The sequence below is a fragment of the Phyllostomus discolor genome, chromosome 2 (genome assembly GCF_004126475.2).
Source record: "Phyllostomus discolor isolate MPI-MPIP mPhyDis1 chromosome 2, mPhyDis1.pri.v3, whole genome shotgun sequence".
NCBI lineage: Eukaryota > Metazoa > Chordata > Mammalia > Chiroptera > Phyllostomidae > Phyllostomus > Phyllostomus discolor.
Window position 1 is genome coordinate 114,109,654 of NC_040904.2, and position 107,211 is coordinate 114,216,864.

General features: G+C 39.0%; 1 protein-coding gene, 2 long non-coding RNA genes and 1 other non-coding gene across 6 annotated transcripts in view; 1 reads left to right on the forward strand and 3 right to left on the reverse strand.

The window, feature by feature from the left end:
- LOC118498939 overlaps nucleotides 1-1,283 on the reverse strand; it is a 4,799-nt gene extending 3,516 nt beyond the window's left edge. Inside the window, exon 1 of the long non-coding RNA XR_004901428.1 lies at nucleotides 187-1,283. This is a non-coding gene — a long non-coding RNA (uncharacterized LOC118498939). The remainder of the gene's footprint in view (nucleotides 1-186) is intronic.
- Nucleotides 1,284-18,869: 17,586 nt separating this feature from the next.
- LOC118498940 lies at nucleotides 18,870-38,065 on the reverse strand. Its single transcript, XR_004901429.1, has 2 exons — nucleotides 37,647-38,065; nucleotides 18,870-22,607 (listed from the first exon to the last, which is right to left on the reverse strand). It is a non-coding gene; the product is annotated as an uncharacterized LOC118498940 (long non-coding RNA).
- A 36-nt stretch (nucleotides 38,066-38,101) lies between these two features.
- Nucleotides 38,102-70,021, forward strand: USPL1 (ubiquitin specific peptidase like 1). 3 transcript variants are annotated; one of them, XM_036018368.1, is made up of 9 exons: nucleotides 38,102-38,481; nucleotides 41,453-41,618; nucleotides 42,151-42,279; nucleotides 44,758-45,400; nucleotides 48,094-48,207; nucleotides 53,595-53,724; nucleotides 57,173-57,298; nucleotides 65,438-65,595; nucleotides 67,469-70,021. In XM_036018368.1, the coding sequence occupies exons 2-9, from the start codon at nucleotides 41,520-41,522 to the stop codon at nucleotides 69,346-69,348; spliced, it is 3,279 nt and encodes a 1,092-aa protein (XP_035874261.1). In that variant the 5' UTR covers nucleotides 38,102-38,481; nucleotides 41,453-41,519; the 3' UTR covers nucleotides 69,349-70,021. The 3 variants fall into 3 exon arrangements, with proteins under 3 accessions (XP_035874261.1, XP_035874262.1, XP_028388314.1); XM_036018369.1 differs by lacking the exon at nucleotides 41,453-41,618 and having other exon boundaries at nucleotides 38,104-38,481; XM_028532513.1 differs by lacking the exon at nucleotides 41,453-41,618 and having other exon boundaries at nucleotides 38,379-38,493.
- An 11,586-nt stretch (nucleotides 70,022-81,607) lies between these two features.
- TRNAN-GUU lies at nucleotides 81,608-81,681 on the reverse strand. The gene has a single exon. It is a non-coding gene; the product is annotated as a tRNA-Asn (tRNA).
- Nucleotides 81,682-107,211: the final 25,530 nt, after the last annotated feature.

Below are 107,211 nucleotides of genomic sequence, written 5' to 3' on the forward strand. Positions count from 1 at the left end.
TGAATTCAAAGAACTGACTCAGTTAAAACTTCAAGAGTGAATGTGATGTCAGCAGGTATGAAACAATTCCAGGACTGGTGAAGGGTATTTGGGTTGTGTTGATAAATACTGCAGTTAAAAGTATCTTTCTTTCCTCATACAGGTCAGCAACAGACTACAAGAATATATCAGAGATAAAGTGTTTACCTTGGCTTTCTGAGACCATCCAGTTACAGTTCATAATGACATAAAAATTACTTAATTTTGAAGGTAATTCTAAACATAAATTCTCCATCTTGTTGATGGAAATTGGACTGTTTAGTCTAAAAAATTTTAAACAAAGTAAAATATCTAATTAGCATTATAGTAACAAAGGCAAAATCAGAATTCAGGATTTCACAGTCATGGTAACATTATTTTAATGAAACTTTTAATTAACTGTAATTTCCTTTACCTTCATATCTAGCTTTTAGTTTGCAAAACACTTTTCTATTATTTCACCAGAGCAAGATATCAGAAGGGTAAATCTTGGATCAGTGAACTTTGCCAATTCTTAGTAACTCTGGTATAAGGCTTAAGGAGAAAGTGAATGAAATTTTCATATACTTCTGCTTTCCTAAGACCACTATAGAGAATAACTATTTACAGATACTATTTTAAATTTTGGATTAAGGGAGACCATGATTATGCATCATAAGTTTTTTTAAAAATTAAATGGTTTCATTAGAAAAGCACAGAGGCCTCCCACACTCTTGATTTAATCTTATAATTACCTAACTATCAACAACATTCTAAGTACTTGGTTAACTACAGATGTCAAGGGCTGACAGTTTCACTTATAGTTTTCAGAATATCTATTGTTTCAGTGGTGTAAGACCATCATCAGAATTTATACAAAATAATTAGTTATAATTGTAACTTGCATTAGATTGGCAGTAGAGAAATCAAGAAGGTACAATTCATTAATTATGGGAATTTGACTAAGAATTCTTCTGGGGGGGCGGTGAATTCTGAATTTCAAATGAAGGCATCTTTGCAAATCAGACTCAACTCCTCACTACTCTATGATGAAGGCTCCTCCAAATGGTGGCAGAAATGTATCACTGTTAAAAAATTCTAGAGTACTGCTAAAACTTATGATTCTGTAGAAAGAAGAACAAATTTAAAGAAATAAATTTTTATAACAGTATTATTTAAAATAAAAACACTATCATTACTGCATACCAGGACAGCTTTTCTGCAATAGTAAGTTCACTATGATTTTCTGCATATTATTTAGATATTAGAATATCATTTTTTAATGTGAAAAAGTTACTTGGTTTAGATATGACATTTTATGTATGACTTAAAAATTTTAAATGTAATTAATAGACTAATACACTCAAATATTTTTGAAGCTTTTGAATATACACAAAGTACATCAATTGTAAAAAACTCTTAACCACTTAAAATATCATGTAATGATAGTTACCAAATTAATATTGGGAGGGTGCAAAAGAGGGAGCCAAATGATTCTACGATTTCCCAGCAGAAAGAATTCAAGTGTGAATGGTAACATCAGTGATCATGTCCCAGACCATGAGACATAGAGGTGTGGCACAGATGAGTATAGAGGAATGATAAAAATACCCATGGACACAGTGGATTTGAAATGCCCAGGATGCCAGTGGGATATTCTTCAAAGTTCAACTCAAAAGTCACTTTCTCTATGAAACCTCACCAAATATTCCCACCTCCAACTGAAATTAATTTCTCTTTTGGGCTTACACAGTATTTTGCATTTTGATAACAGCATAACTATATTTTGTTTATAGACACTTCTATGACTACATGGCTAGTTTTATAGTTATATCTTCACATTTCTCTTGCAGCATTAATATTCTTCATCATAGCTGCTTACAAATTTTTTTTTCCCCCTTCTCTCTGCTCTCCCCCAATCCCACTGCTTGAAGGCCTGTCTTATTCATTATTTCTGGTACCAACATAGTGAGTGCTGACACTCAATAAACAGTTGCTAAATATATCCTCTTATGAAAATAGCACTGTTAATACAATCCTCAGTCAAAATTTCTTAATATTTTACTTGATGGACAAAATGTATTCATTTAATATGCTAAGTGAAATAAGCCAGGTGGTGAGGGACAAATATCATATGATCTCACCTTTAACTGGAACCTAATCAACAAAAAAAACAAGCAAGCAAAATATAACCAGAGACATTGAAATTAAGAACAATCTGACAATAACCAGAGGGGATGTGGGAGAGGGTAATGGGAAGAAGGCGGAAAGAGTTTTCAGGAACAAATATCAAGGACACATGGACAAAACCAAGGGGGAATAGAAGCAGGGGAGGGAGGTGGGGTTGGCTGGGGTGGGGGTAGAGTGGTGAGGGGTAAATTCAGACAACTGTAATTGAACAACAATCAAATAATTAAAAAACAAAAACAGAAAAACATTTATTGAGAAGCTACTAACTTCCGTGAAGTACAGAAGACAGTTACCTATGATGGGAATATTCAATGAAAACTGTAAGCTCCCCATTTTACTGAACATCTTCACTAGTGCAGCACTATGGATCAAACTTTTCATGAAATTCCTTCTGTGGCTAAGATTTCTTATTTGGAATAACACATGTTACAGGTTCTTCCAAGATTCTCATATGCTCTGAAACTATGCTTTGCCTATTTCATAATTTTGCTAAGGGATCTGCCTGATACTATATCACTATACCATACATAAAAATTATTTTATTATGGACCTCTAGCCAAGATGGAGGCATAGGTAGATATACGTTGCCTCCTCGCACAACCAAAGCACAACAACAAATTTAAAAACAACCAGAACCAACAGGAAATTGAACATACAGTATGACAACCAAGGAGTTAAAGAAAAAACACTCATCAAGACTGGTAGGAGGGGCGCAGGTGTGCAGCAGGGGTGGAGAGGACTCATGGCAAGGCACTGGCTGGAGGACAGGGGAGGGAGAGGCAGCAGCTGGTGGATCAGGCAGTCTCATATTTGCATGTGGATAAACCAGAAGGAACAACTGGGGAGTAAGTAAGACAGACTGTGTGACCCAGGGTTCCAGAACAGGGAAATAAAGTCTTAAAACCTCTGTCTAAAAAAATCTGTAGGGATTGTGGGAGTGGGAGAGACTTCCAGTCTCACAGGAGAGTTCAATGGAGAGAACCACAGGGTTCTAGAACATACACAAACCCACGCACCTGGGGATCAGCACCAGAAGGGCCCAATTTGCTTATGGGTAGCAAGGCAAGTGACTAAAAGTCCAGGAGAGCAGAGCAAGCTGCACTGTTCCCTCTCTGACACCTCTCCCAAAAACAGCACCCACAACAGCAGCTGTATGAGTTGCCCTGCCCTGGAAATACCTAAGGCTCCACCCCTTACTACGTAAGAGGCGCACAGAGAAAAATAAATGGCCCAGATGAAAGAACGGATCAAAGTTCCAGAAAAATAGAACTAATCAATGAAGAGATAGCCAACCTATCAGATGTAGAGTTCAAAATACAGGTAATCAGGATGCTCACAGACATGGTTGAGTGTGGTTGCAAAATAGAGGAAAAAGTGAAGGCTATGCAAAGTGAAATAAGGCAAAATATATAGGGAACCAACAGTGCAGGGAAGGAAACTGGGACTCAGATCAACAATTTGTAGCAGAAGGAAGAAATAAACATTCAACCAGAACACAATGAAGAAACAAGAATTCAAAAAAAAAAAAATGAGGAGAGGTTTAGGAACCTCTGGGAAAACTTTAAATGTTCCAACATCTGAATCATAGGGGTGCCAGAAGGAGAGGAGGAAGAGCAAGAAATTGAAAACTTATTTGAAAAAATAATGAAGGATAACTTCCCCAATCTGTCAAAGGAAATAGACTTCCAGGAAGTCCAGGAAGCTCAGAGAGTCCCAAACAAGTTGGACCCAAGAAAGCACACACCAAGGCACATCAGAATTATATTACCCAAGATTAAAGATTAAGGAGAGAATCTTAAAAGCAGCAAGAGAAACGGAGACAGTTACCTACAAAGGAGTGCCCATTAGACTATCAGCTGATTTCTGATAAGAAACCTTCCAGGCAAGAAGGGGCTGGAAAGAAGTATTCCAAGTCATGAAAGGCAAGGACCTCCATCCAAGATCACTCTATCCAGCAAAGCTATCATTTAGAATGGAAGGGAAGATGAAGTGCTTCCCAGATAAGGTCAAATTAAAGGAGTTCATCATCACCAAGCCCTTATTATAGGAAATGTTAAAGGGACTTGTCTAGCAAAAAGAAAATCAAAACTATGAACAGTAAAATGACAACAAGCTCACAACTATCAACAACTGAACCTAAAACAAAAACAAAAGAAACTAAGCAAACAACTGGAACAGGAACAGAATCAGAGAAATAGAGATCACATGGAGGGTTATCAGTGGGGAGGTGGAGGGGGGAACAGGGGAAAAGGTACAGGGAATAAGAAGCATAAATGGTAGGTACAAAATAGACAGGGGGAGATTAAGAATAGTATGGGAAATGGAGAAGCCAAAGAACTTACATGTACAGCCCATGGATATGAACTAAAGTGGGGGAATGCTAGTGGGAGGGTAAGTTCAGGACAGAGGGGAATAAAGGAGAGAAAGAAAATGGGACAATTGTAATAACATCACTAATAAAATATACTTTAAAATAAATTTTAGAAATGAATTTGAATAATAAGAGACCTGAGAGTGTCCCACACACTAAAAGTTGGGTACTAGTTCGTATAATTTTTTTTTTCAGTTACGTGTGTACTGGGTTGAAATGTAAAATGCTTTACCCACTATGAGGTGTGGTTTTCAAAAAAGCTTAGAATATAATCATTTCTTACTTTAGGAAAATTTATTTTTTGTGATGACCTCAACTATAATATACTGCCCACCATGTAGAATTTTGAGAACTTTTAGGGAGATGTGAAGATTTGTTAGGTAGAATGGGTGTACATCATAGCTTACTGTGACTGTGATACCTTACCAAACTTAATTAGACTTACCCACAAGTTTCAGTTTTCTCACTGAAATCATCTGGAGGACAATAACGGTACCCTCCTGACAGAGTGATTGTGAAGATTATTGGAGATAATGTGTGTAAAGCCCTCAGCCTAGTGCTTGGCATCTCATATTTACTCAGCAAGCTGTAGCAATAATGATGATGATAACAGCATGGGTCCTGGCACATAAGACATTTAAAAATGCTAATTCCTGACTTTGATCAAATAATCTTTAATAATCAATTTAATTGATTACTGATACTAAATTAGGGTAGGAGGTCATTGCTAGCATCTTGGAAAGAGTGATTAAAATAAAAACTGACAACGTGTAAAAGGAATGGATACTATTAACAAAGTCAGACCATCTGGTACATAGTAGAGTCACTGAATTGGGAGGTAAAGGAAAACAATACAAATGATATATAATTATACACATGACAGAAAAAAATAAAACAGCAGACTATCAATCTCCTAGAATAAGACTTTATTTCTGATACAAAGACAGTGAGAAGAGAGAGCTTCCCTCACATTACCTACTTCATCTCTTTTAGATTCAGTTTTCATTTGTAAAAATAACTTATTTTAAACAGTTTTTCACTTAAAAAAGTCCTAGTATACCACCAGAAACCAAAAAATTAGTAAGTGTTCAAAAAGAAATATTAGTTCTGCTTTATTAGCCAGCAAATACCCTGCTGGTTCTATCCACAAATTAGCTCTTACTTGTTTTCATAAATGAGTCTGTTGTATTTATTTAATTTAGTCACTTCCTTTTACATATTTCAGTGCTATGTAGCAGTATGAGACAGGAAGAGTTACTTTAGTGATCTTGCTTAAATTGCTACACATCACAGGCTATTTGGATTCACCTTGGGTTCAAGGTTGAACATTTAGTTTTGGCTTGTTTTATTTATCAATTCATCCATCAATTCATGTTAATTGAACCCATTAGAAAATAATCTGCAAAAAAAATCATTTTACTGATTTATAATAGGAGATAATAATTAAGTCACAAATATTTATTGAGCATCTCCTACATGCCAGGCAATGAGCTATATACACAGAAAAGCAGAATCGGATCATTTATATTAGGCATTCTTTCCTAGTAGAAAGGCATTCCTAGAAAACATTTCCTAGCACTGCATCTTGCACACAACATTTAACAAATATTAGTTGAATAAGCATAGAGGCTAGAATGACACCCCAAGAGGCAAGAAAGTAAATTTGAATCTTTTAGAGAATTTCTATCATGTTTTCCCCTTGAGTTGTCTTTATCAATTCCCCATATTTTTCCATTATCTAATCACTACTGGTAATCATAATTTAAACACCCTTTCCCTGAAAACCATTGGCTATATGAAGACATTCTTTCTCCTTGGCATTTCTATTGTAGATGATGCAAATTTACAGCAACATATCTACTTGCCTAATACAAAAAAAACTTGTTTTGTACACAAAAGAGAATCAAGTCCCAACATTGAACCTTGTAATTCATATTATTCAGTAGTAGATATATGATGGCTCCTTCTAATCACATCACATAAATAGCACAGCCCAGCTTTTGATTATAGCTGAATAGTGTAACAGTTTTTCTACCCAAGGCCTAGAGAAATGTTTAACAAATAATGGCTCCTCAGCTAAATCTGACCTGTATCTGGTTTTTGTAAATAAAGTTTTATTACAACATAGCCATTGCCACTTTTTTTTTTTTTTTTGTGCTACAATAGCAGAGTTGGGTAGTTGGCCCACAAAGATGAAAATATTTGTTACCTGACCTTGTCTTAGTCAGCTCAGGCTGCTATAACAAAATACCATAAACTGGGTGGCTTATAAAGAATAGAATAGAAATTTATTTCTCAATTTTGGAGGCTGGAAGTCTCATATCAGGGTACCAATAGAATCAGGTTGTAGCAAGAGTTCCTTTCCAGGTTGCAGACTGCCAGCTTCTCACTGTGTCCTCACACAGTGAAGAGCAAAGAGGAAGTGAGCTCTCTTTTGATTCTTTTAAGGGCAGTAATACCAGTGAGAGCTCAACCCTCATAACATCATCTAATCCTAATTACTTCTGAAAGGCCCTGCCTCCTAGCATCATCGTATTGCATGGTAGGCCTTCAACATATAAATCTGGGTGACAAAAACATTTGGTCTATAATAGACCCTTACAGACAATTTGCTTAATGTTGGGGAGTATAAGTATTGATGTTGCTGATGAAGAGCAGAACCACATGAATTTGAGGCCAGACAAGGAGATGATAGGGTGAATGGAAACAAGGTTCCTAATCAGGACTCCTGCTTTAACAGAAGGCCACCTTAACTCAGTGGGGAGGGAAGACACCTTCAGGCAAAAACAAAATTTCTGCAGGAAGAAGTTTAAGTCCATTTCAACATGTGAACAAAGGCTCAGTTATTTATTAAGTCTGTTAACCGAGCTCCCACAGATGGTTTTCCTTGGCAAGACTGCTTTCTTCAATAAGGCCAAAACCTTCTGGAAAGGTGGGAGAGATGAGAGAGAAAGTATCTTGGGACTTGCTAAAGAGAGTGTTTTATAATTTTCAATGGAATCACCAAATCATGCCAGAACAAGTGATCATCAAAGCTGAAGCCAACAGCAAGGAGGTACAACAAAACAAGACAGGAGAAAGTGGAGTGGGGGTTTCAGAACTATGGATGCTTTTACCTGGTATGTTTCAATATGCTAGGAGCTGGACACTTAAACAAGATGACACACAGGAATGCTGATAAAACAATGGCCTCTACTGGAATAGGTACAACTTATCCTGTCACTTTGACTTTGCAATCAAAACCTTTAAAAAATGCTTGAAAAATACTACACTATCTTTTAACTAGAAATAAAATTACTTTATGATATCATTTAGATGGGAATGAGAAGCAATGAAGAATTACTGTCCAAGAAGAAAGGGACATAGCTGCTTAAATCATTTGTGTATTTGTTATTTAACATGGCACCATACTAGGACAGGTGACTAATAAACATTTCTGTTGAATATGATGATTCTCTCCCTCACACCCCACATCCAATCCATCAGTACATCTTATTTAACCAAGCTCTATGATCTCTACTGTTACAACCTTAGTTGAACTACCATAATCCCTCACTTGGATCACTATAGATGCCTCATAATAAGCCTTCCTGTCTCTGCTCCACACAGTGTTCAGAATGATCTAAGCACAACTCCTTCTCTGATTAAAACCCTTCAATGGATTCCTATTAAGAAATCAAAGTCCAAGTTCTTTACCCTCCTCAACAAAACTCAACTAGTCCCAACTGTCTGAATATCTCCTACCACTCTATTCCAATCACTCTATATCCCAGTCACACTAGCCTCTTTATCTCCCTGTTGCAGACAAACACGATCCTTCCTCACAAAATTAACACTTGCTCTTTTCTCAAACTTTAACCTCATTTATCAATTATTCAGTCTTAATTCAAAGGTCACCTCAAAGAGGTTGTTTTTTACCACTTAGCAAAAGTATTATCACAGTCACTCTCTACTATTTTATTTACTGCATAGTACTTGCTAGTGCTATGCTAAATATTAAGCAATGGAAATATATTTCTCGCAGCTGAGGCTGGAAGTACAAGATCAGGGTATGAGCATGGTTGACTTCTGGTGAGAGCCTTCTTCCAGTTGCAGACTGCTTTCTGGGGTGCCTATTTTTAGGGCACTAACCCCATTCCTGAGGGCTACATCCTCATGACTGTCCAAAGCCTCTGCCTCCTAACACTATCATATTGGGGGTGAAAGGGTCAGTATTTCAAACACATTAATTTTGAAGGAACAGATTCGGTCCATGACAAACTCTAGTCATAATGTTGAATGCCTGGTTAACAATTTTTATTTCATAGAGAAAACAAAGGCTCAACAAGATTAAAGCTAAGGTCACATGATAAGTGGAAGGGCCAGGATTCAAAATGAAATCTGATTCCTAAGACTATGTTATTTCTATTATATTTAGAATGAAGTGGATGGATTCAAGAAATATGTAGAAGGTGAAATTTTTACAGGTGTACAGTCTAGAAGACATATATGTAAGCCTAAATTTTTTTTGCACAGGAAAGTGCCAATAATAAAGACAAAAATGCTGATAAAAGGAAGGACTCTAACCCAGAAACTGGAAACAAGGAGGACTGGTTGAAAATGTTTCTTGTATTAAATGACACAATTTAACTCTTGAAGGATAAGTAGGATTCAGATAGATAAGAAAAAAGACAAAGCAGTGGTGGGCAAGAGATAGTATACAAAGAGCTCCAAGAAAGCACTGTCCAGTAGAACATGCTGCAACAATGTAAATATTCTGCTATGTGCACTGTCCGATAAGGTGCCTACTAGTCCCATGTGGCTACAAATAAGCAGTTGGTATGTGGCTACTGTAATAGGAACTGGATTTTTAATATAATTGTAATGAATCTAAACTTAAATTTAAATAGCTGTATGCAGGTAATGGTTATCAAAATGGACAGTGCAATTCTAAATTGTTAAAGTTAGATGTGAGCAAAGAAATTACAAGATGTTCATTGTTGTTAAAAGATAAAGTTCAAGGTAGTCTGAGGTAGGATAAGAGGGTAGAGAGGGAGGTGGAAGCCATATTACAAAGAAACCCAAGAAAGGGAAGATGGCAGAGGAGTGAATGGAAGTCATACTGACCTCCTCCCAGGGCCAATCTGGAATTACAACTCAGTTGTGGAAAAACCACACAGAACAAACAACTGAGCAATGCCAGAGAGAAGCCATATAACTTCAGACAGACAGAAGAACCAGCTTTGGCACAAACTGTCTGGTAAGGAGTGCAGGTAAAAACTTGAGAGTGTCTACCAACACCGGCACTTGAGAGTGCAGACTGGGCGCCCTCAGGTAACAACACCACAGGGATAACTAAGCAGCTGGTTGGATCCCCTGGAGAAGAGTGGGGTCTAAAACCTAAGCTAGGATTCCCAGTCTAGAGAACCAGAGCTCAAAAGGTACACAGATAAAAACCAGCAGCAAAAAGTGGCGGGACTGCAGAGACAGACAGCAGGAGACACAAGAGTCATTTAAAGGGCCAACATACAAATATTCATTTGTAGCCACTTACCCTGGGCTCCAGCAAAGGTGAGGGCAGGGTGGGCTGGAGACACCAAGGAGAGACTGGGGATGGAAACCTTGGGGAAAGAACTGAGAGAGCAGATGCCAGGATCCTGGTGCTGAGCCAACCATCCTGCTCAGGCAGACCACTCCCCTCCAAGCAGCAGCAGCCTGAGGAGAAACAATAGCCTCCACCCCAAGATGGATTGGGCCCCACCCTATAGTGCTTAAACCTGACTTTTGAGTGCAGAGTGACCACATTAACAATTGGATGAGCCAGTGACAGCGGATCACTGGAAGTATTGAACACACTGCCTAAGGTCAGACAAGGTCAACATCTGACATCACCAGAAGCAGATCCACAAAGCAAAAAACAGTGGTAAATACAAGAGGCTACCAAGAGGAAAGCCACTGTGGTCTTCTTCATGATTTGCGGTATTTTCTTTCCTGCATAGCTTTTTAACATTCATTTCTTGTCCAGCAAGTTTGTACACATTAAGGTACTAGATTTTATACTATAGTGTATTTCAATTTACATATTTTGCCCCTTCCTCCTCTTAGCCCATTTTACCTTCCTCTTTCCTTGCATTATTTTCATTTCAAATTTTGTTTTCTTTCTAGCTACAACTTGTTTCTATTCCACATTCTTACTATTTCTCTCCCATCCAGACACACAAAATCAATTCTCTTATCAAGGGTCATTTCACATCCTTTTGCTCTGCTCTTAAAATACCCATATTCTCTCTCTGCCTTTAACAATCTTTGCTCATTGGTTGTGAGTAGGGTAGCTGTTGTTGCATTGTTTTTTCATCAGTAGAGCTTCTGTATTCTGTATTTCAAATATCAAATTTTACTGGTCCCATCTCCTACTTTTTTAGTCTCAGAGTTAAATTTTGCCGTCTTAGCCTGTTTTTTTTTTTTCTTTTTTCTTTTGTCTTTATTCTATTGTGCTTCCATCCTGCCCTTTTATTTTTATTTGTTCTCTTTTCTTCTTTCCCTTACCTCCCAAATTTTAATTTTTCCCTCTCTTAGCCTGGTTTTTGTTCCTCACTCTTACCATTCCCTCTTCCTCTATCATTTCAAAATCACTTCTAATTTTTCTAAACATCTCTTAGACTTTTGTTTCATTTTTCTCTCTTATTACCATACCACCTACATTAATTTTAGCTCTTTATTTTTCATAGTACTGTGGTGGATCTCCCTCTCCAATTTGGCTCCTATATTTTTATTAACTATTTACTATTTTTCTTTCCTTTTTTCCTCTCTCTCACTTTATTATACAATATTTTCATTCCTGTTTAAACCTAATAATATATGCTTCCCTTCTCTTACTCCATTCCATATTCTTCATTCTCTTTTTTATTCATTAGGTAAATTTTACTTTCTCTCTTCGCATTGCTACAACTCCCAACTCTTATTAGTGCTCCTCCCTCTCCCCTTTCAAAATCGTTTTTCTTTAGGTAGGTCATCTCATATCCATTCCCCTTACTTATAATTATTTTAATCTCTTTACACCTTATTAATACTGGTTCATTTGTTGTTGATAGTGGCATTGCGGGGGGGGGAGTTATTTTTGTGGGTGTGTTTGTTTCCTGGGTTCATAGTTTTGTTCTGGAGCCACCTGCACAACAGTATGCAAGGCATGGTGAGCAGAATGACCCTCAGTCAACCAGCTGGAGGGAAGGACCCACCAAAGAAAGACCCAACAACAATCAAAACCCAATTACACCCAAAGAACCAGCATAAAAGGCATAAAGGATATCCTAGGAGCATCAAGTTCAGGTGATCAAGGAGACTTGACCACTGAATCTCACAGGCCTCCTACCATAGAAGTTGACACCACAAAGTCAGAAAGTCAAAACATATCAATTTAAGAAACAGAAGCCAACAAGAAGAGTCCCACAAATAATGGGAAGACAAAGAAACAACCCCCAATCAAAAGGAAAGGAGGAATCCTCAGAAAGAATGCTAAATGAAATAGAGGTAAGTCAACTATCAGATATTGAGTTCAAAGCAATGGTTATAAGGAAGTTCAAGGAGCTCAGTGTGAATTACCAAAAACTACAGGGGAACTATGAGGAACTTACTGTAAATTATATCAGCATAAAAAAGGGACATAGAAACAATCAACAAGGATCAAGAGGAAATGAAGAATAAAATTTCTGAATTAAAGAACACAGTAGAAGGAATCAAAAGCAGGTTTGATGAAGCAGAGGATTAAATCAATGAGCTGGAGGACAAAGTAGAAAAAAAAAAACTCCCAGAAAGAGCAAGAAATGGAAAAAAGACTCAAAAAGAACAAAGAGGGGTTAAGGGAAATGCAGGAAAACATGAAATGGAGTAATATCTGTGTAATAGGGATACCAGAAAAAGAGGAAGAGGAGCAAGGAATAGAAAACCTGTTTGAAAAAGTAATGATGGAAGACTTCCCTAATTTGATGAGACAAAAAGCCACACAAGTCCAGGAAGCAGAGAGGGACCCAAACAAGAGGAGCTCAAAGAGGCCCACTGCAAGACACATAATTAAAGTGGCAAAATTCAAAGACAAAGAGAGAATCTTAAAAGCAGCAAGGGAGAAACAGGAAGTAACATACAAGGGAGCCCTGATAAGACTAGTAGCTGACTTTTCAACAGAAACATTATAAGACAGAAGGGAATGGCAAGAAATATTCCAAGTAATGAAGAGCAAAGGCCTTCAACTGAGACTACTCTATCCAGCAGGGCTTTCAATTAAAATCCAAGGCAAAATAAGGAGCTTCCCAGACAAAAGAAGACTAAAATAATACACCTCCACCAAACCAGCACTGGAACATATACTAAATGGACTGCTTTAAGAAAATGAAGGAAAATAGTGAGAGAGAAAGGAACAAAGGTACAAAGGGAGTAAAATGGCAATGAGTAAGTACCTATCAATAATAACTTTAAATGTAAATGGATTAAATGCTACAATCAAAAAACATAGGGTAGCTGAATGGGTAAGAAAACTTGACCCACACATATGCTGCCTACAAGATACCCACCTCAGAACAAAAAACCTATACACAATGAAAGTGAAGGGTTGGAAAAAAATATTCCAAGCAAATGGGAAGGAAAAAAAAATCTGGGATAGCAATACTTATATCAGATAAAATAGACTTCAAAACAAAGGCTATAAAAAGAGACACAGAAGGACATAGGGTCAGAGGGAAGAGAGGGTCTATCTCTTTCCTTGAGGCAGATTCTCAGACAGATTCTCAAGGGAAGAATCTATCAAGAAGACATAAACATTATAAACATGTACGCACCCAACATAGGAGTACCCAAATATATAAGGAAAATCTTCGAGAATTTCAAGAAAGATACAGATAGCAACACACTTATACTAGGGGATTTTAATACCCCACTGTCAGAAATGGATAGATCTTCCAAACAAATTATCAACAAGGATATTGCAACATTGAACTGTGTCCTAGATCAAATGGACTTAACTGACATACATAAAAACTTTCATCCAAAAGAAGCTAAATATACATTCTTTTTAAATGCACATGGAACCTTTTCAAAGATAGGCCACATGACAGGACACCAAAAAGACCTCAACAAATTCAAGAAAACTGAAATCATATCAAGCATTTTCTCTGACCACAAGGGATTGAAACTAGAAACCAACTTCAAGGAAAAAAAACCCAAACACTCAAACTCATGGAGATTGAATAGCATGCTACTAAATGATGAATGGGTTAAGAATGAGATCAAGGAACAAATCAGAAAGTTCCTAGGAACAAATGAAAATGAACTTACAACAGTGCAAAACTTATGGGACACAGTAAAGGCAGTCCTGACAGGGAAGTTCATAGAAATACAGGTCTACCTAAAAAAGATAGAAGCATTTCAGATAAACAACCTAACCCTACACCTACAAAACTGGAGGAACAATAACAAAGATAGCCCAGAGCAAGTAGAAGGAAGGAAATAACAAAGATCAGAGCAGACTTAAATGACATAGAGACTAAAAGCACAATTCTAAGGATCGATGAATCCAAGAGCTAGTTCTTTGGAAAGAAAAACAAAATCAACAAGCCTTTAAGCAGACTCATCAAGAAAAAAAGAGAGAGGACCCAAATAAACACAATCAGAAATGAAAAAGGAGAGATTACAACTGATGCCACAGAAATACAAAGGATTGTAAGAAATTACTATAAAAACTGTATGCCATGAAATTTCAAAACCTGAGTGAAATGACAAATTTCTAGAAGAATGTAATCCAAAACTGAATGGAGAAGAACCAGAAAGCCTGAACATATCAATAACAAATGGTGAAACTGAAGCAGCAATAAAAAAACTCCCATCATACAAAAGCTCTGGACTGGACTGTTTCACAGGAGAATTTCACAAAACATTTAAGGAAGAGCTAACACCTGTACTTCTCAGACTATTCCAAAAATTCCAAGAAGATGGAAGACTCCCAAACTCTTTTCATGAGACCAGCATCATCCTAATCCTTAAAGCAGACAAAGACACAACAAAGAAAGAAAACTACAGACCAATATTGCTGTTGGACATAGATGCTAAAATCCTCAACAAAATATTGGCCAACCACATCCAGCAATACATCAAAAAGATCATACACCATGATCAAGTGGGATTCATCCCAGGGATGCAAGGATGGTACAATATTCACAAATCAATAAATGTAATACATCACACAAACAAAAGACACAAATCACATGATCATATCAATAGATATGGAAAAGGCATTTGATAAGGTACAGGACCTATTTATGATAAAAACACTCAGCAAAGTGGGAGCAGAGGGAGCATACCTCAACATAGTAAAGGCCATATATGAAACACTTACAGCCAACATCATACTCAAAAGACAAAAAATAAAAGCTTTCCCACTAAGATCAGGAAGAAGATATGAATGTCTGCTTTCACCACTTCTGTTCGACATACTATTGAAGTTCTAGCCACAGCAAACAGACAGAAGAAATAGAAGGGATACAAATTGGAAAGGAAGAAGGAAAACTGTCATTGTGTGGAGATGACATGATAGTGTACATAGAAAACCCTACAGACTCCACCAAAAAACTACTCAACCTAATAAGTGAATTTGGCAAAACAGCAGGATACAAACTCAATATTCAGAAATTGGAGGCATTCTTGTACACCAACAATGAAATATCAGAAACAGAAATCAGGAAAAAAATTCCATTTTCTATAGCAAAATTCCATTTTCTTTTACCTAACCAAGGAGGTAAAAGACCTGTACTCAGAAAACTACACAACACTGAAGAAAGAAATTAAGGAAGAAACAAATAAATGGAGGCCTATACCATGTTCATGGATTGGAAGAATCCATCATCAAAATGTCCATACTACCCAAAACAATTTATAGATTCAGTGAAATACCTACTAAAGTACCAATGGCATATTTCACAGATATAGAACAAACAGTTCAAAAATTTATATGGAACAAAAACCGACCCCAAATACTGCAGCAATTTTGAGAAAGGAGCTCAAAGTAGGTAGGATAACTCTATCTGACATCAAACTATATTACAAGGCTGTGGCAATCAAGACAATCTGGTACTGGTATAAGAACAGACACATAGATCAATGGAACAGAATAGAGAGCCCAGGAATAAGCGCAAGTGTCTATGGTCAATTAATATTCAACAAAGGGGGCAGAAGCATAAAATTGAGTAAAAATACCCTTTTAAACAAATGGTGTTGGGAGAGTTGGACAGCTACATGCAAAAAAATGAAACTTGACCAGCAATGTACACCATACACAAAAATAAACTCAAGATGGATAAAAGACTTAAATCTAAGTCATCATACCATAAAAGTCCTAGAGGAGAACATAGGCAGGAAAATCTCAGATATTCCACGCTGCAATATTCTCACCAAGATGTCCCTTAGAGCAAGGGACATAAAGGAAAGAATAAATTAATAGGAGTTCGCCAAAATAAAAGGCTTCTGCACAGCTAAAGAAAACATTAGCATAATGAAAAAGGAACCAACAGTATGGGAAAATATATTTTCCGATGATACCTTGGACAAGGGTTTGATCTACAAACCATATAAAGAACTCACACAATTCCCCTCCAGGAAGATAAGCAACCCAATTAAAAAATGGGCAAAGAACATAAACAGACACTTCTCCTAATAGGACATACAGAGGGTCCATAGGTATATGAAAGAATGCTCAGCAACATTAGCCATCAGAGAGACACAAATTAAAACCACAATGAGATACCACTTCACACTGGTGAGAATGGCTATCATAAACATATCAACAAACAGTAAGTGCTGGCGAGGTTGTGGAGAAAAGGGAACCCTAATACATTGTTGGTGGGAATGCAGACTGGTGCAAACACTGTGGAAAACAGTATGGAATTTCCTCAAAAAACTAAAAATGGAATTGCCTTTTGACCCAGCAATTCCAATGGTAGGATTATACCGTAAGAAGGCTGAAACGGTGATTCAAAAGAACCTATGCACCCCAAAGTTCATAGCAGCACAATCTATACTAGCCAAGTGTTGGAAGCAGCCTAGGTGCCCATCATTAAATAAGTGGACCAAAAAAAGGTGGTATATCTTCACAATGGAATCCTATGCAGCAGAAAGAAAGAAGGAGCTCCTAACCCTCGAGACAGCATGAATGGAGCTGGAGAGCATTATGCTAAGTGAGGTAAGCCAGGTGGTGAAAGACAAATACCGTATGATCTCACCTATAAGTGGAACCTAATTAACAAAATAAGCAAAATATAACTCGAGACATTGAAATTAAGAACAAACTGACAGTAAGCAGACAGGTGGAGGGAAATGATGTGGGAAAGAATGGAAAGGATCATAAATGAGCATGTATAAAGGACCCATGGACACAGCGAAAGGGGGATAGGATTGAGAGTGGGAGGTGGGGGGTGGGTAGAGCAGAAGAAAGTGGTGGTGGGAAAATGGAGACAACTGTATTTGAATATTAATAATTTTTTTAAAGAAAAAAAGAAACAATTTTAATTTGAAGGATATAAAATTTCTAATATTAAACTAGTTTTGATTTTATAAAGATTTACTCAGTAATTTTATATAGCACATTGTGCTAAGGAATTTAAAACACTGAATTCTGCTTTGTAAGCTCTGTGCAATGGAACACATTTTTAAATTTAAGACAAACTAGTTAACTCTTAAACTATATTAACAATATAAATAAGACACTCTAAGCAGTATATACTTCATTAATAATGAGAATCAGAGCCTATCTTATGGTTCACAATACTGTCATACTTATAGTTAGCCCAACTAAGGTAGTTTGAAAGATCAATTATATCTATTTAAGTTTAATCTTCATTTTTTCCCCATTACTATTTAGTCCCCTTCTACATCCCTCCTCCCAATCACCACACTGATGTCCATTTCCATGAGTCCTTTTTCCTTTTTCTTCAATCTGTCTACCCCTTAACCTACCCCCACACCCAGCCATCATCCTGCACTCCATCTACGGGTCTCTCCCCATTTTTCCTTGCTAGTTCAGTTTGTTCACTAGATTCCACATACGAGTGAAATCGTTTGGTATTGTCATTCTCTGATTTCATTTAGCATAATGTTTTCCAGGTCCATCCACACTGTAGTGAAAGGTAAATTTTTTTTTTTTTTTACAGCCGAGTAGCATTATATTGTGTAAATGTCCCACAGTTGTTTTATCCACTCATCTAGTGATGGACACTTGGGCTACTTCCATATCTTGGTTAGTGTAAATAATGCTGCAATGAATATAGGGGTGCTTATGTACTTTCAAATTAATGTTTTGGGTTCCTTTGGGTATATTCCCAGAAGTGGGATCACTGGGTCAAAAGGCAGATCCATTTTCAACTTCTTGAGCTATCTCCATACTGATTTCCACTGTGGCTGCACTAACCTGCATTCCCACCAACAGTGCAAAAGAGTTCCCTTTTCTCTACATCCTTATCAGAATTTGTTTGATTTATTGATGATAGCCATTCTGACAGGTGTGAGGTGATACTTCATTGTGGTTTTAATTTGCCTTTCTCTGATGACTAGTGACATTGAGCATCTTTTCATACGTCTATTGGCCCTCATTTGCCAGTATGATCTCCTTAGGGAAGTGTCTATTGAAGTCCTTTGCCAATTTTTTAATTGTTTTTTTTTTTTTTTGGTGTTGTACTTTTTTGTAAGTACTTCATAAATTTTGGATATTGACCCCTTACCTGAGATGTATTAATGAGTATGTTCTGCCATTTTGTGGGTTTATTGTGTTGATTTACTTTGCTATACAGAGTTTTTAGTTCAATGTAGTCCCATTTATTTTCTCGTTTCCCTTGCCTGCTGAGATATATCCAATGAGATATTGTTACAAGCAATGTCCGAGATTTTGTTGTCTGTTTTCCTCTATGGTTTTTATAGTTTCAGGTCTAACATTTAAGTCTTTGATCCATTTAGAATTTATTCTTTTGTGTGGTGTAAGATGGTCTAGTTCTGTTTTCCTGCACTTATCTGTCCATTTTTCCTAACACCATATACTAAATAAACTATCATTAGCCCATTGTGTTTGCTTTCTCTATCAAATATTAATTGGCTATAAAGTTGTGTGTTTATTTCTGGGCTCTCTGTTCCATTGATCTGTGTCTATTTTTATGCCAGCACCATGCTGTTTTGATTACTATGGCCTTATAGTATAGTTTAGTAGGTAGTGTGATTCCTCCAACTTTGTTCTTTCTCAGGATTACTTTTGCTCTGTGGAGCCATTTGTGGTTCCACACAAATTTTTTTTTAAGAAAGTTTTTACTGCTTACAATGATATAAAACACATCATTTAAACTTCCCTCTATGTATGAAGTGCTTGCCTGCAACAGCATAAAAAAACTTTTGTACATCTGACGAGCTCAGATGACTTGTCTCATGCTGGGAGGGGAGAAATAGTGATAGCAGCTCTTTCACTCTGAAAATGCTATATTGGTGAAAATCAACGGACAACCCTTTTGCATGTCAAATTGTAAATTTTAATGTTTTCATTAGAATAGTCTTTTATATGATAACTCTCCAACAAGAAACAATAAAACAACTAACAGTAAACTCCAGTACAAGTACACTCTCCAGATTAAGAATTCAAACAAATGTAAAAGGTAAGTCACATATAATACAATTGAAGCATCCAAAACAATTTAAATAATTTAAAATTTTTAAACTGCTACACATGCTTTACATATATTTCAACATAAAAGTCCCCAGAACAGAATTTTTTTAACTATTTGTTATGGTTCTGTGAAATATGTCACTGGAATTTTGAAAGGAATTGCATTGAATCTATAGATTACTTTGGGTAGTATAGACATTTTAATGACATTAATTCTTCCTATGCATGAACATGGCATGTGAGGTCAATTATATTTATATACTACACTTAACTCTATGGGTAAAAAGTATGTGTTCCTTTCCTCTCAGAAAATTATTTTGATTAAAATATATATTTATCAATTAAATATTTCTCTTTGGTATTTACCAACATACAGGGATACATATAAAGACACACACACATACACACACACACACAAAACCTTTCCTCAATCTTATGTGAGATTTCTGGGTCTTCTTGAATTCCTTTCTGTTCTTTAGGTGTCTTTTGAAGCCATGTTTCTGACAATAATAAAAATTCACAGCTCCTTTGCTTTGGGCTGGTATTTAGCTATTGTATTAACAAAGTATAATACAGAATTTAGAATACATAGCTATTACATTTTCTTTGTTCTTATATTGAGAATCACATGAAAATATCAATCTTCCTAGGTAATACAATTTTAGTCAAGGATCAAGAATATCTACAATAGTACAGCCATACTCATCCCCCTATGTTATGTTCGGAAAAAACAAATTATCTTTAGTGGTATTCTTATAAGAAATAATTCCAGCTTTAGCATATTAGTATGCTATTTCCAATTTCAAATAAGAATATTTTGGGAAGCCCATGCATGACATTCCCCTACTAAAACCAAAGTCACAAAGTTGAGAGGCTGAGAATGGGTTAGTCATCAGGTGAAAGTAATTGCCTAGGACTCTGGCACATGCAGAGAGTCAGGAACAAAACCATAATTAAGATCACAGCATCAAAAGATGCAAAGTTGTTTTATCTTCAGGTTAAAGAGACATCTTTCACACCTTAAACTAATGCAAAACATTCACCTGTGATACTGTTAGGAATGATGCATAAATAAATAGGTAAATAATGAAAAACTCAGTGTATTATTTTTTAAAGTGAATTCCTGGGCATGTCACACAGCACAGAACAAGTGTGACAGTTAAAACATTCAAGCATTAAAAAAACAAAATCTATCTTAACTTCCAGTCTCTGATGAGGTTGTTAAACCTACTGGAGTTTAACTATAATTCTTAGGAATTACACAGTTAAGAAGTTAGGGGTACAGGGCTATGCTGTGTGTAAACTACCCTTAAATGATTTAGAATAAATATCTTGTGTGTCTGTATACACAGGGCACCAAATCTAGGCTGTAGGGGGTGCTAAGTCACCTGGATGATTTAATGTTTTGACCGAAAACTCTGCATGAGATGTGATGCATGAGCAGGCACATTGTCGTGATGAAGCTGCTAATCACCAGTTACCCATAGCTGCTGCCTTGTGAATCACCCAAATAGTTTTCACAGAGGGATGTGCAAGCTTAACGCAAAATTGGATGCAGATTCATTGCTCTACTTGCTCAGTCATTTTGAATGCAACAACCACACAGTACATACACTCACTCAATGGCATCTACTGCTCCCACTGAATAGTACAGGGAAGTCATCATTGTTCATGCACGTGCATTCCAATCCACTATCCTTGCCTGCCAGGTTACATCAATGTTGTGCAAACCATTCACATTATATTAATAATGGCTGGACTTTTCCCAAATAATACATACACAAGTACATGTGTATATATACACAGTACTTACAGATGCAAGCATTGAGAGAGCACAGAGAAGCATACATGATAAAGCAAAAGAGACAAAATCTTAATGGGTGAATTTAGATAAAAGGTACACAGGTGTTCTTCATGTTATTTTTTTCAACTTATCTGTAAGTTTAAATTATTTTCAATTAAAAATACAAGCAAGTAGGAATAAAAGGCATTCCTTTCTCAGTAAATTCTCTAAAGATGGCCAACTCCAACAGTTCTTTTTGATCCTGTTGTGCTTAGATACTTGTTAAAATGTTATCCCCCATATAGACACTGTATTTGTTTCATCTTTAAAACACTTTGTTTTAAAGAAAACCTATTTAAAATATTGCCTTTATATCCAAATAAAACAGTAGAGGTAATTTATACCTTTCCCAACAGAAGCAACAGGTGCAACCCAGGTGGCTCTAGCCTTCATAGAAGTTAATCAATCACAGTCGGTTAAAAATATCTTCAGAGCAATGTTATTTCCACAATATCCTACTGGTCACAGACGTCAACCCTATTTAGGCAGGGAGTACATGAGTAATGAAGGGCATGAGTCATTGGAGGCCATCTTGCAGGCTAACTACCACAAAAAGCTGTACAAGAGGTAGAAAATACCAAGGGAGTGCAAAGGAGGTACAATGAAACTCTGTTCCTTGGGATGCCAGTGATAAAAAATATTAGGTTATCTCTGGGTATACAACCTTTTAAATTTTGTTTTCTAGTCAGAAATCTGGCTAGTATTTGCAAGAGAAAAATGACAATCTGGCAATATTCCTCCCTCTTATAATCAAACGTCACTAGAATGTACACCTAGTACACTCTAGTTTTACCAAGTTTTTATAATTAGACACTGGGGCTCCACAATTAATACCCATATATACTGCTCCAGACCAGGTAAGTTTCAGTCTGTAAAGGAGTTTAGCCTATCTCCTTAGTATAAAGTTAAATGTATGGTCCCCAACCAACAGATACTGCAAGAGGGTCTCATTACATTCAGAATTAGAATCTTAGAATTCTAGAATTATAAGAGATTTCTGAAAATATCATCCCTTCTCTTAAAGAAATGGGAATTAAGGCTTAAGAAAGTGATGTGTCAGAGGTCAAAAGGAAGTTGAATACAGAGCTTCTGGATGAACACCTGCTCAGCAATACTGTTGCAATAGGCAACGCATAGATCCACACCAATGGATACTCTCTACAAACTTCCAACCACCACCACCTAGCTTGTACTGTGCATGTACACTCGGACACTCTCCAGTAACAGACAATTGATCAATTCTTTCTAAACTAAATATACAAAGATGGCATATATAATTTAATGTAAAATTAGCGCATAATGTGCTTATTTCTGTAATGGAAATGATGGATTAATTCTGATCCATCTCTAGTTTATTCTTCTTCTGTGAATAGTGAAGGCACATGAAACATGGAATAATATAACTAATCAATTGTATATTATGGTGTAAAGCATGTAGGTGAACAAGGTGGACCAGACAGAGGACCTACATTTTAATTCTAGTTCTTCACATAGATAGCTGTAGGACCTGAATGACTTCTTTATACTTTCTTGACCTGTGTTCTTATCTGTAAAACAAAGGAGAAAATGTTATAGGTTGAATTGTATCCTCCAAAAGGATGCTGAAGTCCTAAGGCCCAGGATGTGTGAACATGATTTTATCTGGAAATAAGGTCTTAGCAAATGATCAAGTTAAGATGAGATCATTAGGGTGGGCCATATTCCAATAAGACTGTGTCCATATAAAAAGGGAAATTTGGACAGAAACAGAAATGTACAGGAAAAATGCCATGTAAACCTGAAGACAGAGATTGGAATGATAATGTCAACAAGCCAAAAAACACCAAAATCTTCCAGCAAACCACTGGAAGCTAGGAAGAGGCCTGGAATAGATTCCTTCTTACAGCCCTCATGATGAACCCACCACATTGATTGACATAGTGATTTTGGATATCTAGTCTCCAGAACTGTGAGACAATAAATTTTTGTTGTTTAAGCCACCCAGTTTGTGGTACTTTGTTACAGCAGCCCTAGCAAATATAAGAAAGATGATTTCTTAACATCCTAGCCAGTCTAAAATGGAATAATTCTATGAAATACTACAAATGTTCAAGATGATTTCTCACATTTTACTGTTTACAGTATATCACCAATCTTTCAACAGAAAACACAAAACATATCCTCCATAACTATATGAAAGGAATGGCAAATTTTTTTGCAAAGAGTCAGATAAGTATTTTAGGCTTTGTGGACCATATACAACCTCCATCACATACTCTTGTTTTTAACAACTCTTTAAAAATGTAAAAATCACTTTTAGTCCAAGGGACATAAAAAAACAGGCCTCACTACACATTTAACCCAGAGGCCATATTTTGCTGACTCCTGATGTGTGGAGTTAATCTTTTCACTTGAACTCCTTTTTTCTTCAGAATTCCAAGTCTATGGAAAACTATTTCAAAGTCTTTTCACAACTAGGTGGAGGATATTTTACACCAGATCAGGCATGATTCCAATGTACTTAGGGTTAGCTATCCCTTTTGACTATTACAACTGTTATAATTGTCCAGGGATTAGCAACTTTCTCCATTTTTCCTTCAGTTACTCTCCATGAAGAAGGGGGCATGGGCATGTCAATTACTTACGACTGTCAACAACATACTTTCAGAAGCACTAGCAGCAGCCCCCTGGCTTTTTCAGGGCCTTTCCCTAAGGATACTCCAAGAATATGCTGCTTTCACATCTCACAAAATGACTTTTATCTAGAGATTTAAATACAGGGTCTGGCACAAATAATGCCCCTTTTAAATTATACAATCTTTTATTACAAGATTATAAGCATGTAATTCTGTAACATAACAATATTACACTCAAGCACACCATACAACGTTTTAGATGAAATGTTCAAATTGCTGTCCATCTTGTGTGAGACATTCACATACTCTACCAACCATAATCAAGCAGGCATTACTTCTGCTGGACTCTGCAATTAGGGTATTTTTCATAACCACCAAGTACTATGGATCTGGATAATGGCAGGGCTAAGTATATAAAAAGTAGGGCAATGGCCAAAGACTCAAAAGTTTCCAAGTGATGTCACAAGGCTGTCATAGTTGCTTTTCCTTCTTTTTTCAAATTAGGCCACTGCTGTTTTCTCACTAAAGGAGATGGTTTATGTAAAGTAACATAGTGCCTAGCATAAAATAGATGCTCCGTAAATGCTTACAGCCCTCTTTCCTACTTCAATCAGGCTACTCATGTGTCTTTTACAAAGTGAAGATAGAAAAACAACTTGGAAAATTTACCTGCTGCTTCGGAAAAATAGCTAAGGCTTGAAAATATACCTGAAAATATAAAGACTGAAGTTGAAAGAGCCAGCCATCTGGTATGCATTCATGTTGGAATGGGATAGAGTGGTGTAGGGTAGGGTGAAAAGGATAGAGAAATGAAAGTAAAACGGGTTATGGTCATGGGATAAAATAAAGGATGACACTTCTAACCTGGTCTATTTCAAAAACCAAATCATATAACTTAGTCACTTTTTAAAAAATGGTTCCTATAATCCATTCCTAATTGTTTTTCCTAAACCAAAAATTTTTGGTTTTGAAAAAATAACATTAAACATTGTACGAAAGGGTGGAAAATGGGCCTCGTATTAGTCTTCTAAGGCAGTCATAATAAAATATCACAATTGAGTGGCTTAAATAATGGAAATTTATATTCTCACAATTCTGGATGCTGGAGTTCCAAGATCAAAGTGTCGTCTGTTTTGATGTATTCTGAGGTCTCTTTAGTTTGCAGATGGTCACTTTCTTGCTGGATCTTCATGTGGTCTTCACGGTACATGTGCATGTGTGTCCTAATCTCCTTATAAGGACACCAGTCATAATGGATTAGGGCCTGCCATAAAGAGTTTATTTTAACTTAATCACCTCTTTAAAGATCTTAGCTCCAAATATAGTTACATTCTGAGATAGTGGGGTTAAATCTTCTATATATGAATTGGGCGGTGCAGGGGTGGGAGTACACACAGTTCAGCCCCTAACAGCCCCAAATCTCAATTTGTCACACTGTAGTTTATTTATAGTACAGTAATTACATGTGTTTATCTAAATGTCATATATGCAAATGAAATAATATAGCATGATGATATGAATTTATTTAAAGGCATCTCCTCTTTTTTCTGTGGAAACCCAAATCTATAAAATGTACACAGTGTGGTGAGTTACTTGGTAATATGCCAAAGCTGGCCCATAGTGACAGGTAGACCACAAGAACACCATAAAAAAATCTTTCCTAATCTTAGTTTCCTCACTGGCTTGCCACAAAACCTAAAATTCTATTTCATTCCTTCACTGGCATTTTATTTCCTCTGAAAATGTAAGTAACCTCTGGGAGAGTAATATATTAGGTGATCATCAGCCACTAACACCTTAGGGTAGAACAGCCAAGATTGCAGTCTTCAAATAACTAATTGCATTGGAATGGAATATTTTTTATTGCCACTCTACCACTGGAATGTTAATAACAGTCTCCTTTAATAATAATTCTAGGCTAGGACATTCGCAATATTTTTAGGATAATGAGACAAGTAGCATGTATAAAAACATTTCCTCATCTAATAAAGAAACTTGAGAAGAGTAAGAGGAAGTGTGAAACTAACATTTTTGAGCACCTGCTCTCTATCATATGCTCTGCTAGGCACTTTAGAAATCAAATTATTAGCCCTGGCTGGTGTGGCTCAGTGGACTGAGTGCCGGCTTCTGAACCAAGTATCACTGGTTCGATTCCCAGTCAAGGCCCATGCCTAGGTTGCAGGCCAGGTCCCCCAGTTGGGGGCGTGCAAAAGGCAACCATACATGGATGATTCTCTCCCTCTCTTTCTCCCTTTCTTCCCCTGTCTCTGAAGGTGAATAAATAAAATCTTTAAAAAAAGAAATCAAAGTATTAAACCCTAAAAATAATTCTTCATAGGAGTATTAACACCATTTTACAGTTGAGGAATTAGGATCAGATACATTAATGTTAATAAATTTGTGATAAGTAAAGAGATTAAAACCCATGTCTGGTTCTGTGGCTTGCCTGTACTCATGGGTCAAAATAGTGCTGGGCATTAGTTTCCTCATGTTAAAAATTAAGGTATCATTGGTATCTACTTTTAATAGCATAGTTGTAAGGTTTAAATGAGTTAATCTGCATAAATAACAGTACGGTAGAATGCAGCAGAGGTGATGTTTGGCAACTTCTGACAGTCTCAGAAGAAGCCCTGAAGCCTTTTGCTTTTATCCTCTTGAACACTTCTGTTGCCATGTTAGAAAGTCTGAGAGAGACTACCAATGAGAGACCTCTGGGAGACAAAGAGGCCCAGCTGACAAGCAGCACATGAGCCCCAGACACACAGCGTGCACATACTAGATTGACTGCAGTTGCAGGAGCAGACTCAGGTGAGACCAGCAGAAGAACTTCACAGTTACCTACAGAATCATGAGAAATAAAAAAACCCCTTTTTTTAATCCTCACCCAAGAACATGCTTTTTTTTCTTTTTGAGACTAAGAGGAAGAGAGGGAGAAAGAGAGGGGGAGAAACTGATTAGTTGCCTTTCATACACACCCTGATTGGTGACTAAACCTGCATCCTAGGTATGTGCCCTGACCCAGAATCAAACCTACAACCATTTGGCTTGTAGGATGATGCCCAACCGACTGAGTCATACCAGTCAGGGCAATAATAAACCATTTTTTTTAAAGCCCCAAAGTTTTGGAGTGGTTTGTTGTACAACAAATGACTATTTTGATTATACTAAAAACACAGTTTACAATCCCAAATTAAAAGTTTAGGAATGAGATAAAAAGAATACATCATAAACCATACTTTAAAGCACCTCTCAAAGACCTCCAAGTTTGAAAAAGTGATTTTTCAATACCTAATAGTTAAAATAACCCTAGAACCTACGTGACTTGTCACAGCTAGCAGGTCCTATTTGTTTGATCAACACTTTGGTAAGCACTGAGGAAGACCACGAGTTCTAAAGTACAGATGACCAGATAACCCTATCTCCTCCGTTCCCCTTGTCAAAGAGAAACAGGTTAGCAGTCTCTACCCTTTCATTTCCCCACTCTGTGGCATTTGATTCAACTTTAATTCATCATACTAAATAACAAAGCTTTCCTTCCAATTTTGACAATGTAAACATCCCCTCACTGCTGTCTATTATTTCAAAATCTGTACCTACAGTCCCACCATTCCTCCTGAGATCAAGACTCCTCTTAACTACCTGAGAGAACAATTTCCTCACGGAGGTACCCTGGTATCTGTTCAAAACTGAGCATTTGCACCACTCTTCCTCCTCCTTCTCTACTGTTACTGACCTCTCTCTTGTCTATACTATCAGAGTAAATTCTATTGAAGCATCTTTTTTTTTTTTCTGGGAGACCCTTCAATTTCTGGGGCTAGGTTAGGGGCTAAGCCTTTCTTGAAATTTTAGCACTTATCTTGGTACATTACTGCAATTGTGTACATTATTAAAATTGTGCATCTTGTGTACATTACCATTGTACTTCTCACTTACCATTTAACAACTAAAACATGTAAGGCAGTGATAAATTATGCAGTAAAGAAAAATAAGGCAGGGTAAAAGGTTGCATTTACCTAGTTGAAAGGGTGCCCTTGATAATTTGCAAGAAAACAGTTCTACACACAAAAAAGTGATCTTCACCTGTGTGTGTGTGCACACAGAAAAGGAATCTGTAGAAATTTATAGATCTGATCCTAATGAGATGGGAAGCCACTGGAATGTTTTGAGGAAAGGTATGAAATGATCTATGTGTTTATACGACAACTTGCTTGTTAGATGGAGGATAAACTATAGGGAGGGAAGGAAGCAAGAACAGGAGGCCATGGCTATAATCCACTGGCTCTCAACTGGAGGCAGTTTTGCTCTCAGGGGACATTTTAGCTGTTTGGTGACACTTTTGGTTGTCACAACTGTGGAAGAGGGGTTGCTACTTGCATCCAGTGGGAAGAGGCTATAGATACTGCTAAGCATCCTACAATGCACAGAACAGCCCCCTCCCTCCAAAAGTACTGTCCCCAAATGTCAAATAGTGCCAAAGTTGAGAAACTGTTGTAATCTATGATGGAATGAATGGTGACTTGGATTCAGATGGTAGTGGTGAGAAATGGAGTACTTAGATCCTGGATATATTTTAAAAGTAGAGCCTACCATATTTGCTGAGGGGTTAAATGTACAGCACAAAAGAAAAAAGAGGAATCAAAGAGCAAGGTTTCTCATCTTGTTCTGTGGAGATGTGGAAGAATGTGGGAGTAGCAGGTAGAGAACAGGTGCTTTGTTTTCTTTGGGGGTGACCAAAAGTGACCAATGTGACTCAAGTATTCAGTTTTATACATTATTAAATTTAAAATTCTATCTACTTGGCACATCTTGGCAGATGGATATATGAATCTGAAGTTCAAGGATGAGGTTGGGGTTGAAGATATAAACTTAGGAAGCTTAGCATCTAGTGTTCCAAGCTATAGGACAGGTAAGATTATTTAGGATTGAATACAAACTAAGAAGAGCTTTAAGGCATTCCAATGTTTAAACAGGAAGACAGTAGAAGATACTACTACGAAGGTGAAGAAGGCCTGAGGTAGGAGAACTGAGAGTAGGTGTGAGTGATAAATGCTTTCTGGAGGGGACTCTTTTCTCTCAACTTACTGCTTTACATGCTCAAACATACAGAAAAGTTTATAGTATGATAACCCCCAACTTATATCTACCACGGATTCAACAATTAACACTATCATATTATGTTTTTCCTATATGTACACATTTATGCACACACATATTGAAGATAATTTTACCTCTAAATACACTTCGGATACACCTCATTAAAGAAAAAAGGCCATTCTCCTAAATAATGGTAATAACCATCAATACACCTAGGAAACCAAAAATTATCCAAATTCCCCTAATGTGTTTGACAGCAGTTTCCCTCCCCACCTCTCTACCCCCACCAAAATCATGATTTAATCAGTCTTTGCATTGCATTTGGCTATCATGTATCTTTGGCCTCTATGAATGACATTTGAAAAGACCTCTTATAAAATAGATCTGGCTGATTCTTTCTGTCATGCCATTTAACTTGTTCTGTGAAAGTTTTGGAAGGTAGTAAACATATTTATTATTCCTGGCACAATAGCCTAAAATTAACATTTTCCAACTTTCCTCTCTGCCCTTGAATCTTCAGAAAATAATTTATTCCAAAATTTCTTTTCATGTGACTGCCAAGTGAGTAACTTTCAGGATTTATATACTCCATATTCAGAAAAAAATATACTACCACCTCTCATTTGCTATAAGAATTCATGGGAGGTCTCATCTTAAAGCTAATCAGCATCTAAACCAAACATCATTTTATTGATTAATCATGACAAATTACATTTGAGAAGTAAAATGAATTCTCTGAAATTTCTTTCCTGATTAGCAAAATAGTGCCTTCCTGATACTTGAGCATAAAAGCTGCTGTTAAATATGCCTACATGACTGGAAATTATAATGGCCAAACAAGCCTACTAGTCTGGTGCCAGATCATATGCTCTATACGCTCTTCTGTGTACTAAATAGCTTAAATACTGATAAAAACTTTGCTTATTAGGGCTTCTATAACTGGTCTTCCACATATAAATTCTTTAATGTGCATTCTTTTAGCAACTTAAAATGCAAACTGACTCAACAATGTTTATTGCTAGAATTCCAAAGTACATTGAGGCATTTAGTTAAAACATTTTCTGCCATAATCTTCAAATTATTCTTTTCCACTGCTGGAAAGCATTAAAAAGAGAATGTTTTTTATATAAATGCTTTTTTTAAAAAGGACATTTATTGATTTTAGAGAGTGAAGCAGGGGTTGGGAGGCGGAAAGAAACACGATGTGAGAAACATTGATCAGTTGCTTCCAGTACATGCCCCTACTAGGGGTTTGAATCTGCAACCTAGGTATGTGCCCTGACCAGGAATCAAACCCATAAACCTTTGGTGCATGGGATGATGCCCAACCAACAGAGCCACTCTGGCCAGGGCTATAAATGCTTTTTATACACATGAATCTTATATTCTTTAATTCAATGATCACTTCAAGTTCCCTCTAACTTGCATTGCTATTTTTGCTTTTACAAAGCCTAAAATTATTTCATATATTAAATGCAATCCAAATTATAAATTGCATATTTATGAGTTCATAACTAAATAAAATGAGTGAAACAGTGAAATAAAGGGGTTGATCTTATAGGATGAATTGAGTAAAATGGCTATCATTTTACAATTTTTTGTTAAAGCATAACTGGCATAAAATATTGTATTAGTTTCAGGTGTACAACCTAGGTATTTGACATTTATTTGTATGCCTTATGATGTGATCACCACAGTAAGTCTAGTAAACATCTATCACTGTACAAAGTTATTACAAAATTATTTTGTAATATTCCCTATGCTGGAAGCAACATGATAGATAAATGGATAAAGATGTGGTATATCTATACAATGAATATTACTCAGCAGTAAGACCAGAATAATTTTATTAATAACTGACATTTTTAAAGATTACTTTATGGCAATGCTTTATAAGACTTTTTGTGGTAAATATCACTATTTTTAGGACTTTAAAAAAAGAATCTAAACATTTATTCCTTTTTATTCTGCATAGAGGGACTTCAGTTCTATTTTTCTATCTTCATCACCAAAGTCAAAATTCAATTCTAAGAGGCCCCTCCTATAATTAAAATTAATCATCATTTCATTACTGCTACAGAACATTGCTTTTACAACTCTCTTTAGCATTCACTTCATTTTGCCTTAGATGAAAGCTACTTATTTACAAATGTTTCTACTTCTCTTTGGGGATAAGGATAATATGCATTATTCACCTTTGTATTCATCCAGCATTTAGCATACTTCCTTGCACATTCATGAATAAGTTAATATTTTTCTCAATATAATGAGCATATGTTACAAACACTTCTTCTATCAAACCAACCTGAAGTAATGAATTAAGTACATAGGGTAATACAATGATGAAATTCTTTCATTTTAAGTTTAGACAGCCACATAAATTGGGAATCGGGAATCACTAAGATCATCCATTCATTAAAAATATGTACTATATACCCGGCAATACATATGTAATCGTGAACAAGACAGACGTAGTCCTTGCCCTCAGAGAGCTCACAACCTAGTAGAGACATACAATATATGTATAAAAGAAGAAAACGGACAGCAAGTAGTAGTAAGGAATTGGAGTGGGGATAAAGGGCACAGGGCTGCTCAAATAGAGTGTACAGCTTGACAAGCCAGCAGAGTTAAGGCCCGAAAAGTGTGATAGTAATGTCAGGGGTTGTAATGGCAGCTTCAAGGGAATACAATTACTACAGCACATTTGCCAATATTTCTATCACACCTCTCCTTTTCTGATGGTTTTCCTGTCTAAATTAAGTGATAGTAAGAACTCCAGGGAATATAAGACTCTGTTTCCAAATAATTCTAATTTCCTTCCTGTTCTTATAGCTGATAAACTGATCTGGAAGTGACACATATGTCCCAATTAAAAGTGTTTCTCCGTATCAGCTTTAGCTTTTTTCCTTTGGAGCTCTCCTGATTACTAATCAACATGTTGTGTGATTACTTCATTAATCACTTATAGAGCGTTCTTTTGCCACCAGAAGAAAGCACTGCTGCTTCCTGAACTCCAGGTTGCTCATAGGGGTGCCCAATCTTTTGGGGTGTCTGTGCCACAATGGAAGAATTGTCTTGGACCACACATTAAATATACTGCAACATGTAATCACAAAAAAATCTCATGTTTTAAGTAAATTCACAACCATCCTGAAATGCATGCACCCCCTGGACCGCAGGTTGGACACCCCTGCTTGAGCCTAGCCATAGTAAATGTATCTAAAGTAGTCCTTAACCACCGGGCATGCTCAGATCTGTTAAACACAACATGTTAAATTATGAGAGCATGTGATATACTAGAAAAAGTCCTGGATTAGAAAAAAGATGTAGGTTCTAGCCCCAGTTCTGCCACTTTGTCGTGCAAACCTGGGTAAATTGTTTATTCCTTTTAGGCTTAGCTTTCTTATTGGTAAAGAAAGAATACACAGAAATTACACCATATACTTCTGGCCAAGATGGAGGCATAGGTAGATACACTTTGATTCTCACACAACCAGAAGGACAACAAATTTAAAAAACAAAAAATAACCGGAACTACCAGAAAATCGAACTGTATAAAAGTCTGACAACCAAAGGTTAAAGAGGAAACATTCATTAAGACCAGTCAGAAGGGTGGAGATTGGCAGCCAGAGCACAGCAAGATGGTGGCTAGAGGACCGGGGCAGTCTCATATTTGCATGTGAATAAATTGGGCAAATGCAGAGCAAGTGGCATTGTTCTCTCTCTGACCCTTCCCCCACATACAGCACCACAAAGCAGCAACACAGGTTGCCCTGCCCTGGTGAATACCTAAGGCTCCACCCCTTATAATGTACCTGGGGCACCAAGACAAAAAAAAAAAAAAAAATGGCCCAAATGAAAGAACAGATCAAAGCTCCAGAAAAAATACAACTAAATGAAGAGATAGCCAACCTATCAGATGCACAGTTCAAAGCACTGATAATCAGGATGCTTACAGAAATGGTTGAGTGTGGTCACAAAATAGGAGGAAAAAGTGAAGGCTACGCAAAGTGCAGCAAAGGAAAATGTACAGGGAACCAACAGTGATGGGAAGGAAATCGGGATTCAAATCAACAGTTTGGACCAGGAGCAAGAAATAAAATTTAACTGGAACGGAATGAAGAAACAAGATTTCAAAAATATGAGGAAAGGCTTAGGAACCTTCAGGACAATTTTAAATATTCCAACATCTGAATCATAGGGGTGCCAGAAGAGCAAGAGCAAGAAATTGAAAACTTATTTGAAAAAATAATGAAGGATAACTTCCCCAATCTGGCAAAGGAAATAGACTTCCAGGAAGTCCAGGAAGCTCAGAGAGTCCCAAACAAGTTGGACCCAAGAAAGCACACACCAAGGCACATCAGAATTTTATTACCCAAGATTAAAGATTAAGGAGAGAATCTTAAAAGCAGCAGGAGAAAAGGAGACAGTTACCTACAAAGGAGTGCCCATTAGACTATCAGCTGATTTCTGATAAGAAACCTTCCAGGCAAGAAGGGGCTGGAAAGAAGTATTCCAAGTCATGAAAGGCAAGGACCTCCATCCAAGATCACTCTATCCAGCAAAGCTATCATTTAGAATGGAAGGGCAGATGAAGTGCTTCCCAGATAAGGTCAAATTAAAGGAGTTCATCATCACCAAGCCCTTATTATAGGAAATGTTAAAGGGACTTATCTAAGAAAAAGATCAAAATTATGAACAGTAAAATGACAACAAACTGACAACTATCAACAACCGAACTTAAAAAAAAAAACCAAACAAAAACGAACTAAGCAAACAACTAGAACAAGAACAGAATCACAGAAATGTAGATCACATGGAGGGTTCTCAGTGGGGAGGGGGAGGGGGTAATGGAGGAAAAGGTACAGGGAAAAAGCAGCATAAACAGAAGGCACAAAACAGGGGGAGGTTAAGAACAGTGTAGGAAATGGAGAAGCCAAAGAACTTATACATATGACCCATGGAGGTGAACTAAGAAAGTGGGGGGAAATGCTGGTGGGAGAGGGGGTGCAGGGTGGAGAGGAATATAGGGGGGTAAAATGGGACAACTATAATATTATAATCAATAAAGTATATTTTAAATAATAAGTAAATAAAAGATAAGCAGTATCACCCCAAAAAGAGAAATTATATCATACACAAATTCAAATACAAGTATATGTGCTTGGCAAAAAATCTAAAAAAACCAATCAATTTAAACAACACTTAATGAGCATACACTGTGAAGTGGGCCTGAGCTGGAAAAGGACAAACCTGTTGTCATATCACTCCCAGTTCTTACATACCTCTCATTGAAAGTCTTTCTGTGCTGCAGGATTTGAATGCTTAAAAATCAAAATTTTTGTTTAGGTTAAGGTCCCTACACATAATCCACTTGAATCATCAAAGGCTCAAATGAAGAGACAGCCATTTAGGTGATGTGATTTATTTCATGTTTACTTTAGAACCAAGTAGGGTGTTGACCCCATATACCACTCTACTATACTGGCACAGGGAACACTTATAAGTCGAAGTTGATGGAACCCAAGAAACACATTGTTGAGACCCCAATTTACCAATCTGTTTATGTTACTGGTTATTAAAGGACATTTTATTAAATATGTCATTGCTCCAACAGAGCTATGCCATTGCCTTGGGCAAATATATACACATATATGGAAAATAATGAATGTACAAAGTTATTCATTGTATTAATACTTTAAATAAGAATCAGAAAAAAACCTAAATATACAAAAGGAAGGGACTGATGAAATGGTACATCACACAATGAAATATTATGCAGCCATAAAGAATGAAGAAACACTTTATGTAATGATAGAACTTGTAAAATCGGTAAAAAATCAGAATAAACTATGCACAGTATGTAGCATTTATGTGAAAAAAAGGGGGGAGACATAAATAAAATATATATAGTACTTATTTGCTTGTACATGCAAAAATTTTGTCTTGAAAAATATATAACTAACTGTTGGCATTAGCTGACTCCTTGGCAAAGAACTGGTGGTTGAGGAACAAGTATGGAAGGAAGACTTTTAACTGCTTATCTTTTTCACTTTTTGAATTTTGAACCACATGAATGTATTACCTAATCCAAAGGAAGACACAAAATGTAGATCAGCAGTTCAAGATGAAATAGGATCATATTCTTAACAGAAAATATTTATAAAAGGTAGTCTAGTCTAGTATAGTCTAAAAGTATAGTCTAAAGGTAAATACCCACAAGTAGAATGTTGGGACTAAAAGGGACCTTCCTTAAGAGACTCATCTAAACTTCTCAGTGTAAATCAAGGCCTTGAAGATTAAGTGACATGTGTAAGGTCACAGAGAAGAATTAGTATTAGAAACCAGATATTCCAGTATCTACTCTATCACTCTTCCTTATCATACTGTCTTATTCTGTCTGGGCAAAACAGAGCTAGGTAAGTTTAGGCTTCACAATGGGTTGTCCCATTCTATCCAAATTTTAAGAGTTTTAAGTACAAAATAATCTCAAACCTTCAGATGACTAACATCTAGTTTGGTTTCTATACAGCTACGTACTAAGAGGCTATGCATACCTCTATGAACAAACATAGTACAGTATGATAAGTGTACTTTTTTCTATCCTCCTAACTCAAGTAAATTCACTGAGGAAAAGAACTTACCTGTATTAATTCTTTAAATATACAAATGCCTAGCACAATTGTATTGCCAAAAATATTAATACATGTTCACATTCGTTAACCAAAACCCAAGGTATGGATGCGCTTTAAAATAATTTCTTGGAACTTTAAAAATGTCATACAGTAAACAAACCATTATATAACACCTAACACACCAGTGGCCAAGGGCCACACCCCATAATTAAACATAATTATTTCTTCAGCAAAACATGTGTGATAAACACTATATAACTTCTTCATAGTTCAGGCCATATTTGCTGCCAAATGGAATTTTGTCTCCAAGCTTAAAAAGTTTTTGGGTTTTAAAGTCTTCTCAATGTTGGAATCAGGTTAAAAAATTATAGACTGTACTCATACAGCTGCTGCTAGAAAATATGGTTAGTCACTCCAACTCTCATCTTTTTGATGAGATGAGAACAACAAGCAGGCAGTTTTTACATCCCAGATTTGGCTGAAGACTTGTTTTGTCATTTAGGAATCCACCCTAGCAGAGGGGGCAAAAGCTGACATTGTGAGAATAGGAAAATGGAAAAAAGAAAAAGAAAATCCTAATCCTGCAACACTATTGCTATGGTGTTCAGCTGCTTGTTGGTGATTAATTTAATAAAAGCTTCCTGTGATTAGATCATGTTAGTATTTAAATGGAAATAAATAAAATCTGTACCACACTGCTGAAAGGGGATAGAAGCAATGAGCTTTAATCCTACTGGAAGGTAAGAGTACTCTTTTGGGGCCCAGTGTAGTACAAAAAAAGGCACTACAAATACACCAGTAATAAAGAAGAAATGTATATAATTTTCTGAACATGGTACCATTCCTCTAAGATAAACAAATGAATTTTGTAGTTAATTTCTCCTGACTGACCATTCTACATAAATATCCTTCCTTTTTCTTACAAAGCCTTATATCACTTTTTCTACCTTTTTGCACAGGAAAAACTCTGGAACATATACTAAAATTCCTTCTTTTCACAACCCAAGTTCCACCCCCATTTTGTTACAATTACATAGTTTTTTCCTGGCAAAAAAATAAAATAAAATTTACACTAAAAAACTACAAATCAACTTTACAGACGATGTTTGATTATATAACTCAGTTTGGGAATGTTGACTTTTCAATCTTAACGTTTTAGCTACATTTTAACTTAATCAATTACTTTGTTTAATTTATGACATTCATATTTAGCAAGTGTCTACCAAAAAAGTGTGCTCCACTTCAAAAAAATGGAAAGAGCAATGGCGAACAAGAAAAACTCTGAGTTTTAGCTACTGTTTCAGGAGGAAATACACGTTCTCATATTTTTATAACTCACTTTTTAAAAACCTAATTAGCTAGATGTTATAACAATACACCAGCACATTAATAATCTAGTACAGCGATTTTCAACAGGTGTGCTGCAAGAATTTTTAAAATATGCAACCAATACCTGGCTACTTAGGAGCATTGACCTCTTTTCCCTTGGCCTATCAAATCAAAAAATGGCCAACAAAATAGCCATCCAGTATGAATGAGTCAAAATTATACCTATTTTTAAAATAAGATCGGGAAAAAATATTATTTTCGAGCATGCCGCAGAATTTTAGTAATTAGTTTGTGTGTCCTGTGAAATGAAAATGGTTGAAAATGGCTGATCTAGTATAACAAAAACAGTAAACAAAAACTAACCAGGCTATATTTCAGTCTGAAAAAAAAAAAACATAACGAACTCCCTGTGGATTTCTTGACCATTTGCATTCATAAGTACCAAAAACTAAAATCATTTTTACTGAGGTAGTTCTTAGTACACAAGAATTGTTTCCTGTATACCATCCTATCAAAATGATCAGCATTATTCCACAATATGAGCATTTAGTTTGAGATCACTGGAAAAAAAAAAAAAGGTCCGAAATTGCCGATGGTTACTCAGTAAATAACTGGTCAGGAACTGCGTACTATATTCTAGAACTAGAACCAACTGACTGAAAAGACTACACGGCCCCCAAGATTCAGAATGCAGACTAGGAAATCGCGCACACGTGGTCACGATGTCCCTTACACCACTAGGCCTTCCTAGGAAAGCAGAGCCCTAAACTTAACTAAATGAGAAACTCCCCCTTTATCCTAAGTTAAAACAAGGCAGGAGCCAGAAGTCAGGGCGACAGACTCAGAACAGAGGCTTACTAGTTAGAATGGGTGGTGGACAGCTGACTCCCTGTGCTTCGGCTACTCCCCTTACCGTTAGAAGATCTGGGAGGAAGGAAAGGAGCAGAAAAGTCCCAGAATCCGGACAGAAAAAGCCCCTGGCCTCGAAGAAGGGGTTTGGGGAGACAGGGAGGGGCAGCTCCGTGTGTGGTGACCCTTTGTGAGTACGCACTCGGGCAAGTCGACTCTGAGAATTTAGGAGGGCGGCCCACGGAAGCCTCACGCGGCCCAGTCACCAACACCACGGTTTCTCAAAGATGCCCCCGCCACGCAACTCCATTGCACCCTCCGCCAGCAGGGGAGGCTGACCCTCGCCCGCCCACCAAGTCACTCCTTTGCACAGAGACTTCCAACTCTGGTCGCTCAGGACATGCAGCAGCACCGCAACAGTCTCTTCCCTCAGCGTAATCCCTCCGCGGCCGACAGCGAACTAGTTTAATCACGCCCCACCCCAAGTGACGTCACCTCCGCCACTCGAGCGCTTTCCAGCAGCTTCCAGAAATGTCGCCTCCCTCACCCCAGCCACTCACAGTTGGCGGGCTCTGCACCTACCGGCCCCGCCCCCAGTCATCAACGCGAAAGAAACTGCGGCTGCGGAAGCCAGGCAAATGGCACACCTCTGCGGCATCATAGCGGAAGTGCTCCGGTCATCGCCTTCCGCCACGCTTACGGACGTGCCTAATCCTTTCCGGCCCTCGCGTAGTAGAAGGGGGAACTTCTTTGCTGCGGACTCAAATCGGAAGCTGTTTGCCTAGCGGGGAGGTCAGTGGGGGAGGAGCAGGCTGAGGTTGAACGTGGAGTGGACGTTGCACTGTGCTGTGGAACTGGAGTTCAAATCGAACCCGTGCGAAGAAGAGTACCCGCCGCTAGTAAGGGTGAAGGTGTGTTTCAGCTCCCGAAATAAGAAAAGGGGACAGAAGCGGGTTCATCTGTGGAGCACTGTGCACGCTGAAAGGTTGGGCTGGGCTGGGAGAGGGCAGGGCGGGGACAAGGTTCCTGTGGGAGGGATTCAGGAATGAGGTGTATAGGTAAGAGATTTAAGTTTACCTTTGTCTGGTCTCAGAGAGGTAAATGCTGAAGAGAAACCAGAGTTGTTCTCCCCTCTTGCGAAGAGAATGTAGATTGGGAGGGTTTACGGAATCCAGCACGTCCTGGGGTTTTCCGATGTTAGGATTTGAAGTTGACCGCTGTAGGTCCTAGCCCACAGGCTAGGTTTGGTACCCGACCCAGTTGGGCGCAAAAGCCGACCCCATTCCTCCGCTTCAAGTCTGTCGTGGTTTCACCTTTGCACGTGCTGACCCCGCTTGGCCTTGGAGCTCAAATACGTATGAGGCTCCTCTTGGAACTGTTTGTTCTTTGGGTTTTGCCACTTTGCACGCGGACCGTGGGTCCACACGGGGTTAGTAATTCACGCTTGGGCTTCTGGAGTATCAGTGGCTAACAGAAGTAATGAAAAAGGGGGTGTCAGAAGAAAGATGCTGGGGGAAGGTGAATAGTAGAGGATCATACTGTGAGGTGACTATTCAATGACATTTATTTTAGGTCATAGTACTACCTTCAGGTCACACTGCGCTGTTTGGACAATAATCAGGTTGGTATTAAGAGTTGATCTTAAGCTGGACAGGGACTTGTTTTACAGAAGCATCACTTTGGCAGTGATAAGGGGTAGGATGGCATAGAAAGAGGTAGGGATTTGAGACACTTCCAAAGAATTGTCCACATAACTGGTGACTTATGCGTGAAGAAGAGGGAAGTGAAAGAGAACCACTCACATTTTCTAATGTATGTGTTTCGAAGGATGGGCATGCCAAAATATAGATGAGATATGAAAGAGAAGCTGGTTATTTTTGAAGAGAAGACAAAGGAAATTGTATTTGGAATACCTGAGTAGCCCACTTCTGTTATCTTACTAAGTGAATTTTCCTTGGGGGTGGGGGCGTTCTGTATATTTGAGATTTCGACCACCAACCTACCTGCTTTTCTCATTGAAATAGTGGTGGGATTAGGGGAGCAGATTTGAATGCTCCTCCTGTTTCACTTTTATAATTGAGAGCCAGGAGAACCACTTGGAAAAGTTTTCTTGATCCCTAAAGCAAATGGAAATTTTTGTTAAAAGCAGTCTATTCACGATACAAAGATTACCTGTTTTTCTTTTGAGAATGATACAAGATAGGTTTCATATTTTGTAGAGTGAAGTGTAAAATTAGTACCAAATATGTAACAGTTAAAATTTACTGTGTATCAGATGCTAAACATTTTACATGTGTTAGTGCATGTAACAACCAATTTTACAAACAAATTGCTGCAACCAGACTTGCAGGTGTAAAGTCCCATCCTTTAACTACTCTGAAACCATAGAAGTTTGACTTTTTCCTATATGGCTCCCTTTCGTAGGCAAATTATAAATAGAACCAGCCAAAGATAATAAATTGCTGTGTGTGAGCCTAAAAAGAAAAAAACTAAGCACCAAACTTGTTTTTAACCTTTTGGCGGTGGTTCTCCATTTTGCCTCCGAGGAGACATTTTTGATTGTCAAAACTGAGGTGGTGAGTAGAGGTCATAGATTTTACTAAACATCACATACAGTGTACAGCACACCATTCACAAAGAATGGTGTTGCTCCAAAATGTCCAATGCTGTAGTTGAGAAACCTTGCCTTATTGATAATTTCTTGAGGAATAGGAAACTGAGACTCACTGACACTTTCAAAAAGCATTTTTATTTATTTTTTAATTATTCCGTAGTTTGAAAGTGTGTAAAATGTATACAGCTGGAACAGAATAGCATAACTAGTTTTTCTTTATTTTTTTTAAAGATTTTATTTATTTTTAGAAAAAGGGGAAGGGAGGGAGAGAGGAAGAAAAACGTCAATGTGTGGTTGCCTCTTCTGCTCCCTCACTGAGGACTTGGCCGGCAACCCAGGTATGTGCCCTGTCTGGGAATCGAACTAGTGACTCTGGTTCTCAGCGTGGTGCACGATCCACTGAGTCACACCAGCCAGGGCCCTTAACTAGTTTTTCAAGTGAACCTGTGAACTGCAGCTTCTCAGGAGATGGCTGTTACAGAATCATGGTTTCTTAGATTTGGGAAACACTTTTGCTTGAAATTATTTTACCACAGCCCTGCTAAGTGGTGATTCACTGTGCTTATAGGTCTCCTGTCTCTGGTTTTCCTATATTTTAAATCCATATCTACACTACTTTTAACAATCACTTTTCTAACACTGTGCTCTAGTCTCATAATTTTGACTTTTCTGAATGTGATTCTAGGCCATGGGACTACACTCAGAACAGGCTTGTAACATGTATAATTTGTACTGTAATAGTGTTTATATTTTTTGTTCTGGTAGATGTCATTTTAATGTGTAATAGTATCTTGTTGGCAGCATTTAAAAAGTAGCATCATTCTTGGTGAAGCACTAGGAATGTGTGGAGTTCTTTGGTCCCTGTCAAGTAATGGCACATGGATCTGAGGTTTTAAAGTACTTCCTTGGTGTAGTGCTCACATTTGTTTTGAATTGTGCATAAACTCTAATCTGGTCAACAAAAAAATAACTTTAAATAATAGTTATTTCTATTACAAGTTTTAATAAATTTGCTTAGAAATGAGTTTTTGAAAACCGGTCCTATTGCCAATCTCTGCTTTCTCCCCACAAAGTTGTTAGATTTATAAGTATATTTAAATATTTTTTCACTAAAAGATTAGTCTCAGAATATGTTTATCCTAAGACATATAGTTCTCAAAATAGACTTAATATATATACATCTTGTAAAATACCAAAGCTCTATTTCAAATGAAATAGGATTTTTATTTAATTGTCTATTGACTTTTTTTTTCCAGGGTTCATTGAAAAATCGTTAGTGATATTGACATGTTTCAAGTGAAATATAGTAGCCAATGACTCGGAATGATGGATTCCTCGAAGACTGGAAATGGTTTGCCAGTGATTGCACCAGGGACTGATGTAGGGGTATCTTCACTCCACATGGTGGGGTATTTGGGAAAAGTTAGTGAACTTATTGTTTTGCCCCAGTGCAGAGTTGGGTGTTTTTCCTCCTACTCTTGAGACTTAATTTGATTTTAATTTTACCCATTAACTTATAAATGTATCTGTCATCTTCCACGGAAATCTTATAGTATTGGCGAAAGATTGTTTTCATTGTTTACCTCTCTGTGTTTTATTAATATGTGAAAGTAGAAATAAAACACAGACCTTATGGTTTACTATTTTTTGAAAATATGGAACATGCATTCTCCCTGGCAGTTTACATTACCTTTTTTCTTGAAAATAAAACTGATGTTATTTTTAACACTTAAGTTTTAATATTTAAAACTATAGTATATTCTTTTTGTAATACTATCTGTGTTTAAGCCTATATGCATTTTTTTATTTGCTGTATTAAAAATATCTTGCCAGGAGACTTCTAAGTGAAAGTTGTAATTCTTTTCTGGTTGCTTTTCCATTTAACTCTTTTGTAATTTGGCACAATCTAGTAGTGTGTGCGTGTTTTAATTTACTTTATTTATTTCTCTTTTAGAATTATGATTCTGCTAACATCCCGTCAGATGGGTATTGCCCTGCTTGTAGAGAGAAGGGAAAGTTAAAAACTTTAAAGACTTACCGGATTAGTTTTCAAGAATCTATCTATTTGTGTGAGGATCTGCAGGTAAAGAATTAATTTTAGATAGTATCAAGGTTTTGGCCTTTTGCTTTCTTAAGTGTTTAATTTGTACTCATTTTGTGTTTTTTTTTAGATTGTATATTTTTAATACTCATAGTCAGTTTCTAGATCTGTTTGGTATAACCTTTTAAATATTTTCTATTTTTCCACCTGGTTTTTAAAGTTATTGCCAGAAGATGTTTATTTTTATTGTTATTAGACTTGTGAGTAAAAACTACATTTCAAGATTGATTTTTTTTAGCTTGTTGGTGGCCCTTGTTAGGTGTTGGTGTGTATTAGTTAATCTCTCTTCTCTTTGGTTTATTAACTTTGGAATGTCTTGGAAAAGTTACTAATCTCTATGTTATATATACTTAAGATTCTAAATATCTTTAAGGATTAATTACAGTAATTTATGTCTGTACTACAAACTTTTATATAGGAGCTCATTAAACTCCATAATACTCTACGTTTTATTATACTTGACAGTTATGAAACTGTTATATACACATTTAATTCTCAACATTTTGCAAGATAGGTGTTCTTCCCATAGGTGTTCCCATTTTTTGAGTAAGAAAACAAATGCAGAGAATTTAGGAACCGAAGATCCATAAAGCGGCAGTGCTATGATTAGAACACACTCTTCTAATTTCAGATACTTTATTTTTTCCATTCTTACCTGAGGACATTTTTCATTGCTTTTAGGTAGAGAGGAGGAGAGAGAAAGAAACATTGATGTGAGAGAGAAGCATTGATCAGTTTGCCTCCTGTACACTGGGGGTCAAACATGCCGAGACAAGAGTGTCAAACTCACAGCCTAGGTATCTGCCCTGACTGGGAATTGAACCTGCAACCTTTCGGTTAGGGGATGATACTCCAACTGAGCCACACCAGCCAGTACTAATTTCAGATACTGTATTCCAAGTAAGCTAGCAGTTCATCAGAATCACCTGGAGTGCTTTTTAAGTTTTTAAAAGGTCTCACCCCCAGATGCTGATAAAAGTAGAGTTGACCCAGGCTTCTGTATTTTTGTACTTTGGAGGGAAAGTCTGATGATTAACCAAGCTTGGAAAATACTAGACCACAGGTGGCAAACACAAGATCTTCCACCTTGTTTTATCTGGCCCAGCACCTTGTTTCTACCTGGTGTCAGTGCTGGGCTCCTTGCTCCAGTTAAGGAGCAGTTACATTTATACAGTCCTAAAATTCCATTTGGCCCTTTGAAGGCAACTGCAAGGCTGATGTGGCCTGTGGTAAAAATGAATTTGACACTCCTATACTAGACTAAGTCATGCTGTTTGTGATAGATACTTTGCTGTGTACAACTTGAGCAAAATGCTAGGCATCCTTACTATTAGGAATAAATTCTTTTTGCATATATTCAATAAATATTCTTTTTTGAGCATCACCATGTTGACACTGTTTCAATATGCTGGGATACAATGAGTAAAAATTTTCTTGTTCTGAAAAATGTTATATTCTAGAGTGGGGGTGAAAACAAGTAAAGTTTATTTTTTGTGTGTGAGTGATGAAAAATGCTGTGGAGAGAAAGCCACAGGGACTGAGTTTCAGGGAATAAGGAGATCACAGTTTTAAATAGTGTGGTGAAGGGAACTCCTCAGTGATAAAGTGGCATTTGAGCAAAGACCTGAAGAAGATGAAAAGGAACGAGCTCCCTGGGTAGGTGAAGTCGCAGGTATAAGATCCTGAGAGTGGAGGTTGGGATGCCCCACAGTTTGTACTTCTCAATCCCTTCACCCTTTTCACCCAACCTTAGTCCCCTCTGTCAACCATTAGTCCGTTGAAGGTTGCATATTTTAAATGAGGGCACATAGAATATATATTTCTTGAACTTGTCTCGTAAAATATTTTGCTGGCTTTCAAACTTAGGTAAACTTCATTGATTTTTAGTGGTTTGTTTACACTGTTGATATTTGGCTGGAATTGAAGTTGTTAAAATTCAGCCAACTTGACCATTAAACCCAATGAGGATGTAAAGTTGATGTTCTATTTACTCTCAAATTAATATTCATTTCAAAATTAAGAAACAAATTACTCCATGCGACTTTTTCTATTTGAAAATACTTTTGTAATTTTTAGGGTTATACTGTGTACCTGTCCCAAAAAGAATAACACTGTCATAAAATGTTTCTTTACATTGTTGCAATTTTTTAATTCACTTGACATTAGCTTTTTATTAAGGCTAAAGGATGTATGTTTTCCTTGTTAGCTTACCCTAGTATGTAATTCAGATTAAATTATTGACTAGGAAAAATTACTCTTTTGGGGACCAAATTTCTGATTAAATAGTTGTATATCCCTAGTTATTTAAAATTTAGATTGATAATATACCCTCTTATGTGAAATTAAAACTAAAATTTTAAACATTTTTTTCATGACTTAAAGTAAAATTTGAGCTTGTTTGAATTAAAAACAAGCTTGTTTGAGCTTGTCTGTATTAAACATTTTATTTTTTCTTTTTAGTGCATCTATCCTTTGGGCTGTAGGTCACTTAACCTAATTTCTCCTGATTTGGAAAACCATCACACTCCAAAAAAGCCTCAAAAAAGAAAGCTTTTGGAAACCAACCATAAAGATTCACCTTCTTTAGCAAATTCAAAAAAAAATAAAAGTCATACTGTTATTGATGGTGAACGAGTTTTGAAAAGCAAACATAATGGAGAAGCATATGACAAAACCTCATCAGATTTACTGGACTTTCTACACGGTGGTGAGCAGAGTCCATTTAGGACCACTGATTTCTTGGGACAGGAGGAGATTTTGGAAGCTGCTGTTACTGATGTGGCTGCTGAAGAAGATGCTCCTGCAGTGGATGTTTTTGGAACTGGAGAGACTTCTCAAAATGAAGGAGGCACATCTGAACTGGAAATGCTGCCAGAGAGCAGATGTACACCATTTTGCCAGACGTCATGTGTTCAATGGAAAAATTCTTATGCTCTCTGTTGGTTAGACTGTATCCTGTCAGTGTTGGTGCACTTGAAAGTGGTCAAAAAGGTGGTAATGACTGACCCGTGCCCTAAAGAGGAGGAGTCTGTGTTTTCGCAGTTGTTCACGAACTATAATCAAGCGAGTAAGCTTCTGCACACCAGTCTCTTGGATGTTAAAGGTTGGTAATAATATTATATTTCTCTTCGATTTGTAAATAAATTAAGGTTGAATTTTGTCTCACAGCAGGTGGGAAGATGTCATCAGTAGCATCTGTTTTACATGGAGACCCGAGAGCAAGGAGCTGAGGGGAGGGTCATGACGCTTGAGATAACACAAGTTGCATTATCTTGACAGTCTCAAAAGACATCTTTTTAAAAAACTGAGTAAAGTTTGTAAAAGAGATTGTGATGTATCTTAGCTGTCAGGGTAATGGTGGTCATCAGAACCCATCAAAGTAAAGTTTTAAGTTTTTAAATTGCCTTAAAGCAGAATAAAGAAGTAAATACAAATTACCCACATTTCTGCAACTCCCTCCAAATCTCTCTTCACATGAGGGAAATATTATTTGTTTTAGTTTCTTCTGTAAAATAGGATACCCATGACCCTACCTCCCAACCCCAAAATAATTAAAATATTCCCGGTAACTGATGTCTACCTATGTGTTCCTCCCCATATCACCCTTCATCTCCATCCAAAGGTAATTGTCATCCTGAAATGTTTTATTCCTTCTTAATAGTTTTTCCCACATACATAGGTCTAAACAGTATGTTATCTAATTTGTTTGCAACTCTTAAACAAAGGGTGTGCAGTATGTTTTCTGGGACCTTTTTTATTTCATTAAGATTTATCTATGAAGCTGCTTGTATTTGTACTTCATTGATATTCATTGGTATAGAATATTTCCATTTTGTAAATGTATCAATGTATTTTTTTATTCATCTGTCATTGTTTTTTTTTTGGGCCCTTATAAATACTTCTGCTGTGACTTCTCAGGCATGTCTCCTGGGATACAAGTAGCATTGCCCTTGGCTGTACAGTAGAAATTAATTGCCAGATCATGAGCTCTGAGTTCAGTTTATAGTATGATGAATTGTGAGTTTTTTTCCAGTATTTTTACCAATCAGTACTCCCATTAGCAGTGTGTGAGAGATCTTCCTGACCCATATATTCTCCCTTGGTTATTTTCAGACTTGAAGATTTTGCTACTTGAATGATGTAAAATGGTCTGTGGCCTTGGTTTGCCTTCCCTAGATTTTAAAGAGGTTGAGTAGCTCTTCATGTGTACAGTCCCTGTTCTGTGAAATGCCTGTTTGTGTCTTATCTGTATTAGTTCTTTTTTCATGTTCTTATGGGTTTGTATGAGTAGTTATGTTTTTGTTGCTCTTTTTATATCAGATATGTGTTGCTAAATCTCCCAATTTAAACCTCCCAATTTTTATCTCGTATGGTTACTTTTTTCCTATTCTTTTCATTGATTTTTAGAGAGAGAGAGAGAAGCATCGATTTGTTTATGCATTCATTGGTTGCATTCATTGGTTGATTCTTGCATGTGCCCTTTCTCAGGATCTAACCTGCACACTTGGCATACATATCAGGATGACACTCTAACCAACTGAGCTACCCGGCCAGGCTTGTATTGTTTACTTTTTAAAAGATACCTTTTGATGATGGAAGTTACTGTCTTTTTCTTTTGTAGCTAGTATTGTGGCTTTTAAAACAAATCTTCCCCCAAATTACAAAGTCACTCTCCTGTACTTTCACTGAAAACTCATAAAGTTTTACTTTTGACATTGAAATTTTTAGTTCTGCTGGAGTTAGTTTTTGTGTATGGTATGTGGTAAGTGCACATTTTTCCCCAACATGTAGCCAGTTTTTCTAGGTCTACTTTTTGTCTCAACTGATCTGCCATGCCACTTTTATCATATAACATTCTATATGTCTCTGCAGCTGTTTCTTAACTCAGTTTTGTTCTCTTGGTCATTTTATCTGTCCTTGAAACAGTACCACACTATTTCAATTATTAGGCCTTTTTGGGTCTTGGTTTCTGGTAGTGTAAGAATCCTCACGTTTATTAAGTTGACTTTCCATGTAATCTTTTAGATACATCTTATCCATTGTTTCCCTGATGGTAACTGTTGAAGCTGCTTGACATTTTTTTCTACGAGGAATAAATACCATGACAAGTACCTATATATCCTTCGATTCCATTGCTGAGTATATCCTAGCAGGGATATTAAAATAGGAATATAAAGATTCTTCCTGAATGCCTTTCCAGAGGCTTATGTCAACATATAGTTCCATTTTCACAAATGGAGTGAAGGAAGAAAATATCCCAGAGCAGCTAATCACTTCTGGGTGTAAACATTTTTAAAAATTATAATTTTGTTAGGTAAGAAATATTTTGTTTCAGTTTGACTTTCTTTGAAATTGCTTTTTTCTTTTTGCAATTTTTCACAAGCATTTTTTTGCTTTTGTCTTCTCTCTCTTCCTGCTTTCTATTATTACAGAAATCCCAGTACTGAGTAGGTGATGATTATTCTGTTGATTGTTACAGATCGTACCACTTGTTCAAATTTTGGCTTAAATATTAAATTGATTTTGTTTTTTTATTTTAATCATTTTTTACAGAATAATTGTTTTTTAATTCAATTGTAATTACACTTGTTTCAGCTGAATTACTTTAAATTGTGTTTTAGGATATTTATGGTATACTACAGAGAAGGGAGGCAGTATTAAGAAAATTTTGTGTTTTGCATTTTGTCTCAGCAAAATTTATTGTCCTATAAACTTCCATGCTTAGCAGTGTCTTAATTTTTTTTGAAAAGATACAGATTGATGAGAAATTGATAACAATCTATACTTTATTTTTAGATGGAGATTATAAAAATCTTACTTCAGAAATATTTGCAAAGATAGAGACCAGTCTCAATGAAGTCAGAAATAACATTTTTATCAGGCTTCAGCCTCAGCTTGGATGCACGTTAGGTAAGTAATCTGTGTAATTGAACTGTAGAACTCATCTACCATAAAGAAATACTAACATCATAAGGAAAGGTAATATGGCTTTATTACTTTGAATGATTCAGATTCCTAAGGGAGAGAATCTAGGTGGTTTTATTTAGGAATTGACCACCGGCTAAATCATTGATGGGCAGAGCTGGTCCATCTGAGTAGGGATGTCCAACCTTTTGGCATCGCTGTGCTACACTAGAAGAAGAAGAAGAGTTGTCTTAGGCCACATATTAAATAAATTGTAACATGTAATCACAAAAAAACTTTCATAAGTTTTCAATACATTCACGATTTTGTGTTGGGTTGCATTCACAGCCATCCTGGGGTGCATGCAGCCTGTGGGCCGCAGGTTGGACACCCCTTGTAAGGGATGCTGGCTGTGTAAGCCCTGGAGTGGATGGTAGTCTCACAGGCAGTTGAGTACTTGGGTATTCTGGTTGCTTTTTCAATCTTTCCTGCAGTAGAGTAGTCCCTCTGAAAATGCACCTAAGGAATTTAAAAGTAAACAATAGTGCTAGGGCCCATTAAATAAGAATCTCAGGATGGAGCTTAGGTATCAGGAATTTTAGAAGCTCCTCTGTGATCTTATAGGTGGACAAGGTTGAGAATCTATGGTCTAAAGCAACCAGAGTAATTCTACTTCTGTTGCCAGTGATTGGCGTAGAAATGGACAAGTGGTACAGTTTTGCCAGTGGGGTATGAGGAAGAAAGAGTATACTGATAGCTCTTTGGGGACACTTTCTTACCTTTAAAATAGGACACACGAATGAGACCTGCTTTGTCCTCTATTGGCTTTTGGCCTCTGAGAGCAGTGTGGAGCAAGGGCACTAGATCTCTGGGTCGTTTAAAATGTTTTTAGTATTACAGAAAGGAGCTATAATGATTGGTTTGTTTGTGTGTTTGAGGAGGATGTCTGTTTTATTTCTATTTATCCTTGTATAAACCCTTCTTATTATTTTATTGTAGACACAAAATATATGATATTTATGATTAAATTGTATAAAATATCAATGCCTTCAAGTTTTTCTCTCAACAAGTGACACTTATTTATCAGAACCAAATACTGTATCTCAAGCAGTGCCTCTTTTAAAATATATTTTATTGATTATGCTATTACAGTTGTCCCATTCCCCCCCTTCATTCCCCTCTGCCCTGCACACCCTCTCCCACCCACATTCCCCCCCTTTAGTTCATGTCCATGTTTCATAAGTTCTTTAGCTTCTACATTTCCCATACTATTCTTGCCTTCCCTGTGTCTATTTTCTACCTACCATCTATGCTACTTATTCTCCGTACATTCTCCCTTCTCTCTCCTCCTCCCACTCCCCTGTTGCTAACCTTCCGTGTGTTCTGCATTTCTGTGGTTCTGTTCCTGTTCTAGTTGTTTGCTTAGTTTGTTTTTGTTTTTGTCTTAGGTGTGGTTGTTAATAATTGTGAGTTTGCTGTCCTTTTACTATACATGTTTTTTATCTTCTTTTTCTTAGATAAGTCCCTTTAACATTTCATAAAATAAGGGCTTGGTGATGGTGAACTCCTTTAACTTGACTTTATCTGAGAAGCACTTTATCTGCCCTTCCATTCTAAATGAAAGCTTTGCTGGATAGAGGGATCTTGGATGGAGGTCCTTGCCTTTCATGACTTAGAATACTTCTTTCCAGCCCCTTCTTGCCTGCAAGGTCTCTTTTGAGAAATCAGCTGACAGTCTGATGGGAACCCCTTTGTAGGTTACTATCTCCTTATCTCTTGCTGCTTCTAGGATTCTCTCCTTCATTTTTACCTTAGCTAATGTAATTATGATGTGCCTTGGTGTGTTCCTTCTTGGGTCTAACTTCTTTGGAATTCTCTGAGCTTCCTGGACTTCCTGGAAGTCTATTTCCTTTGCCAGATTGGGGAAGTTCTCCTTTATTATTTGTTCAAATAACTTTTCCACTTGTTGCTCTTCCTCTTCCCCTTCTGGTACCCCTATAATTCGGATATTGGATGGTTTAAAGATGTCCTGGAGGTTCCTAAGCTTCTCCTTGTTTTTTTGAATTCTTATTTCTTCATTCTTTCCTGTTTGGTTGTTTCTTTCTTCCTTCTGATCCACTCTATTGTTTTGAGTCCCAGTTTCCTTCCCATCACTATTGGTTCTCCGTGCATCTTCCTTCATCTCTTTTATGATAACCTGCATTTTTTCATGTAATTTGTGCCCCAAATCAACCAATTTTGTGAGTTTCCTGATCACCAGTGTTTTGAACTGTGCATCTGATAGATTGGCTATCTCTTGGTCGCTCAAAAGGATGAGCCCTAGGGTATTGATCTGTTTTTCTGTTTGAGACATGTCTCTCTCTCTCTTTTTTTTTTTTTTTTGGTCTGGTCGCTCCTGTAAAAGTGAGGGGTGGAGCCTTAGGTGTTCTCTGGGGTTGGGCACCCCAGTCACTAGATTGTGACCTTGTATGTGGGGGCGGGGGTGGTGACAGGAGGGAACAATGGTGGTAGCTCCGCTCTCCTGGGACCTGTCCCTTCCCTGGGATCCTGGGTTGCGCGCTCTGCCCCGGTCCACAATCACCGCCTCACTGGGTCTGCCAGCTGCCAGTTGCATACTCAGGGTCCACCCGCTGCGATCCTGCATGCCTCGGATGCCTTACGCGTTCCCCGTTGCTTTATGCGCCTACTGCTCTCTGCTCTTCGAGCAGCAACCCGTGCTCCAACCCGTGCCTGGCTGTTCGTCTCCACTCCTCCTACCAGTCTGGATGAACGGGTCTACTTTAACTTCTTGGCTGTCCGACTTCCATTCAGATAAATTTTCTGTCAGTTCTGGGTGTTATTCTGCCTCTAAATTGTTGTTTTAATCTTGGTTGTGCCTGGAGGTGCAGTGTGTCCATCTTGCCGGAAGTCTGCCTGCAAGGTTTCTTATCAGAAATCAGCTGACAGTCTGATGGGAACTGCTTTGTAGGTAACTCTCCCCTTTTCTTTTGCTGCTTTTAAGAGCCTCTCCTTATTTTTAATCTTGGGTAATGTAATTATGATGTGCCTTGGTGTGTTCCTTCTTGGGTCCAACTTGTTTGGGACTCTTTGAGCTTCCTGGACTTCCTGGAAGTTTATTTCCTTTGCCAGATTGGGGAAGTTCTTCATTAGGTTTTCAAATAAATTTTCAATTTCTTGCTCTTCCTCTTCTCTTTCTGGCACCCCTATGATTTGGATGTTAGAACATTTAAAGTTGTCCTGGAGGTTACTAAGCCTCTCCTCATTTTCTTTTTTTTAATTCTTGTTTTTTCGTTCTGTTCTGGTTGAATGTTTATTCATTCTGGTTGAAACCATTGATTTGAGACCCAGTTTCCATCCTGTCACTGTTGGTTACCTATACATTTTCCTTTAGTTCACTTTGCATAGCCTTCATTTTTTCCTCTACTTTGTGACTATACTCAACCATTTCTGTGAGCATCCTGATTACCAGTGTTTTAAAGTGTGCATCTGATAGGTTGACTGTCTCTTCGTTGCTTAATTGTATTTTTTCTGGAGCTTTGATCTCTTCTTTCATTTGGGCCATTTATTTGTCTCTTTGCGCCACTTATGTAGTAGGGGGAGGAGCCTTAGCTATTTCCAGGGCAGGGCAGCTCATATGGCTGCTATTGTGGGTGCTGTTTGTGGGAGAGAGGGGTCAGAGAGAGAACAGTATGGCTTATTCTCCTCTCCTGGACTTTCAGTCACTTGCCTTGCTACCCATAAGCAAGTTGGGCCCTTCTGGTGCTGATTTCTGGGTGGATGGATGGTTTTGAGCACGTTCTAAGACCCCGTGGGTCTCCTGAGCGAACTCTCCTGTGAGGCTGGGAGTTTCTCCCGCTGCCTCAACCCCCATAGGTTTTTTCAGTCAGAGGTTTTGAGCCTTTATTTCCCCGTACTGGAAGCATGGGGAAAGGGTTGCATGGTCTCTCTCTCTCCCCAGTTGTTCTTCCCAGTTTATCTGCATGCAAATATGGGACCACCCCAGTCCTCCAGCTGCTGCCTCCACCCCTCTCCACCTGGCTGCCCATCTCCACCATTCCTACTGGTCTGGATGAATGTTTCTTCATTAACTTCATGGTTGTCAGACATACAGTTTGATTTTCTGTCAGCTCTGGTTGTTTTTTTTATTTTTTAGTTTGTTGTGGTCCATTTGGTTGTGCGAGGAGGCACAGTGTATCTGTCTGTGCCTATGCCTCCATCTTGGCCAGAAGCCGGTTTTTATTTTAATGACAACATAATTCAGATCTTTGCTAGTCTTAAAGTTGTTGAGGTTAACTTTAATTGTTAAAAGATTAAGCAGAGGGATTGGTGAGGAGATGTGAGGCTGGTCCTTTCACCTGTGTGTGTCTCATTCTCACCATATGCAGAACAAGAGAATTAGAATAGAATTGGCTTTTTAATGCTTTTGTCCAACTTTGATATTTTTGTACCATGGTTCACCAGTTATATTATTTTTAGTATTTGTAGCAAACAATTTACATATATTTATTTTGTTTTTATAATACTCATGTGTTATTATAGTTCTGAGGGTCTTTTTTCCTGAGAAAAGTTAAAAAGATCTGAGACAATAGTGTGTGTCTTTTGTCTTAAGTTATCATACATGTCACCAAGAAAAATGAAAGAGACTGAAGTGATAATTAAATCTTCACAATGGACATTTTTGAGAAAAATCCTTTTAAGACTTCCCCTTGCTGGGTTGTGAATAACCTGCTGTGTTACATATCCGTATTCAGATGTATTCATAGTGTGAGTACAGTGGGAAACACCACAAATCTGGAATTATCTACTGGAGGGTGGGCCCTTTGTAGTAGAGCTTTTCCCACTAGGTGAGTGTTCTAGGAACCCTTCTGTATTAGGGTGAGTTTGTTTTTTTTTTAATATTCAACACATTTGCCCATTTCATGATGGTGATTTACGAGCACACCTGCCCATACAACGCTGAGGGTTCATCAGTTATTGACCAAAAGATGCATGACCCCCATGCCCCACCCTCTTCATTCACCCGATCTTGCCCAAGTGACATTTTTTATTTCCCCGGATGAAAAAAGTCTTTAAAGGGGGAAACATTTTGCCAGTGTGGAAGAGGTGTGGCAGAAGTACTAAAAGGCATCAAAATTGATGAGTTCAAAAACTGTTTTGAGCAGTGGAAAAAACATCTTGATGTATGTATTATGTGATGTATGTATTACATCAAATGGAGAGCACTTTGAAGGTGATTAAAGTTTAAACATGTAAGAATAAATACATAATTTTTTATAAATAAGTTCCATTTGGGGGGTCCTTCCTCATATAGTGAGAAAAGACTGCAGTTCATAATTTGGGTTGACCTTTTTCGGTTCATTATGAACAACTCATTTTTCCTTTTCTTTTCGAAGGTGACATGGAAAGCCCGGTGTTTGCATTTCCCCTGCTCCTAAAAATAGAAGCCCGAATCGAAAAGCTCTTCATGTACTCTTTTTCTTGGAACTTTGAATGTTCACAGTGTGGACACAAGTATCAAAACAGGTTGGTTTTTCTATTTTTTAAAAAGGATTCATTCTATCGAAAATGTTTACAAGTAATCAAATTTGAATAAAGTTTGTTTCCACTTCTAACACTTCTCTCTCTGTGGCTCCTTCTACCCCAGATAAACTTCCCACCCTATCTTGAAATCTCTCCAACATTAAGGTTAAAAGGAAGAATTTGAGCCTCAGAAACTATAATTTGCTTGTTTTTTTTTTTTTTAACTAGAAGAAAACCAATGGTTTGATATATTACCAGTAAAAGTTTTCTTAAGCTTTTCAAGTAGAATCTTCCCTCTGGATTCCCTGCCAAGTAATAAGTAACACTTCTCAGAACTCCTTGAAACTGTTTTAACATCATGGAAACTGATTTTGGTCTCCTAGAGTTTGGCAGCAGCTCTCAGAGTAATAATGTGCTTTCCTAACCTCAGTCCTTAAAAGACCAGCCGACCCCAGAATCCTCCTTGTGCACTGTCATCTATCCTTTTCACTGCCCTGCCACCTATTGGAGGGTTTTGGTTGGTGTGCATGGCCCTGAGATTGACACTTAGGAGGAAGCAAGAGAAGAAAGAAACTGCAGGTATCATTTGCTTCCATGGACCTACGACATGAGAGATTAGGACCTACGACATGAGAGACTACGACAAGAAGTGTTAGGGAAAGAAAATTGCCATCAACAGGATACCCTCGTTTTGTAAATGTATGAGGAGGTTGTTTTCTGGTGGTTGAAAAGATTACCAAACTTGTTCTGTTAGTATTTATTCAAATTTTTATAATAGAGATAAATCCTTTCCTAATTTCTTAAACTCACCTAGTAAATTAGAAAATTTGGAGTCTTTCAAAGTTACTTTTTTTGATGAGTTTCCTTAGATATTCAGTATCTACAAAAATGTTCCTTAGATATTTATTATCTACATTGAAGTTATTTTTAGGTATTTCAGGATCAGTTGAGAGTCAAGTCTGTGAAAGAATGCCCTAGGGAATGCCAGTAATAGAACCAGAAGACATTTTTTTTTACCAGTTAGCTCAAAAGGACTAGAACAGAATAAGAATTAGCATTTCACACGTACCTAGGACTTACATAATTTTGTGTGAGTATGAGAACAAATAGCTGTTTCCTGGTCTTCTATCATTGATTTATATAAATTATCTGATTTTCTTCCCATATGGCTAATGTGGAAACTGAAACTTGGAAGGGGTTAAATAGGTGTCCAGGGGGGACACCTAGCTAGTAAGTGGTAGAATTCAGGCTAAGGTTTTCTGGCTTCTAAGACTTTCTTGTTCACAGTGGTGTATTCCCTAATCAGCACCTGGATTTTACATAATATAAACAAGCTTGATTAAAATTGACTGAATTCTAGGTCTTCTAAAATGCACATCTTGGTTTGAGCTTTTCATTGAATAGATTGTGTGTGCCGGGAATTCAACTGAAATAATATTTAGCTTGTTAGGGAGATTACACATAAAGATGTAACAGAGGGTCAGTGAATACATACCTATTCTCATCTTTTGGCTGCTTTAAGTTACTTTGAATATGAGGTAATAAGTGCATTTGGAAGTATATAGAAAAAAACTCTCAAGAGTTCAAGGGAAAGAAGCCATTAGCCACTTAGGTTTTCTTTTCTTTTCTTCCCTTTTTTAATTCCTTGTTCTGAAAATGAAAGTAAATACAGAGAAAAAGCTAAAGTGAAGTGACATTTTATTACATAAATCTTAATATATCATGGGTTAAAACTTACTCCCACTTAATCTGCTGGAAGAATATTCAGCAAACTGATTGGTTTTTGTGCTGCTATTTTTAGTGCTGATTTTAGAGCTTTTGATTTTGAAGGTATGTTCTGGAGTTAAAACATGGTTTACAGAGTTACACTCCCTGTATTTCAGTTGCCAGTTTGTCTTTTACCATGAGGTGTACACTCTGCATTTTGTTTCCCTAATCTGTACAATGGGGGTAAGAATAGTACCAGCTAAGTAGGGTTGTTGGTACACAGAAACGTTAGGTGTCATATGCAGCATTAATACTGCCTCGCTGAGACAAACACCCTTTTATAAACTAAGAAATAAGAGAAAGCTTTTACTTAACTGTTATCCTTGAGAACCAAGAATTTTTGGAGAAATGCAGTCAATGCATTTGCCACTCCTTTTATACTGCCTTGCTTTTAAAGTGTCAGCTTCACTCTGGCTGGGATACCTCAGAGGATTGAGCATGGGCCTGCAAACCAAAGGGTCGCTGGTTTGATTCCCAGTCAGGGCACACGCCTGGGTTGTGGGCCAGGTCCCCAGTTCAGGGAGCACAAGAGGCAACCACACATTGATGTTCCTCTCTCTCTTTATCCTTCCCTTCCCCTCTCTCTAAAAGTAAATAAAACCTTTTAAAAAAATAAATAAAAAGTAAACTGTCAGCTTCCCTGAGAGCTGATTAGTTTTAATAGCCTATGCTTATATCACTTATGGTTTATCAATATTTTCTGTGGTGTAGGACAGATGCTACTGTCCCTTAAGTAATAATTAAAAAAAATAAAGATTGTATTTATTTATTTTTAGAGAGAGGGGAAGGGAGGGAGAAAGAGAAGACAAGAAACATCAATGTGAGAAACATTGATGGGTTGCTTCTGGTATGTGCCCTGACTGGGGACCGAACCTGCAACCTAGGCATGTGCCTTAAACAGGAATCAAACCAGCAGCCTTTCGCCTTATAGAACAATGCCCCAACCACCTGAGCCACATCAGTCAAGGCAGTAATTGTTCTTTTAAGATAATTTTTATTAAAGCAAATGCAGGTGTACAGTATGCATCTTTAAAGACCATTGTTTTAGATGCCTATTGCTCTCAAGTATTAAAACCAAAGTGTACATTTAGAACTTGTATAACTATGAAGACGAAATTCTTTCATAGTTAGTGTTCTAATTATTTAAGGATCAAGAAAGTTAAGTTGAATGTATTTGGAAATGCTCTTTTGTTTCTGGCTGATAATGGATAACCAGATCGTGAATTTTTTGAGTAAGGGCTGAGCTCTTATTATTTTGAAAGCCTTAGGACAGTAGTTCTCAACTAGGAATGACTTTGTGCCCGGTGGATGGGACATTCGGCAGTGTCTGCAGGTCCTTGGGGCTGTTGCTGGCTTGTAGTGTGCAGAAGCCAGGCATGGTGCCAAACATCCTGCAGTGCTTAGGACGGTCCCCATGACACAGGATTACCCAGTGCAAAATGTTGATGGTGCTGAAACCTTGCCTTTTGCATTTTCTTCATCTCATAGCTGGTAAAACTATAGGTAATTCATGTGGAGAGCCTTCATAAAGAGCTTCACTAGGGTTAGGAAACAACATCAGCCTATTAACTTATTATATGTTTTGGGGGGTAGATTAAGTATGAATAAACAAATACCTTCTAGTTTGGACATTGATTTAAATTAACATGAATGAATTTAAGTCAATTTGTCTTTTTTTTAATAGGTGTATGAAGAATCTGGCCACCTTTACAAATGTCATTCCTGAATGGCACCCACTTAATGCTGCCCATTTTGGTCCATGTAACAATTGTGACAGTAAGTCGCAAATAAGAAAAATGGTATTGAAAAAGTGAGTTCAAATTGCCTTACTTATTTTAAAACAAAATGAATGTGGATTTACATATATTTTTAATGTGTAGTATTGAAAGTGATGGCTGCAACCTACTTTTTAGGAGTTTGCATGTATTTGTGAATTGCCAAAATGCTTTTTTGTCGAGAACTCTGGCCAATAAGCAAGCTGTGCTGTAGGTGAAATGATGCTGAAGAGCAGACTTAGGGTGATTATGTGACCCCACCATTCTAGTGTCTTCCATTTTTTTGTCTTTTCTTCCGTTTGAGGATATTAAACATCCATTTTTCTCTTCTCTCCCAAGTGACTGAAATCACTAGAATTCCAGGATTTTCTTACCTGATTTCAGGAACTTACAATTCAATGATGAGCCACAGGCTCACTTGGCTGAATTTCTATCTTCTGCCAGACCTCAGCCTGCTGATTCTTCATCCTCTTATAAGAGTTCTGCTGCCTTGGGCAGATGTCTTTGTATTAAGTTTAGCCTTTCTATCTGGAAGACTGGTCAGAACTATGGTACCTTTTCCATTGGAACCAGAAGCCCTGTGTCTTTAAACTCTCAGGTTAATACCCGTCTAGGTGGTTTGCCTCTCTTTTGTTAGTATGCTCACATGTGCACATCTTCTTTAATCTTTATTTTCTGTTGTCCTTATCTGTAACTCAACAACAAGAAAATGTTTTGAGGTATAATTTGATGTACTAAAAAACCAGTGATATTCTTACCTTTTCTGATGTCCTTGGATGTGCCAAGAAACCCCTCAGAATCTTTTCTGAAGATTAGTTTTCATCAAAGCAATAAATTTCCAGACGGATAGTGTCAAGACTTAAAAAGGAGAAGAGAGCAGTACCTTCCTACTGTATTCCCAGGTATCTACTTTAAACCTTTTAGGTAGTATTTACTTCAAATTTCAAAACAATGTGCTTGTTCCACCTTTATACAATCTTCTCCTTTTATAGTAGTTGAGTATAAGCACTCTTATCAAACACCTGGGTCCATCTCTTAACTCCTCCCTTCCAATATGATTGCATTTTTGCTTAAATTAGTACTCATTGTTTATTATGAATATGCATATATTCCCTCTTTAGCCAAGCAGTGTTCATGGTTCTGTTTTCTTTATAACTCTTTCCTTTTCCTGGAATTATTAATTGCCTTGTATTTTTATTTGCTTTTTGTACATATTGTAATTTTTTTTCCAGATCAACAAACACCTATTAATGATTTTCTAAACACTCAAATGTTTCGCAATTGTTGAGTCTCCTTCCCCCCATTTTTTTCCTTCCTGGGAGCCTCTCTTCTGCCACCTTCCATTTTTCTGCTCCACTGTTTCATTCTATAATGGTTCCTCTCTGGGCTTGGTGCATGGGAGTGCCCTATACTCACTTTCTGTCATTGTCCCAATTTTTAACCCGGGGCTTTACCCCCACATTCTTCAGCATTTATTGCCCTTAGATGGTGAGTCTTCTATGCCTGCACTCTCACACTCACGTCATCACTTCAACCATCCTGTTGTGTTACCACTATTCTGTTTGCTTTTTGTCTTCTAAATATTTATTGTCTCTCTCTCTTTTTTTTTTTTTTTGATCCTTCATTAACATATGATAGAATTCACATGGGAAGGCAGAGTAGGAAAAAAGAGGGGATTTCTTTAACTAGAAGTCCATAGTGTCTTGGTTGCCTGCGGTCAAAGCTTTGAGATCTAAGTGTCAAAGGAGGGGCCTTTTTTTTTTAAAGTCCTTTCCTTGATGAGGAGGTAGAAGGGCAGCAGGTGTGGGTGCGTGCCTCCTGCACTGGATCATTGAATTGTTGAGGCTTCTGGTATATATAATTTTCATGTAAGAGTTTATATCTGCTATATAATTTCATCTAAGAGTTCATACTTGCTTTTTCTCAAGTTCCAACATTGAAGATAAACTCATAGTTTTGTTTGATCTGTTACTTGGTTGCATTGCAACATACAGTTTTTTAATTATACAAACATGTTGCTTTACTTACAGATTCATGCTCTGATATGAAAATGTATATGCTGGGTGTAACTGTTTCGGGGGAAATGTGTTTAGAGTTTTAATAAGTCAGTTTATAAGCAGAATTTTTAATTTGGATGTTTATTCAAAAATAAATTGAACTAGTGTGTAAAATTTAAATGACAAGGTCTTTGTAAAGGCATTCATAGTTTTTTACTTTGAAATTTGTATAACTTGCTTTTGGTATTTAATGGGATTTAGAAACAAACTTAATACAGTTTTTAGGATAAATTAAAAGTAATTAGGTCTATCATGATATCATGCATAATTCAGTCTTACAGCATTCTAAAAACTAATAGTGTTACAACTTCCTCGAACACCTTGTCTCAGGTAATCCATATCTCTAATATGTTCCCATTGAAAAGAGAGTCCATTGGTAAATCAGGTGAATGATATTTATTGGATCCAAATTTGCTACTTTTCTTTAAGTAACTTGTTTGGGAATTGAATCATTCAGAACATGGTGGTGACATGGAGCACCAACTTAGAATCTGATTTAATTTTACTTCACTAACTCTTGAAATGACTCTCATTCTCATTATTGCCACCATCTTCTTTTTTATTTTATTTGTCATGATCTTCATTAGGAGTCCGGTTATACACTATCCTGGATTGTCATTTGGAAAGCATATTTACTTAAACTTGAGTTGAGCACTGATTTTTTTTAACTATTTGCAAAAGATGGAATGGTAGAAAGAGAAATAAGACATTTCTGTTCTATGCTTATAGAGCTTATTAAAGTGTCTAATACAATGATTTCGAGACTTCTAAGCAGGTAAACTATCCTTTACCCTACTGATTTATTGAGTAGTTAAAATTAGGGTGGTTTTTTTTTTTAAAATCCTCACACAAGGAGATTTTTCATTGCTTTTAGAGAGGAGAAAGGGAGAGAAGATCATTGATTGGTTTCCTTCTCGTATGTGCCCCAACTGGGGATCAAACTGCAATCTGGGTATGTGTCCTGACCAGGAATCAAACCCACAACCTTTTGGTCTACAGGATAATGTTCCAACCAACTGAGCCACACCAGCCAGGGTTAAATTACGTTTCTTAATTTAAATTTTCATTGTTTAGTAGAAATGCTTTATTACTATTTTTTCCTAGAACTTTAAAAAAATTTTAGTATGTTTTATTGATTGTTATTACAGTTGCCCCATTTCTCCCCGCCCCCCGCATTATTCCACTCTGCTCTGCAATCCTCTCCCACCTGCATTCCCCAACCCCATTAGTTCATGTCCATGGGTCATATATATAACTTCTTTGTCCTCTCCATTTCCCATACTATTCTTAACCTCCCCCTGTCTATTTTGTACCTACCATGTATACTGCTTATTCCCTGTACCTTTTCCCGCCATTCTCCCTCTTCCTCTACCACTGATAACCCTCCATGTGATCTGCATTTCTGTAATTCTGTTCCTGTTCTAGTTGTTTGCTTAGTTCATTTTTGTTTTTGCTTTTTAGGTTCAGTTGTTGATAGTTGTGAGTTTGTTGTCACTTTACTGTTCATAATTTTTATCTTCTTTTTCTTAGATAAGTCCCTTTAACATTTCATATAATGAGGGTTTGGTGATGGCTCCTTTAACTTGACTTTATCTGGGAAGCACTTTATCTGCCCTTCCATTCTAAATGAAAGCTTTGCTGGATAGAGGGATCTTGGATGTAGGTCCTTGCCTTTCATGACTTGGCAATACTTCTTTCCAGCCCCTTCTTGCCTGCAAGGGTTCTTTAGAGAAATCAGCTGATAGCTTAATGGGAAGTCCTTTGTAGGTAACTCTCCCCTTTTCTTTTGCTGCTTTTAAGATTCTCTCCTTAATCTTTAATCTTGGGTAATTTAACTATGATGTGCCGGGTGTGTGCTTCCTTGGACTTGTTTGAAACTCTGAGCTTCCTGGGCTTCCTGGAAGTTTATTTCCTTTGCCAGATTGGGGAAGTTCTCCTTCATTATGTTTTCAAATAAGTTTTCAATTTCTTGCTCTTCCTCTTTTCTTTCTGGCACCCCTGTGATTTGTATGTTGGAATGTTTAAAGATGTCCTGGAGATTCTTAAGCTTCTCCTCATTTTTTTTGAATTCTTGTATCTTCATTGTGTTCTGGTTGAATGCGTCTTTCTTCCTTCTGGTTGAAACCGTTGATTTGAGTCCCGGTTTCCATCCTGTCACTATTGGTTCCCTGTACATTTTCCTTTATTTCACTTTTCATAGCCTTCATTTTTTACCTCTTAATTTGCGACCATACTCAACCATTTCTGTGAGCATCCTGATTACCAGTGTTTTGAACTGTGTGTCTGATAGGTTGGCTGTCACTTCATCGCTTTTTTTTCTAGAGTTTTGATCTGTTCTTTCATTTAGGCTTTTTTTTTGGGGGGGGGGGGTCTCCGTGTGCCTGTTATGATTGAGTAAGGTATGGAGCTTTAGATATTTGCCAGGGTGGGGCAGCCTGCCCTGCTTTGTGGTGCTGCATGCGGGGGAGGGGTCTAAGAGGGAACAGTGCTGCTTGTTCAGTTCTCTGCCGTCTTTCAGTCACTTCCTCTGCTACCCACAAGCAAATCAGGCCCATCTGGTGCTGATTCCTGGGTGAGTGGATTTGTGTATGTACTGGGACCCTAAGGGTCTCTCCAACGAACTCTCCTGTGAGACTGGGAATGTCTTCTACTGCTGCAACCCCCCACAGGTTTTATAGCCAGAGGTTTTGAGGCTTTATTTTCCCTGGGCTGGTACCCTGGGTTGCACTCTGTCTCACTCCCCGGTTGTTCCTCCCAGTTTATCCACACGTGAATGTGGGACTGCCTTGGCTGCCCTTCTCCGCCCCTCTGACCAGTTTGGATGAATATTTCTTCTTTAACTCCTTGGTTGTCAGACTTCCATACAGTTCGATTTTCTGGCAGTTCTGGTTGTTTTGTTGTTATTGTTGTTTGTTCTTTTAATTGTTCAAGTACAGTTTTCTGTCTTTTACTTCTGGTTGTTTTTTGTTTTTAAATTTGTTGTCTTTCTTTTGGTTGTACGAGGAGACACAGTGTATCTACCTTTGCCTCCATTCTTGGTAGTAATTTGTTTTATTATTGATATGAGATCCTTGAACTACCTCCAAAGAATGCTTTTAAAACTTTTATTGAACAGTTGACTTTTCTTTTTTTTTTTAAGATTTTTATTTATTTATTTTTAGAGAGGGAATAGAGGGAGAAAGAGAGAAACATCAATGTGAGATTGCTGGGGGTCATGGCCTGCAACCCAGGCATGTGCCCTGACCCCAGTCAAGGGATCAAACCTGTGACACTGTTTCATAGCCTGAGCTCAATCCACTGAGCTACGCCAGCCAGGGCTAACTTTTTCTAAAGATGTATTTTCTTGACAATTAACATGAACCAATTTTGATTATTTGAATTACATCTGATTTCACTCATATTTTTGTTAGTCTAAATAGTTCAGTGATATAATCTAAAATGTAATGAGGTTTGCCTTGACAGATGTGACTCAGTGGATTGAATGCTGGCCTGCAAACCAAAAGGGCTCCCATGGAAACCCAGTCAGGGCACACACCTGGGCTGTGGGCTAGGTCCCCAGTTGTAGCAGGCAAGTGAGAGGCACAGATTGATGTTTCTTTCACACATCAATGTTTCTCTCCCTCTCTTTTCCTTCTCTCCCCCTCTCTCTAAAAATAAATAAATCTTCAAAAAAATAAAATGGAATGGAATTTTAAAATTACATTTGCAAACTTTCCTGCCTAAAGCCTGTGTTATTATAGTTCAGAAGTAGCATGCACATTGTCAAATTTGCATTTTCTAAAATATCAATTGTTAAGGTGGTCGGTGACATAGGCTATGAAATTCACAAACAGAAGAAAGTATAGAGAATAAAGTTTTTATTCACTCTCCAAGAAAGAAGAGGGGCATGGTGTGGAGAGATACATCAGCATTGAGGGGTGGGGGCTTTGAGCTTTTGTTGGATCATAATTGGATTAAGAAAGGGTTGGGGGTTTTACTGTTCTGTGGCCCCTGGGCTGTTGGGGTGTTGTAACACAATGTTATCTTCTGCATGTGGCTATAGGGAGTGGTTAGTTCTGTTTTTGCTTCCAGTAATTTCCAGTCCTGGGGACAAGCTCAGAAGAGTAAAAAAAGGCAGTCATGATTAACAGGGTCATAGGCCTGCTAAGGCAAATGGTGCTGACTTTGTCCTTTCATCAGTGATTATATTACATTAGGTGGGATGAAAGTTAAAAACTTGTACTCCCAAGTCCTTAAGCACAAGACCATGGCTGCTGTGTGTGGGTCAGAGACTCTGTGTCCTCTGCTGTCTTGGGTAGCAGGGGAGGTATTACAGACTCTTTGTTTCCTTTTTTTTCTGTTTTCTCTTCTCTTCCTGAGTGTAGATACTTCTAATAGGAGGAGTGGAACCTCATGTTAGGGAGATGAATGCAAATGGATCTTAACTTCAAATCCCCTGGTTCCAGTTCAGTTAACCCTCCCCATCCGGTTTTCTTGTGGTTGATTCATAACCTGACTTGCTTCCTTAACTCTAAGCATCAACTTTGACACTCTAGTCTAGGCTTTGAGGATAGGAAGGAACCTGAGAACAAAATCTATTGCTGGCTACTGGTAAACTTCTACCCTCATTTCAGAGGCTGGAAATGAGACAACCTGAAATGATTGTTAGAAGAATACTATGACTTTAGGGGACATTAGAGTCTAGTGGACCCACAAGGAAAATAAACTAGAAAAGGAGGGGGCATATGCTTTATTTTATTGACTCCAAGATGCCATCATTTATAAGTTGTACTGTTTTTTTTAAATAAGCGACTAAGAAAAATGCTGCCTATTTAACATTTTCCATATGTAAAATCACACCACTGAAATTGCATAGTCTAGGAACAACAAGACAATGTTACAGTAATTAGCCTCAGAAGGTATCTTGAAAAAGGTATCATGAAACCAAGAAAGAACTAAATAATTAGTACTTAAAAAGTCAGGCAGGTGCCCACGGCCTGCCTGCGTGCCTTTCCAGCTCTGAGAATATATATGTCTAGTTCTACTGTGAATGGTTGATTCAAAGATGCACTCTTTATATTTTAACATATTTGAAATGGGAATACATCTAAAAATTGCTGGTATGGTGTAGTTTAGTTGACAGTATTATTTCATGGTTACACATTTTTCAATCGGGGCATCTTAAGATTGATGAAATAGGGATGAAAAAACCAATGGGAGTTGAGTGTTACGGATAATTTTGCAGGACTTTATAGCTACTTAAATTTTGGGAACTGAATTATTCTCTAACAATGATTGACAATGGATAATTTAGAAATTGTCCTTGTTGGTATGAGTAACCAGCATTTTAGCCATTGATTCAAGTTTATTTTCAATTGAAAAACTTTCATAAGCTAAGTTTTGACAGTCGTGTAAATATTGTGAATAGCGATAGTGAGCTTTTTCTTTAAATGCTGAGAGCTTTGTTAAATTTAGTTTTTTGAGGCTTATCCTTGAGTTCTGTTTTCTGATTTGTCATGTATATCTTGAAGTTCATAGTAAATTAACCAGTATGTTGTATTTTCTTCTCTACTTGGTTACAAAATAAACTTTTCCTAAAGAGAAATTTTGATTTGATGGACCTCTCTACTTCCTGAGATAACTGGAGAGAAAAAAGGCCAAATTGTTAGCATGTTGGGTTTTTTTAAATGTTTATTTGAATATCTTAGGCTTGTTACTTTGTTTCACATATTATCTCTCCTTGCTAACAGAAGCGATTCATTTGACTACTTGATGCCAATGAAAATTGTTACAGGCCTGGATTTTTCCTTCAGTTCTACAAAGTAGTTACCAAGACATCTCTAAGCTGAAGCAGCACCACGGCTTACAGAGCAATTTTTGTTTGATGGTCTGCGTTAGAGTTTATTGTACGATGGCTTCCAACTGTTAGTGATCCTGTTCTGAGAAGGATTTGAACTTTACCCATGTCTTAGAGTGAGCTCTCCATCTCTAGTTAAGGCATACACCTGGAGGCGTGCAACAATTAATGCAATTAGGCTGGAAAGCACTATAGGGCTTAATTCACTCCTGACCTTTTTTCATGTTACCAGGCCCATGGTATTAAATTTGTTTGACCTCTCTTACCTTTCTTTCCTGCAGAGTGTCTTCCATATTCATGTTGCATTTTGTAGAAGGGTTACCACATAACAACTTGCAACACTACTCATTTCAGTTTGAAGGCTGTCTTTACCAAATAACTTCTGTAATTCAATACCATGCAAATAATCATTTCATAACATGGATTTTAGATGCTGATGGTAAGTGTTAAAACATTTTTCTTTTATGATATTAGGCACAGAGACTTAACTCTATTTTTTTTTTAATTTTTTTTTAAAAAGACAGACTTTGACTTAACTATTTTTCGCTCTCTTCTTGCCCTGGCCTTTAATTTTTTTAGACAAACAATGATATCATATACTACTGGTGGTTTATAGCTTGCCATTTTTCAGTTAATATTTTTGTTTTTGTATTACATGAGTAATGTATGTTCAGTATAAAAAATGGTGGTAATTTTGATATTTTTTAGGTACATTGATCGTACTTGCAAAGAAAATGCATGGTACTAAGGGTTTTTAACTGAGAAAGAACAAAAATAACAAGTTTTACGTACTTTGCAGTTGTTAGTAATATAAATAAAAGTAAACACCTATTTCTGAAACTATTCGTCATTATAAACTTCAGCCTTCTCTCACTATGAAATGGTTTGCTTAACAGCTACATTAAAGGTAAAGCCTTTATTTAAATAATTAGGCTTTTCAGTAGAAAGATAATTAGTACAGCTCATGGATTTTGCTAATTTATTCCTTCTATTTATCTAATGTAATTTAGTTTGTGAGGAAACTAAACCTGAGGGATGTTTTCCTCACAAACCTGAGTTTGTTTTCCTCACAATGTTCACTTTATCTTACACAAGATAACTCAGTCCCTTATCTTTGGCACCAAAGGACCAGTTTTGTGGAAGACAGTTTTTCTACGCACTAGGGCGGGGAGGTGGGGGAATGGTTTGGGAATGATTCAAGTGCATTACATTCAAGCTCATCTCTTGCTGTGCATCCCGGTTCCTAACAGGCCCAGTCTGGTACCAGTACACAGCCCAAAAGTTGAGGACCTTGCCTTAAAGTAGCATATATCAGGCTGTTGATATTTTTTATTTTTCTATTCTTTTATTGTTTGGACACTGTTTATATTTGGTATTTTTCTCCTGGGGATGATTTTGGATGGACAACACTAAGTACTTTGCAAACTGAAACTTGCATTGGGGGGAAGTGGTTCTCAGTAACAAACAAAAACTAAAAAAACAACTTATTTTAATTTTTATTGCATTCCAGGGAATGAAGTATCTTCTTTAGGTAGAAGAGGTTAAATGGTTTCCATCCCTGACAGCATATAAAAATCATGGTTAGCTTATTTAAAATGACCTTATTCGCCCCTAGACCAATTGTCTGTCTCTGGAGATTGGGCCCAAATATTAATCAGGTGATTCTGATGTGCACCTGTGGTGGGTAAGCACTGACCCAGACAAAGAAGAGGTTCTCAAAGTCTTAATGGGTGTAGAATAAGTAGTGAGTTCAGGTAGTTTATAAGGGTGCATCCACATAAACTTAGTGAATGGTTTTGTCTGGTGTGTATGAGTTTGTAAAGGGGGTTGACCTCTTCCCCTGTCATCCATCATCCCATTCCTACTTTACAAATGAGAAAACTGAGGCTTATAAATAAAAAGGAGACACCTAAATACCTAATTTTTTTTAACCAAAAGAAAATAAGAAAAATTGAAACATATTAGTACTTGAGTTAACAGCTTCATTTATCTTGATAGTTCATATATATGGGAAAAATCGATTTTCTGATGTTGTTGGATAAATTAGGTAATGCTGTATTCTGAGTCCCAAAAGTTAAATAATTTGTCTTGATTCTTGTATTTTAAGAAAGAGTAAAAACTCTTTCAAATTTCTGGATGTTCCATAACTTCTGTTATCCAAAAAAGGACTTTAAGACTTGGCAGAGAAAAATGGTGACATGAGGTTGTGGCCATGTTTTTGAGTATTCTGTCAGTGGGTATTCAGTGATACAGCCGTTAAAAGTGGTGGTTTTGAATGTCTGACCTCTTTCACTTCTTCCCTCTTTCTCCAGGAAGTTGGCTGGAATGTGATGATTTAAAAGGTCCATGTTCTGAAAGGCACGAGAAATTTGAAGTCCCTGCTTCAGAAATGCATATTGTTATTTGGGAAAGAACAACAACCCAAATGACAGATAAAGCACCTGACTGTCTTCCATTTCAAAAGACTAATGATCAACATACTTCCAGTGATGAGAAACAGGAACCTCCACTATTGTGTTTTGTGGGTGATGCTGCCTCAGCTGAAACACCCTCAGGAACACACCTCCAAAATACGTCAGTTGCTCCTTATACTCCTTCCCAGGTTGAAGGTGTAGCTAATGGACCTCATATACTTTCAGGTCTGAAAGGTTTGGTTGACAGTGATATTTCACCTTTGATGCTTGAAAAAATACAGGTTAACTCTGAAGGTTTCCTGTTAGAAAGTATACCTGTGGCAAAAAATGGAGTGATCATCAAAACAAATACTTTACAATCACAGGAGACGCTAATGGCTGCTTTAGTATCAGCTCCATGTAATAAGGAAAAGCTTATTCAAGACCATCTTGTGGACTTCAGCTTTCCATCTCGGATTATGAATACAAACATGCAGTCAGTACAACCAAATTCAGAAAATACTGTAATTACTAAACCTGTGACTAATGTTCATGCTGCTGGTCCTCTACAGGAACTAAAGTCAGTAGAAATTGAGAGTACAGTTGCCCTAGAGGAGGATGTTCCATTAAAACAGTTTCTTTCACCAAAAACTGAGAAATTAAAATCAGAAGAACACATTACACCTCAGGAATCTAATTTAAAGAGAAAATTTTCTCAAACCGTAGCAGCTGAGTCATCACAGAATCAATCTCTGAAAGAAAATCCGAAGAAACCATTTGTAGGGAGTTGGGTTAAAGGCTTATTAAGCAAGGGCGCTTCTTTTATGCCACCTTGTGTTTCAGCTCTTAGTAGAAACGCTGTAACTGATTTACAGCCTTCAGTTAAGGGGGCAAGTAATTTTGGTGGCTTTAAAACTAAAGGTATGAACCAGAAGGCTCATGGGTCATCTAAGAAAGTTCGTAGGGGTGCCAGTAAGTCTCCTACGGCCAGTCACCTTCCACTGAGTCTGCCATCTTCAGGTAGCACGGCTTCTTCACACGCAAATGTTAATGCTGACCTGGAAGTTTCGAAGAAACATGAAAAAGCCTCATATGAAACTCAACTCAACCACAGGTCTCATGGAAGTGAGAATGGTATTTCATCAAACCATGAAGACTCTGTTGAGGGTCAGATTCATAAACTTCGTCTAAAACTTCTTAAAAAACTTAAGGCAAAAAAGAAGAAATTAGCTGCTCTTATGTCTTCCCCCCAAAATGGAAAGTTTCCAAGTGAAAATTTAGAACACATGTCCCATTGTGGGTCTCCAAATGACAGTCAATCAGTAGAAGACTTGTTAAAAGAACTACAATATCAAATTGATATTGCTGATAATAAATCTGGAGGAACCACCATGCCCAATGTTTTTCCACACAGTGGCCAAACTCATGAAGAAATTTTAGCAGAATTATTGTCTCCTGCAAGTGTTTCAGCAGAACTCTCAGAAAATGGGGAGGCTGACTTTAGATACTTAGAAATGGGAGGTAACCATAACCTAGCACCAGTACCAAGTGAATTAAATGGTATTTCCCAAAACACACATCTGGGACAAGACCATAATTATTGCAGCCCCACTAAGAAAAATCATTGCCACGTTCAGCCAGACTCGCTAACAAGTAATGCCTGTGTTAGAACATTGAACTTGGAAAGTTCCCTGAAGACTGATATTTTTGATGAGTTTTTTTCCACTCCAACATTAAATTCTTTACCAAATGACACAGACTTACCATATTTTGATGACTATCTGTTTGAGAGTTGTTGAATGTTTATTAACTCTTTTTAGTTTAATATTTATTATTGTCTTTAAAAAAACTTAACTATATTTTTGGGTAGTGTTTGTACACTGGCCTTGTCATTGAACAAAATATAAGCTGCTGAAGGTTTTACCTCTGATTATGCCCCTAAAATATGTAATATGTTTTAAAATTAAAATGACCAGGAATCTGTTCTCTTTGTTGGCTTCACTTTATATTTTTAGGACAAGGACGATTTCAAAATGTCAAAAAGGGAAAAGTGGTATCTGAGTTTCTGACAGTGTATAGTTTTGGTACATTAAATTTCCACATTTTAAATTTTGTTACATTGGTTCAGGAAGAACACTAGTTTATATAAACTTAAGTCACTGCATATGACATATAGCTGTGTGACTGTTCTTGCTAATGGTACTGGGGTAGAGTGGAATGTAAACTCCCATAGAGCCGGTCACCTTTTACTTTCCGTATAGAGGGTGGCAGGAAACCGTGTTACTAGAAATTTAAGTAATGGTAGTGATCAATAAATGACTTGTAACAGGAGAAGTAATCCATTTTTGCATTGATGGGCAAGAATTTACTTTGTCATAAATATCATCTTTCTCCCCAAGTGTTTATTTCTGTAACCAAAGTGGGGGCAGAATATTATTTGGGAGAAAATAATAACCATTGCTTACAAACCTTGTTATGTGTTAAGAGTTATTTATGAAACATTAATTCATTTAAACCTTAACATTCCAATGAGCAAGATACTTGTATCATAGTTAACACACAAAGTGATAGAGCTGGGATTGCAAAGCATGGTTACTATAGCAGTTGAAGGTGCTGCGCTTGCCAATACAGGCTTTTTCTCTCAAGCTTCATTTAAAGTTTGGATGCCCAGCGGCATCCCTGCTGTAGTGACTTGTTAGCAGTAGTTACTAAGGTTTAAGGGTGGCAGTCTTGGGGTAGAATGCTTTAACAGGGATTCAATCCTTTATCATTTATTTGTCTAAGTTACTACCAAATCTCGCCCCCCCCCTTTTTTTATTACAAAAGTAATACATGTTTATTATAAGGAAGAAGTGAAAATACAAAGAAACACCAAGATTTTAGACCATCCATCTTCATCTATTATCACACTTAGTGGTAATAACTACTGCAAACATTTTCATATTTTATGTATATGGATGGTAAGAAGTAAAAGTGGGATTCTACTGTGCCTATTTGTATGATCTGTTTTTACTTAATGTTTAGGGAACCTTTTTTCCATCACTTTAAAAAAATTAATATATTTTATTGATTATGCTATTACAGTTGTCACATTTCCCCCCTTTGTTCCTTTCCACCCTGCACACCCCCACCCTCCCACCCACATCTGACCCACTTAATTCATGTCCATGGGTCATACATGTTCTTTGACTTCATTTCCCATACTATTCTTAACCTCCCCCTGTCTATTTTGTACCTACCATTTATGCTTCTGACTCCCTGTATCTTTTCCCCCATTCTCCCCACTTCCCCTCCCCACTGATAATGCTCCATGTAGTCTGGATTTCTGTGGTTCTGTTCCTGTTATAGTTGTTTGCTTAGTTCCTTTTTGTTTTTTTTAGGTTCAGTTGTGTGTGTGTTGTCATTTTACTGTTCTATTTTTTATCTTTTTTTCTTAGGTAAGTCCCTTTAACATTTCATATATTAAGGGCTTGGTGATGATGAACTCCTTTAACTTGACCTTATCTGGGGAGCACTTTATCTGCCTTTCCATTCTAAATGAAAGCTTTGCTGGATAGAGCAATCTTGGATGTAGGTCTTTGCCTTTCATGACTTGGAATACTTCTTTCCAGCCCTTTCCTGCCTGTAAGATTTCTTTTGAGAAATCAGCTAATAGTCTTATGGACACTCCTTTGTAGGTAACTCTTCTCTTGCCGCTTTTAAGATTCCCTCTTTATCTTTAATCTTGGGTGATGTATTTAGGATGAGCATTGGTTTGTGCTTACTAGGGCCCAACTTGTTTGGGGTTCTGAGCTTCCAGGACTTCCTGGAAGTTTATTTCCTTTGCCAGATTGGGGAAGTTCTTCATTGTGTTTTCAATTTCTTGCTCTTCCTCTTCTCTTTCTGGCACCCCTATGATTTCGATGTTGAAATGTTTAAAGTTGTCCTGGAGGTTCCTAAGCCTCTCTCCATTTTTTCAAGTTCTTATTTCTCATTGTGTTCTGGTTGAATGTTTCTTTCTTCCTTCTGGTTGAAACCACTGTTGATTTGAGTCCTGGTTTCCTTCCCATTACTGTTGGTTCCCTGTACATTTTATTTATTTTACTTTTCATAGGCTTCACTTTTTCCTCTATATTGTGATCATACTCAACCATTTCTGTGAGCATCCTGATTACCAGTGTTTCAAACTGTGCATCTGATAGGTTGGCTGTCACTTCATCACTTAGTTGTATTTTTTCGTGAGCTTTGATCTGTACTTTCATTTGGGCCATTTTTTTGTCTTGGCGCACCTGTTACGTAGTAAGGGGTGGAGCCTTAGGTATTAGCCAGGGTGGGGCAACCCAGGTTGCTGCTTTGTGATGCTACATGTGGGGGAGGGGTCTGAGAGGGAACAAAGCTGCTTGTTCAGTTCTCTGGCGGCGTTCAGTCATTTCCTCTGCTACCTACAAGCAAATTGGGCCCTTCTGGTGCTGATTCCCGGGTGGGTGGTTTTGTGTATGTTCTGGAACCCTGTGGTTCTCTCCAACAAAGTCTCCTGTGAGGCTGAAAATTTTTCCCGCTGCCTCAACCTCCACAGGTTTTTTCAGTCAGAGGTTTTGAAGCATTATTTCCCCACACTGGAGCCCTGGGTTTCGAGGTCTGTTTTGCTCCCCAGTTGTTCCTCCCAGTTTATCTGCATACCTATATGGGACCTCTTGCTCCGCCAGCCGCTGCCTTGTCCACCCCAGTCCTCCAGCCACTGCCTTGCAGTGAGTCCTGTCTGCCCGACTGCCCGTCTGCGACCCTCCTACCGGTCTGGATGAATGTTTCTTCTTTAACTCCTTGGTTGTCTTACATACAGTTCAATTTTCTGTCAGCTCTGGTTGGTTTTGTTTTTAAATTTGTTGTCCTTTCAGTTGTGTGAGGAGGAACAGTGTATCTACCTATGCCTCCATCTGACGCAGAGTCCTCCATCACAGGTTTTGACAACATTGTGTGGATTACCATTGTCTCACCAGTCTTTAGGTGTTGAGGTGCTTTGTGATGCTTTGTTATTAATTGCCCTATGGGGATTATCTTTATTGATAAAATATAACAAGAACAGGTTCTGCAACACCAGTCTAACCTGACAGTCAAGAGAAGTGGACTGGAATGCACGTGCATGAACAACGATGACTTCTCTGTACTAGTTAGTAGGGGCAGTAGACGGCATTGAGTGGGCATGTGTACTGTGTGGCCATCACATTCAAAATGACTGAGTGAGTAGAGCGATGAAATCTGCATCATATTTTGTGTTAACCTTGAACATTCCTCCGAGGAAACTATTCGGATGATTCAGAAGGCTGCAGCTATGGGCAACTGATAATTGGCAGCTTCAATTCATCATGACAACATGTGCTTTCACACATCAGGTCTCATGCAGAGATTTTTTGCAAAACATCAAGTCACCCAGGTGGCTCAGCTCCTCTACAGCCCAGATTTGGTATCCTGTGACTTATAGCTTTTCCCAAAACTAAAATCACCTTTGAAAGGGAAGAGATTTCAGGCTGTTGATGAGATTCAGGAAAATATGATGGGGTAGCTGATGGCGATTCCAACAAAGGATTTTGCAGTGCTTTGAACAGTGGAAGAGATGCTAGGAGAAGTCTGAAGTCGCAAGGTGCCTATTTTCAAGGGGACTGAGGCGTCATTGTCTTATGTACAGGACATTCTTAATGTTTCTTTGGTAGCATGTGGCTGGATACTTTCTGGCCAGACCTCATGCCAAAGTGTATGATTCCTATTAGACTTCCAACTGGAGATAATTGCAAAGGAAAATGAAGCTGCAATGCTGGGGACCAGGAGAGAGGCAGACACCAGAGATTCTCATTTAGGAATGAAAAATGCATGGGTCATATTTAATGCTCTGATATAGAGGGGTCATTTAGGGGTTAAGGCAGCTTTGGAGAACAAAAGAGGCAGTAGGAGGAAAACCAGGTGAGCGGGGTGTCCTGAAAATCAAAGGAAGAAAGATTTGTTTGTTCTTTAAGGAGTAACTGATGCTGATCTGTCAGATGCTGCTGTGAGGCAGAGCAATATACGAGAACTAGGAAATAACCATTGCCTTTGCTAACAGGAGCCCTTGGTTCAATGGAGCTGTAAGGACAAGTGAGAGGGTTCAAGAGTGAAGGGCGGTGAGAAAGTGCAGATAAGGACTCATTCTTTTGAAACATCTGGTGACTTGAGGGAATGGGAGGTCAAGGTTTTTGTTAATATTTTTAAGATGGGCAGTGTCACAATGTGTTTGTGTGTGAAATTGCTTGTTCTGTAGATAGGAGAAGGGACAGTAGTGGGAGCAAATTTCTCCAGGGATGGGATCCAGTATACTGGGGTGGGGTAGGGGTGTGCAAAAAGAAACAATTTATTTATTGAAATAGTGTATATTTATTATTACATGAAGTTTGAAGTTTCAACTTAAGTCACCTTCAAAGTACTCTCCAGTTGATGCAGTACACCTATCAAGACATTTTTTTCCACTGCTCAAAACAGTTTCTGAATTCAGTGATTTTGATGCCTTTTAGTGATTCTGCTTTTTTTGTTTCACCTCTTCCACATCGGCAAAACATCTCCCTTTAATGACTTTTTTTTATCAGGGTAACAAAAAGTTACTTGGTGTAAGATCAGGTAAATAGGGAGGGTGGGGCATGGGAGTCATGCCATTTTTGGTCAAAAACTGCTGAACCCTCCATGCAGTGTGGGTTGGTGTGCTTGTAAATCACCCATCATGAAATTGGCAAATGTTTTGAAAGAGTCTTCAAAAAAATTCACTGAAGCCAAACACAGCCTCTCACACCACCACGAGCTAGTACACTGATACATATGGGTTCCTAGAACATTCACCTTGCAGGGGAAGCCTGTACTAAAAGGGTCCTGCCCTCCAGAAGATAATTCTGGTGTTTGTTTTGCTTTGTTTTGTTTTGGAGAGGGGATCCCCTCTTGTACAAGAGGAGAGTGTGACCTTAAGAGCTTGAAGAGTTTACCCACTGTAATGCCAAGAAAGATGAAGTATCTAGGTACAGATGTTAGGAGATTGGATGATTAGAGATTGAGAAAGGTCTGGTGATTACTTTCTCAAGGATATGGTGGAATCATCAGCTGAGGTTGTGAGGGGAGAAGGAGTTAAAGGCTGGGGAAGAGAGGTTTGAATTACTAGTTTCGTAAACTAATCCAATGGGGACATGCAGTAAGCTTGCTAGGTAGTTCTGAGAGCCCACCAGAGGTTTAGGGTCATAAGTTTAATTAAGACCAGCTAAGATAGTTGTTTATTTTTCTCCAGTCACATTTCCTGCTGAGGTGCAGGACAGAGGGAAAAGGTGGAAAGTTGTATTCAGCCAAAATTAGAGGTATTGTCAGACAAATGGGACAGAAAGAGGAAAGGAATTAAGGTTTTATGCAAGGAAAATGATTATAGCTATGGATAAGGAAGAAAGAGACATCGGGCAGGTGATGGTCCTTTGAAAGCGGTGGCAGATCTCGAATTGGAGGTGGGTTCAAAGACTGCTAGAGTGGGATTAGTGGGCAAAGGAAGCTGGTTTGGAAGGAGTGCTTGAAACTGTGCTTTTGGACACAGTGCAGTTATGAGTGATAACAAAGTATAAAGTATGACAAGGAAAGTGTGTGGCCAAGTTTGGGGGAGAAGTCCTTGAGAAGTAAGAAGATAAAGGAACCAAGAGACCAGGATGGGGTATGGATAGACTTTGCAGAAGGCAAAGTCATCTAAGTGGTAGAGGGGAGTCCTGGTGGGAAATACACAGTAAGCCAGGAGCTAAAATCCTCAAGGAAAGACAGAATACTATGAAAATGCCAGATGACAGTAAAAGGAGCAGTATGGACAGTTCAGTCTAATGGTTTGTGCTTCAACGTCTGTCACGAGCATATGTTCATGACAGTCTTTCCTGTAAATCAGCCAGACAACTACTCAGCTAGCTGCCTGCTGTGCAGCCTGGCAACCAGGAATGGACAATAATCACAGACAGTCACTATGCTATTCACTCAGCTCTTATTGAATGCAGGTTCACTCAAAGTAGAACATCAACACACATTAATATCCTACTCACATTCTAACAATCTAAAAGAAATGTGACACACATACAGCAATCAATGGGGGATGACAAGCCTGAGTCCCAGAGTCTGGGTCTGCAGGTCTGGGAGGCAGCACGATGGGCAAGGGAGTTGTTAGTGTTTTGTAAGGAAGGATCTCTAGAGCCAGGTGGGTATCAGGGCAGGCGAAGTCCTCTGTCCAGCAAGGCAGAGCCTCTGGCAGCTGATGCCAAGGTTCATCAGCATGGCATGGAGCAGCACTCTGGTGTGTGGAGCTGGGCTGTCTCAGTGGTGGTCTGGAACCTGCCTCAGTGCTGCCTTGGAAGTGGGATGCTCTACCCTTCTGGGTCTTTTCAATAAATGCCATGGCACCCCTGATGCCAAGTGTGCAATTTCCCCGGGAGCCTGTCTATGGGTGGTCCTGCTCAGCAGACATGGCTACTCTGACACGTGTGCAGATATCTTAAGTGTGTCTCCTTGACAGATGTGTTTACTCTGACTTAAGTCATTTTCCTCTTGGACCAAAGTCATGGCTGACTGACAGCCATTTTAGTTGACATAAGTGACTCCACTTTGTTTTACATGCTTTATGCTATCTCGATCATTTTTATCAATGACATTGTATTGGTCCTGCTCTCCACAGAGGCGCTGAGGGGTCATAAGAAAGACGGGAATGGTTGAAACATTCCCAGAAACAGGAAATTTTCAACAGGGAACCCAGAAAGCAGGACTGTATGGGAAGCTGTTTCTTCAGGGGGTATTCAGATTGCATGCCAAAAGGGCAAGACACTTTTCACAGAAGAGGATAATGGGAGGTCCTGTCATATATGCTGGGCGGCACTGTGGAGGACAAAAGTGTTGGATAGGAGTGGGAGAGATCAGATCTAGAGTTTAAGGTCCCAAGAGGCTTAGAGTTTATACGCTGACAGAAATAAACAAGAACACAGGTTAGGGTGGGATCTTGGGAAGGGGAGATTGGGCGGTTCACCAGTTCTAATATAGCGTCCCACTTGGGCTGGGGTCTGAACTAGGTCTCTGAACAGGGAACATGAGGAGCACTGTAGGCTGCTCTTCAGACCATCAGTGGCCGAATTGGAGTCTTAGTAATTTACATCCACTCTTGAAGTATAAGGGTGTTAAACCTTTGTCATGTGGCAATTGTGTTTCCATTTGACCATCATTTTTATGATTTGACTGAAGTTTTACATTATTTTCTCTTTCCCTTTAGTATTATGTGTTAGCAAGGTCATTTCTACCCCAAAATGTATAAACATATCTTGTAATGAAGCTAGGTTTCTTTCCCTTTCCTCTCCCTACCCTCTTTTTGGTCAAAAGTCTTTAATTCTTTTGGAATATATTTTAATGTGTTCCATTGATGTTTCTTTTTTCCCCATTAGTAAGTTTGTTCAAATACCATTTATTGAATCAACTCACCCTTCTTTAACCATTGAAAATATACCATTCACATATTTTTCATGTTAAATTTATTAATAAATATTCAATTCCTGTTGTAGGTTGAGGTTATGTGGGAAAAAATTTAGTGACCAATTATATAATACCAATTAAACAGTGTAAATACCAATTTTCTAGAAGAAAAAAAAGGCTAGGAGGAAAGTCTATTAAATTTTAGTTAATTTTTCTTCCAGTTAACATCATCACAATTGTGTCCCCTGCAAGTAAGAGAAAGTGTATGAAAAGTGAAAGATACAATTTATTAGAGTTTCATTTGTTTTGTCTTCCACTTTTATTTAGATATAACTGACATACATCCTACATAGTTTAATGTGTCCTGAATAATTGTCTGATTGGCATATATTACAAAATGATGACTGCATTATGTTTAGTTAACTTACTTTTGTTATGTACTGCAAATGCAAACACAAAATGGACTGGCTTCTCCAAAATTAGAGTTTGGAGAACAAAAGTGGAGTCAGTCTGGTAGATTAGAGAAACATCCCAAAGAAGTAACATTAAGCTACTGATTTCACACCGAGCAGTTTCCAGGGCCAACTCCTGTGGGTACCCTGCCACAGGCTGTTCAGTGAGCTTATCTGTGACGGTCTTTCTGGCCCTTGTCCCCCTTTTACCACCAGGAGCTCCACACCCCTTCACCCAATGGTGTCCCTTCAGAAAGCTACAGAACAGGTAAGTGGGGCTGTAAGGCATACCAGGATGCTTCTTCGTAAATCAGATCCATGAAAAGGTGCTTATTAACTTCTGCAAAATAGCAAAAGGGCTAAAGAGATGACAAATCTGGTCCTGGAGAAGTTTAAAACAATCAGATTAGCCCTAGCTGGTGTGGCTTAGTGGACTGAGCCCTGGCCTGGGAACAAAAGGGTTGCCAGTTCAATTCCCAGTCAAGGGCACATGCCTGGGTTGTGGGCCAGGTCCCCAGCAGGGGGCACGAGAGAGGCAACCACACATTGATGCTTCTCTCCTTCTCTCCCTTCCTTCTCCTCTGTCTAAAAATAAATAAATAAACTCTTTTTAAATATCAGATTAAATATAGCCACAGAAGCAAGAGGTCAATAGGAGAACAGGAACTCCTATGAAATACTGCAAATGACTCAGTGAAAATGCATTTTGTTCCATTACTGCAGGTGCTTAATATCTTGGGAAAGCACCCTTCTTGCCAGCTTTTCCTTTATTATAACCGTCCCACTGGGCTTGGAGGCAAAGTTTACCTAAGTGTGCTAGCTAGGAGGTTCAAGTGTCTCCACAACCCACCCCATAGGTGATGCTCCCACAGCCCTAAGGCACCACAAAACAGTCCTTTTCAGCAGATGGCAAAATGTTTGCTGTTGTAAGCTGAGTTCCCCTGGTCATGGTACTTGTAGTTACTGTAAAGAATCCACATGCTTAGTAATTAGCGGAGGAATTCTATATTGAGTCTTGTCTGTTGTTTGTTTTCACCTATGTAGCACTTAAATAATAAGTACTGTAAGTGAATGGCAATGATCAGACCAGCCTATATTCTAGTATAAGTGAATATATTGTGTGATTAAGTATAAATAAACTATCACTATGCTCATACATGCATGTGATAATGTATGGTAATCTACTTCTCACTTTATTACTACAGTAGTTGGGGAATTCCTTATTTTAAAGTGTGTAATTTGATTTACTCATTTGGGAAGAACTAGTTTTATTGGCAGTGTGGAGAGCTGCACCAGGTGTTTCACTGGTGGGGTCAGACTGTACCTTGGTTCAGCAACCTTGGTACAGGAGTTCTGGTTAGGAGAGAATTAAGACTCAAACTATAAGAGAAAGTTTATTTAGAAAGTCACAGAGGTAGAAGTGAATGGCAGAAGGAACGGGCTCAGGAAACAAGTTACAGAGGCAAAAGAAAGGCCTTTGGAGCTTAGGAGAGGGGGGGTAATGGTAACTTTCAGGGTGGGGGTTTGGGGTCAAGACATGAGCATGTTCCCTGGAGGGAGGAAGGAGCGTATGCTGGATCCTACAAGTTTTTAAGGTTGGAGATCTTAGGGGCGATGTCGGGAGAATTTAAATAGAATAGTATCAGCTTTCCAGGTGTGTCCTTTCAGGGTCCTGATCTCCGCTGATTAGTTGGAGCCAGGGCAGGGGGTCATTAGTCAATGCAGCTGGTCCTGGCATCACCCACCTGGTTTTGCTGCTTTTCCGGTCCTGGAGCTGAAACACAGGTGAGGCCTAGATGTTCTCTCTAGGGAGGAAAGGTCAGGGGGCCTAAATCTTGTGACCAGTGATATGCTAGGTGAGGAAAGCTTACCCAGGGGGTAGATCTTGTTTTTCCCAGTTTTGCACGTGACCTTCTGTACTTGGCCCATTGTCCTTGCTCTGCTCATGTCTGTCTAACTGCCTACCACAGTTGGAGTCATCTTTGTGAGACAATAATTTTTGTTATTTTGTTTTGCTTAAAAAAAGTAATGAAAACCAGCTCAATTCCTATGAGCAGCTAACTAAAACATGACAGTTCGCTGGGCGCCATTAAGTAACTCGTAAGGAAAGAAATACAAATTGATATCTGCCAGTGCTATAAATCCTTATGGCAGTGACCCCGAATAGATTGATATATTAAAGCCCTTCACATCCAGTCATTCCAGAATGTGGCAAGCATTAAGTGTTAAAACCTCAAGAAACTTTGTGTTTTTTTTGTCTCAGGTTCTGTATTATAACTACTTAAATGCTTAATTCATTTACCTTTGTAACTTGTCAATAGCATTACCGTAAAATCTTCAGTTTAGTAATTTTTCCATAGCTAAACATTTTGGATTTCACACACTTTTTGACCTTTATCAGTGGTTGGAATACAAATTGAATGAATAAAATACAAAGCTAGGCCTTCAGAATCTGGGGGCCAAGAACTCTGCTCCAGATGACCTATGGCTCCCTTGGACACTGTAAATAAATAAAGTATTGTCTGTGAAAACGTGCGTTCTGGGAAAGGGGTCCTTAGCTTCCCATTCAGGTTTTCATGGGGCTCCATAAACCCTATAAGTTGTCTCTTAGGAAGTTTATCTTAAATAAAGTTTATCTTAAAATGGAGTTAAACTTTATGAAGTTTGTTTTTTTTTTCTGGGACTAGGTTTTAGATGAATTTCATTATATAGAATCAGTCACCAGTAAGATACTCTCTGCCGAGGTTTCTCACCCTCCAAATTTGCAACATCAAACAATGTTGTCACCAATTTCTGAGCCACCACGGCTTGAAATGTAGGTATGGCCCTCACAGTCTGTTTCAGTCCCTAGGTCCTGTCCAATTCCCTTGAATTACAACCATACCTTCTTTTTGATACCCACCATATAGCCCAGAGCCTCATTGCTCCTTTCAAATATAATTCCCTCTTAACTGTTTTCTCTAACACTGTCAGGAAACACTCTGTGTGCTAAACTGAAGAATTTGAGCTGTATCTGAAGGAAATCCTTTGGAACCTAAAATGATTATTAATAACAGAAAATGGTCTAAATCCCCACAACTTCAGTAGTAGCAAATATTACATCTTCTTTATCTTGAAATGTTAGACTTGATTGAAACAGTGTATAAATGATTTTATGACCTAATTTCCCCCCATTTTTCTGTTTCCACTGTAAGCAATCCTTAAATTTCAGTGGAAAGTTTGGAATTTTGAGAAGCATCAGAAAGGCCACTTACCTGAGAACGTTTTGGGGGCTACATGTCACTCTGCCTGGAATTCCATGATAAGTGCCAATTGTATCTCCTCCTCTAGGGCTCCTAATTAGGCAGTAGTGGGTAATTATCAGCCAGACTTTGATAATCACTCCCTAAGAGACAGCCTAGCGAGACAGCTCTTCTTTCTTCTAGGTCTCTGAATTCTATCCATGGTAAGTCCATCTCATAGACACAGCACTACCACGTGACCTGTACAGAAATGAATTCTATTATCACGTTATCATAATATAATGTGGCTTTCCATCTTTGTAGCAAACTCTTATGTGATCATGTGCTTGAAAAATGTCTTCTGAGTGACCAGAGTTGAAAATAGGCCATGCACACCTTTCAACGGGAAACCGTATTCTTTTCGTCTGAGTTTGTTGTCCTGTAGAATTCTGTCACCATCTGCAGTAAACACTGACACCGTTGCCTAGGTTCATGTCTGTTGCACAAAAGTGGCAGCAAACCTTAATTTAGCAAATGGTTTCTTAGGGTGCCTGTGCTCCCATCAGGGTTCTCGGTACCACCTCTTCACTGGAGATGAGGCAGTCCTGAATTAGCTGTATTTCCTCTTGGTGGTGTCAGATTTCAGAGAAGCTGGTGGCATTTAATCACTCATCAATGGGCAAATGGGTTCTGTATCATTTACAACGACTGCTGTTGGTGAACAGCCCTGGGCAGGTTTCCTAAATCTGCGTGCTAATTTCCCCTGGATGCACTGCAGGAATAGAACAAATGTGCCAAGTGCCACCACTGCAGAGATGGATCCAGTCCCTCTGTCTTCGGATACCCGGCAGCGTCTTACTCCTATTCGATCAAAATTCTCCGGGTGGCCTCGTTAAAACTCTGTTCCAGGAAAAGCAACAGCTCGTCCCTGGGTGGGCTCGAACCACCAACCTTTCGGTTAACAGCCGAACGCGCTAACCGATTGCGCCACAGAGACTGAGCTGTCCAGCTTATGCTGCTATGGGTACAGATTCCCGTGGCCACACCTCTGTAGCCGCCCGGGGCGTTGCCTCGCCAGCCTGCAGAAGAGTGTGCGGAGGGCGAGGGCGGAGAAGCGGACTGCGGGCGGGTGCGTGGACACCAGATTGCCGGTGCCTTTGGGACTGGAGCAGACCACTGTGCCCGCCCCATGAGGGGGGCCACTTCCGGCTACAGGTTTCCCTTTGGAAGGCGGGCCACTAGGCTCAGTGGGCTGCTCCTGTATGCTCTTCGCACTGCTACCGGGGGTTGCCCCTCCACATTGTGACTCCACTGAGTTCGACATGCGAGGGACCCTCCTCTTCTCCGAAGTCCTTGCCCATGCCCCCCCCCCCAGTTCCTTTTCTCACCATTTTAATCCAGTTTTTAAAGCCCACATTTCAGAGTATTAAATACATTCACAATGATGTGAATGTATTTAATCATCACCATCCACCCCCAGAACTTTTTCATCTTCCTAAACTGAAATTCTGTCCCTATCTTACAGCAGCTCCCCATTTCCCTTCCCAGACCCTGGTACCCATCATTCTATTTTCTGCCACTACGAATTGGACCACTTTAGGTACTTCATATAAGTGGAATCATACCAAATCTGTCCTTTTGTAACTATTTTGTTTCACTGGGCATAATGTCTTCAAAGTTCATCCATGTTGTAGCATGTGTCTAAATTTCCTTTCTTTTTAAGGCTGAATCATATCCCATTGCATGGATGGACTACATTTTCTTTATCCATTAATCTATCTGTGCATGGACACTTGGGTTGCTTCTGCTTTTGGTTAGTGTCAAAATGCTACAGTGAATGTGGGTGTGCAAATAACTCTTTGAGGTCTTGCTGTCAATTCTTGGGTACATACTCGTAAGTACAAATGATACAACATATTGTAATTGTACTTTAATTTTTTGAGGAACCGCCATATCAGTTTTCCACAGCAACCACACCATTTTACATTCTCACCTACAGTGCACAAGGCTTTCCTTTCCTTTTTTTCACATCCTGGACAACACATTTATTTTCCCTCCTTCCCCCCTTCCTCTCTTCCTCCCTTCCTCCTTTCCTCCCTTCCTCCCTTCCTTCCTTCCTTCCTCCCTCCCTCCCTTCCTCCCTCCCTTCCTCCCTCCCTTCCTTCCTCCCTCCCTTCCTTCCTGCCTCCCTCTCTTTCTCTGTCTCCCTCCTTCCTTCCCCCTTCACCTTAAATAATAGCCATTTCAATGGGTGTGAAGTTTTTTTGTTGTACTTAAAAAAAGTCCTCACCCGGGGTTATGTTTATTGATTTTAAAGAGAGGAAGGGAGAGAGAGAGAGAGAGAGAGAGAGAGAGAGAGACTGAGAGAGAGAGAGAAACATTGAAGGGTTGCCTTCCATACATGCCCCAACTGGGAATTGAACCTGCAACCTCACTTCAACCAACTGAACCTGGTACTTCCGATTTGCATTCTCTAAGGATTAATTACATTGAACATGTTTGCTGAATGTCTTTTGCATCTGGAGTCTGTGGGTTCTATGAACCCTTCCTCTATTCCTTCCTCCTAACCAGAGCCAGCTCTGCTTCAGGAGGAGGAAACTGAGAGTGATGGAGGCCACCTTCTGACAGAGGGTGGAGGAAAGGGACCAAAGAGGCCTGCAGAGTGGAGCATATGCAATACAAGGGAGAAATCTGAGCAGGAGGACCATCTAGAGATCCTGTTGTCTTGAGGGATACTTGCTTCTCTGTGCTGGGCAACATTTGGAGTAGGTTATGTTTATTCTAGCTGGTTAGGGATATTTATGTAACTGGTACTCTGAAGAAAGAATCAGTGACCTCCACCTTGGGAATACTGGAACGGATAACGTTTTCCAAACTGCATTTGTAAAAGTTAATTTAAGATTATGCTAATTTAATAGAACTTTTCATTTGCATTTTTTAGTTTCTTGAGAACTGTGAAAATTTCTTTTTCAGTGTTTAAATGGTGATCTTTCTTGTGTGTGTGTGTGTGTGTGTGTGTGATTCCTCTTAAAAACACAGTAAGATCTTCCAGATGTATAAGAAAGAACTTTATTTTTCTATAACTCCCTTCAATTTCTATTTTGAGTCCCTATTCTGCTGCTAAAAGGACAATCTCAAGCAAACTCAGGATTCCCTTTGTCCCCTTTTTTGGAGCTCTTTCTAAATGCTGAAGTTCTGGAGGGTGGTTATTCATCTGGTCCTTGAGTCACATGTGCACACAATTTGCTGAACAGGCAATTTTGTGTCAATTGCAGATTCCATGGCTCTTCCACACCTCCTCTGAGAGAGAGGAATTGCTTGTGAAATTGGCTGTTGCATCAGCATACCACAAAGTCTTTCCTGGCACAGTCCCCTATGTTTACGGGGCCTGTTATGTTTGTGTCTCCCTGAAATTCACATGTTTGAAATCTAATCTCCAATTTGATGGTATTTGGAGGTAGGCTTTTGGGAGGCATTTGGGGGGAGCCCTAGTGAATGGGATTAGTGCCCTGTTAAGAAGACTGCAGAGAGTTTGTTCCATCTCTCCACCATGTGAGGTGAAGTCCACAGTCTGAAGCCCAGAAGAGGGCACTCACCAGAACCTGACTATACTGGCACCTTGATCTTGGACTTCCAGTCTCCAAAAGGGCGAGAAATAAATTTCCGTTGTTTATAAGTCATCCAGTTCATGGCACTTTGTTATAGCAGCTGGAGATGGCTAAGCAAGGACCCCAAATTTCTTTATTCTTATTAACCTCCCCACTGCACTTCCCTTTCTCTAACCCCGGACTATGGGATGCACAAGTGGCTGTAAAGTTTTAAAGGCACCTTTGTGGAAGGAATAACAGGAAATAACCATAAGTGTGCTCTTGGTGCCTCAGGAACCATCTGAAAGTCTAAGGGTGTCCTTTCAATCATACTTGTTTGGAAATATTATTAAATTTCTCTATTAGGCTGCGTTCTGGAGACTCTCGCTCCATATTCATGTGGGTTCAGTACTTTTAATAGGCCAATTATGTTTAAGTAATCATAGGTACTTATCAAACTATAAAACAGGCATTCCAGGAACCATATGGTCCTGTCCATTGAAATTAAACTCTCAACTGGAAGTTCCTTCTAATATATAAGGTCTCCAAGGATAGAGATTTTAGTTGGTTTTGCTCCCTACTGAATTTCCAGCACCTAAAACTCTGCCTGGTATACAGCAGATGCTCAATAAATACAAGCCAAATCAATGAGTAAATGGAAATTGTAAGTCATAAAGTAAGCTTGAAAAATAAAATGTGACAAAAATTAAAATGTTAATATATAAGGAACACTTATCAATTAATATGAAAAAACCTCTTTACAACTCAACTGAAAAAAATCAAGCAAACAAAAAAATTAGGAACATGAACAGAATATTCTCAAAAGAAGAAATACATATATACACAGGATCAATATAATCATAAAAAGTTTAGCCTCACTAGTAATCAAAATCAAGGTTAAGTGAAATAAAGATCTTTCTTTTCTCAAATAGCAAAGCAGAAAAAGATATAATACTAAAATGCTATCCAGAGCATAGAGGTCACTCCCACACATGACTGATGAAAGTAAACTTGCTATTTTATTTCTGGATAACAGTCTGATACGGACGTCAAATGATATCTACACCCTAACATTTTAGAAATTCTTGTTAGAAATGTCTTCTTAAAAAGTAACCAGGGATGTGACCAAAGTTTTAAATATTTCAGCAGACTATTATTTACAGTAGTGATAGATAAGAAATAGTCTAAATCCCCAGCAACTGGAGAAAATGATGAATTTATTTAGATGATATATTTAGAAAATAAATATTAGTTATATATACATAAAAAATAATTTTTTCAAAGAATATCTAGAAATATGGCCCTGGCTGGTGTGGCTCAGTGGATTGAGTGCTGGCCTGCGAACCAAGGGGTCACCAGTTCGATTCCCAGTTAGGGCAACATACCTCGGTTGTGGGCCAGGTGTCTGGTAGGGGTCGCCCAGCAAGAAGCAACCACATACTAATGTTTCTCTCCCTGTCTTTCTCCCTCCCTTCCCCTCTCTCTAAAAATAAATAAATAAAATATTTAAAAAATATGTAGTCATAATAATGTGTTAAGTATAAAAAATAGGCTACAGTCCCCTACATGTGAATTATATGGTTCATATAATCAGTAAAATAATATCTTCAAATAATAATTGACATCATGGTCATGATAAAATGTTAAAAGGTAAGATGGTGAATTGTATAATCATGATAACTCTTACTTGCACAGTTCTTCTGTGTGTGGTGACACTATTGGAGATGCTTTATACATATCACTTCATTAAAGCCCATAGGAACCCTGTGATATAATACTGTTACTATCATTCTAATTTTCCAGGTGAGGGCATTTGTGCAGATAGCACTTTGTTTAGGTTACAGAGCTTCTAAGTGAAAGGGCCCAGTTTTAAACCTGGATCAGACTCCAGCGGCCACCCCTATAACCTTGACCTACACAGCCTCTCACACAGCATATCTGGCATGCACCCAAATGTGTTGTATGTGTTTGCGTATGTGTGTATGCATGTGTAGTATTTGGAAAATTCTCTGTAATATTTTAGTGGTTATCCCTGGATGGTGGTTTTTTATTTTCTTCTTTACTACATTTTATTACTTCCTCAAACATTTGTAGTAACCAGTACTTATAAGGGGCCAGGGATGAAAGGCAGAAGCAATTTCCCTAAATTACAGATAGAGGGTGGTAGGTGGCTATTCTTGTTCTGGGGCTTCCCTGTATGGGGCAGAGGCATGCTATCTGTGGCATGGTAACTCGGTCAGTCCAGTCGGTACACATGCACACACGGGTCTTTGCCAAGCACAAGGCCACTGTCACATTGGCCTCTCTGCTCTACTCTGTCACCCACCTTGAAGAAATGGTGTCAGAGGAAGGTGTAAGCCACTTGTATGTGAGTGACTTTACAATGTGTGACCCGTTTGGTAATGAATATGCTTTCATTTAAAAAGAATTGGAGAACCTGAGATTAGGTGACTTTTATACTCTTTTAAAATACCTCTTTGCACTACTTTTTTCTTTTTTACAATAACTTGTTTTCATTTGAATGAAACCTACTGTTGGAAGTTGTTTTAAACATTTGTAAATATGCTATGGAATACTTAACACATTTTGGCTAAATGGCAGTCAGTAGATGCTTATTCAGTCTTGTGAGAACCTGGACCAGATGCTTCAGGGACCTCCCTTCCACCAAGAGTCTGAGACATCATTTCTGCTCACAGAGCGCTTCAATCTACTTCAGGAACAAGGAGATGTAGAAAAAAGTTTTGAGGTAGTAAGTGCCATCTGCACTCTGTGGTGTGGAGGAAGTGGGTGTGGGCTGACCCTTGGCAGGATCCTTAGATGGTGAGGAGAAGGAACAGAGGCACAACAGAAGATCAGCCCAGAGGATGCAGGGGACTTACATGGAGTGTGGTGGGATATAAAGAAAACTACTGGTGACAGAGTATGGAGGGCCTTAAATACGAGGCTAGAAAATTTGCATTATCAACAGTATTGTTCATAATGGTGGAAAATTTAAATGACTTTAATGCTCATCAAAGGGACAATGTATCAAGTACTGTGGTATATTTATACAATGTGTGGTAAGGATACACTGAATATTTTGAAAAGAAGAGACTTGCTAACAACAAGGTTTGGGGGAAGTTTGATTAGGCGTGCGAAGGATGGGTGAGAAGACTAGTGGGGTGACTGTTTCTATAAAGCAGATGTGAAATGAGGAGGCCTTATTAGGATGGGGACTGGGATAACAACAGTGACTCTAGAATAGAAAGTGGAGAAACGGTGTCAGGATGCCCCATGCCAGGTTTAACATTCAGATCTCAGAATAAAGGATTATTATACTTCCAGTTGGATGTCACCAGGTGGGGTTCCCAAAGTCTTCAACCAGCTGACAGCACCCCTCCAATGCTGGATAAGCACACACTTTTCTATAATTATTTCCACACAGCATTTTGCCATTTTATTGATTTGTCTTCATTTAATACACGTTTCAGAATATCTTCCATTTTTTAAAAATTTGCTTTTCTTAAATGCTTTGGGGACTCTACACTTTCTTCTGTGGTGATTTATTCTGCCAATAAACATGTAACCCTACCATGAACATGTTTTATTTGTGTCATAAACCAAAATAAAAAATAAAAATAAAACCACTGATTATGAATTAGATGTGTTGATTGGTACCAAGGTTATAGAGACATTTGGTTGGGGGGATTGGGCATGCCCTTGCATGCTGGATGAGTGCCACAGAACACACAAATGGAGTGCCATGCAGGGAGAGATCAAGACTAGCATGGTGGTAAGAATAGATAAATGTATCACATTCGCTTAAAAATTCACTGCTTGCATGGTGAGATGTATCATTGAGGGTGGGGGATGGGAGTTCTGATTGGCAGGTGGTTTTGGGGTTTATTCTCATGGAGACTGAAGAAGCAGGGGTAGTGAAGAAGAGCAACAGTGGAAATGAATGGAGAAAAATTGACAGAATGCAGAGGGGTGCACCCTTCGTGCATGCCTGAATCACCATAGGCAGCCCGTACTCCCTAACCAGCCATTCCAAGCAGAGTGTTCACTAGGGTTCTTTTAGGAGCTACTTCAGGAGCATGAAGGTAGGGAGGAAGCTTCCAGCAAAAAGATTCAAAGACAAATATATTTTACATACATAGTATTGTTGTACTATTTTTCCATATGGAGTATATCCTAAAACAATGACTATTTCTCTGAACTTGGTTCTAAAAGGAGACTGTGTTCTTTGAACAGAATCATTTAACCTGTCACATACCAACTACTGAGGGTGTACTAGTGTCAGACCCTTCTCTTGGTGCTGCCCGGAGGGACCCTTGCTTCTGGGTTATAAGCCTTGCAGAGATTCTAATTCCCTTTTGTAAGTCAGGCTGGGGTTAATGGCTTCTTCTTGCAGCCACTGAGACATCTGAGGGCTGTCCTACAAGTGCTGAGCAGACAGCTGGGAGGCCCCACTTCCTGTCTCTGCATGGTAAGTGCCCACTGAGAGCCACCAGAGGAAGGAGGGAAACCTCAGAAAAGCCAGCCCCAAAGTGACGGCACCATGGACAACCGTGTCTGTCTGCTTACCCTGGTGAAACCCTGGCAAGAGATAGGAAAGCTAAAGTTTTGAGAAAGAATAAAGGGAGGTGAACAAGACAAAGAGAATGAGTGGGGCATGGAGAAGAGAAGGGAAAGAGGTCAAGCTGTGAAGATGAACGGTAAGCAGATGGTGAGATGTGGCCTCAGGAACTGGAACACAGTCTTATCTGACTGTAAGAGAAAGATATCCTGATGGACAACAGGAAGGAAACTGCAAATAGCACATCACATTGGAGCTGGCCAGAATCAACTTTCTTAGTTTACAGATGAGGAAACTGAGGCCCAGAGAGGGGAAGTGGTTCGCTCAAGGGCAGATTCTTGGGAGAATCATCTGCTTTCACTCTCTCCACTTCCTCACCCCCCCCTTCCCTCATCATGAGTCAGTTCTGGAGGGCAGGCTGGTTGGAAGCCCTACCAAGATGGATCTGGGCAGGCATCCAACACAGGAGGGGCCTGGGTCAGGGAAGGGAAGAGATCTTTAAGATCTCTGCTTTTCTTCTGGAAATCTCCCTCAGAGCTACCGACAGACAGGGTGTCTGGGATGCTGCACCTCTAGGCAGACATCCTGGAGAAAGAAAGCTGGCTGGGAGCTGGTGCAGAGTTGGTGGTGTGATTGTGTGCAGAGCAAGGGGTTCCTGAAGCTCAGCCAGAGGGTGCTGATACTCTCCATAATCTGCCTCTGTCCCCAGCATCCCAAAGATGCGCCTCTTTGCAGAACTGCAAGTGTGTTCTTCACTCTTTGTATTTTGTGCTGTCGATGAGGCTTCAGAGACAAGAAACGCAGGCTCTTGCCTTTGCACTGTTTCTACTTCCTCCTGGTCTGCAGAATTAACTTGGGCTTCCCACTCACTGTATTTTTAACTCTGTCCTGTAGCATTTGCATTCATCCCCTCAACCTTGGTTTTAGTTACAGCACCTCTGTTTGCTTCCTTCTGTAGACTGGAGGTTGTCTCAAGTCAGGAGGGCCTAGCCCTGTCCATACCTGTACCTCGCCCACCTATGTCAGGGAATGGATGTGTGCCATCCTTTGGGGAACAGCAGTCAGTGCAGGGACGTTAGTTATATATTTATGATGAGAGTTCTGAAGGGTGGAAAGGAGAGGGTCTGGGTGCTGGAAGTGGAAGATTATTCTAAGAATGGGTGTGACAGGAAAGACAAGTATAGCTCATGGAGTGGAGAGTGAGTGGGAAGAAAGGAAGTGGATGTTGGAAAAGAAGGGGTGGAGGGTGAGAGGAGAAGCGCCGGCAAAGGGGAAGGGACAGCCTGGGCAGACACAGAGCCCAGTGCAATATAGGCTCCCCTGCCACCCGTCACCCCACCAACCCCGCGCTGTGCCGACCTGCTGGGGACTCACGGAACCTCAGCCTTAGGTCTCCCTAGTCCTTGTCTATCATTCTAAAGCTGGGTTATTTAGAAAGATCATTTGTTTCATTTCCACCAATACTTTGATTTGGGACATTTGGCAAAAAGAGGTTATGGCCCCTTGCATGCTGCTCTATTAAGATGGAAAAAAAAATACATCAATTGAAACCATTTTTTCTTAATGGTTATTTGTAGAAAGAAAAAGTCCCATGATCGTTCTGGCCCTAACATCATTTTTGGCTTTTGGAGGCTAAAATTTACAATTTGATGCACAGTAACAGTGATGCACATGTGCCTATAGGTGTGGGTAAGGAGATTTTCATCATTATGTCTCCTGCCCTGTATTTCTGCCTGTACATCCTCTCACTTTGCTGGTGCTTGGCAGCCACAGCCTAGGTCTTAAGAGTTTTTATGTAGGAATGAGCTGCTAGTTCACCCTTGGCTTTGTGATAGAGTGCCCTGGGCTCGCTCACTGGGAAATTGTTGCTGTCACCTCTGGGCCAGAGGTGCTGTGGCATGAGCTGTCATCACTGCCTCTTCCCTTGGCTTGAACTCCATCTAGAATCCTGAACAAACATTTTCTTTGACATTTTATGTCGCCTATCCTCATTTGTCAAAATATGTCCTGAGGATGATGCATTGAAAGTGAAAAAAGCCCATCACCTCTTCTTTTCAGGGGCCTACAAGAAGCAGGTGGTCATACTTGGCCAGTCAGGTTGCTGCTGCTCACACCTCCCAGAATTCTCCCAAAGACGGCCCAGGTGGCTGGACGGCAGCACACAGTTCTCCACAGGTACCTCTTGTTCTAGCCGTGACTCTTATTCCCCTGCATCCTGTTTCACATGAGCTTCCCTCTACTGCTAGGCTCCTCCTCCTTGTGGAAGACGCAGTTTCTGCATCTTCGGAGAGCCCCTCATCACAGAGGGGTGCAACTCCTTACTGAAAACCAGCATGGGTCCCAACTCCTGCAATAATGAGGACATCACTTCCCTATGCAAAGGCTCCTGCTAGCCCCTGAATTATCAGGACATTTCAGCTCTAGCCCAAGTCATTGTCATGAAGGTCTGATGGGTCAGATTGCCTAGGAGCACATTGTCTCCCCTATTCCCAGCCTAGGGCCTCTCAAATGACCCTGGCTGGGGAAGGGGGCCTGAATTCAGAATCTTTGCTCTCATAATCCATTGCCACACTGGATTGTGACTTGAATGCTAATTCTTAGGATGCTCTTGACTATTCTAGGAACTAAAGTATTTGGGTTTTTCCATTAAGATGATTTCTTCAAGGAGAAGAATTGAGAAAACCAAATTCCTTGAAAAATAAATATTTATAGCCTATCATTGAAAGGGACCATGTTAAAGAAGAAATATCAGCTTGAGTGCCTAGTTTGCATCCAGCCATGCTTTGTTGGGCATGGCAGTATTATTTAGTGTCAGAGTGTTGCATCCTATGAGACAGTATACAGCGGTCCCTGGGCCACATTGCCATTCACCCCAGGACTATGGAAGTCCTTTGGTTCCTGTGTCTTGGTGAAGGAAAGTGAGATGCTTCATCATTTGCAAAGAAGCAGGTGTTGTGGGCAGCTGAGGACACAGAAGGGAGAAGTATTCAGAAGGTTTTGGGGGGTAATTTTTATAGGCTTTTCGAAGTTGTGAACACCGATCTTATCTTTTCATGGGAGACAGGATATAGTCACCAAACAACTAGGGCATCAATGGAGCAGCCATGAAGAAAAGAAAGAATATGGCTCATGTGTCCACTCTTCTTCAAATCCCTCTCCTCTGTTGGCTGCAGAACCTGAAACATGTGTTTTCTCTGCACATACCCTACTGCCCCTCCTACCTCTTTTTCCTCCATGTTCCTTAGCTTGCTTCACTCCATACTTCGCTCCTGGTTGTGCCCCAAACTTGCCCTCTGTGTAAGAGTAAGAGTCAATGGAGGAATTTTGTTTATAGACAAAGTTTCATTTTATGGCTAATTTTCCCCAATATTCTGTACAATGAAAGGCCTCTGTATAGTGGAGGAATTAAAAGTGTAGGCTCCAGAGTCAGAGAGGCTCGGTTTCCATCCCAGCTCGACCACTTACTTACTCTGTGTGTCCTTAGGGAAGCCACTCACTGTGGCTTGTTACCCCGTTTGTAAAGTGATGATGGTGAGAGCTGTTGTGAGGGCCCATCATATTATATATATAAAGTGCTTAAAACAGTGCCTGGCACACAATAAATGCTCAGAAAAGGTGAAATCTTCTTATTAATAAGAAACTGACATGTATTTCTTGAGCAGGGTGGTGGGTACATGGTGTTCATTTTATTATTGTTTTAAGCTGTGCATATGTCTTATAAATCCTTTTTATGTGTCTGATATATTTCACATGCATTAAAAATACATGCATTAAAAATAAATGAGCATTTATGAGGTTTGTTTTAGCAATCCAGTGTCCCAGTGTTCCAGGACAGCAATGAAGTAAGAGATTCCATCCCATTATCGGACCCATGTGCCAAACAGTAAGACTGTGCAGGTATTGTTCATGGTGCAAAAAAATTATGGTGACTATAGCAATAGTACTGATTCCCTGGGAATTAATATCTCAGCATGTTTTCATTTTACCCCTTCTTCTTAGAAAATCAGCAGGTTCTAGATTCATTAGAGAAGGCTGGCCCAGAGTGGTGAAGGACAGTGCTGGGACAGTCTTGAGGGTGGAATGGTCCTTTCCAAGTGAAGGTGCACTGCTGAGACTTCACACATTCCACTCCTGATGCTTCTCTTGGCTCTCAATTCCTTGTACAATAAGAGGGAGAGGTTGGCAAGAATGTCTTGTTCTGGGGACCAGGGCATGCTATTCATATCTTGCTGGACAAAAGACACAGCTCTTTATCCCTGGTGTAGTTTTGCAGTGGTTACTGTGGCTCTCGGCATCTGCTACAGCTTCTGCCTACCTGTTGGTTGAGGGGCATCTTTCAAACCACTTTTGGAAACTGCTGCTATAATGCTATTTCCTTTCCTTGTGCTAGCAGTTGCATTATAGTCATTTGTGTGCCTGTGTGTCTCCTCCACTGGATTGCATAGGTCTTAAGAAGAGAAACTTCATCTTGTTTATCTTTGAATCCTCACAGTGACTTGCTCAGTGTTTGTTGAATGTATGAATGGATGAGTAGATGAATGAATGAGTGAACAAATGAATGGAAACCATCACAAAACACAGGAGCATTCCCTGTGTTCAGAGCTCAGCAGGGGGCTGGGCACAAGGCTCATTCACAGATTGGGCTGCTTGAGAGATCTTTCCCTGAAGGACAGGGCTGTCTCACTTCACAGCACATCTTCTTCACTGCCAAGTGCTTCCTGGTGACAGCCTCTCCATCAATATTTCCAGCATGTGGCCTTTCTGAGCCTCAAGAGCAGCACTCACTTCCTGGAACTTGTTCCGAAGCTGGCAGCCAGGGGCCATGGAGGAGGGGACTTGGGCTGGGCTTGACAAGCCAGAGTCTGTTGCAGTGCCAATCTGGGGAGAGGAAGTCAGACCCTGAGTTTTACAGAAAGTCTCCATCTCACGCCCTTCTATCCTGCTGCTGAGGCCACCATATTCAGTATAAATGAGAAGCTGAAAGATAAAAATCCTGCTCATAAATCCCAAGAGGAAGGAAGCCTCTTGTGTAATTGGCTTACATGACAGTTACATCAAACCTGAAGGTACTTCCTGGCCAGGTGATATTAGAAAATCACTGTAACATAAATATAGCTTTTATAGATCCTAGGATAGGCCTGAGCAAAAATTCTTTGGGATTCATAACATGCTTTGTTGCACCAGATAGAAGCTGATTGGGGGCCAAGCAAGAAAGCCCTGAGGGAAACCTGAGAAAGGGTGAAGTGTTTCTCAGATGGGGTCTGTAGTCCCTGGCAGGCTAGGGGACGGAAAAGACATGTGGCTGTTGTCCCAGAGCTCTGAGAGCTCTCTGGGAGAATTTCAAAATTGTGTGTTTTCATGTTTATGATAATCTAAATGGCTAGAGATAAGCATATTCTGTGCTGTCTAGACCACCCCCTTAGGTAGGGTATAGCAGGTCCTCAGATAATGTTCTTTTTGTTTAATGTTGTTTTGTCATAGTGTGGATGAAGTTTTGGGGTAACTTAACTCACATTTATATCAATTAGCCTGTGGCAAAACTTGTTTTGTTATAGATTGTTTTGCTAGGCTAAAGAACCTATCAATGATGAGGATGTAAAGTAAGGACTTACTGTACTCTTTTGCTGCTTCAGGACTTAGGCATTTCTTTTCAAATCCTAACCCGAGGATATGTTTATTGACATGAGGGAGAGAGAGAGGGCGAGAGAGAGAGAAAGAAACACTGATGTGATAAACACTGATCAGTTGCCTCCTGTACACACCCCTAGTGGGGATCGAACCCACAACCTTTTGGTGTATGGGATGATGCTCCAAACAACTCAGCCACCTAGCCAGGCCACATGACATTTTTTAAAATGAAAAAGATGAGAAATGGATTCATATATAACAAAGCATTTGTGTTCAGTCAAGGCCAAGTGACAGTGCTCTGCATGAACAAATAAGAATGCCAATGGAGCTGAGCTGGAACAGGTAGGGCCACCTTCATGGTTTGGGGGGAATGAGAGTTCAGTAAAACATGTATCTGTCACTCCAAACTAATGCTGTTCCTTGGAATTTGGGGGTTTGGAGACTTACATTTCATTTGCAGCTGGGCACATGACAGAAAAAGCAGGTGAAATGCGCCATCAGAGAATGGGTCACTCTAAGGAAGGCCCTACGAAGAGCTGAGCTGCAGTCACCTAGGTCTTCTCCAGGCTTTCCAATCAGTAAGCCAAGTCTTCTCCTAAAGTCAGAGTGTGAGAAAGAATAAGAAAAAGAAGCCAGAAGTCTCCTTTGGTACATTTCTGTGGAAAAATGGAACTTTCTCCCCTTCTCCTCCACCCCCAAAGGAGACCTGGAGAGCCTAGGATAAGAATTACACCCAACCAGAGCCAATAACTAGCCACCACCCCTGAAATATTACAACCACTGTTGCTGTTAAGCTGGAGTCTGATTAGTAGAATTTATTTTACTTTCTAAAGGAAAGATTTCTAGGAAATCTGTGACTCCACCAAAAAAGAAGAAGAACGAAAAAGAACCACTATTTGTGGGAATATCATCAGTGCAACCATCACCATCATTACTATCACCATCACCATCAACAGAAATACTGGTACTTACCTGGTGTCTGTCCTAGGGACTATAGTAGGTAGTAGTAATGGAACGTTGTTGCTGTTTCTCCACGGGAACCACACAGAAGCTAGAGCATGCTCTGGGCTCAGAACACAAGGTCTCAATGTTAATGATGTGAAGGCCCCACATACTCCTACCCTGGGGTGTGGTTCAGATGTATGACTGCAGGACTTTGTTTTTGGAGCTTCAGTTGGTCTAGGCTTGGAGTATAGTAAAGGCTTTGGGGAGAATGTCTGCTCTGGAGCCAGAGGACAAGACAATATACATTGGGTAGTAACAAATGAGCACAGGAAGAGATCTTCCACTACAGGGTCCCATACTGTTGTGAGCAAAACTGCTTTGAGCTAAAACCAAATCACTGCAGTAGGCAATGGCTAGAAATGACATTGGGGACAGATATCAACAGGACCTCAAGAGCACTCAGTGTACTAGGTATATGAGGTCTGACCAGAAGGTATCCAGCCATTAACTATGAAAAATAGAGACATTTACTGAAGAAGATACAATATACAAGAAACTTTGTACACAGGACAATGACACCTCAGTTCCCTTCAAAGTAGATACCTTGGGACCTCATACAGTTCTCCCAGTTGCCATCAGCTGCTCCATCATATTTTCTGAATCTCATTGACAGTCTGAAATCTCTTCCCTTTCGAAGGTGATTTTAGTTTTGGGAAAACCCAGAAGTCACAGGGTGCCTAATCTGGGCTGTAGTCGGGGTTAGGTTACCTGGGTGATTTTCTGTTTTGCCAAAATCTCTGCACAAGATGTGATGCATGAGCAGGCATGTTGTCATGATGAAGCTGCCAGTCACCAGACGTCCATAACTTCTGAATCATCTGAATCATTTCCACAGAGGAATGTTCAAGCTTAACACAAAATTTGTTTCAGATTCATTGCTCTGTTCATTAAGTCATTTTGTATGCATTGACCACACAGTACACAGGTTCACTCAATGGCATCTACTGCCCCAACTGACTAGTACAGTGAAGTTGTCATTGTTCACACATGTGCATTCCAGTCTATTCTCCTTGGCTGCCATTCTCATTATATTAACAATGGCTGGACTTTTTTCAGACAGACCTCATACTTCCCTCCTCTCTCCCCTTAGCACATATACTCCATATGTTAGTTTGAGCCTCCTGGAGCTTTGAAGATTTAGGTACATTTGGTTCACAGACCCAACTTCCTGGCTGCGAGTTTCTTAAGCTCATTACATGATGTCTGAAATACCCAATAGCTCAACCTGCTGTTTGTCCTTGAGTGTCCCTGCAGAAATAACCACATGCACTCTCTCTCCACCAACACCACCTGCTCACTTCTGTCTTTTCAGTAGTCTTCCCAACTACCTGCACAAGAAATCCAATCAAACCATGTGATTAACATAATGAATGCATTGATTTTACTATGCTTCTGAAGACTGAAGGACTTCAGAGGAGGTCACACTGTACACCCCATGCCTTCTGTTCTGTTTCCATTTCACCTTTATTGTCTTTATTTTTTGCCCTGATTTTTTCTTCCCTGAATCAGGAAGGAATTTCATTTGGCTGCGTGAAGAGAAACATGACTTAAGGGGTGTAACCAAATAAATAGGGTAATTTCTTTCAGAGGTACTGTTTACATGATATAAATTCCATACATTTAAAGTACAGTTCAATGAGTTTTGACAAATGTACTGTAGATCTATATAAAATCACCCAATCAAAACAGAAAACATTTTATAACCCTAGAAAATGATTTTATATCCTTTTCTTGTCAATCTTGACCCCACTATCTACCCCAGGAAGCATTTTCTTGATTTCTCTCATCATAGCTAAATTTTACCTATTTTTAAAATTTTGTATAAATAGAATAACATAGCATGTATTCTTTTATGTCTGACTTCTTTGTTCAACATAATGTTCATAAGATTCATTCATGTTGTTGAATGGATCAGTGGGTTTTTCATTTTTTTGGCTGAGTAGTATTCTGTTGAATACATATACTATAATTGGCTTACTTATTCACTTGATAAATAGTTGGACTGTTTTCAAATTTTGCCTGTTATAAATAAATAAAGCAGTTAAAAAAACTTGTACAAGTCTTTTATTTACCAGTATATGCTTTATTTTTTCTGGGGTAAATAACCAGGAGTAAAATTGTTGGGTAATACATAGATGCATATTTAATGTTATACAAACTCACCCACGAAGTTTTCCAAGTGGCCTCACCATTTTGCACTCCCAATGGCAATGTCTGAGAGCTCCAGGTGCCTCACCTACCCTCTGACATTTAAAGTTACCAGTTTTGGGTATTGTAGCTGTTTTAGAGAATGTGAAATCTCGCTGTGGTTGTGATCACATTTCTCTGATGAGTAATGATGTTGAACATCTTTTCACATGATTACTGGTCATTTTTATTGCTTCCTATGATGTGTTTGTTCAAGTCGTTTGCTCCTTCTTTAAAAATATCAGAGTGTCTTTTTCTTTGTTTTTTATTTTATTTTATTTATTTTTTTATTTTTGGTGTACATCAGTGTGTATGTTCTGGATACAGCCCTGTGTTAGATAAATGGATGGTGACTATTTCCTCCCAGTGTGTGGTTTGCTTTTTCATATCCTTAATGTCTTTTAATCAGTGAAAACTTTAAAGTTTGATGAAGTTCCGTAGATCAGGTTTTAATTTTGTGGTCAGTGTGGACCTATTTCTGGACAGCCTATTTTGTTCTATTGATCTATTTTTTCTACCCTCGTGCCACTTTCCACTCTCCTGACTCAGATAGGGTTATTTTGTTTCTGGAGATAGGTGGACCAGGCTAGTGGACTTGTCCAAGGGAGTCATCTGCTCAGAGCCAGGGTCCTTCTAGCTTCATGCTCTGCCAACCTTAGCAGGTATATTTTGTTCTCCAGGAAGCAAGGGGGTGAATTCTTCATTGGCACCACATTCTAGCTCCTGGTAGGAAAAAGAGGACAAACAGGCCAAGGACCCAGCTGTGTCTCCCTGTTTTTATCAGAAGAAAACAACAACAACAAACCAAAGCATCATAAAAAGTTTCCTGAACTTCCAACTAGAATTCATTGACCCAGACTGAGTGAGGACATGGCCACTCCCAAGCAGCAAAGGAGACTGTGGAGATGAATATATTCAGCTTCTCTGACTACATTAGAGAGCCAGAGACTGCGGAAAGGGGGAGGGAACATAGCTATTTGTACAAATCAGACTCAAGTCAGTCTCACCTAAGCTGTGGGGATGCTACAGAATGTCTTCTTGGGACACGAGTAAAGAATGAGGACAAAGAGAAACATCCAGAATATATTTTTTATTGTGTTTTACTTCTCCAGTTAATCCTATATCAGTGCCAGCAAGGGTGTACACAAGAGGATGTAAGATTCATGAAAGGAGTTTTTTCAAACGTCTCATTTTCCCATCTGCAAGCCTACCCCATCTGCAAACAAAAACAACAGTCTCTTAATTTAGATGATCAATTAAGTTTGAAAAGTTTGAATATTTGAACAATACCTGCATCATTAATACCTTAAATTAATTAAGTTGAGCACAGCCATCTTCTGTTCAGAATCTACTTTTGTTTACTTACTGACTGAGTGAAGGTCTGTTGTAGGGTGGCTGTCATACCATGTCCCAGAGCAGACATTGCTCACAGGGCCAGTATGTATAGTGGACCATTTCTTGCCTGTAGTACTTGTAAATCCACTTCCACTGCTTGCTGTTGAGTCATTTGTTTGGTCTGTAGTAGTATCAACTTCTTGATCCTGGAAGATACGGAGTTGAGTGACAGTAATCAGGCAAGAGCATAGCAGGCAGCAATCCAAACACTTCTCCATTCAGTAGGATGAACTGAGACACAGGCATCTTTTGTCATGGGGAGATTTGGGGATTGTGAAGAATCTATTCAGCTGATATCACCCATGTTGACTGCTGTATTAATTTCCCAGAGCTTCTGTAACAAAGGGCCATAAACTATGAGGCTTTACTCAGAAGAATTTACTCTCACAGTTCCAGAACCTAGCAGTCTAAAGTCCAGGGGATCTGCAGGGCCACGTGCTTTCTAAATGCCCTAATGGAGACGGTGTTCCACGACTTTCTCCTAGCTTTTGGTGTTGTTGGCAGTGCTTGGTGTTCCCTGGCTTGTAGATGCACCACTCCAGTCTCTGCCTCCACTGTCACATGGCATTTTCCATCATGTATCTGTCTTTGTGTCTCTTCCTTTTCTTAACAGGGCACCAGTCATATTGGATAAGGGCCCACCCTACTCAAGCAGGACTTCGTCTTAACTGAGAGCCCAGGGGTTGGGACTGGAACCTATCTTTTGTTGGGACACAATGCAACTTGCTGCTTAGCAGCTAAAAGGCTGCTAAGACATGTCATGAGTTTGCAATGTGAGCTAGGACCAAGACACCAGGATTACTATTTTGTAAGGCCCAGGGACAAAGCCATGTTTGGAGGGAGAACATGTTTTCTTCATATTAGGCTAGACTGAGTGCTTCTCTAGATAACTCTGGAGGTAGTTTGCTGCAGCTCTCACTGGTGGGGGGTGTCTGAACTGGAATGAAACACCAACCACTGCATTGCTCTTGCCCCAGAGCCTGGCTCCATTTGAAGAGGAAGAAGCTGACCCACAGAGAGGGGAAGGTGGGGAGCATTCAGAGGACATTTGGGTCCTGGTTCTGGATGTGCCTAAGGCTTACTTTCCTCCAGCCAGATCTAGGTATATGAGCACACAAAGGTCCTTTTTACTTTTCATTTTCTACAATCCTGAATCTGCAAAAGTTGGGAAGAGAAGAGGCTCCATATGCACTTGACCAAAACCCAAGGTGCTGGATTTACCAAGACATCAGAATGATTATCTCCTGGAGATGGGGAATGAAGGATGGAAAATAGAGGTGCCAGGGTTGTGGGGAAGATTAACTTCCTAAAGAGGAGCAGGACAGTGGTAAGAGACTGATTAAATAGAGTGACACAGAGATTGGGAAAGAGGAAGTGTTCATATGGGACATTGAGGGACATGAGGCTTCCTCTCTGCAAAGTACAAGGAAATGGGTGAATGAGGTAATGTTGTAACTCCTGGCCCTCCCATCCTGCACTGCCCCTGACCCCACAGTAAGAAAATGGTTCCTACCCCCCATCCTGGTCTGGGAAAGGCTGGTGAGACAAAAGGCACCAAGAAAAGGGCCAGAAGTCACTTTTTACCACATGGAGATGTGGAGGTGACAGTGTCACAGCTTTGACAGAGATGGGCTGAAGTGGCACTGGCTCCAGCTGTGGGCTGGCTCTGCAGTTCCATCACCTCACCCCAAGTATGGCCCTGTCTCCATTCCCATCCCAGATCCCTGGGGAAAGGGAGTGTCCTGGCACAGCTGGATGATTCTGCAAGAAACATGTAGATTTTCCTTCACTGTGACTCAGAGCATTGTACAATACAGGAAGTCAACAAAAACAAAAAGGCTGGCATTAACCACAGCTCTCACGGTGTACAGGAGAGAATCTGAAAACCTATGAGTTTGGGAAAGCTTTAGGTACCTTGAAAGAACTTGAGGAAGATATAAGCTGTTGGCTGTCTCTAGTGCTAGTACAGGTGTGTGTGTGTGTGTGTGTGTGTGTGTGTAAGAGAGGGGTAGGGGAGGAAGAGGGAGAGAGAGAAGAGAGTTGGGTACATCTTCTGCACATCTCCTGCAGACCTGTCTGGGCCTCAGGGCCTCACACAGTGATTTTAAGAGCATGAGCTTCCAGAAGCAGTGCCTGGAGCAGAATGGTCCCAGGATGTACCTCAACTCCACCTACTTCTGAACTAAGTTACTTCTAAAGTTCCATTTCATAAATCTGAATTATGGGTCACACTCCTAACACTCAGCTAAGGGAGACTTGTCTGCTTTGCCTTGAATAACCAGGATCTCCCTGAAAGGAGCCTGGTGGAGGTTGACTCCTAGTCCTGCCTCTTTATAAATGGGTACTGAATAAGTGTGAGGGTGAGTGATAGACCTACTAACCTTAAAAGAAAATACTTGAGCTGAGGCTTCAGAGATTCACAAAGCTTAGAACATCTTTCTGTTCCTTTGGTGGGAGAAGCTGGGTGATCCTTTCTACTCTCTCCTGAGAAAGACACCTGAATTGGAAAGAGCTACATTCCCTCCTCACAGAGAGACTTTTCCTGGACCAAGGTTGAAGAATGGGGCAAGGAGAGGCTGACCTGAGCATAGAAACTAGTGCAGTGAGAGACTTTGTCATCACTCAGGGTGAATGACTCATTTGGGGGGCAGGGCTTCATTCATTCTCCCCTGCTTCCTGTGCCCCTGGCTCCTGCTTGAGAGAGGAGCAGGCTAGTGAGAGGGCTTGGCTGGAAGATGCCTCTGAGTAGAAGGAGCGTTCCTCGGACCCAGCACATGGTTTGCAGCTTGGTGACTGGCTCTCATGGTCAACCCAGAGAGCCCAATCTCAGATTTGGGAAGCACTGGTTCTAAATTGTTCCTAGGTGGTCAAGAGGTCTAGGTTGCCTCTGAGAAGACTGCTTGCTGCTGGACTGTAGGCACTTGGCAGAATGTCTCCACTTAGCTTACAGTACTGAGTTCCTGTTAGGAACCTCAGGGCTTGTCAGCGTGTTCATTTTACTATGTGAGCAATGCCATTCCTGACTTTGATCTTGTTACTACACTATTACTCACTCCCCCTTCTGAGCTGGTGTCAGGTTGTTGGGACTATCTCTTGGCTGGGGACAGAGGGGGCACCTCTGTAGTCAGATCAGTTCTGGATTGGTCATGGCACACCACAAGCTATAGGAAGTCTGTCCTCTTCCTTAGGTTTGCTACCTTGCTCCTTCTCCATGTTGACAGGTGGCCTTGTACTGGTTGCCTAAGCCTCCTGGGCCTCCATAGAACAACTAGTTCTCAATGGCTTTGGAGTCTGGCAGGTCTGGCTTTGATTTCCATCTTTTAACTTGCTTGTGACCACAGCCAAATCACTGAGGGTCTCTGAGCTTCACTCTCCTTCTCTGTAAAAAGGGCAATAATCATAGGTCGTTGTGTATATTAAATGAGACATTGGATACCAAGCCGGTGGTACAGTGCCTGGAGTATTTATCACACTTGATATATGTTAACTTTTTTCTAACCAATGTTCTGTGGCTCTACAAGTATGGTTGTGCCACATTGCACTGGCCAAAGTGAAGTTATTAAGTGCCTTCTTGGGCACTGGGGCAGGCAGTATCTCTACATCCATTCTTGCTTGTTCCTGAGCCTGGCTGCCTGGGCACCATACAGGGAGAAAGACAGCAGTAACCTCTGAGCCTAGAGTGGAATGGTGACAGGAACATCATTTATGAGGTGGGAAGTGGCCCAAGCTGCCAGCTGCTGCCCTGCTTCAGTGATTCCTCCTGGCTTGGCCCTGTGTTGAACACCCGTGTTGGGAAGGGCCTATTCATCAGGGTGTGTTAGAGTCTAGGACTTTTAAAAGCTCCCCATTGAGTTTCTTTCTGTGGCACATTAGCATCCTTTTGGCTCCTGGGATTCTTTTCAGGCAAGTAACCCTTTAATTTTATAACATTCAATACCATCAGATATTATAGATTACCTAAACCCTCACCACCTAAATAGATGTCTAAGTGGTTTTTAACAACCTTCAAATACAACATAAATTATAATATCTCTCAGGATATGTGAAAACATCTGTTTTTCTTCAAATGCACTAAACATAGAAGGGTCTCTTGGGGTATCTTTAAAATAGACTTAATACAACATTTAGGAATGATAAGCAAAATATAATCACAGTCAAAAGGGAATTTGAACATTTCATATTAATTACATTGGGATCATATGTTTAATTCAGTGTTAAAAGTTGACAAGCCTGTAGGAGTCAAGAAATTCGATTAAAATTATCACAGTAATATGAATTTAGCCACATCCTGTATTAGTTAAAAAACTCATTTAACACCACAAACAATAATGTTTTCAGCTATTTTATTCAAAAGGAAAAGAGAAACAAAAACATGTTAATGCTGTATATACTCTGTTCATGTGATCAGGCTAATTTTGCCAAGAGAAGAAATTTAACTTTTGAATCTTTGAATGCCCAGTCATTTAATGAGAACTCTATTTGCTTGCTTGTTGCACAATTTCTGTCATTAAAAGATGAAAAAAAAAAAACAAGCAAAGGAGCCTTTCTCTCTCCTCACTGCTGATTCCTAAGAGACTCAGCTGTCTGCAACCTGAGAGCATCCTCAGGGGCCCATGACTACCTCTCTAATATCTCCTCCCACTTTTCTGTGGGCACAGATCCTATTTGATTGCAGGTGTTATAATTCAGTGAGTATGCAGAACCTGTAATCTAGAGCTGGGAGTCCCCTGCAGCCATTTATTTGGTGGGGTGGGGGGAATGAAGCTTGTAATTCAGTCTTCCACTCATTGAGTCTACTCCATGTACCTTCTTTCTGCTAGCTGACTATACCTGACATACTCCTTCTCCTATTAGGAGACCATAAGAGATAACTATTCATTTTTAATACACATATATCTTCATTGAGTCTAATTTTGTCATATTTCAATAGTACTGCCAAGTGTGGTGTTTGGGAACTATGGTGCTTATCAAACATTCCCTCAAGAATAGCCAAAGTCAACCAAGCACTGGGAACTCCAGCTATGAGCCTGAGTGATCCCTGACAAAGTACTGTAACAATGATTGTAGAGAAAGGGGGACAGAGGAAGCTCTCAGGGAATGGCACCAACATGTATCTAGAATGTTGTCAGAAATCTGAGAATTGTTCTTTTATTTTTAAATACTGTATTTATGTATTTTTAGAGAGAGGAGAAGGGAGGGAGAAAGAGAGGGAGAGAAACATTGATGTGTGAGAGGAACATCAGTAGGTTGCCTCTTGCATGTACACCCCCAGTTGCAGATCTGGACCAAAACCCAGACATGTGCCCTGCCTGGGAATCAAATTAGTCACCTTTTGCTTTGCAGGATGATGCCCAACAAAGTGAGCTACACTGGCCAGGGCTGAGAGTTATTCTTGATTCTTCTTCCTTATACCCTATCTCACACTAAGCCTTGTAGTGACTATTTCATAAATAGCCTTCAAATCCACCATCTTCTAGCTATGGCTGTTGCTACCCACCAACCATAATCTACCCTCTTTTCTCCACAGATCTCTAGCATGGAGCCCCAGCTGTTCTTCCTGTCTTCATGTTGGCCTCTCCAATCTGTTCACATGGTAGCCAGACTGATCTTTTAAAATATAAATCTAGTTGCCAGGACCTCCTCTTAAATTCTGCAGAGGCTTCTCTTTGCCCCTGGATCATTTCAAGACTCCTTGATGATATTGGCAAGGCCCTTTGTAACATGGTTCCCCAGGCTCCTCTCATACCACCCCTTCAGTCTGGTTTCCAGCCAAGTGGAAGTTTTTTTTGGTTCCTCAACTGCATGGTGATCTTTCTCTTGCTCATGATTTTGAACATGTAATTTCCCTTTTTCTCATCTCTTTGCTAAGCTAATATCTATTCATCTTTCAGGTCTCATCTTACATGGCACCTGCTCTGGGAAGATCTTCCCAATATCCTCTATGAAAAAAGACTGAAAATACTTCTCTCCCCTGTTATCCATTTCCCACTTATCCCAGACTCCATTAAGGTAGTAATGAGCCTTGTCAAGAGATTACATCCCTATTCTCATCTGAAGCGAGGAATAGTCTTGTGACAGCATTTTGGCCAATGAGATAGAAGCTGAAATGGCAGGGTAGGATTTTCAGGAAACTCTTTGGAAGTGTGATTCCTCTTTTCTCTTCTCACTTTTTCTCCTTGCTTCCTAAAGTGAAGAACACATGCTAGAAGCACCAGAAGCCACCTTGGATAATCAAGTGACAATGAGATGGCAGCCACATATTAGGATGGTGGAGCAGAAGGAGAGTTGGCACATGGGTCCTTGATGGTCTTGGAGTTGCCACACCAGTTCTGGTTTGCTTACCATTAGAATTTTTTTTATATATGAGAGAAAAATAAACTTTTATGCTTAAGCCATTGCTATTTGGGTTTTTTTGCTTGTATGTAGGTAAACCTAATCCCAACCAGTATTACCACTGACTGGGTCTATTTTAATTAGTAACAAACCAGGGGTATGTATGCTCAGTAAATATTTATTGAATTAGAAAATAAATCAGAGAAGTTAGACAATACGTAACATTTAGTCCTCCTGCCTAGCTGTCATCTGATCCTTTTTAGGATCTGGGCACTGTATGTAATTCCACAATCCCTTTAATAGGTCAGTCAAAGACCCTGGATCACTTTTCTAACAAATTAGCAAACTTGGGGCTCTGATCACCAAACACCTTTAAAAATAGTTGCTCTGGTGAAGATACTTTAAGATCATGATTTATAAGAAACAGAACAGGCTAAGAGACTAATGTGTTGGTAATTTTTATGAAGAGTGTAAGACCTGTGTCTAGTTTGCACATAGATGTCCATTTGTTTCAGCACCATTTCTTGAAAAGATAGTCTTGTCTCCATTGTATTGCCTTTGCTTCTTTGTCAAGGATCAGTTGACTATAAATAATATTGTAATAATTATGTATGGTGCCAGGTAAGTACTAGAATATAGGGGCACCACTTTGTAAATGATATTATTGTCTAACTACTATGCTGTACACCCGAAACTATTATAAAATAATGTTGAATATCAACTGTAATTGAGAAATAAAAAATAGATATAAGTAAAAATAAAAGAATATGTCATCTATATAATATATAGATGATTACAGTTAATAATTCTTTATTGTATATTTAGAAGTTGCTAAGAGATCTTAAAAATTCTGATCATAAGTACACAAATTATAACTATATGTGGTATTAGATGTTAGCTAGACCTATTGTGATGATCATTTTGCAATTATACAAATATCAAATCATTATATTGTATATATGAAACTAATATAATGTTATATATCAGTTATATCTCAATAAAAATACAAAAATAAACAAATTTAAAAAAATCAGATGTGGGTTGATTTCTGGGCTCTATATTCTGTTCCATTGATCTATTTGTCTATTTTTCTGTCAACAAATAGAAACTGTCATGATTTCCATAGTTTTATAGTTAGATCTTGAAGCCAGGCAGTGTCAGTCCTCTGAATTTTGAGTTGTATATTGTGGGTCTTTTTCCATTCCACACAAATTTAGAATTTAATTTGTCAACACCCACAAAATAACTTGGTAGAATTTTGATTGTGATTACATTGAATCTATAGATCAAGTTCAACCTATAGTCAAGTTGACATCTTGACAATATTGAGTCTTCCTATCCATGAACATGGAATACCTCTCGATTTTATGACTTATCTTTCTATTAAATTCACCAGGGTTTTCTAGCTTTCCTCATATAAATCTTGTATATATTTTGTTAGATTTATGCTTAAATATTTTATTTTGGGAGGAGGGTGCTAACGTAAATGACATTATATTTTTAATTTCAAATTCCACTTGCTCAATTTTGATATATAGGAAACTGACTTACTTTTGTGTATTGACCTTGTTCCTGCAACCTTGCTATAATTACTTGTTAGTTTCAAGGTTTTCTGTTTTTTTTTTTGACTAATTCTTTCAGGTTTTCTACACAGACAATCATGTCATCTATGATCAAAGGCAGTTTTATTTATTCCTTCCCAATCTATATATCTTGTATTTTCTTTCTTGTCTTGCTGCATTAGCCAGGACTTTGAGAACAATTTTGAAAGGAGTGGTGTCTCATTCCTGATTTTAGCAAGGAAACTTCTAATTTCTCACCATTAAGCATGATG

What these genes read in the sequence shown, in the direction of transcription:
- USPL1 (XM_036018368.1), top strand. Translation starts at nt 41,520, where the DNA reads ATGATGGATTCCTCGAAGACTGGAAATGGTTTGCCAGTGATTGCACCA. An exon ending in CAGTCTCTTGGATGTTAAAG is followed by an intron (nt 45,401 to 48,093) that starts GTTGGTAATAAT and finishes CTTTATTTTTAG; the next exon opens with ATGGAGATTATAAAAATCTT. An exon ending in AGAAAAATGGTATTGAAAAA is followed by an intron (nt 57,299 to 65,437) that starts GTGAGTTCAAAT and finishes TCTTTCCTGCAG; the next exon opens with AGTGTCTTCCATATTCATGT.